Source organism: Balaenoptera physalus (genome assembly GCF_965194825.1).
Source record: "Balaenoptera physalus genome assembly, chromosome: 15".
Classification (NCBI taxonomy): domain Eukaryota; kingdom Metazoa; phylum Chordata; class Mammalia; order Artiodactyla; family Balaenopteridae; genus Balaenoptera; species Balaenoptera physalus.
In genome coordinates, this window is record NC_138894.1 from 85,914,825 (window position 1) to 86,059,003 (window position 144,179).

At 45.2% G+C, this 144,179-nt stretch overlaps 1 protein-coding gene across 3 annotated transcripts; it reads left to right on the plus strand.

Annotated features, from left to right (window-relative positions):
* The first annotated feature begins 2,978 nt into the window (after nucleotides 1–2,978).
* On the plus strand, nucleotides 2,979–110,971 carry CYRIA (CYFIP related Rac1 interactor A). 3 transcript variants are annotated; one of them, XM_082426444.1, is made up of 12 exons: nucleotides 2,979–3,053; nucleotides 52,211–52,359; nucleotides 83,744–83,823; nucleotides 95,955–96,076; nucleotides 97,173–97,278; nucleotides 99,102–99,238; nucleotides 99,716–99,793; nucleotides 99,958–100,074; nucleotides 100,165–100,244; nucleotides 101,985–102,111; nucleotides 106,150–106,220; nucleotides 108,283–110,971. In XM_082426444.1, exons 3-12 carry the CDS (start codon nucleotides 83,754–83,756, stop codon nucleotides 108,344–108,346), a joined length of 972 nt encoding a protein of 323 aa, XP_082282570.1. In that variant the 5' UTR covers nucleotides 2,979–3,053; nucleotides 52,211–52,359; nucleotides 83,744–83,753; the 3' UTR covers nucleotides 108,347–110,971. The 3 variants fall into 3 exon arrangements, with proteins under 3 accessions (XP_082282570.1, XP_082282571.1, XP_082282572.1); XM_082426445.1 differs by having other exon boundaries at nucleotides 2,979–3,050; XM_082426446.1 differs by lacking the exon at nucleotides 2,979–3,053 and adding an exon at nucleotides 37,365–37,579.
* The last annotated feature ends 33,208 nt before the right edge of the window (nucleotides 110,972–144,179 follow it).

Sequence of the window (144,179 nt, forward strand, 5' to 3'; positions counted from 1 at the left end):
CAGAGGGAAAGCACTATATAATTCCTGGGGAACCAAGTGAAGTGGGAGGGCAAAATAAAGACTCCTTCCCGTGGAGTAGCAAGCAGAGAGCAGTGTCGGGGTTCAGCCTCCACTCCAAGTCCTCATCTGTGAATCCACCCACCAACCACCAAGTCTGAAATGAGCACTTACTATATGGCCAGCATTATTCAAGGCACTAGGAGGCAACACACACACACACACAAACACACACACACACGCACACAACTATTCTTTCTTTCACAGCTACAAAGAGTTGACATCAGCCCTCACATCAACCTTCTGAGGTAAGTTTTGTTATTCTAATTTTAGAAGTGAGAAAACTGAAACTCTAAAGGCCTAAGTAACTTGGGTTCACACAGCTAGTGAGTGACAGAATCAGAATTTATGCTCAGCTGTGACTCCAAATAAAATGGGGGTTTTATCTGTGTCTCAGATAAGGTCCTTGTCCTCAAGAAACTTGCATATGTGATGAATTGAGGAGTAAGTGGCTCAGATTGTCAACTTTATAGGAATTCAGAAGAAAGAAGTGTGAGCCTATAGTCCACCACTGTCCTGAAGGCATCATTAGCATTGGAACCAGCGGTCTTTAATAGCTGGAGATGGAGGAGGGAGACATCCGAGGTACGTATATATTTATACACATGAGCTAAGGTTCAGAAGCAGAAAGGTCTTTCGAAGGAAGAAGAGGAGCTATGCTGAGAAAGGGAAATCTAACTTGCCCAGGGATTTAGAAGGAATGTTCCACCTGTCCTAGGATGGATCTCAGTGGATGGAGAGGAGCCCTGGATGGGATCAGCCCTTGTTGTTTTGTCTCCAGAGGGGATGCCCATCATTTGCAACCTTATTGTTCATTCAATAAATATTATTGTGTACCGGTTTGTGCCAAGCATCATTCTCAGCACTGCAGATGCTTCAGAGAATGTGTTTCCAAATGTGAAGGAGCGGAACCTGGTCCATGGAGGGCAGCGCTCAGCCCCTGGTTCATGATGGTAGTTCTCTCCTGATCATTCTCACTGCTGCCTCCTTTTCTTCCTCCAGCCCCCTGTCAGTCTCTTTATTTGTGGCTCCAGTCAAGGTTGCCCGGTCCCCAGGAGCTCCCAGGATCAAGTGCAGCCTTCTCAGGCTGCTGTTCAGGGGCTCTACTCTCAGCCTCACTTTGTCCAGCCCTTGGTACTGTGACCACACCGGACCTCTTCCCACCTGAGCGTCTCCTTTGTCCCTCTACCTGGAGTGTCCTTGACCCCGTTTCCTGCCTACTGAAGTCTAAGCATCCCTCAAGGTTCAGCTTAAAAGGGTCTGAACCCAATTTTCCCCAATCACAATGAACTCCTTCTTGTCCTGAGCCCACAGAGCAAATACCTCTATTTTAGCCTGTTTCCTATTCTGCCTTGTCATAAACTGGGCTGGCAACCACTTTGTCTACTCCTCAGGCCAGGGACATGTGTCCTGATTCCATCATTTAGCACTGTACCTGGCACTTTGTCCAAGCTCAAGACATCTCTTTAAAAAAAATAAATACGTGACAAGGATGTCCTTGAAATTAGAACAGTTTGGTTTAAATTTAGTTTAATTAAGACATTAAGGTTCATTTTTAAAAATGTATATTGTGAATAAGAACCACTGAAATTTAATCTCAACCTACTTGCCCCCTCATTGACAGTTTAATTTCACTGTAATCTTTATCATGTGTGGCAGTGTAGCAAGAAGGATTTTCCCATAGAGCCACCCAAAGAAAAAAATAAATCGTCTTTGTGGGGATTGACAACAGGGTCTGGTCCAGGTCCAGGCACCTTGATTGACACAAATAAAAAATGGGGACGTGTTCATTCTGACCCGAAAGACCTCTACCCATTGGGAGACTGTTTCATTCTAACTAGACCATGCCCTCCTGGCTCTTGTCTGAATTCTTGCCAAAACTCAGAGCATGAGCTGCACTGAGAAGCTCGTGGAAGCTCTTCGGACTGATTGTCAGAGTCTGGAGGAGGCTGGGATGGCATCAAGTCCTGCATGGGGACCCTGGAGCTCAGAAAGTAAAAGGACTTGGCCAAGGTCTCCTGAAGCTTTCTGCACTCCAGGACCTGGGCGCCTTATGTCGCAACCTGCACATTCCTGCAGCAACTGACACAGCCCCCAGCATATGGCTTGGCCCATTGTAGGGGTTTGATAAAGTTTCATGATTGACTGGGAAAGGAAGCAGGAGAGGCCTGGGCCTGCAGAAGGGCCCCCTCAACAGGAGCTCTGACTCACAACCTGTTTGGCACTGCGCAGCCCTCTCTGGTTTCCTGAATCTCTCTCTCTAATGGCAGATGTTTTAAAACAATGATCATGACAATGACATTGTAATCCCCTACTTTCCCTTGCATCATAGAATTTTTTCAAGTGTTTTTGCAGACTTGCTCTTAAGGGTAGTTACGTTTTTTGGACTAAGTATTTGCAAAAACTTTTTTTGGTGGTCCCATCAGATAACGGCGGCCCCCAGGGCTGGGAATCTGTTAACAGTATGTGCGGGGAGGACAGGGCGGAAAGCTGGGTTCAGGAGCAGACTAATTAGTGAATGGGGTGGAGGTTGGGATGGTCTGACTGGGTGCATGAGCAGTAATTTGAGGGCGGGTGTGCGTCCAGGGATGGATCAAAGGGCCTTTCTCCCGTTTTTGTTTTTTTTTTTTAGAGGAATAGTGGGTACGGAGGGATTCCGTGTGTAGAAGCAGCAGGGGCACATCCGGGCTTCCTCCTGGAGGGCAAAGCCAGCGGCCAAGGCCTAGAAAAGGGCAGGGGTTTCTGCGTGCGTAGATGGTCAGCACGAGGGATCTGGCGCGGCTCTGGGGACCCTGCCTGGTGACGGCGGGGGTGGGGCTCCCCGGGGGCTGGGGCGGGGCGGCCGCAGCGGGCGGGGCTGGAGGCGGGGCGGGGCGAGGCGAGGCGAGGCGGGGCGGGGCGGGGCTCCGGGGCCGTCTCGCAGGCTGCGGCGGCCGCGGGAGAGGCGTCCACAGCGGCGGACCGGCGGCCGAGCAGGGCGGCGGCGGCGGCTCGTGGTGAGCGGGGCGCGGGCCCGGCGGGGGCGCGGCGGGGAGCGCGGCCGGGGGCCTGCAGGGAAGCGGGCTCGGGAGGCGCCCGGCGAGCACTGCCATCCTTCCCCAGCTCCGGACGCAGCCTTCGGGGGAGGGCGGGAGGGAGAGCCGAGGACCCAGTCCCTTCGCCCTTCTGCAGCGGTCGCCGTCCAGATGTCCGACTAGGCGCCCCACTGCCCCTTCTCCCGAGGACAGCCTCCTGCTTGTGTTCCTGGGCACCTCCCTCGCCCCTCAACCACTCAACCTCCTCCCCCAACCCCCAACGCCAGGTATCTTCAGCTCCAAAGCCATTCTTCCAGAAGACCCCCGACTCTGCTTCCCCATGCCCACCACCAGAGGCCCGGCTCCCCAGCACTCTCTACAGACCCAGAGGCAGAGATGGCCCCCGTCCCTAGGGCCTGCACACCTGGACTCTTCTGCTGCCACCTGCCAGGGACTCTTCCTAGCCAGCCAGCCAGCTGCTGTGCCCCGGACCCAGGCCTCCTTGCCGTCACTCTCCTCCATCTCAGAATCCCAGTCTGAAGAAAGGGACTTTAGGGATCCTGAGCTTTGGGAACAATTTGACCCACTTCCCAAAAGGCTGATTCCGGGCCAGCCAGGCTATTTGGTGGAGACACCTGTCTTGCCTGCCAGTCGAAGGACCGACAGGTCTCTGGCAAAACGGGCCAGCGGGTCCCTGGGTCCTCCTCCAAGCTGCCCTGACTTGCTGACCAGTGCCCCCAGAGACCAGGACCAAGAGCTTTTGTCATTTAAGACCTCCAAAGCTCTTTGCCGACCCCACCCCCAGTTCCCCAGAATTCCGCCCCTGCTGTGTGGGAGTGCAGGGTCCAGCACTGATGGGCCACCATCCTGGCCCTGGCCTCCCCTCCCATGCCCTTGTTTCCCGGCTGCCTGCTCCCCGGGGAACCCAGGGCAGAGTAGTGGAGCTGGGATTCAGGGCCTCGGTCTCCCCCCCAGCCCTTTGGCCTTTCTTCCTTTCCCTGTTAGAAACTTTTCCCCTCTTTCGCTGGTCACCATCACTCTGGTTGGGCCTGGGCCATCTGCACAGCGCTGTGTCCCCAGGGCACAGAAAGCTGGGCTGGGACCACGAAGGGCTGGGACGTGTGCTGGGCCAGCATGAGGAGGGTGGCTGTTAGCCAGGTCAGGCTGGGCGCCTGGGCCCGGGGGCCAGAGCTTTAGGGTGGGTCGTTGGCTTTCACTGAGCCCCGAAGGGGGTCCGAGGGCTTGCTTTGCTGTGAAGAGAGGGGGCAGAGCAGGGGCTGTTTTTCCTGCCTGCTTCTGACTGTCTTGTGTTGCTATGGTGACAGTTTTGCCTCTCTTCCTTCTTCTGACTCTTCTGGAAGCTGGTTTTTATTGGTCTGTTGTTCTGTCTTTTATGGCTCTAATTTCTCCTTTCTATTTGCTCTGAAATAAACAGTCATAAACATGGGCGCTGGGCCCAGGCTGGGGGCTGGCAGAACTTCACCTCTTCCTGGCCCCGGGCTCCTGTGAGAGGAGAGTAGGGGAAAGAGGTGGGGACAGACCTGGCCACACTCCCTCCTGGCCCCAGCTCTGGGAGGGTGGCAGAGGCATTACAGTCTCAGGCACACAGTGGGTAGCACGCTGCCTCGGTGCTAATAATAGACCCAAGTGTGATGGAGAAGCCCGCTAATGTTATTTCCTTTCATCTTCAAGGCAGCTCTGTGGGGTAGGGGCCGTCCCCACTTTGCAGATGACAAAACTAAGCTCAGAGTGAGGTACTTCCCTCAGGTCACTCTGCTTTTAGCACATAGTCGGCGCTGAGATTTTGTTGAATGGGTGGAAAAGTGATGGAGCTGGTGCGCAAAAGCCCAGCTCGCTGCCTGGCCACCCTGAGGGCTTCCGGGTCCTGCTCCCAGAGGACCAACAGAGCCCCCTAAACCCATGTGCTGGGAGACTCATTGAAGGATCTTCCCCAGTTTCCCCACTGGACTCCCATGCAGGCCACTGCCAGAGAGCGGCCTGTCAGGTCCCTCGTGCACCCTTGACCCTGCTGTTGGGGACTCAAGTTGGGAGGAGAGTCAAGGCACTTGTGACTTCCTGTTTATGCTCAGCACCCAGAAGCGTTCAGTTTGCTTTTACTCTCAGGGCTTAGATGCAGCCGGGTGAGTCAGGGACACCGAGAGCCCAGGAGACCTTCCCAAGTCAGCCCTGGGCGAGGAGTTCAGAGCTGTCCGGCCCTGGGTCACGGACGGTCAGCTGTCCGCGACACTCTGCAGAGAAGCTGCCCCCCTTTTCCCTTTTATTTTTCCCTTCACTACACACTCTTTTCTTTCCCATCCCTCCCCTTTCTCCCTTCACATTGCCAGTGCTCTAGGCCTGTTAGTAATGAGCTGGAAGAGCACCATGGTAGCATGAAAAAACCTGGGAGTCAACAGCCTCATTGTCAAATTCCAGCCCTGGGGCAGTCAGTTCACTCACATGGGCCTCAGTTTCAACCTTTCAAATGGGGTTGATAGCATCTGTCCGAATGGTTACATTTGCTTGTTTTTGTAGGATGGAATGGAGTAGCTTACAGGGATTGCTTTACAAAGTTGAAAGCCTGAAGGGCCCATGATGTTCTCCTCCTGTTGGGAGGTCTCAGTGTTAAAGAGACCCCAAACCACTGCCCAGAGATCAAGAACTGACTTAGGAATAATTAAGCTGTAAAATCTCAGGAGTAGAGGCATTCTCTAGTCATCTTGTCCAGAGTTGATGCTGAATCAATCCATTTCTTTATTTTTGCGCCTTCCATTAACTGAGCATCTACTCTGTACCAAATAACACTTTGGGGAACTGGGGATTTAAAAAACATGAACACTATTCCTGTTTTCAAAGAATGTAGTCTGGGGGTAAAGATAGTCATGAAAAGAGATCCTTATGATACCATCGAAGAAGTGGTGTGATCAGGGAAAAGGCAGGGAGATGTGGAGCCCAGAGATGGTGACTTGACTAGCCACCCACCCCTTTATGGTTGAATCAGGCAGCCTGTGCTTTGAGGCTGAAATACAGCTCTCTTAGCACCGCCCACCTGGCAAGCCCTCGGTCAGGCCCTCGCAGCGATGGGTGATGACTCCCGAGACCCTCACTCAGCTCTGTGAGCAGTGTCGGAAGAGAGGCATGTGGCAGGAGCCAGCCCTGCCTTCCTTGCTGAGTCTTTTTTTTTTTAAATTTATTGGCTGCGTCGGGTCTTCGTTGCTGCGCGCGGGCTTTCTCTGTTTGCAGCGAGCGGGGGCTGCTCTTCGTTGCGGTGCGCCGGCTTCTCGTGGCGGTGGCTTCTCTGGTTGCGGAGCACGAGCTCTAGGCACGCGGGCTTCAGTAGTTGTGGCGCGCGGGCTCTAGAGCGCAGGCTCAGTAGTTGTGGCGCGTGCGCTTAGTTGTTCCGCGGCACGTGGGCTCTTCCCGGACCAGAGCTCGTACCCATGTCTCCTGCATTGGCAGGTGGGTTCCCATCCACTGCGCCACCAGGGAAGTCCCCTTGATGAGTCTTGACTCATCCAGTCATAGTAGCCTCTGGCTCCTATTTCATCTTGGTCAAAATCCTTTCGCAAAGGCTACATGAGTTACCTGACAAGGCAGCATGGTGATTGGGAAGAAAGCGGACTTTGGGAAGCAGCCATGAGCTCAAACTCTACTACTACTGTGTCCTAAGTGTGGGATCCTGAGGGAGTATCTAACCTCTCCGAGCCTCAGTTCTTGTATCTGTAAAATGGCAATAATGAGACTTGCCTTCTAGGAAGTGAATGATCTTATGTATTTATAGGGTCTGGCATGGTGCCCACCTCACACTTGCTGTTACTCAGTTATATTGATTAGAAAAGAGTTCTCAGTTACTGGGCCTCTGGGTCCTCTTAGAACCATGGTGGGGAGCTCTTTGGACTGATTCTGGCCTTCAGAGATCCATTCATTATCCGGGAAGGTTAAAAATTGCCCATGCTCAGGTTCTAAGCACTGCTGGTTAATCTTTGAGTTATCTCTCACCAGATAAACAATGTTCTACAACATGGTGATACTGCAAATCAGCAACACTTTGATTTCCTCAAAGGGGAACAGATTTGAAATGGCAACAAACACCCTGAGTTTCAAAAACATGTTACTCTGAGAATACTTTAATTTGATGTAGTCCCACTTGCTTATTTTTGCTTTTGTTTCCTTTGCTTTTGGTGTCAAATCCAAAAAAATCATTGCCAAGACCGACAGCAAGGAGATTACCACCTATGTTTTCTTCTAGAAGTTTTATGGTTTTAGGTCTTGGATTCAATCTGTTTTTTGAGTTACTTTTTGTGTATGGTGTAAGATAGTGGCCCAGTTTGGTTCTTTCGCACGTGGCTGTCGTTTTCCCAACACCATTTATTGAAGAGAGTGACCTTTCCCCATTGCATGTTCTGGCTCCTCTGTCAGACAATACTTTAAAATGAATGCTTCACATTTTTTATTCTGGGCATATTTAGCTTCCTGTTATTTTTTTTAAGTTACCCTATCTATGGATAGACATTTTCTCAAATCATCACTGCAACTCTGTGACATTAGTATTATTATGCCCTTTTGACAGTAAAGGAAACTGGGAAAGGTCCCTTGCACAGAGTCCGGCAGCTAGTTAAGTGGCAGGGCCAGAATTTAAAACTGGGCCCGACTTGCTCTTCGTGCTAGCGTACACAGCCTTGTCATCTCCTTGGCTGGCATGTCAGTGACTTAAAATAATTGTGTTTGGAGTATGCAAGCAGATTTTAATGGGGGTGGAACCGGTCAGGGCTGAAACTCGGACCCATAGTAAATAGTTAGAGACTTTATTAGGGTTTTGTTCTCAGCACAGCATGAACGAGGCTTTCGGCAGTTGGCTGAGGCTTCATTCCTAGAAGTGGTGAAGAGGAGTTTGGCATGTCTGAGTTCAGAAAAAATGTTTGGTGATGCTCAAAGTAGCTTCCTTTGCCCAAGAATGGGTTGCTAGTTTGTCGCTGAAGTAAATTCAATTGATTTTAGAACTGAACGTATGAACGGAAAGCATGACAGGTGCACCCCAAGGATCTAGGAACAGAAGCAAGAAGGTCAGAAGATGGGGGTCAGTGGCCCTACAGATGCAGGGGTGGTTGGGATTCCGTCTGTCAGTGTAAGTCATGTCTAGGAAGATGGAGGTAGAAAAGCGATTACAGAATGGCTCACTCCTAGCCTTTCCTGGGTAATTTAGAAGCCGAATTTCCCTGGTCTGAGAGCCCCATTGTCCTGAAAACGGTGCCATGTTTGCCAGCAACATGCTTACCTGGTCCAGCTTAGCTCTGCAGACAGATCCTTTTCTATTTGCAATTATCTCAGGGCCTGAGTCTGGTGTCCGCTTATTTAATGACTTCACTTTCTGATAAAAATTCTGTATGGCACAGATAATTAAATCTTTAAAATGAAACTGGGGATATGGGGATATATGTATAGGTATAGCTGATTCACTTTGTTATATAGCAAAAACTAACACAACATTGTAAAGCAATTATACTCCACTAAAGATGTTAAAAAAAAAAAAATGAAACTGGGGAAATGGGATGCCCCCAAAGAGTTGAATTGCAGTTTTATGATGGGTCAAGTATAAAAATGAGATCATTCACTCATTTGCTTAGCAAATGTGTACGGGACAGGCTCTTGCCTTGTGCTGCGCTAGATGGAATACAGTGATGGAGATGGCTTTGTCCCTGGCCTCAGGTAGCTCTCACTCCAGGCAGGACACACACACCTAAAATGGAGCTTGGAGAGTGTCAGAGAGAGTGCGGAGGGCGGGGAGGAAGGGGGGAAGTCATTGTTTCACCTCTTATGGCAACACCGCCCCCTCCCTCCCCGTGGGTGTTGTCTGTGGTGCACCTGACGCGTTGCAGGGAGAGGAAGCCTGAAAGAGAAAAGTACAAGCCTGGACGGCGAACAAGCCGGCTCTGCTCTCAGCCCCGTCCTCGTCCTCGCTGCCTGCGTGGAGGAGGAGGAGCAGACACGGTAGTGCCCCCACCGCCGCGGTTTCACGTACCCACGGTCAACTTCGGTCTGAAAATATGAAGTGGAAAATTCCAAAAATAAACAACTCGTCAGTTTTAAATTGTGCACCGTTCTGAGGGGCGTGATGAAATCGAGCACCTTCCCTCTCCGTCCCCCCCGGGATGTGAATCATCCCTTTGTCCAGCGTATCCCTCCTGTGAGTCACTTAGCACCCATCTTGGTTATCAGATAGACTGTGGCGGTATCACATTGCTTGGGTTCAGGGAACCCTTATTTTACTTAATAATGGGCAAGAGTGGTGACGCTGGCGATTTGGATGCGCCGAAGAGAAGCCGTAAAGTGCTTCCTTTCAGTGAAAAGGTGAAAATTCTCAACTTAATAAAGAAAGAAAAAAAAATCTTTGCTGAGGTTGGTAAGATCTAGAGTAAGAAATTCATGCTAATTTTTCTGTCACACCTCATACGGCAAAAGTCACGGCTACATAAGGAATGTTTAGTTAAGATGGAAAAGGCATTACATTTATACAATAAGATACTTAGAGAGGCCACATTTACATAACTTTTATTACAGCGTATTGTTATAACGGGTCTATTTTTTATTAGTTACTGGTGTTATCTCTGACTGTGACTAATTTATAAATTAAACTTTATCATAGGCATGTGTGTATAGGAAAAACCATAGTATATGTAAGGTTCAGTACTATCTGTAGTTTCCACCGGCGGTCTTGGAACATATCCCCTGAGGATAAGAGGAGACCACCGTCCTTCACTTTCACTGTAGGTAATATGGGAAGGTTGGATTTGGTGACTTAGAAGGGTGCTTCCAACACCTAGCCGATGATTCTAATCAACCCTTGGGCTTCTGTCCCAAAGTGACAGGTGAAGAAGCAAAACCCGGCAGCCTTAGTCAGCAAGGTTGCAGAGACAGAGCTGGGATGGGGAGAGCCGAGGGTGTTTTCAAAGAACAGAGAAACCTTGCGCCCCCTCGTAGAAAGGGAGCCAAGTCTGATGGAGCATCCAGATAAATAGTTGAAAGTCAAGGCTGTTGACAAAAGGGAGAGCCAGGAGGGATGCAGGAGCTCAGCAGCGGTGGGAAGGACCGTCACCAGCTCACTCCCATGTTCCAGGGTCTCCACCGCCTGGGATGTGGAGGGCTGACCTCAGAGACGCTTTGGTCACTGCAGAATGCCCTTCTGTTTTAAGTTAATGTCTGTTTTGAAAAATCATTTGGTTTGATGATTTCCGGGTTTTAGAATAAATTAAAATGCATCATCGTTTTAGGACCGTGAGGAACAGTGCCAGACACACAACTATCTCAGCACACCGTCAAGCTCTCTCATTCCCAGTGGCATCCAAACTCAGGCTCTTCCAGTAGCAACGGTGAGGCTGGATGCCTGGCACCTGGAGTAGAGAGACAGAGAAAACCCGCTCGAAGCAGCCTGGGCTTTCGCAAGTTATGCCATCTCTTTGAGTCTTGTGTTTCCTTGTGTAAAATGTGGGTGGCAGCAAAACCTTCTGAATAATGAGCATTTAATATCCACTTTTAGCAATCCCCTAAAGAGCTTTAGAAACAGATATCCCCATTCTGTGGATGGGGAAACTGAAGTCCACAGGTGTTAAGAAACTTGCATAATGTCACATCATTAGGAAGGTTGCACAGCTGGCACCTGAAACCATGTCCGTGTGCTTTCAAAGCGTGGTCTCTCCTTACCACCCACCCTAGGAAAGAGGATGCCAACTCTTTGAGATCCAGAGAGGTGAAATGTGCACCTAGAAGTTCCGTGAGAACATCCCAGGGCTGCAGGGTGAGTGTGCATCTGAAGCCCACACACCTGGGTGGAATCCTGGCTTTTCCCTTGGGCAGATGTCTTAGGCTTACTGAGTTTTCTAATTTTTGAACTGAAGTTAATAATATTTGTGGTCCAGGAATATTGCAAAGAATACAGGCATACCTCGTTTTACTGCACTTCCCAGATATTGCGTTTTTTTACAAATTGAAAGTTTGTGGCAAGCCTTGGTCGATCAAGTCTGAGCCATTTTTCCAACAGAACTTGCTCACTTCATGTCTCCGTGTCACATTTTGGTAATTCTGGCAATATTTCAAGCTTTTTCATTTTTATTATATTTGTTTTGGTCATCTGTGATCAGTGATCTTTGATGTGACTGCTATAACTTGCTGAAGACTCAGATGATGGTTAGCATTTTTTAGCAATAAAATTTAAATTAAAAAAATTAAGGTATGTACATTTTTAGACACAATGCTCTTGCACACTTAATAGTCTACAGTTTAGTGTAAACATAACTTTTATATGCACTGGGAAACCAATTCATGTGACTCGCTTTATTGCGGTGATCTGAAAACGAACCCACATTATCTCCGAGGTGTGCCTGTAAATGAATTAAACATTGTCAGTCTCCCTTTTTGCCTGATCTTTTAAGAAAATGTGTTTGAAAAGTTCTCGATCTACTTCCTTGAGGCTCCGTTTTATTTGTTGTTTTAAGTTGGAAACAGCAGGGAACTTCTTTCTCTGACAGACGCATTCTGGAATTGCCCCGACAAAGCCCCCCAAATCCACTCTTCTGGACCTATATTTCTAGCTCGTAAGCCTTCATTTTAAACTTGAAATGAACCTGGCTGTGTTGCTTACTGGAGTATAATAAGGATAAGAATTCCAGTTGGCATCCAGCATTGCACCTGCTGTATGATCAGTCTCCCACCCTGTCTTTCCTATATTTTGTAAATGCATGTGTATGTTTTTTTTCCCCCTGAACTGTTGAGGTTTGAAATCTGTGCCCTTGAGTACCTTCAGAAGTAATCAATGGAGCCGTAAGCTATTTTCTGACATTTCCTTATTTTCAAGTCCAAAATCCAAAATGCTCTGAAAATGCAGTTTGGTTTTTGTTTTCATAACTCATTTGGAGGCAAAAGCTGGCCTGATGGTACATGAGACTATTTTTAGTTTTTATTTATCCCACTCAGGATGAACAAGTTTTTCATCAGAAGGATGAGTGCTTCAGACCCTGCTGGGGGTACATATAACATGCTATCTGTACTATATTACCTTTCTAAAATCTGAAAAATTCTGAATTTGGAAGCACATCTGAGCAAGGGGTTTCAAAGAAGCATTTGTGAATCTCCCTTTCTAAAAGCCCAAAGGAACTCACAGCACCCCTGGGATTGGGGCGTTGGGGAGGCACCAGAGGGACCCCCCCAATGTCTACCTGATACCAAATGCTGGGGTGACATGGTTCATCGTGCACTCATCAAAAGCCTTCATGGCCAGTTTTCTATTTCCTCAATTTAAATAATAGGAAATAAATTAAATGAGCAGGCTTGGCACAAAAACAAAACAAAAACAACAATAAGAAAACCTTTTAAAAGCATGGGTTCCTAAGTTTCATTGGGACAAAGTATTTTTTTTTAAATTCCATAGAACTAAAAATAAGCTGGGAATTTTTGATCTAGCGTGGCTTATAATCAAGTTTCACAACTGGCCTTTGGGGGGGAAGGTAGAAGGGAATTTTTAAATCCTACTCATCATTTTAGCCTTGTGAGGAGGAAGCAGGGCTTGGAGAGCGAACATGAGGAAGTAAAAAGGCCCGAGTAGGCGTGAGAAGGTCTTGGTTCTTATCTTGGGTCTGTTCTTGACTTGTTGCGTGATTTGGGCATGCTGCCTCCCTTCTCTGGGCTCTAGGAACTCCGTTTTGAAGTCATTTAATTCTTTCTCTCTCTCTCTGTCTCTGAGAGTCTAGGAGTAGAGGCCGGGGCCCCCAAAGCGAGTGAAAAGCGCTGAGCTGCCCCCCTGGCTGCATTCTCGCAGCTTCCATCCATCTGGCCTCCAGCCAGACCGGAGGGCGGTGAACAGCTTCCGCGTGCTCTTCGTTGGTCTCCCCCAGGTCTTTCCTTTCTCCTGCTCTCACAGCACAACCCTCCGACACTGTAGGCTGGTTTGTGTGGGATTCACTATGGCCCCAGCACCTCCCCTGATGCCCAGGGAGGGCTCACAGGATGTTTAACGAAGCACTGCAGGTGAAACTGCCCTGCTGGTGATGGCCAGCGCCGAGGGTTGCCCTGGGGCTATGGTCAAGGCCATGCTAGGCACTGCTGAGGGGGTGTTGGGAAGGAGAGTGGGAGTTGCCAGGTGCAGAGCACAGGACCACTGCAAGTTCTGCCCAAGGAGACGGAATAGGTCCCTGCCGTGGCCTGTGTGGGCGAGGGGTTGGCATGTAGCGCATTTAGGTGAAGGGCGTTGGGGACCCACCTACCTCCCTCTCATTTTCTCCCTTCCTCCCTTCCTTCATTCCTTCCTCCCTCCCGCCCTCCCTCCCTCCGCCCTCCCTCTCTCTCTCTCTCTTTCTTTCTTTCTCTTTGGAATTTACTCTTAACGTATCATAATTCTGACTTCTGCCGGGTTGAAAGTTTCTGGAGAATCTAACGAGGTTTAAAAAGTTGGTGATTCTGTCTCTCTCAGAGCCCCTGCCCTGCCCACCCCAGAGATGTTCACTTAGCAGTAACTCATGATAGGAACTGGGCCCCTGACCTTGGACGTGGGTTTCCACGGTGGAGAAGTGATCTTGACATTTAGGATCCTGAGGTCCTTCAGTTCGCACAGGCTGTGGGACCCTCCGGGCAGCGGTAAATCTGGTTAACACCAGGGGCACATTGAGAGGAGGGCACCTGTCGGGGTTCCTGGTCCCTATAAATTAGTGAGGCCTGGACTCCCGTGGGTGAGCGTGTGGGTGTGGGTGTATGCCTGCTATGTGGGTGCGTGAGCGTGCACGGTGTGTCGGTGTGCGCACGATGTGTGGTGTGTGTGCGGCATAGGTGTGTGTGTGAGTGTGAGCCGGTGTGAGTGCATGGATTCGGGGATCCTTTCAGATCCTGGGAGGCGCTACCAAGGCCCGGGTCTGGCGTTGTCTGGTCGAGGCTCCCCACAGCCCGACCCCCGGCCTTTGTGTAGCTCCAAACGGAACTGACCACCTAGCGGCTCCCGCGGGGCTGAAGGCCCTTTAATCTTTCAGAGACCAGTGACCACCGACAAAGGCAATTCGGAGGTTAACTGGCAGGAAACAACTAAATTATGTTTTCTTAGGGAGAAATATCTAATCCTTCTGCTTTGGAAACCCAGAACCCTGTCAAAGCTGATTTTATACATATTTGAAAAGACATAAGTCATTTGAGCATAAGACTTTAAAAGTAAAGATAAACAAGAGAAAAGCCTAATATGGGTTTTAAAAAATAAAGGACTAGGGATACGGTCAGTTGCATTTGACAGCCGCGTGGGGGAAGGTAGGAAAGGATGATGAAAGTGGAAAGGAATGGAAGGAGAAAGAGAAACACAGAAGAGAAACCGTTTGAGCTGCCTTCGCCCTGTGACAGGCGCCGGGCCCGTCTCCTGGTCTGGACCCTTCCAGGCCAAACCCAGGCCGGGCTTAGCAGAGTCGGGAGGCTGGAGCGGAGGGAGGAGGCGGGGTAGAAGAAGGGCGTTGAGGGTCCTTGCATGGTTTGCCTGCTACGCTCCCGAGGATGAAGGAGACCTCTGGGGTGGTGGGCAGCACACTGTCCAGGGAGCCCCCTGGGAGCTGAGGCCTCTCGCTGACCCACCTAACCTTCTGTAATCCTGTCTCTCTCTGCGCCTCAGTTTCCTGGCCTGCGGTTGCTGTGGCCGAGAACTCTCTTGTCCGTGTGTGCAAATGGGGGGCTTCCTCCCACGTGACTGGGGGCGAGTGTGCAAGTTCCTGCTGGTGGGGATGAAATGCTCTGTGCATCTCCCCTATTGTTTCCTCCTTTCAAACCACCTGTGTGTGAAGGCCCCTTTCACGCCGTCCACTCGGTAATCCGCTAGTAAGGCCGTGGGTTGTGCAGATATATCTGTTCCACCTCAAATTCAGGAAATGATTTGAGTAGCTCTTATCAGCTAAAATAACAACAGTGTGCTGGCTATTTCGTAGTATATGCGCTTGAGTTATTTTTTTCTACATAGTTACTTACAGGTTACCCAATACCAACATGACCCCTAATTTTTCAAAGTATACCACATTTTCAGTTATGTTCATGACAATGAATTGTGATCTTCAACATGCCTTTAATTCCTATCAGTTCTCTTTTGCTAGTCTGTTTGTATACATCCCTCACCCTACAGACAACCTTGCAAGGTAGATACATTTCTTTCTCTTTTGCAGATAAAGACTGAAGCTAAGACAGTTTTAAAAACTTGCTTTAAGGACATAGGATTGAAAATGGGGCACCAGGATTTTGAGTCAAGTCTGTCTGGCTCTCAAAGCCCTACACTTTCCCACACCACATAGTTCACACTGCTTCCAGGCCACAGTTTTATTTTTTTTTAGGAAAATCAAATCTTTTTTTTTTTCTGCCATGGTTCTACTTAAGCCTCAGAAAATGCAATCATGGCGGGAGTTCTTTGCCTCCTTCCAGCATGGAGTCCTATGGTTCTCCCTCCCATAATGTAAACTTCATGCAAATAATATATTCCGTATAACAAACTTTTGCCATGCACTCCTCAAGTGCCAGACACTGTTCTAGAAACTTTTATGTTTCATTGAATGGGAGATGTTGTGGACTTTATTTTATAGAGGTCAAAACTAAGTCTCAGAGAGATGTAATTGTTTACCTGAAGACAGACAGCACATGGAAGGTTGTGACTTGCTTTGTGAATTAACAATTCAGAGTATGGTTCTTTCGGGGGCTTGGGATTTTGCCTTTGGCTGAGGACCGAAGCACCCCTTGTGGAATCATGAAATGGAGTCCAACTGACCCACCCAGCTTTCTGCCTCATTGTCTCTGTCTGCTGCGGTCAGAACCCGAGCTGGTGGTTGTGGAGAAAGGCATGGTTCCTCTTGTCTTTTCCCATCTTGCATCAGCCTGTACCATCCTTGGCTTATTTGAGCCGGCCCCAACTCCTGTTCTAGTTCCGTGGCTCATCACAGACTTACCAATGTTATGCATTAGCTTCATATTACAGAAGAGACCGCGGTAATGTGATTTACCCAGGATCACACACGAGCTATGCATGCTCTTTCCAAGATGCTCTTTCCTTACCCAGACAGATTCTCTGAGATTTACTTCTGGTGTTACATTCTCCTGGAAACCTCCCCCAACTCCCCATCAAATTCATCCGTCCACCCATTCATTCATCCATCCATCCATCATCCAGCCACTTATTCAACATATATTTGTTGAGCACACACAATGAGTCAGGCACTTCTCTGGGTCAGTATCTGGAGAGTCAGCAGTGAACCAAACAGACAAACCCCCTGCCCCCATGGAGTTTATAATCTATCAGGGAAAGATGGACCATAGGCATATAAGCAAGTAAAATGGAGATGATGTTAGACAGTCACGTGTTGATGAAGGAAGGTGAAGCAGAGATGGGTGTACAGAGTGAGGGGTGTGGGGACGGAGTCTGGGGGGAAAGAGTTGCTATTTTAGGTTGGGTGGTCAGGGAAGTCCTCAGAGAGGATGACAGTGGGGGGGAAGGCCTGCAGGGAGTGAGAGGGTGAACCACACAGCTCGCTGGGGGAAACGTGTTCCAGGCGGAGAGTCGGCAAGTGCAAAACCTCAAAACCTGGCCCGGGGAGGAGCAGCACGGAGGCCAGGGCTGTGGTTGAGTGGACGAGTGGCAGGTGGGGAGGTCGGGGACACAGCCAAGGGCTGGCCAGTGACTTCAGTGCTCTCCTGCTGCTTCCGACTGAGAACCTTTGCTGTATGTCTGCAGCCTCCTTTTCCACTGGTCTGTCCTCACACTGGCCTGTGCACCCTGGAGGGAAGGCCTCGCATACCCTTAGTTTTCACATCCCCAGCACCTCGCGCCAGGCCTGGAGTGGCGGGAGAGTGCAGCATTTATGATACCTCTGCTCCTTTTTTTTTTTTTTTTCTTTTTTTTTTTGTTTAAAACTTTTTTTATTGAAGTGTAGGTTTGCAATGTTATTTTCTGCTGTACAGCAAAGTGATTCAATTATACATATATATATACATTCTTTTTTTAATATATTCTTTTCCATGTTCTTTTTTTTTTTTAAGCCAAGAATGTTAATGAAAGTTTATTTGCGATTCTTTTGATAACATGGGGAGTTTGAAGGCATGCCACTTCTAAACTCCAATTAGCAAGTTCCTTTTTGGACAGCCTTCAAAGGGTTGCTAGGGAAAGAATGAGGGGCCAGGAGAAAGCTGGAAGTGGAAGCTGTGGTGAGCAGGGTGTTAACTGGATGGGGGGGGTGGAGGGGAGAGAGGGCTTCACCCGAAAGCCCGGCATTAGGGGGGCTGCCGGGATCCCTGCTGGGGATCAGTGTTTACAAAAGAGTGGCCACAGGCCGGAGCAAGGAGCTCTCGGGAAACCCTCAGTGTGTCGGGGGAGTCCAGCCAGGACTTCCCACTCACCACTTTGCTGACTCAGAGGGACCTGGAAGGCCTTGTCTCTAGAGACCTTTCAGGAAAGAAAAGAGCTTTCTCCCTGGTGGGGAGTTTCCCTCGCAGAGCTGAATACTGGTCTCAGAGGCCTGGGCTGCTTCTTCTGAGGCAGGGAAAGAGCCTAGGAAATGCAGATCAGCTAAAGCGGGGGCGGGAAGAGGGCTGAGCAGACACGTTTGACTTCCCGTGTGACTCGTCAAGGTCAGGGACCTCCGCTGGCTGTCAGCTCCCACCTTCATATCTGCTCCCAATCCGAATCCTGCATCCTCAGGACAAATAGAGGCTCACACCTTCTGTCCCAACTCAGAGCAGTTGGTCCAAGTAGCTCAGTAGGGTCGGTGCCCTGGGGGAAGGGGTAGCAGTTCGTGGATCTTGAGGCTGGAAAACATTCTGAAGTCCTTGGGAAGCCATTAGGGCATTTCAACAAGGCAGTGATGAAACTGGGTTCCCAGCCAGAGGTATGTGTGTGTCAAAGTGTGTATGACATAGTTATAAAATGATGGCGTGTCCATTAAGGAGAGATGGGGAGGGAAGTGATTCCTTTTCCACTGGTGTGTCAGGTGATGGGTTGGTTTAAAAATAAAAAAAGGAAAAAGCAAAGATTCGTCTTGCCATTATTCAGCAACTCTCTTTTGACGATGGGCTGTGCACAGGCACTGAGCTGGATGCTTGTATAGACACAGATCAGCACAGCCCTTACGAAAAACCATACTTCACAGCACATGGACTAAGAGCCCTTGAATGACCTGTGGCTGCAAGTGCGTGTCGCAAAGATCTAAAGGTGGGGAAACGAAAAGTCACAGTACCTGATTTTTAAAGGATGGAGAGTTACTTCTGTACCTGTCAGTGACCTGTGTAAAGCAAGTGACAGTCTTTCTGGGCCTTCATCTCCTCACCCACCAAAGGACTTGATCTTCAGCCCTCCCTCCCAGGGATATTAGAACATAACAAGCTTTGCCAACAAGTAAAAAGCGCTGTACGAATTACAAGGTGTTACTTACATGGCCGTGAGGGACCTCTGTTAGCAATGTGGTACCGGTGAGAGGTTTGGATGAAGTCTAACGTTGATTCACAACTTAATTTTTCTAAACTTTGCTTCTCCTGGTATGTCTCTGACTGCCTGTTTGGGCTTTCTTCCAGCTTTCAGAATTGCTTTTCCTGATTTTTTTATTAGTGTCTGGTTTCTTCAGTTCAGTGCAATGCTTTAAAAATGTACACATGTATGTGTTCACCTAAACACTATGGGGCTGATTGTTTTTTTGGCTGATATTACACTAATGGAAGAAAAAGGCCAGGATAGTTGCTCAGGATATGAAAGGCCTTGGGTGCTGTATGAAAACAGCATCTGTGGGTAAAATAGGAGGAGGGTGTCAGAAGTTGGCCTTGCATGGGTCAGGGTAGGAAACCAACAGTGTGAATTACCATGAAAAAGCACGCAGGGTGCCAGCGCTGTCAGACACCCCCCACAAAAAATAGCTGTTGAAAATTGAGCTTTCACGTGAAAAGATCAGCTGCTGCAGAATGTAGAATGCTTTCCTTATATGTCAACAAGCTGGGACAGAGCTTTGAGCCAGCCTGAAATGTGTCTAAATAAACGATTAAGGTGACTCACTCATTCGTGTTGAAAGGAGCTTTTTTAAAAAGTGAAAGTAAGAGGGAAAGAAGAGAATAAAGCAGAGGCAAAGAACAATAGGATTTGAATTTAAAACAATAGAAACAAGAAAATTGAATTAGTCACTTATGTCAGATCCTGTGAGCCTCTGTCCTGAATGAATACCTCCCCATAAAGGTTTTAAGGTCAGGGTCTCTTTATGTTTGAATTTCCTGGTGAAATAACACACCATTCCCTGGGCAGATCCCAGGCCTGTGATGGGCATTCTGGGGATATTTGTCACGTAGCCGCTGCAGAGCTACACCGTCCAGCTCAGGAAGCCTTCCTAGAGCCAGGGAACAGCCTCTCAGCCACTGGCAGAAGGCCTGAGGCTAGGAGCCCTGTCAGTTCAACGGAGATGGAAGCCCTGTCCTTCAGTTCTGCATTTATTTTATTAAGTGTCTCAAGTACTTTTGCTACATCATCTCTGATACCAGGAATTGACCCAGAGACCAGTGAAATCTTTATGATTGGCTAGTGTTTGAATTGATCTGTAGTTTGCAAAAAAAAGGAGAGATTTTTACACTAAAGGTGAGCCAGTCTTGTTTTTAATTATAATCAGCTCTGATAAAGTATATAGTTTTGTTCCCATGGCTTTCATCTCTTTGCTGTTTGATTCTGGGCCATCACTTAACCGCTCTTAGGTCTTCGGGACCTTAGTCATGGAGTGGATGTGATTCCTTCTTTGCTGACCTCAACGTAATATCTGTGAATATGAAATGACTTACTATGGCATCAGGTGGTGTATTAGTCAGTTTTGCCACAGTAAGAAATAACCCCCAAATTTCAGTGGTTGGTAGCAGTAAGCCTCTCACTTACGTCACATGTCAGGGGCTGCTGGTTGGCTTCGTGGCGCTGGCCCGCATTTCTTATTCTGAGACCCGGGCTGAAGGGGCAGCGGCTTCTTGGAAAGTGTCCTCCTCATGACAGGGAAGAGAGTGACCGAGGTGGCAGAAACTTGAGATGCTTCTTGAAACTTCTGCTTTATTCTACTCACATTCCATTTGCTAAACAGGGCCAATGGCCAAGTCCTGTATCAATTGTGACTGCCTGCCACGGGAGGGGAGGTGGTACATACAAGTCACATGGCAGCCAGAAAGGCTGTATATTCTTGTTACCACCCCTACACTGTAAACCTGTTAAACAGGATGTGAATGTTATGTTCTTAGTAAAATAATATTTGATGGCCTAGTAGGAACTGAGCTCATGTCTGAGGTTGCTATTTAAGTCAACTAGACTACACTGCGCCAGCCAACATTCAATTACATTCGAACGTAGCTTCTCCAGGATGGAAGAAATTTGGGGTCATTTACCTACGCTAGGGGTAAAACCTAGCAGTGTACCTGGCAAATAGTAGGTATTGGATACATACTAGCTGTTCTGAATAACTCCATGAGGTCACAGCAGCTCCAGTACTCTGGGAGCCCAAGAGTCAAATACAATTAAGGTTTCCAGTCTATTTAAGATGAGAACATTTGGCAAAGCATGTATTTTAACTGTATGCTAGATAAACAGGTTTATCAATTTAGTTCTTAAATTCAAATATAATCACATTTCTGAAACCTTTTTGCCCCTCACACGGGAACTCATATCGTGACATCAAAGAACTCTCAGGGTGCAAACGTAACTCAAGGTCCCCAGTATTGTCGATGGTCACTGTCCTCGTGAGGGACGGTAATAACCGCACTTTTGACTGTTGTTGTGTCTCTCTTTGGAGCTTTCCAAAACATTTATTTTGTTGTTGTTATTGTACCCTCCCTGTCTTGCTAGGAGCAATGGTAGTCTCTTAAATTTAAAGAAACAAAAACCAAGGCACGAAGATGTGAGGGCAGGGCCAAAGGCCAAGCAGGAGGTGTGGACCACCACTCTTCTCCTCCGCAGCTGTGTGACCTTGCGCTAGTTACTCAGCCTCTCTGTGCCTCGTTGCTCACATCTGCAAAATACGGACGGTAAGAACTCCATCTTCCTCCTGGAGGTGCTGTGACGATTTAATGGGGCGATGCCTGTGGCGCGTTCGGAGCCACGCTTGGCACATAGTGGGTGCTCAGTGCACTCAGGGTCCGTTTTCGTTTTTAGCTCTGGGCACAGGAGGGAGAGCGGCAAGCAAAGAGCAGCCGTGTGCTCCTGGGGCACCGTCCTCCGTGTCGCTGGTCTTTGAGAAGGGAGAGCACAGGTAGCGGGGAGGCCTTGGATTGAGGCCGGGCTGTGGGACTCCAGGGACGGTGAGAAGGCAGGGACATGGCCGCGCTCCTGTCCTGACGTGGTGCAGAGAGTGGGAGAGCCTTCAGGGCCCTCGCCCCTGCTGTACCTGAGCCTGGGTGGTCAGGGGCCCGCTGGGCTTCCTGGTGGGCAGGACTTCTCGTCAGTTCCGGTCAGGGGCCTCAACCTGCTGCGGTGGTGACTCAGGCAGGAACTTCCCAAAGCAATGCTCACTGGAGGCACAAGGGGCATTCAAAGGGACGTCTGTCCGGGGCCCCTGATCGTGTCTCGCTGACGCCGTGCCGGGCCAGCCTGTCGAAGGCATGGGGCCTCTATGTGTGAAATGCAGCTCAAGAAACACACTGCGAGCCAATCGCAGGCAAGAGGGGACCGACCGGACCCCAGGGGGCGGTTAAAACACAGGTGACCGCCACACACAGCAGGAGACGCTTCTCACGCGTATAACATCCTCTGGGGGTCCTGGCAAACCATCATCGTCTGTTTTTCCCCTCAGACCTCGAGAAGGCAACTTCTGAGAGGCCAGTGTAAATTGCATTTTTAACTTGCAAATAATAAAATGTTGTTTTGCTTTTTATTCTGTAATTGAAATTTACCTTTTCTCTAACACCTTTAATGTAAATAATTTCATCCTGAGCGTCCAGGAATTTCAAAATCCACTTCAGCATCTAACCCTTTCGTCACCAGCATTATTTAACAGGTTTTCACAAGACAAAACAGCTCATTTACAGTGCTGTGTTTTAGTAATAACGGGGAAAATATAGGCCTTATTGACATCTTAATCATTTTCCTTTCTGCGGGCGTTAGTGGGGGAAGACGTTCTGTGTGCAGCTCCGATACGTGTCATTCAAGTTAAAGGACATGGATTTTCGGTTTCCCACCTGCGTGGTCTCCCTGACTCTTCCTAGAAAGCACACCTTATTACTTATGCCCATTTTATGGAAGAGGAAACTAAGGCTCAGGGCCTCATAGGAGCACTTGGCTCAGGTTATAATAGCTGGTAAATGGAGCGGCCAGGACTTGAACCCAAGTGTGTCTGACTCAGAGCGTGTGTTTTTGGCACCGCATAGGATAGTGGTCAGTTGTGTGATGATTGGACCAAGCTTTCTGAGGGCACATTATCTCCCTAGCTGCTTAGGCCGAGGAGGGTGAGGATGTGTGTTTATGAAAACCTTTCCAGTGTGGCTCTAAGTGTTTGTGTGAGGGTGGTCCTCGTGGTCAGGAGAGGTGGTCCCCTGTACAGAGGCCCTCTCCACCCAGCCGTGGAGAGCGAGGCGAGCTCAGGGTTAATTAAGCCAGCTGGGGCTCCCCGGTGGGTGAGTTCCTCCCATCCATACCCTGTCATCAGCTTCTATCCAAGACTGAACGTCTTGCTTTTGTACTTCTGCACGTGTGCGGTGGCAGCGGGGCTGTGAAGACTGAGCCTGACTCCTTCATTCCCTCATTCCATTCTGTCAACAGACATTTATTGAGCACCTACTATGTTGCTGGACCGAACAATACAAAGGCCCTGCTGTTAGCTTTTATGCATGCATACACACACACACACGCACATGCACACACACACATACACACACACTGTTAGGCGGTGGTGAGAGTTATGAGGAGAAGTACATCCGGGGAAAGCGGGTAGAGAGTGAAGAGGCTCATGTTGATGTGGGTGGTTCAGAGAAGGCAGTCTGATTAGCAGACGCCTGAGAGAAGTGGGAGGGGAGGCACGTCCACATCTGCAGGAAGAGCGTGGATTGTACAGGCAGAAGAAAGGGAAAGGGGGGCCACCCCGAGGTGAGAGTGTGCTTTGCCTAATCAGAGAAAAGAGGGCCTGCGGTCTGTCTGGGGGAATAAGTGAAGCGGGCAGCGGGGAGGGGCGAGGTGGAGGCCAGACAGCATCGTAGGGCCTTGTAGGATGATGGGTTTTTAACGGGAGACAGGAAGCTGACATTTACTGAACACCCATTGTGCACTAAGCTCTGAGCTGCCTCTAAGCTTTATAATAACTTGACAAGAGTATCTGTACTGGTGTTACGGGTGAGAAAACTGAGATGCTTACTTATCTGCAGTCAGGCAGCTCACAAATGTCAAAACCAGCATTTAGACAAGGTCTTTTGGATTTCAGAGCACTTCCCAGACCTACTTCAAATTTACACATTTGTTAATTTAGTATTTGAATATATGTGTTCATTTCTCTGCTTCATATCAACTGTGATGACACAGGAAGGCTCAATGTCTAGTCACTAATTTACATTAATACATTCAATAACTATAAAACATCTTTTTGGAAGGGAAATTGTACCAGATGTGATTTCACTTCTTGAGCAAATTAGCATCCCCTGTTACCTGGTATGTGTTAGTGTGCGTTCTCCAGAAAAACAGGACCAATAGACGTATATAATATATAAATATATAATATATATCTCCCAGAAGTCCGAGACCTGCAGTCTAAAGGCTGGAGCCCCAGAAGAGCCAATGGTATAGTTTTAGTCTTAGTCCAAAGGCCTGAGAACCAGGGCAGTTGATGATTCAAGTCAGAAGGCAGGAGAAAAGCAATGTAGCAGCTCAAAGACAGACAGAGAGTGAATTCTCCTCTACTCGGCCTCCTGCTCTATCCAGGCCTTTACTGGGTTGGATGAGGCCCACCCACATTGGAGAGGGCAATCTGCTTTACTCAGCCTGCGGATTCAGATGTTAATCTCATCCAGAAACGTCCTCAGAGACACACCCAGAATCATGTTTAACCAAATATTTGGGCACCCTGTCATCCAGCACGCTGACACACAATATTAACCATCACAGAGACCATTTTTAAAAATATAAAACCAATTAAAGAAAACGGAACATTACAATGAGGAGGCTTCAACACTTTATGGGCCTTCCTTGGTCTTGCAGGGAGGCCAGAGCTCACCTGCCAGGGCTATGCCCAGAGCCCTAGCTCCCCTTGCATAGACCAACTTGGCTTCTGCTTTTAGCCAATTCAAAACCTCTCCATTTTCAGGGCCATACTCAGGCTCTGCTTGATAGGTTGACCAAACAAGCAGGATTCTTTGACATCATCTAGACGAGGGATTTGCAAAATGTTCTGTTTCATAGCCACGTGGGAAATGGTAATATTTGTACAGCACACAGAAGAAATAGATGAAGCTGCTTGTGGCCCCAGGGTTGTGGCCTGGCCACCCTGACCCCATCAGCTGTCCCCCTAGACTAAGGACGTAAATTAGCACGTGTTTGCCACATGGTTGGATCTGTTTTACAGATGGGAATATTGGCACACAGGAAGGGAGAAACCAGAGCTCCCCAGTTACTACTTGAGACCTTCCTGCACACTAATGACTGCACTCCATGGCCTGCCTTGCCATTTCAGTCACTCCAGATTTCTGAATTATCCATCAGCCGTTTGTTACGAATTGTCAGGGACAGCTGACTTGTGTATGTGTGTATGTGTATATACACGACTGCTTCCCAACTGGGTTATTAATTATCTAGGGACAGGGTTTTTGTCGTGTTCTCTTTCTTTTCTTACACCCTCCAAATAACCAAGTATAATGGCTTGGACTTTTCTACGTATTAAAGTATAAATAAACCATCCTCCCTCCTTATCCTTTAAAATAAACTGTGGCATCCTCTTCCGTCGAGTATCCGTTCTTCCAGAAAGCATTCCCGAATGTCCCTGGCTGTAAATAACCTCTGCCTTCTCTGACCCTCCAGAGCATTTTCTTTGTGATGTCTTAGAGCTTTCACTAGTTTCTCTCTCCCGCTAGAGATGTCGGTGCATGTATTCCAATCTCCCTTCCCGATAATATGACCACTTTGAAGTCAGAAGTACATGTGGTTCAAGTAACAGAGTAGCATTTACTTAACAGGCATTCAATTCAGATTCAGTGTTGCTCGAGGGCCTGTTACATATCAGATGCTGTGCTAGGTCTGTAAGACAGGAGCTCGTTTAAATTTCAGCAGCCATGTGACATGGGGGTGGCGCTTAGCTTCATTTTACTATATGAAGAAACTGAGACTCCAAGAGAGGAGATGCCTGTTTTAAGACTGTTTAAGTTGAAGCCAAGGCCCCTGGGCTCCAAATCCCACACCCTTTGTACCACCCAGGACATGTCCTTGCTCACCTCAGCTAATGTTTGTTGAATAGATAGATATACAAGCCAAGAAGAGGGAAGTTCATTAGTTCAGAGGCTCATAAATGCCGGGCATAAGGCTTGTGTGATTCTTCTTAGTGGCCGTGAGAATACCCTCGTGTTGGAAAACAAATGAAAGGAATGTTGGTTCTCATGAATGTTTTCCACTCTCCTGCCAGTGGTCCCCAGAACATTTGCAAGTTCAATTGAAATATGACTTTCAGATGAAAGAATGTTCTGACCCAGGTCTTTCTCCCCTGATTTCTACCACAATGAAAATGGGAATTTCTACTTTTTCGTTTTGCTGTTAATCAGTTTCCTTGATAATCAGTTTCTTTGATAGATGAGGTGAATCTGAGCAGCTGCGACCTCCAGGAGGCTTAGTGGCTCTGTGTGTTTGTGTGTGTGTGTGTGTGTGTGTGTGTGTGTGTGTGTGTATGGGCAGCAGGGCTGTGAACATCCTGCTTTATTTTTCTGCTCTACTTTCCCCTTATTTCCCATGGCAATCATTGACCCCCTTCCACGTTAAAGACCCCCCCAAAGGTAGAAGAAAGCTTGCACAGCGATGCCGGATTCATCTTCCATGTGATTATCTAAGTGTGGTCTCCAAGGAAGTCACTTCTTCAGCCCCATTAATTCCTGACTCTATTCAGAGCCCAGAAGCCCCTAATCACGCTTCTGAGTTTGGTAACGACAAGTGTCTGCACAAACATCTGCGAAGAAAACATGCCTAGGGGAAGCTTCTGTTGGACAACAGTAGTTAAGCCACAGCATCTGCTGGACAGAGGCATCTTGAATAGCACGAAAAGCCCCATCTCCCTGGGGGACATGGCAGGGAGCCCCCGGAGAAGAAATGGTCTTCCAAGGCTACAACTCAGTGAGGTCAATCTTCCAAGGGGCTTACCAATCCTCGCGCGGCCCGCTGGTGTGATAATTCCCTTTTTACAGATGCAAACACTGAGGCTTCTGTGACTCAGCCCATCCACGAAAAGGACTCATTGTAGAGTAGAGCCTTTCTGATTCCAGCCATAACCTCCCTGGATGGCAGGGTGGACACCACGCCCAAGTGCTTCACACCAGCTCTCTACCCTGGATCAAATCCCAGCAACAGAGTAGAGATGCTGAGATGCTAGCACAGGGTCAAGAAGATGGATGTACGTTAGCGCCCTTTCCCACTTCCAGGTCTGCATGTACAGTAAGTCCCCTACATGCAAAGGAGTTCCATTCTGAGAGCGCTTTCGTAAGTCCAATTTGTTCGTAAGTCCAACAAAGTTAGCCTAGGTACCCAACTCACACAATCGGCTGTATAGTACTGTACTGTAATAGGTTTATAACACTTTTCACACAAATAATACATAAAAAACAAACACACAAAACATAAAGAAAACATTATTTTAAAAAATTTTATTTATTTATCTATCTATTTATTTATTTATTTATTTTTGGCTGTGTTGGGTCTTCGTTTCTGTGCGAGGGCTTTCTCTAGTTGCGGCGAGCGGGGGCCACTCTTCATTGCGGTGCGCGGGCCTCTCACTATCGCGGACTCTCTTCTTGCGGAGCACAGGCTCCAGACGCGCAGGCTCAGTAATTGTGGCTCACGGGCCTAGTTGCTCCGCGGCATGTGGGATCTTCCCAGACCAGGGCTTGAACCCGTGTCCCCTGCATTGGCAGACAGATTCTCAACCACTGCGCCACCAGGGAAGCCCCACGAAAACATTTTTAATCTTACAGTACAGTACCTTGAAAAGTACAGTAGTACCAGCTACATCACTGCTGCTATTATGCTTGTTTCCAGACATCCTGGGCTTGAAATAAAGATACTGTACTCCTGTACTCTATACAGTACTGTACAGTAAAGTACACAAAAGCACAACCACTTGTAGAGGATGTACTTACGTGATTGGACATGTGAACGCACATTCGCATCTTTGAAAGTTTGAAACTGGAAGGTTCATATGTAGAGGACTTACTGTAGATGAACTTGACTTCTAGGCACTGAATCCTTCTCGAATGTCTGCTGGAAACCAGGCACTTGGGTAAGGGGCTGGGCGGAAGTGAGGGCTGATGTATTTTCTGCCTTGAGGACAAGTCTCAAGGCGCGTTCCATTCTTTCTCAGAATATATTCTTACATCGTGGCGCTGGTCCTGGCAGGAGTCAGTTAGAAGGCGTTTATTCATGTCTTCATTCATTGAACAAATAATTTTGAAACACTTACTGTCCCTGGGTGGGCACAGAGGGTGTGACAGGGAGCAGGACTGACGTGGGCCTGGCCCTGAACATGGACTTACAGGATGTCTAATTATGGGTGAAAACGGATAGAACCAGGGCTAATGTCTTTGTAATATTTTAGGGGGAAAAAAAGGTGCGAAATAATGTGTAATGTAAATAAAATTGTACAGGGGGTGTTTCCACACAATTATTCTCCAACTTTTGTGTCTTTCATTTCCATTTTGATTGTCTTTTTCACCAAAAAAAACATAGCTGTCCATTGAAGTCCCTTGAAAACGTTCTTGGCGGGTACAGACAAGCTGGAAACTGCTCAGGTCCGGCTTCTTTCATGGTTTTGTATCCTGCAGGCAGGCTTTCGTGACACCGTTGCATCTGAAGAGGTTGGAGAAGGTTCTATGTATCTCTAGGGCCTTGCTCCTCCAATCCCCCTACCTACAGATGCCTTTCAGCTGTGGTTGCCTTTCTTTGAGGCTAAATGCTACTTATTGTTTAAGCTACAGTTCAGAGGTCATCAGCTAAAGTCATTCGTTCATGCATTTGACAAATATTTGTTGAATGCCTACTTTGTGCCATGCATTGCTCTAGGCGCTGGGCATATGAGACATTAGTGAGAAAAAGCAGATAATAAAGTTATTATAACTCAGGCAAAGGTAATAAAATAATGTTTATCGCTTTCTAGTTTATCAGAAGGTCAAAAGAGCATGGGACAAAATGAAGGAGAGTAAGGGGATACATTTGGATGTGTGCTGGATATATTTTAAGGGTAAGGCCAAAAGAATTTCCTGAAGGATTTGATGTGGGATCTGAAATAAAGAGGAGGCTAAGATGACTCAATATTTTGTGCTAAGAAACTGGAAGGATGGAATTGTCATTAGCTGAGATGAGAGAGACTGTGGATGAAGTAGGATTGGGAGCAGAGACGAGGGAGGAGTTCAGGTTGGGGCCACTCTGAGTCTGAGTTCGGCATCCAAGTGTGGATTTTGAGCAGGCTGTGATTAGTGCAAGCAAGGGAGAGTTCAAAGCTGGAAATAGGCATTTGAGATTTATCAAAATATAGGTGATATTACAGCCATGACGCCGGGTGAGATCACCAAAGGTGTTAAGTCCTGATAGGGAAGAGAGAGACTGAAGATCTGAGCCCTAAGGAATGCCAATATCAAGAGTTTTGGAAAAAAAGAAAAGGAACCAGCTAAGGAGACTGGGAGGGAGCAGACATTAACTAGGAGGAAAAATAGGAGACTGTGCTCTCCTAAGACTTTCTAGAAGGGATGAGGACTCAATTGCGCAGAATTGCTGACGGTCTGGTAAAGACGGAGACTGAGAATTGACCATTGGATTTATCACGATGGAGGTCATGAACATCATCCACCTCTGACGCCAGCCCACCCAGCTTGCCTCCCCTGCATACCTTAGGGTCCTTTAATGATGCACATGTACACTGCACTCATCTGATCTCTTTAGATAGCTGTGCTCCCACAAAAGAGCTGCACGTCTGCAATCTTGCAGCCTTCCTCACCATGCGTGGGTCACTTATTTAACATAAATGAGCACCTCCTATGTGCCAGGACCGATCGAGATAGGATAAACCTGCTAAGTCAATCGAGCAGTCCTCTGCCCTCATCTTACAGCCTAAGGAGTAAAGCAACACTTACAGAATCTGTTTTCACAAAAGAATGCGATTGAGATGGTAAAATTATGGGAGGTCAGAGGACAGAGAAATTTTCCCTGGGGGTCAAGTTTGAGACCATGGTGGAAGTAGCCTTTGAATCTGGTCTTGAAGGATGAATAGGATCCAGGAGATGGAGCAGAGAGCAAACTATTTTAGACAGAGGGAAATATAAGAGCAAGGGCATGCAGGTGGGACAGCTGGAAAGGTGACACTGAGCTGGAGGGTAGGGTACGGGAAGGAGGAAAAGAAGGTGAGGCTAGAATTTTGGCCGGGACCTACTGAAGAAGGCCTTACAAATTAGAAGCTGGGCTTTGTTTCTTGGCCAATGGAGAAATCATTAAAGGTTTCTGAGCCATGGAGTGACGCAGTGACAGCTGTGCTCCTTCAGGAAGTGTCATCTGGCTGCATGTGCAAAGCCATCCAGGAGAAAGGTAATAAGCACCGAAATTAGGGCAGCAGCAGTGGGGGGAGGGGGGAGGGGCGACGTGAGACACCGCAGAAGCGGGATCCCCAGGACCTAGCGTTGGAGACCGCAGGGTGCGTGGATTGTAGCTTGGGCTCTGGGCCCTCCCTAGAGACCGTGTAAGCCTCTTCAAGTGCAGTGGCCTAGGCGATTGCTCGTGCTTATCACCTCCACCCCCATCCTCTTCCGAACTGTGAGGGCTCAAGCTCCACCTCCTTAATGAAACGAAGCTTGCTTATTTTTGGAACCCTCTGATTCACACGGTTTCTGCGTTTAAGAAACAAAAGAACTCTGTGCATTTCAGGACTCTCCACTGCACGGTGCCCACTTGAAAGAGGTAACTGTGGACATATGAGCAATGCCAGCTCTGGCGAGGGCCCACCCAAGTCACCTCCGACCTCCAGTCTCTGATCTGTTGCATCTGATCTGATCAGTTGCATACAGCGTTTTCAGGAATTGTTGAGCAGAAGCAGTTTTCAAAGCCTCGAGAGGGTGGGACTTCCCCGGCAGTCCGGTGGTTAAGCAGTCTGCGCTCCCACTGCAGGGGACAGGCGAGGGTTCGATCCCTGGTCTGGGAACTAAGATCCCCACATACAGTGCGGCGCAACCAAAAAATAAATAACTAAAGATTAAAAAAGAAAAGCCTAGAGAGGGTAATCCACAGTGCCTCCCTCACCAGCAGTGCCCTAGGAAATGCCAAGTGACCAGATGGGGTCCAGGCAGCCTGCCTGCTCCTTTTCCCCAGAAAATCCAGCCACGGGAGCATGGCCTTTGCACCAGAGGGTGGAAACCCTCCCTCTGCCCTGCGATTCTTTTAGCATCAGCTCGAGTGCACTGAGACATGGCAGGTAATGGTGCCCAGGGGGATCATCGCTGAGTTTGATGAGGTTGGAACCCCAGGCTATAGGGGAAGGGCCTGGCCCGCAGCCAGTCCCAGGATCCCAATTCTTGTGGCAGCGTAGGGGGAGCAGCCTTTGTGGCGAGGCTGGCTTCCTCCTGAATCTGCCCATAAAAGGATAAAAGTGCTGCTATCTAGTCGGCATTGGGTAGCATTGCTGATGATAAATTTTTTAAAAGTGTGGATTTTTTTCTCCCTTTTTGCAAGGATTGTGTGTGTGTGTGTGTGTGTGTGTGTGTGTGTGTGTGTGCTCTTTCACACAGTTTGCAGCCTGTCTGTATGTGTTAACAGATGGGTTCAGCCTCATCTTTATCTAGTGTTACAGAAGATAAAACTGAAACTGGATGATATGCTGCCGCTTCTATTTAAGAGAGAAAAAAAAAAAAAAGCTCTTTAAGGGAAGCCCTTATGGTAGAAGAGAGTCGTCCAAAATATGGTCTGGCTTTACTCAAAAGGCGAAGCACAGCAGAACCATTTAAAAGTGATTTTTCTCTTTCTCCCTGCCCCCCCACCTGACTTCTCCAAAATATATGATCTCTGTGTCAGAAGTAGGCCAAGCTTTAAGGCTATCATGAATTATATATCAAGAGACATCATTACCCAGGAGTCTTGAACAAATGCCCCATGGTTTAGATTTTATAGACTTTTTTCCCCCAGTAGCAGCAATTTCTCTTGCTGCATTCTTCCCGAGATGGAAAAAGAAAGTGTTTTACAAAACGCAGGACACGACGTTATGCTAATAAAGGTAATAGTGGAACGGTTGGAAACAGCTGCCCTCTGAAGGAAGCTTTTATCCCCCTACGCACTGGCCCTGGCTCCAGGTACTGGGGTGGGCAGTCTGCTTTGGCTTTGTCTTGCCTGATTTCAGCAGCAGTCAGACATCCCAAGAGCCAGGGCTGATGGAGAGGAGAAACAAATCAACTGGGCAGTTCTCTGCCCACCTTTTATGGCAAGGACTTGCCATTTCATCTGAATAGCAAATATGCTCTGCCCACCTATGAATTCTCTAGGATTCAGGCAGGGCTTTGTGAAAATAATTATTTTATCTCAAATTGGGAACATTAACTGGATAAATAAGAAAGGTGGGTGTTTGATGTTTAGTTTATTGCCTCCTTATATCTGTCCTGCGAATCGGAAAGTGAGTCCTGAACACAGGCGCCCGGTGCAAGCTGCTCCCTGGATGCGGCATGGGGCAGGGCCTTCCAGACGAGAATACCTATGGCTGCAGGAAGTGATCTCCTCTGCTCTGCGTGCCATGATCTCCTCCCAGTTCATTCTTCTGGGGTGCATATTTTCATGTTAGAGTTCCTTGAGAGAAGGCAGCGATCATTCTTCGTATAGGCTTCTCATCTTTTTTTAATCTTTAATAAACCTTTTATTAAATATCTCATTCGTATAACACTTTAGGGATATGGAGCACATCATGTTTTCCCCATTTTAGAGATAAAATAATTGACAGCCAGGATGGAATAGTAAGTATGCTCACACACACACACACAGACACACACACACACAGATATGACATAAGATATAAACCTGACAACATCGCCCCGTCCCTGCCAAATAGTGAAAGGTAAACACTGTGACCCAGCTCCCATTTGGAGGATGGATTCGTTTACGAGGCTTTGCTGGCCGCCTGTGGTCCAGCTCAGCCCCGGCCTCCAGGTCCAGTCCAGGCTTCCCTCCCACCTGACCCATCATTTTCTCACAGTCCGGCCATACCCAACTAACGTAGCTCCTTACATCAGGAACGCCATCACTCCTGTCCATTTTTATTGCCTTGTGACCTCTGCCCTCCTTCCCCACTCTCCTTCTCATACCCGCCGTTGGCCTGGCTAAGTCCTGTGTGGATTCCAGACGTAGCTCAGACGTTGACCCCTCCATGAAGCCTGAACCGACCAGATCCCCACCACGTGGGTGGAGTTAGGTGCCCATCGTTGGTGCTTCCACCTCAGCCTAGGCTTCCCGTTACAGCAACTGCCAAACTGTATTCTAATTGTTGTTTCATGTGTTTATCTTTTCTGGTAGCTCATGAGCTACCAGAAAACACAAGGGAGGTGCCACACTTTATTCTCAGAACCTTCGTCCCCAAAATGGAAGAAATACAGGAAGCTAGTGATAGGCTGCAGCGTGGGCCTCAGTGGGATCCTTCCTCCTTATTGCTGTCCGTCTGTCTGGACGCACCCCAAACAAGGGTTCGACCCACCAGGTAGGGTTTTATAACTCCTGTGTGTCATTCAGGTGTGTGGCTGCATTCAGACACCAAGATGAGGTCACGATGTCCATCTTACTTATCACCTCCACTGACCCAGGCCCTTGACACCACATCTAGAAATGTTGACCATTTTAGTATGAGAAAAAGTCAAGCTTGCCGTCCAATAATTCTGGAGATTATTAATAATTATTATTATTAATAATATTATAATAATATATATATAATGTATTATTATTAAAATATAATAATATAGATAAATAATGTAGCAAAATGATTTTGCCATTCCTAAAGAAGTTATCATATTGTTGCTTTCAATATTAGGACTTTATAATGGAAAAGAAAAGAATTTGTTTAAGGCAAGAGCATCGGAATCAAAGGGATTCACTAGCTGCTTGGGCTTCGGCACTTTCTTTACTTCTCTTACTGGGTCCCCTTATCTCCATTGTGGGCAGAATAAGACCCATGTTTCCGGGTCACGGACGTGAAGAATGAACGAGAGATGAGGATGGAAGGGGCCAAGTTCATCCAAGGATGGAGCCGAGTTCTCACCAAGTAGTTACTTCTGAAATGTCTTCCCCTGAAGCTGTCTTACTTCCATCCTGTGGCCCCAGGTCCTACCTGGATTGTATCTAGCTTATTCCTGAGCTCCAAATAAGCTTTGAGGTTCAGAGCTCAGAGACCTGAACAAAAAAGACTCACTGAGCCCTCAGAAAACTGCACTCGACTAAGAGTCGGTAAGAAACTCCACAGCAGGCCTGGGCAGTCTGCCCCCTCCCCTGGGCCAGGGGCCCACATCCCTAAAGTGGAGTAGGGGAGGAGAGGCAGGTGCTCAGGTGGCTTCCAGCTCTGGCATCCTGTGAGTCTAATTTGTAGTTGAGTGAGTTGCCGTCATTCATAGACCAGGAGGGGCAAAATTACCCTCATTATTCTGGTCACAGGTCTGGTGCCAGAGAAGCTGCTGGCTTCTGCTACATCTAGAATTAGCTCTGAACCCTTGGGCTTTTAACTAAAGGGCTTTGTGAGTCAGATGGTTTATGGTCAGGGAGACACGGAGGGAGGTCCTGTCCTGTCATCTACTCCCTGAGAAATGGACTGCCTCTCCCAGTCCAGCGCAGGGCCGGGGGGCTGAGAGTCTCACGGGGGGTCTTCCAGGAAAGGCTTGTGGCGAAGCTTCGCCCCACAGCCCTGCTGACTCCAGGCCCCAGAGGCGTGGGGAGAGTCGGTGGGTGGTGTGTCATCGCTTTTTCCTGGTGAGTGTCTGGGCCGTGCCAACCTGGTCCCCCATAGTTGCCGCAGCGCCTGGAGTGTTTCTTAACCAACGCCATTTCCACTTCGGGTGGTTTGTGCTAAATGCATTTGCAGTCCCAAGTGGTACAGGGAGAAAAGGATTGTCTAAAAAAAAAAGCGGTTTCTGAATGTGTGGAAAGCAAGGCTGCCTGCTGTGTGTTTTTAACAATTGACTCCGCAGAGAGGGTTTGAAAACCTCACCTTTCAAGATGTTTCAACTCATATTAGAAAGTGACTTAGGGCTTCCCTGGTGGCGCAGTGGTTGAGAATCTGCCTGCCAATGCAGGGCACACGGGTTCGAGCCCTGGTCTGGGAAGATCCCACATGCCACGGAGCAACTGGGCCCGTGAGCCACAATTACTGAGCCTGCGCGTCTGGAGCCTGTGCTCCGCAACAAGAGAGGCCGCGATAGTGAGAGGCCCGCGCACCGCGATGAAGAGTGGCCCCCGCTTGCCGCAACTGGAGGAAGCCCTCGCGCAGAAACGAAGACCCAACACAGACAAATAAATAAATAAATAAATAATAATTAAAGGTGCTAATAATTAAAAAAAAAAAAAAGTGACTTAAATAAAATTGCTCTTCTGACCACTGCTGCTGTGATTGCCAGGCTAGTGATTATTTGTCTGACCCGAGTCCCCGGGGCTGGGATTTCACACCATTTCTTCCCATCTCCCTCCCAGAGGAGGTGAAATCCCTCTCGTCAGTTTCTTCTACCTGGAGTCACTGTGAGGGGGAGTGTGCCCACAGTGGAGTGTGGATCTGCTAGAGAGAGTACACTGCGGTTCCAGCTAGACTCATTGCTTTTCCCACAAACCACTGTTGAGCACCTACTGTGTGCCAGGCACTGTGTTAGCGCAGAAACTCTGTTGTATCGTTGTGCTGTCGCCCTGCAGCACGTATCACAGTGTTCTGCACCCACTGACCGTCCAGGGTTCCTGCGAATTGACCCAAGTTGCCTTTATTTTTCTCCTGGATGCTGATGTGTTCAGGGAACTTGAACGGGCCACCATGTTTCAATATGTTTGGATCAGGGCTTCTCAACCTTGGCACTGCTGACATTTGGGGCAAAATAAGTCTTTGTTGTGGGGCTTCTCCTGTGCATTGTAGGATGTTTAGCAGCGCCCCTGGCCTCTACACATGGCATGCTAGTAGCACTACACACACTCCAGTTGTGACAACCAAAGATGTCTGCAGACATTGCCAAATGTGTCCTCATAGCTTTGCATTTACCAAAATGCCCTTAGGTCCACTGTCCTACTTTATAAAGTGGTGTGTCAAGAAAGCAAGGATTTTTTGCTCCCCTTTTACAGTTAAGGTCATTGAGGGCCAGGAAGGGAAGATACTCGCCCAAGTCAAACAGTGAGTTGGGGGCACAGCTATGGCTACAGCTTAAATCCCCCATCATCCCAACTCAGTGGCTTCTCATGGATCCATTGAGTGGTGGCTGGTAAATGTTTAATAACTGATTCTCTGGGAAAAATGAAAACAAAACAAACCTGACTAGGAGTGTTTGCCAATTTCCATGGTGTAAACATTCCCACATGGCTGGTTTCTAATTACAAGATCTCACTGCATATGAAGTTGGGAAGTCATGCGTATAATTGTCTCTGGTGAGCTGGTGCCAGCTGGCTCCAGGCTCCCATTGGTTCCATGCGTGCTTCTGTCCAAATATTCGTCTTGCTCTCTTCTGGACCTTGTTCTTCTACCCTTTCCCCCATAAACACACACAATTATTACTAGGAAGTCTGATGGAGGAAACACTAGCCTGGTCAGGGTTTTTGATCACGTCTTTGGATAAGTATAGAACAGTTGGAGTGGAATTTTCTCCCTCTTCTGTTAAATGAACATCCAGTGTCACAATCTTTCCATCTAAGGAGTTGCAGGAACTCATCAATAGGGTCGCCTGGACAGAATGAACTCTTAGGAGCTAAGTGCTGTTGTTCGGCATCAGACACGTTGAGTGTAAGGTGCTTAGAGGTACAATGTAGTAATGGCCACTGGGCCATGGGATATACCATTCTGGAACCTCAAAGTCGGATCTTGGCTGGCGTTTTAGTCCAGATACGAGCTGTGACTTCTGTAAGCCTCAGTTTCCACAGCTTTGAAAATTTCCTCATCACTGTTGTTGTAAAGAACAAATGAACTATCTTATGTCTGAGTCTCAGATGTCTACTCTCCCACTTGGTTGGTTGGTGGATTGGCTGACTGCCATAATATTGTAAGCTTATCACGACTAAGGACTTAGTTGCTCTTGATTTCTTTCACCTTGGCCATGGTTCAATGCCATTTGCTCCTAGCCATCTTCTCTGGGGTCCAGCATTAGACCTGGGAGAACCTGGGACTGTGGGAAGAACCCTCAGCTGAGTTCTTGTCCCACTTTTGGTAGCACCTCATCATATAACCTCAGGAGTACTTCGGTGTGACTTGAATGTGGGCAGCCTCAGGGGAGGGGCGGGAGTATGCTGTGGCATTTGGATTTGACCTTAGAAGTGGTGGGAAGTGCTTGCAGAGTTTTAAGCAGGGAAGACACATCATCAGATGTGCTTTAGAGAGCTCTTCCTGCAGAGCGTGGGGACAGAATCCAGGCAGGATGAAGCCAGTTAGGAGGTTGATGTAAGAGTCCAGTCAAAAAGTGATGAAGCAACCCACGGGCACTAAATGCTGAGTGGTGCAGACAGAAAGTGCTATGAGAGTTCAGACAAAAGAGAGATCAGTGTGGACTGGGTACCAGAAGAGTATCAGAGGAGACTTCATGGAGGAGGTGAGGGCACTGCTGCTTGGATAGATCATAGAAAGGAAGGAGGTATATGAAGGGGTAAGTCTAGGCTGCGGAACAGGGCAAGAAAACACAAAGCTGCGGTAAATCACACTGGGCTTAAATTGAGAGCTTATATAAGGATGGTTCTCAATCAGTATGAACCTGTTTGTGGAGAGATCTGAACACTAGGCTTAGGAATATGGGTTTTGTTAGAAATTAGTGGGTCTCACAGAGAAAGTGCATTTTTCTGTAGTCGGTTTCTATGAGGATCTCATCCCAGGCATGTTTCTGTCTGCAGTTCCCACTTCTCTTTTCCCCTTCACAAAGTATAGGGTCTCCAGGACCCTGATGCGGGTGTTTATGCATTTGCCCCCTGCATCCCTGTGCCACTGGGAAAGGCAGAATCCCTTTGCATCTTGACGATGAATGTTGATCAAATGACTCCTAATTTGCCTCGCAGCAGGGGGGCCCAGGAACCGGAGCAGCTGTGCTATTGTCTGAGGATCCCCAGTGTTTGTCTGCCTGGGCCAGGGTGACCCTCGTCTTGTCATCAGTGCAGCTAAGCCGGCTCCCAGCTGTCACGACAGGTAGTTCTCAGTCACTCTTCCCCATGTTGACTGGGCCCCTCTCCTCTTACTGAGAATAATGGAAGGCGCTTGTTTTCTCCCATCGCTGCTTTGGGAAGGTATGTCTGGCTCTGTCCTGGAAGGTAAAGGCTGGATAGCTTTGTCGCGTCCGAGAGAAATGAGATTTGTACTTTCTGTGACGTTTTAGAAACCAGAGTTTGCTGGGACGTGGCATGAGCTAAATATCATTATCTCTGAGGCTCACACGAGGAAACTGAGGCTCAGAGAGGTAAAGTGACTCACCCAAGGTTGCACAGCAGGAATCGGTGGGGTGAGAAGTAGAACCTGCTGCATTTGACCTGGGCTGTCTGCAGGAGGGCCTCCACTTGCACGGTGCTTTTAGCAGAGGCCTGGCTTGTCGGAAAATCACTCTCTCAAAGGGCAGTATATATCACAGGCTAAGCTGTTCCAGAAACACTCCACTGAAGGGCTGTTCTAGACTTTGAGAGCCCTAAGTTCCAAAGACCATTTCATTCATGATACAGGTGGCGGTGAGTGATGTGCCCCGGGTCTGAGAGACATTTAGGGTCGGAGCAGAAACTGGAGCCCAGATCTCCTGCTTCCTGGCCCCCAGGGCCTCGCCTCCCACCGAGCCTTGTGGCATGAGCAGGGTCTCTAGAACACCCGACACAAGCCACTTAACACCCAGCACAAGCCGATGGCCAGGGGCTGCTGGGAGTTCACAGGTGGTTTGTGGTCCTGGGGTGGTATTTGCCATGTGAGACCCTCGTGGCTTTGGGGTGCATGAGTGCTGCCACTATTTGCACGAGGTGCTGGAGTGCACCAGAGTCGTTGGGAACTTGGACAACAAACCCCTCCAGCCAGACTCCCTCTCAGGCTGTGCTCAGTGCAGTCTGGCCATGGTACTATTTCTTAGTTACTTACTTCCAGGCAGCATTGACCTTGAACTTCCATAACAATCATTGACTCTGACAGCCCAGGTCAGTTTTGTCCCACTTATTTAGGGGGCCAGTTGTATTTGCTGAAGTTCAGTTGGGTGCCAGGTACTGCACTGGTCACTTTTAATCTTGGGTGACCCAGATGCCTGAAAGGGAGTGATCGTTCCCATTGTAGAGACAAGGCAGCCAAGGCTCCAAGAAGTTACAGTTCAGGACTGTTGGGCACGAGACCCCAGGCTCTTTCCACAGCCCCATCCTCCTACTGACACTTACAAAAGCATCTGATAGACTAGCTTGCTGTCTGACATCACAAAAAGCATGGGCGCAGGTAAAGTCCGCCATAGCCTGACACCAGCCTATTTCTGCTGTATCTCTGCTGCCTCTTCCTCCCTCCCCAGCCACACTGAGCCGTTCGCTGCCCTCAGGGAAGCTGACTCGTACCAATTCAACCGTCAGTATTTGTCATTTGTGCGGGGCTTCGAGCCTATTACAATAGCTTGTGGAAATCAGTAAGACGTGGGCCCCTCCTCTTAAGGACCTTTCCATCCAATGGCAGAGATAATGCACGAACATAAATAGCTATGGTACTTTAGAAGCAAAGGCTCGTCTGATCTTCAGAGTAGCCCAGAGAGGCTTGCTGGTGCATATGGCTGTAAGTCAGCATTGAGCGGACTTTGCATCTGAAGATCAGAGAGAAGTAGTGAGGGACTAAAGGTCACACAGCCCAGCCAAGGCCAAGTTCAGTGTACACCGAGGTTTCCTTGACCCACCATAAAGCATTCGTGCTACATCAAGGCGTCCAGGCTTGTGTCACTGGTGATGGTCGCGCACGCAAACCTGTCAAGTTGTGCCCTTTTCCCTCCAGAAAAGTGACACTCCTGTAGTTGTGATGGTCCCATCACCCTCATCCTCTGTTGCCCCCTGACAGCCTAGGATTGCCTGAGCCCAGGCTCCATCACTGTCTGTCTGTAGGCTGCTTCCTGCTCCGTTCTGGGCTTCGCACCCTGGTCCCCTAGCATGAGAGGCCACGTGCTGAGGAAGAAGAAACAGGAGTCAGTTGGGAGAAGTATGCTCTAGTCCTGGCTTTTCCACCTACTTGCTGGGTGGCAGTGCCTTACCACCCCCAGGTTTCAGGTGTCCCCCAGATAGCATTCATAATAATATTAATAATAGTAATAACAATAATAATGACAGCAGTAGTGGGTTGAATAGTGGTCCCCAAAAAGATAAGTCCATGCCCTAACCCCCAACAACCTGTGAATGTGGCCTAATTTGGGGAAAAAAAAAAGGTCTTCCTCATTACCAAAAACTATCACTGGCAAAAACTTCTATGCAAAACAGGTAAAGAGGCTGGCTGGCTGTGTTATTGCAGGGTCAGAGCCCTGAGCCCCTTCGGGGGTCTCTGGGCTCCCCAGCATGGCGAAGCTTCCCTGAGCTGTCAGAAAATCACAGGACCAGAAGTCCTGGGATGCCCCTGATTAAATAAATGCAGGAAACACCTCGTCAGAGAGTGGACTAATGCCTCTTGCTTTCTTGTTAGCATTTCACTTTACTTGTATTGATGTGTGAGTTTGATTCAAGACTGATTTCCTGGTTTCAAAAGAACAGCAGATTCTTTTTCCTCTCGACCAGAGATTCTTAAGGAGGCAGATTCTTAAGAAACAAAAAGCAAGCTTTAAGTGCAGCCTCCATCCTCCCCAGGCCTGTGGGATCAAAGGGGAGATCCCTGGCCAGAGGGCTACAGCCCCACACCCTCCGAGGGTTGGGGAGGTCAGTGCCTGCTGGGAATGGAGACAGGCCACCTGTCCCAGCCGTGCGCTGCCCCCCGAGGAAGCAGGGTCTTGCGTCCTGTCAGTGGACGACAGTTTCTCCAGCGGCCTGGGCAGCCCAGCTCACACTGGTTGCCCGTCCCGTGACCTTAGGCCACACGAGATGGGGGAGCCATCAGGCCCTCAGGTTTGGGGGACTGGCTGATTATCAGAACAGCTGCACATTCAGGTTCTGGGTGCAAGGGCACAGGGCACCCAGCAGTCATTTCTAAATATATTGCCAAACTAGTCACACCCTTGCTTCCCGAGTCATAGCATGCCCGCTTTATGATCAGCTTGCATAAGGCCTGCCAGCCCAATGGACTTAGAAGACTTTCTGGTGAGCAGAGGGAGAGTGAATTGTTGCCAAGGAGTGTTTGGGTGGATTGAAAAGCAGGGGATCGTTCAGGAGAGTTTCCCACCGACACAGTGAGACATAAAAGAACCCACCCCGGGACTGTGGGTTATACCCGGATGACCCTATGTCCTCGTGTGCCTGGCACAGGCCTGGGTCATGCCTGTTGTTCCAGCAGCATTATTAATAGACCCTTTTCACTCTCAGAAGTACCCAGGTTTGGAGGATAAATCACGCGGTCACCTTAATTGTATGTAACCTTGTATGTGCACTTAGTATAGTTGGAGTGTGGATAATATATTTAAGTTTATAAAGACCTGTACCTATGTGCTTTAACAGCTCAAAAGTTGGCTGTGGGTTAGCACCATCAGTCATGGGCAGAGCCTGTCACCATTTCACGGCACATGTGGCTTAGAGGTGACACCATGGGCCAAAATGTCAGACAGCAGTTCAAATCCTTCCTCCTAGCCAACTAGCTTTTTGACCTTTAGGATATTATTTAGCTTGTCTCAACTATAAATTAGGAATAATGTTACGGCCCTCACAGAGTTGATGTTTACTGAGTAACCCATGTAAAGCATCTAGTTCATTTCCTGGTGCATGACAGGCTCCAACAAATGGTGGCTGCCATGACGATGGTGATAACGATGATGATGGCGATGATGTCATGACTATCATTACTGCGGCTCTAGTCTCCCCGTCTGTGAAATGGTGAGGGATGATCCCTGTCCTGCCCTGCTCTCCGGGTCTTTGTGAGGCTGAACTCACCCAGCATCCCCAGAACCGGGTGGCCCTGGGAGTGTATGCACTCACCGTTTGAGGTGGGGACACTCGGCAGAGCCTTGCTAGCCAGCCTGACCAGTGGGTCCCACCCTCTGTGACAGGGGAGCTGGGTTCCCGAAACATCATCCCTTCCACCCACCCTGATGACTCTCCCATCTTGGACCCTCCCTCCATCCCCTCCCCAGCCCACTCCGCTTCCGCCTCCCACGAGGGGTGCGGTGTCAGCACCAAGGCCAGGAAGTCATTTACTGGTGCTGGCTGACACCGGGGGGCTGCCACCCACAAAGGGCTGGGGACCAGAAACCCGGTCCTGCCTGTTCAGCACCTTTCAATCAATATTTCCCCGCCTGGAGAGTTTCCTCCTTTCCTCTGCCTTTGGAATGAAGGTGTTATCTGTTCCTACTGCCCTTCCATTTACCCGTTTCTTTCCACTAATTGACTGTTCTGCATGCCTCTCCCTTTCTTTCCTTTTTTCTTTTTTTTTAATGCAAGTGCTTTGAGATGGAGTATTAAGCACATAGTGGTTAAGAGCAGGAATTGGAGGCAGACTGCAGGAATTCAAATCTTGGACTCAAAGGCCGGATCCCTTGGGCAAGCGCCTCAGTTTCCTCGTCTGTAAAAGTGGGCAAGAGTAACGCCCATCTGTCTAGTGTGGCTGCTGAGAGGTTTCAGGGAGTCACCAGGTGTCCAGCATTAAATGACGCCTGATGCGCCACAGGTCCCTAATGAACAGGAGTCATATTTGTTATCTACAAACCGACCCGTTTGGGAGAGACCTTCAAGATGGTGGAGGAGTGAGACTTGGAGATCACCTTCCTCCCCACAAATACATCAGAAATACATCTACATGTGGAACAACTCCTACAGAACACCTACTGAATGCTGGCAGAAGAATTCAGACTTCCCAAAAGATATATATATATATATATAGTTTTCCTTTTTCTCTTTTTGTGAGTGTGAATGTGTATGCTGCTTTGTGTGATTTTGTCTGTATAGCTTTGCTTTTACCATTTGTCCTAGGGTTCTGTCTGTCCCTTTTTTTTTTTTTAGTACAGTTTTTAGTGCTTGTTATCATTGGTGGATTTGTTTTTTGGTTTGGTTGCTCTCTTCTTTCTTTTTTTTTATTACTTTTTAATTTTTTTATTTTTAATAATTTTTAAAAATTTTTTATTTTAACAACTTTAAAATTTTCTTTTCTTTTCTTTCTTTCTTTCATTCGTTCGTTCTTTCTTTTTTTCCTCCCTTTTCTTCTGAGCCATGTGGCTGACAGGGTCTTGGTGCTCCGGCCAGGTGTCAGGCCTGTGCCTCTGAGGTGGGAGAGCCGAGTTTAGGACATTGGTCCACCAGAGACCTCCCAGCCCCACGTAATATCAAACGGCAGAAGCTCTCCTGGAGATCTCCATCTCAATGCTACAACCCAGCTCCACTCAATGACCAGCGAGCGACAGTGCTGGACACCCCATGCCAAACAACTAGCAAGACAGGAACACAGCCCCATCCATTAGCACAGAGGCTGCCTGAAATCATAATAAGGCCACAGACACCCCAAAACACACCACCAGACGCGGTCCTGCCCTCCCGAAAGACAAGATCCAGCTTCATCCACCAGAACACAGGCACCAGTCCCCTCCACCAGGAAGGCTACACAACCCACTGAACCAACCTTAGCCACTGGGGGCAGACACCAAAAACAATGGAAACTACGAACCTGCAGCCTGCAAAAAGGAGACCCCAAACACAGTAAGTTAAACAAAATGAGAAGACAGAGAAATACACAGCAGATGAAGGAGCAAGGTAAAAACCCACTAGACCAAACAAATGAAGAGGAAATAGGCAGTCTACCTGAAAAAGAATTCAGAGTAATGATAGTAAAGATGATCCAAAATCTTGGAAATAGAATGGAGAAAATACAAGAAATGATTAACAAGGACCTAGAAGAAATAAAGAGCAAACAAACAATGATGAACAACACAATAAATGAAATTAAAAGTTCTCTAGAAGGAATCAATAGCAGAAGAACGGATAAGTGACCTGGAAGGTAAAATAGTGGAAATAACTACTGCAGAGCAGAATAAAGAAAAAAGAATGAAAAGAACTGAGGACAGTCTTATGGAACAACAGACAGACCTCTGGAACAACATTAAATGCACCAAAATTCGAATTATAAGGGTCCCAGAAGAAGAATAGAAAAAGAAAGGGACTGAGAAAATATTTGAAGAGATTATAACTGAAGACTTCCCTAATATGGGAAAGGAAATAGTCAATCAAGTCCAGAAAGCACAGAGAGTCCCATACAGGATAAATCCAAGGAGAAACACGCTAAGACACATATTAATCAAACTATCAAAAATTAAATACAAAGAAAAAATATTAAAAGCAGCAAGGGAAAAAAAATAACATACAAGGGAATCCCCGTAAAGTTAACAGCTGATCTTTCAGCAGAAATTCCGCAAGCCAGAAGGGAGTGGCAGGACATATTTAAAGTAATGAAAGGGAAAAACCTACAACCAAGATTACTTTACCTAGCAAGGATCTCATTCAGATTCGACAGAGAAATTAAAACCTTTACAGACAAGCAAAAGCTAAGAGAATTCAGCACCACCAAACCATCTTTACAACAACAGCTAAAGGAAACACAAGAGAAGGAAAAGGCCTACAATAACAAACTCAAAACAATTAAGAAAATGGTAATAGGAACATACATATTGATAACTACCTTAAATGTAAATGGATTAAATGCTCCAACAAAAACACAAACTGCCTGAATGGATACAAAAAGAAGACCCATAAATATGCTGTCTACAAGAGACCCACTTCAGACCTAGGGACACATACAGACTGAAAGTGAGGGGATGGAAAATGATATTCCATGCAAATAGAAATCAGAAGAAAGCTGGAGTAGCAATTCTAATATCAGACAAAATAGACTTAAAAATAAAGACTATTACAAGAGACAAAGAAGGACACTACATAATGATTAAGGGATCAATCCAGAAGATATAACAATTGTAAATATTTATGCACCCAACAGAGGAGCACCTCAATCCATAAAACAAATACTAACAGCCATAAAAGGGGAAATCAACAGTAACACAATCAAGAGTAGGGGACTTTCACACCCCACTTTCACCAATGGATAGATCATCCAAAATGAAAATAAATAAGGAAACACAAGCTTTAAATGATACATTAAACAAGATGGACTTAATTGATATTTATAGGACATTCCATCCAAAAACAACAGAATACACTTTCTTCTCAAGTGCTCATGGAACATTCTCCAGGATAGATCATATCTTGGGTCACAAATCAAGCCTTGGTAAATTTAAGAAAATTGAAACTGTATCAAGTATCTTTTCCGACCACGACGCTATGAGACTAGATATGAATTACAGGAAAAAATCTGTAAAAAATACAAACACATGGAGGCTAAACAATACACTACTAAATAACCAAGAGGTCACTGAAGAAATCAAAGGGGAAATCAAAAAATACCTAGAAACAAATGACAATGAAAACACAACGACCTAAAACCTATGGGATGCAGCAAAAGCAGTTCTAAGAGGGAAGTTTAGAGCAATACAATCCTACCTCAAGAAACAAGAAACATCTCAAATAAACAACCTAACCTTACACCTAAAGCAATTAGAGAAAGAAGAACGAAAAAACCCCAAAGTTAGCAGAAGGAAAGAAATCATAAAGATCAGATCAGAAATAAATGAAAAAGAAATGAAGGAAATGATAGCAATGATCAATAAAAGTAAAAGCTGGTTCTTTGAAAAGATAAACAAAATTGATAAACCGTTAGCCAGACTCATCAAGAAAAAAAGGGAGAAGACTCAAATCAATAGAATTAGAAATGAAAAAGGAGAAGTAACAACTGACACTGCAAAAATACAAGGGATCATGAGAGATTATTACAAGCAACTGTATGCAAATAAAATGGACAACCAGGGAGAAATGGACAAATTCTTAGAAAAGCACAACCTTCAGAGACTGAACCAGGAAGAAATAGGAAATATAAACAAACCATTCACAAGCACTGAAATTGAGACTGTGATTAAACATCTTCCACAAACAAAAGCCCAGGACCAGATGGCTTCACAGGCGAATCCTATCAAAAATTTAGAGAAGAGCTAACACCTATCCTTCTCAAACTCTTCCAAAATATAGCAGAGGGAGGAACACTCCCAAACTTATTCTACGAGGCCACCATCACCCTGATACCAAAACCAGACAAAGATGTCACAAAGAAAGAAAACTACAGGCCAATATCACTGATGAACATAGATGCAAAAATCCTCAACAAAATACTAGCAAACAGAATCCAATAGCACATTAAAAGGATCATACAGGGCTTCCCTGGTGGCGCAGTGGTTGAGAATCTGCCTGCCAATGCAGGGGACACAGGTTCGAGCCCTGGTCTGGGAAGTTCCCACATGCCACGGAGCAACTAGGCCCGTGAGCCACAACTACTGAGCCTGCGCGTCTGGAGCCTGTGCTCCACAACAGGAGAGCCTGCGACAGTGAGAGGCCCGTGCACTGCGATGAAGAGTGGCCCCCGCTCACTGCAACTAGAGAAAGTCCTCGCACAGAAACGAAGACCCAACACAGCCAAAATAATTAATTAATTAAAAAAAAAGAACAGGGCTCAGTGAGAATCCATTGAGTGAAGGAATTTGGCTTGATTAAAAAAAAAAAAAAAGGATCATACACCATGATCAAGTGGGTTTATCCCAGGAATGCAAGGATTCTTCAATATACACAAATCTATCAATGTGATAAACCATATTAACAAATTGAAGGAGAAAAACCATATGATCATCTCAAAAAATGCAGAAAAAGCTTTCAACAAAATTCAACACCTATGTATGATAAAAACCCTCCAGAAAGTAGGTATAAAGGGAACTCACCTCAACATAATAAAGGCCATATATGACAAACCCACAGCCAACATCGTTCTCAATGGTGAAAAACTGAAACCATTTCCACTAAGATCAGGAACAAGACAAGGTTGTCCACTCTCACCACTATTACTCAACATAGTTTTGGAAGTTTTAGCCACAGCAGTCAGAGAAGAAAAAGAAATAAAAGGAATCCGAATCAGAAAAGAAGAAGTAAAGCTGTCACTGTTTGCAGATGACATGATACTATACATAGAGAATCCTAAAGATGCTACCAGAAAACTACTAGAGCTAATCAATGAAGTTGGTAAAGTAGCAGGATACAAAATTAATGCACAGAAATCTCTTGCATTCCTATACACTAATGATAAAAAATCTGAAAGAGAAATTAAGGAAACACAACCATTTACCATTGCAACAAAAAGAATAAAATACCTAGGAATAAACCTACGTAAGGAGACAAAAGACCTGTATGAAGAAAACTAAGATACTGATGAAGGAAATTAAAGATGATACAAACAGATGGTGAGATATACCATGTTCTTGGATTGGAAGAATCAACACTGTGAAAATGACTCTACTACCCAAAGCAATCTACAGATTCAATGCAATCCCTATCAAACTACCAATGGCATTTTTCACAGAACTAGAACAAAAAATTTCACATTTGTATGGAAACACAAAAGACCCCAAATAGCCAAAGCAATCTTGAGAAAGAAAAACGGAGCTGGAGGAATCAGGCTACCAGACTTCAGACTATACTACAAAGCTACAGTAATCAAGACAGTATGATACTGGCACCAAAACAGAAATATAGATCAATGGAACAGGTTAGAAAGCCCAGAGATAAACCCATGCACATATGGCCACCTTATTTTTGATAAAGGAGGCAAGAATATACAATGGAGAAAAGACAGCCTCTTCAATAAGTGGTGCTGGGAAAACTGGACAGCTACATGTAAAAGAATGAAATTAGAACACTCCCTGACACCATACACAAAAATAAACTAAAATGGGTTAAAGACCTAAATGTAAGGCCAGACACTATAAAACTCTTAGAGGAAAACTTAGGCAGAACAGTCTATGACATAAATCAAAGCAAGATCCTTTCTGACCCACCTCCTAGAGAAATGGAAATAAAAACAAAAATAAACAAATGGGACCTAATGAAACTTAAAAGGTTTTGCACAGCAAAGGAAACCATAAACAAGACAAAAGACAACCCTCAGAATGGGGGAAAATATTTGCAAGTGAAGCAATTGACAGAGGATTAATCTCCAAAATTTACAAGCAACTCATGCAGCTCAATATCAAAAAAAACAAACAACCCAATCCAAAAATGGGCAGAAGACCTAAATAGACATTTCTCCAAAGAAGATGTACAGATCGCGAACAAACACGTGAAAGAATGCTCAACATCGCTAATCATTAGAGAAATGCAAATCAAAACTACAATGAGGTATCACGTCACACCAGTCAGAATGGCCATCATCAAAAAATCTGCAAACAACAAATGCTGGAGAGGGTGTGGAGAAAAGGGAACCCTCTTGCACTGTTGGTGGGAATGTAAACTGATACAGCCACTATGGAGAACAGTATGGAGGTTCCTTAAAAGACTAAAAATAGAACTACCATACGACCCAGCAATCCCAGTACTGGGCATATACCCTGAGAAAACCATAATTCGAAAAGAGTCATGTACCACAATGTTCATTGTGGCTCTATTGACAATAGCCAGGACATGGAAGCAACCTAAGTGTCCATTGACAGAGAAATGGATAAAGAAGATGTGTCACATATATACAATGGAATATTACTCAGCTATAAAAAGAAACGAAATTGAGTTATTTGTAGTGAGGTGGATGGACCTAGAGTCTGTCATACAGAGTGAAGTAAGTCAGAAAGAGAAAAACAGATACTGTATGCTTCCACGTATATGGAATCTAAAAAAAAAAAAATGGTCCTGAAGAACCTAGGGGCAGGACAGGAATACACAGACGTATAGAATGGACTTGAGGACAAGGGGAGGGGGAAGGGTAAGCTGGGAAGAAGTGAGAGAGTGGCATGGACATATATACACTATCGAATGTAAAATAGATAGCTAGTGGGAAGCAGCCGCATAGCACAGGGAGATCAGCTTGGTGGTTTGAGACCACCTAGAGGGGTGGGATAGGGACGGTGGGAGGGAGACACAAGAGGGAGGGGATATGGGGATATCTGTATACATATAGCTGATTCACTTTGTTATGAAGCAGAAACTAACACACCGTTGTAAAGCAATTATACTCTAATAAAGATTAAAAAACAAACAAACAAACAAAAAACCTACCCGTTTGTAATTCTTCTCATTGGCCAGGGCTCCTGGTGCTGTGGGAGAGGCCGTAATGAGGTTCCCTGACTCGGGATAGGCTCCGCTGCTGGTTAACTTGGGGCTTGAACAAGCAGGCTCCCTCCCGGGCTTTAGATTCTGTGTCTGCTCAGCCTGGCGGACAGGAGGGTGGTCTTCCAGGCCCTCCAGGCCTCTCACCATCTGTATGCATCGCCTTCTCTCAGTTTGCCCCCTGCCCAGCCCTGTCACTTCCAGAACCATGCAAAAGCGGAAGACACACAGCTGTTGTCAGCCCCTCCCGTGAATGGGGGCGTGGGGGGGTAAGGGGAGCACAGGAGGTAGCGAAAAGGTCACAGGTCACTGGACTGGAGGTCAGGAGATGCCTGTTCTAGTTTCGGTTCTTTTGTGTGACCCGGGAGAAGTCATTTTATGTCTCTAGATTTCAGCTTCCCCATTTTTAAAATGTGCTTATGATCCCATGCTTCGTCCCTCTCTTAAGATGACCAAAGAAGACAAGATACTGAAAAGTGTTTTGCTGGCTGCCAGGTGTGCCGAAGTGCCACCTCCTGACAGTCTCAGGTGGTGTCAGTGTCCTTCATGGAGCAGAGTGGCGCTGGCAGCAGCTCTGGTCATTCATAACCACTGGCGACGGAAGCAGACTTGTGGATGTTGTGTGAGGTTGGGCTGCTGGTGGGGACCTAGACGGGGGTTGTAAGTGTCTTTCCCTGCTCGAACTCTGTCCTCCCTGAGGGACCTCTGGCCTGTGAGTGACTCAGACAGGAAACCACCAGCCATCTCTTCAAAAAGCTTGGAATCCTCTCAAAGATAGGCTTACTTTTTATTGCTCTGTGTTTATTTGGATGGTGGGGGAGTAGTTTAGAGAGTCAAGGACAGATCCCTGGAGCGAGCTCCTCCACGGTAGGGTCTCCGTGATTCAATCAGTAAGATGGGAGGAGGTGGGACCTGGTGAGGGCTGGGTTAGGATCCAAGGTATCTAAATGCTGGTCCGTGGACCAGAGCCAATTGGTGACATAAAACTCTCCAGAAGCTTGGCCCCTACTCCAGGTTGGGATGGTACTTTTTTCTTTTTAGCTTCTCCAGTTGCACAACCAGTTTGGGGAACCACTGGAGTGGGTGGAATTGGTATCTGAGGGCTTGCCTGTTAGGGGGCTCTGTGTTCCCTGCCCACCTTCTAGTACCCATCGGGAAACTGTAGAGTATTATTAGTATTGGTATTACAGTGTGATTAGATTATTATTAGGGTTGTCTATTTGTGTGGTTGTTCAACTCACCAGGTGACTGCCAGCCTTCATGATGCACAGTGGGAGTTGGGGAACTTTTGTAGTGTCTGTAATGAAGTAGAGTGGACAAAATGGTAGGGAAAGATTCTGGAAGTATCTTCCTAGAGTCATGGTCTGGAGGAGACTCAGCGTTCTGCTGGCCTGACCCTCTTAGTTTTGCGGTAGAAGAAAGCGGGATTCTTCCTGGCCCACTGGGGGAATCAAGTCCAAATCAAATACACTGAAAATGAGTTATAATTTTGAGAGCATTTGAGAAGGAAAGCGGTGGGGATGGGATAGCGCCCCTGATGCCTGATCACCTCGAAAGCTTTTCTTGTTTCCAGGTCCTTTTGTGACTTATCTGGCCTCAACTACAGCCGAGAGGTGAGGGAGGTGGTCTCACCTGGGGATTCTTCTTTAGAAATTCACCTTCTCCAGTGTCTGCACTCGGGTGCCCCTGGGAAACAGCACCTGTGGCAGGCACCCTCTTCCTCAGGCTGTGCTCTGATGGGAATTCACAGGCACAACCCCAAGTTCAGAGGAAACAGAACTCCTCTCCGCCACTACCACTGTGACCTGGTTTCCCAAAATGCAGCGCTCAGAAATCACTTTCTCATCAGGCTAAAGTCGCTGTGTTTTCTCTATCATTTCCTTCCCTTCCCCCCAACTTCCTGTTTTCTCTTCCTCTTTCTCCATCCCCACCCCATCTCTCCAGCCCTGTCCCAGAACAGGAACAGAGGCCCAGCGTTGATGATCACGATTTCCTGACGGGCCCTCTGGTTGCCCAGAGCCAGGGCCAGCCTGGCTTCTCTGGGGCACATGAGCCCTGGCCGGCAGCATGCAGGAAGCCGGGGCCTTTAGAGCCTCCTGTCTGAATGAGAATCTAACGAGAATAACCCTTCACGTCCTTACAACGTTAACAGCTGCCAAAGAACTTTCTCCTGCCTTCCAGCTAACACACTGGAAGAATAAGACAACTCCTAGCGTTTTGGCCTAATAGCTCTAGTCCGGTTTAGATGGACAAAACATCGATTTGGGAGTTAGATATGAGTTCATGCCTGCACCGAATTTTCACCATGAGTTCTGCACCGAATTTTCTTTACGACTCTTCAGGGCATTCTAGTTCTCTCTAGCTCGGTTCCCTAACCCTTTGGAAAAATGGAGTTCCTGGTACCTTTAGCAGAATTTTTGAGGACAAATTAGGAAAATGCAAGATTCACCGGATGTGCTTGTTAGACGTTATTTGCTTAACAAATGTGAGATCCCTTCTTTGGTTTTGGTTTTTGGCCCCGAGGAGTGGCTGTTCAAATGTTCGGTGTTCAGAAAAATCACATAATAAAACAACAAGGTCCTACTGTGTAGCACAGGGAACTATATTCAATATCCTGTAATAAACCATAATGGAAAAGAGTATGAAAAAGAACATATATGTGTGTGTGTATATGTATAACTGAATCACTTTGCTGTACACCAGAAAGTAATACAACGTTGTAAATCAACTAGACTTTAATAAAAATAAAAAAAAGAAAAATCACATAATAAATGATACTCATGGGAGGAAAATCCATGTCTGTTCCTGTGTTTTCCTGAAACATGGAGAGAGAGACAGACAGACAGAAAGAGACAGAGAGATAGAGACAGAGACAGAGAGAGACCAGGAGACCTAGAGGCTGGGTGCACATACATCTATCATTAAAAGACCAGGTCTACCCACTGCTGTGCCCACAGGTCCCACTATTCCATAACAATATTTTTCTAATGAGAAAAAGGGAGACCCCTCCCAACGCCATGCCTGAGGTGGACTCTTTTACTCAGTGAGCTCCCAGGGGTAAAACTACAAAAACAGCAATGTGGAAAAAAGTGCCGCCTCTCGTTTTGAAAATCCATTAAATAAAAGAAAAGACTTCTATTCAGGGTCAGTGACCACTTGTTTGAGAAGTCAGCCCGATCATGTGGCTGCTTTTTTAAAAAATTCCAGAGACCAGAGAGTCAGAGACACATTCTAATCTGGAATCTCATCCCGAGCGGCTAAACCCTTGAATGAAGTTCTTTTCTTCTCTGAGCCTCAGTTTCCTCAACTACAGAAGCATTAGACAAGGTTATTGCATTTCTTCCAGCCCTAGTAATCTGTGATTCTGGGACTCTCTCTGCTCTCCTTAAAAGAATGTATTTTGACGAGAGGAGAAGAGGAAACGGCCTCGCCTAGTAACATGACTTGCATTCCCTTTCTGCAGGTTATCACTCACCAAGGACAGAGAAAGCACAGGACTCTCGGGGACCATATCCCTGATTTAGGGAGCCAGACTTGTCTTGGCCAAACAGCTCATCTGGTTCGTTCCATCAGCCTGGATTGGTGAATCTGAGTCACAAGGGAGATCTCCAGGTAAGAATCAACTGTCTTTGCTTATAGCCAGCAGCACGGTGATGACCAACATTGTAGTGCAGAGAATCTGCGATATGCAGGCTTACAGGATACCTGGAAGTATTGAGGATGGTCCTTCCACCAGATTTGTCATCTCTGATTGGAAGCCATGCTTCCTAACACCACATACATGTACAAGGAAAAAAAACAAAAACAAAAAAAAACAAGGACATAATGAAGAATTGATGTGCACTTCAAAGTAGCTGTAATTTTGAAGTGCTTAAATGTCCCTGGGTTCTATAACTGCATTCTGAGTGGGAGCCGTTGCTATCTTGAGTCTTTTTAGTGTTTAGGCAGGAAACAGAGTTGCTTGGAACTACATGCAGGGGGAGAGCAGATTAGAGCTGTTGCTGGAGGTCGCTTTGTCCCTGCGGAATGCATTTGAGGGCTTCTTTCTTGCCATCCAGATTGAGACCAGCAGGGAGAGAAGTAGCCCACCTGGCATGGAATTTAGGTCTCATGCCGGAAGTCTGGCTGGCATCTCACTTGCTATAACATTTTTAGAGGTAAATGCAGCTGAATTTAGAGGTAAATTCGGCACTGCGGTGCACCAGCCTCAGATCACCACTCCCCTTGCCCTCTTCCCTCACCGCCAGCACGTTGGTTTTCTCCCTCTTTCACCTTCTCCGTTATGGGCACTTTTCTTCTTATCTGGAAGGAGAGGGCCACACCTACTTGAACTTCATCATTGAACTTGGACCTGACACGGGCTGACATCCCTCTCCAATGACTCAAGGTCTGCTGATTTCAGCTCCTTGGACTTGGTTGTATTAGCACACCTCCTTTAAGCTGGCCCAGGGCACCCACACATCCAAGGTCAGGAGTCACGAAGGAAGTGACGGTACACTGAGATAATGTCACACCTGTTACTCTTTCAGTGGTTGCTGCTGTTACCTTCTGCTGTCCTTTCCTAAAGCTCTTCTTTTGCATTTAGATATCCTGGTTTTTCCCTCAAAACTAAAACCAGAAGCACTTCATAAAGCTGAGAAGGTAAGACCAGGTGATTTCTCAGGTATTTTCCAATTCTGAATTCCTGGGATTATTTTATCCCAGACTTGGTCCTTATACCAGATTCTCATTCTTGAGGGGAACAGATTTATCTTGTGCTCCCTTCCTTTCTTCCTCTTATGGTTTCTTTCCCCAGAGGGGTCCCTGAGCTATAGCGTACTTCAGAGGAAGGAGAAGAGCTTTTGAAGTTAGACCTGACTTCAAATCTCAGCTCTGCTATTTATTGGTTGAGTGATTTTGCGTAGATCGTTGTAAACTCCTGAGCTTCTGTTTCCCCATCCGTAAGATGGGGACGGTCCTCCCTGTGTGGTAAGCTTGTGGTGAGGCTCAAAGGAGACGATAATGCGTTAGCATAGTTTCTTGCTTATAGTAAACCTCAAAAAATGTCAGCTTAATCAGAGGTATTTCAGTACAGCTTTGAGCCCTCATTGGGTTGCATTTGAACCTGTGCCTAAAGTCTAGGGACAGATCTTGTCTACACACACAGTTAAGGAAGGTAAGAGCTGTTAATCTTGATTTCAGAGTTCCTCTTCAATAGCGGCCTGCCCTCACCTCGCCTTGGCCAGATCGCCCTCTGTGGTTTGGCCATTTGAAGGTTTGCCCTGTTACATCCAACCTCAGGTCTCACCACCCTCCAGGCCTGTTGAGTCCATCCTTTGTCCCATCGGATAGTAGCTGAAAACTAACTCACCTCCAGCAGCTTATTCACTTCAAACCAGCATACTTCCAAGACCCAAAGGAATGTCCTCACAGTTGGAGCCAGCTGATTCGGGAGCAGGTGTCCTGACCCCTCAGTGAGACAGTTAAGTTTCAAGCACGTGTTCGTCCAGGCCCACAGCACTGGCTTTCTTCCTTGACTGTGGACTGTTAGCTCTTGTGGGGCATTCATTTATCCAGCCATCCATGCATTCCACAAATATGTATGGAGCATGTCCTACGCAGCAGGGGTATTCTAGGTGTTAGGGATCCGCACAAAACAAAAAACAAACAAAATTTCTGTTCTCTTCAAGCTTGCATTCTAGTGGGGTCAGGGGAGTGTCAATAAATAAATAAGCATATATTATACCAGGTAGTATTAAGTGTTATGGAAAAAATAAAGCAAAAATAATGATAATAAAGCCAAGTCAGAGAGAGAGAGGAAGTTGGGGGAACAGGCATTGCTGTTTTAGGCAGGATACCAGGGAAGGCCCCCCTGATTAGGTGTCATTGGAGCAGGACCCGAACAAAGTGAAGGAGGGAGGCTTGAAGGGAAAAGGGAACAAAGGCTGTCGGGTGGGGATGTGCTTGGGCTTTAAGGAACTGCAAGTGGCCAATAGGATTGGAACAGAAGGAACGAGGGACAGTGGAAGGAGGTGAGGACAGAGAGGAGTGGTCAGATGGTGCAGAGGCCTCATGAGCCACCGTGAAGACTTGGGCTTTTATGTTCTGGTTGGCTTTTCCAGAGAACCCTGTACCCTTCCTCCCTCTTCCCCAGAGAGTCTCAAAGGCTTCATCCCTAAAACATCCTGAAATAGAAATAAAGATGGATGTTCTTGCCCAGTACAGTGTTTGCCATTCATTCGAAAACCCGTATTGGATACTAGGTACTGACACTCTGGAGGTAAATGAGACTTGGCTTCCCTGTCCTAGGAGCCTGTGGCCCGGCACTGGTTCAAGGCTGCTTGGAGAAGATGCATCGATAAATCAAGGTCCAAGTGAGCAGTTGTCCTAATTTGGTCATCGTGGTACCAATTTGCTAGAGTAGGGATTTCCCCTGGGACCTCCCACAGGTCACTGGCACCAATTCTCTTGGAATTCATCCACCTAGACTATTGCCAAGTCTGGCCTTCTGGGTAGAGGGAGGACCAATCCGTTCAGCAAACATGTGAGTGCCTGTTCTGTGTCAGCGCCAGTGCTAGACACCGGGCAAAAGGATGCTGAGGTTCAGCTCCTGCCCTCAAGTTGCTTATGGTTTCACTAGGAGGCCTGCTAGTGACGAGACAGCACCCCAGTTATCAGTGTTCTGATCAGAGCGGGTGTGAGGGACCAAGAGGTGGGGCACTTGAGGTAGTGAGCTCCCCGTCCTTGGAAGCATGTGAGCAGAGTGAGGGGCAGAGCCGGGGAAGCTTCCTGGGGACACGCTGTCTCCACTCCGTCCTAGAGATGAGGGGTGGTCTGCTAGGTGAATATCGGGGAGGGTGAGAAACTTCAGGGAAGGTCTCCAGGTAGAGGAGAAGCATACACGAGGGCTGCCTCTTGGAGGGACTGTGGCACTGTCACTCGCTGTGGCTGTGCAGGTGAGGTGAGGTGAGTCTGAGAGAGAGGGACTCACTCGGAGACAAAAGCTGGGAGGATTAACCAGGGACCTTCAATGTCGAGCTGAGAGGGTTGAGTCCACTCTGAGGACAGCTCAGAGCTGGTAACAGAGCTTTAAGCAAAGATGGATGGCCTGATAAAGTTGCAGTCTTACAAAGCAAAGGGCCGAATTTTATTTGATCCCCTGTACTCTAAAGTGCATATTTTATATCTGCTCGTTGTAATATTATAACAGTTTCCTCAGCTATAAAGTGGGTTCATACAGATCAGCCGAATGGGAGGTTGTGAGGGTAGATACATGGCCTTTCCACCCCCAGGGCCCTGGGGAGTGGTAAGTGCTGACAGCCCTTCACGTGCATCTTGTTGCACAAATTGCTGGTGAATGGTTAGAACAGGAGCCTTTTTTCTGATGAGAGAAAGTGGCTGGCAACAGTCCGTGCTATTCTAGTAGAAATGATGGCATTTAGATCTTCTGTTTTTTTCTGGTCAGAAAACAAATACCCATTTCTGAAACCCTCTCTCTGTTGAACACTAAAATAAGAGTGTTCTCTTTAAAAATGTGCACATTCATTAAACAGATAATACCTGAGCCCTCACCATGCCCCAGACACTGTGCTAGGCCTGGAAGCATCAAGACAAATCAAGCCCAGTCAGCCCCTCGAGGAGTTCCTAAGCTCATGACGAAGACAGAGGAACCAACAGTCATGGGAGCAGGTGGTGGGCAAGAGCCCCGACATGAACAAAGTGATATGGGTGCAGAGAGGGAGCCTGCCCTCTGCCCAGGCAAGTCAGGGAAGGCTTCCAACAGGGGCCATGTGAGCTGGGCACTGAAGGATGAGTAGGAGTTGGGATCTGGGAGAGAGTACAGAACACCACTCTCATGAACTCAGTTCTCTGTGATGGTGGTGGGGAGGAAATAGCCAGAGGCATCGTCATGCACAGATAATGCCTCAGCTCTGCTTTTAAAAATCCGTTAGTCGCCATCCTCCCACCTCGTTCCCAGCGGTGACTGAAAATAATCAAATTGACTAATTTGAGTTCATCTCTTCTCTGACGCTATGGAGGTGTTAGTGAGCAGAATAGGATAAGGGTTGGGGGGCAAGAAAAGTAGTAGAAAGAGGAGAAGGAGGAATCCATTTCCATCATCCAGAAACACTGATTGAACAGCATAGCTGCCTGGTGGCAAAATTCAACTTTACAGAGACCTGGGTCTGCTTCTTCACAGTGAAAACTGCAAGAGATTTTTAAAACTGTATCTGTCCTTCTACCTTTCTCTTAGAAAAAATATATATAGATGTATATATATATATATGTTATGTATATGCACATTCTCATGTGTATACGTGCATGATATATATGTAAGTGCATATATACATGTATATGCACATTTATATTATATAGAATTTATTCTAACCCAGCACAGAGCCTGGTGCCCATGACCTCCAGGCACACTTGCTGGTTGGAGATGGATGTCTGGTTTAGAATTGACCTTGCTGACCTGCACACGTCCCCAGATGTGCCAAGGTCTCTAAAGGTCACGGCATTGGATGTTCACAAGCACAGCAGGAGGGAGTCTCGGTGTCGCCTACAGAAGAGGAGACTGCAGCTCAGAATGACGAAGCATCTTGCCCAAGGCCCACAGCTATTAGGTGGTCAGGATTCAAACCCTCTTCTAACTGTCCCTCTTCCACTGTGTATGCTATGCATCACCCTACCTATAAATAGGTGAAGCTTCCGGTAAGCCAAGGAGGAGATTCTACAACTAAGACTCGCCCTTGGAAGGGTCCCTCAAGTAGGGCTTCAGACTGCAGAGCTGGGAGGAGCCATGGCAACTCAGCGGAGTCAGGGGTGCACGTGCCCGGAAATCCTCTGGAGATCCCTCCGGTGCTGGCAAACACACTACGCCTCGGCCTGCAGGGCAGGGCAAAGGGACGAAAGAAGGAAGGGAGGGAGGGAGGGACGGAATGCCTGGCATCAGGGTTAACTTGGGTTCTGGTCCAGGCCCGGCACTGCCTCACCTTTGCCCTTGGACCCCCCCTTCCCTTCTCCATCGTCACTAGGAGGGGGTTGGGCTTGATTGTCCAACTTCCATTTCTGAACTTGTCCCCAATGACAGTCCTTGAATCCTGCTGACTCCCCACGTAGTGCCGGGGGACCCCAGTGTAGGACCCGAATTCGCATCATCACCCCCAGGAAGCTCTCGAAGGTGAGAAACCAAGGCCCTCCCCTCCTCACGGACGGCCAGGCCTCCACCAGCCCTGGAAACAGAACCGCTGAGCCAGTACAGAGTAAAAGGACGTCTGGGCTGTACCTCATCCTCCCAGCCTGCTGCTGGGAGCCCCCGGTGTAGCTGCTGCCCTTGTTCAATCCCCTCTTCCAGCCCTCCGGCCTCCTTGCAGCTCTGCCTTCCAGCCCAGAGAAGGGTTGGAAAAGAGGAGAATCAGCTTGCAGTGCTGCGCTTGGCCCTGATGGCGAGCTTCCTTTCTCTCTTGGGGACTTGTAAGCTGCCGGTCCAGAAGTCCCAGGAGGGAGACCGCGCCTGACCTGGAAAGCAGGAAGGAAGACAGGGGTCAGGAGCCCGCTGCAAACTGGCAGAGAGAAGAGTCCTGCAGAATCGTTCATGTGATCGCAGGCTTGGCCATCAGTGCCCCGCAGGACCCCTTTCCCCACGTGTCAGCTCTTTCTGCCCTGACTCTGCTGCTAGCCAAGGAAGTAGGGCAATGGCAATCTACCAATTTTCTTCAGTTACCATAATGTGGATACAAGGAGCTGGACATGTGATGACATTTGCAAAGGCCCGTGTCCCTGGTTTTAAGGGAGGCCACATGGCACGGTGTACATCAGAGTGGGCTTTGGGTGAGATTTTCTTTCACTGGGGTTGTCGTGAGATGTGTCCTGCCGTGGTTAGTAGCACAGTCTGCAGCTGGACAGCCCAGGCTGGGACCCTCCTCCGCCACTTGCAGCTGGTGAGCTCGGGCTGACCGGACATCTCATGCAGCTTGTCATCATCTGCAGAACGAGAGCCCACAGGACCTGCCACACGAGGCTGATCAGGGATGTGAGTTCATGCACGTAAGGGTGCAGAGTAGTACCTGGCCCATAGTCAGGGCTCAATGAGTGTTCGCTGATTTTGTTTTGATCTAAAGCCTCACTTGAATATTCTATTCCGTTTCTGGGCTGTGCTGTGGGTTCAGTCGTTTACTGGCTGTTTATTAAGCATCTCCTTGGTGCAGAACTCGTCCTAGATGATGGCGTTTCAAAGCCGGAGTCGGCAACATGATAAACACAGTGGGACATCACTCCTTCTTTGCCATTGGGACAAGTGAAGCCTTGTAGGAGACCAGAGAGAGTCTGGAGAGTTCCCTGAGCCAGGCGGCTTCTCAGAGGAGCTGGGGGGCCTGGAGTGAAGGGGGTGGCGAGGAGGAGATGGAGGCCTGAGCCGAGGGCTGGACAGGGGGTTGAGAGAAGGATGGAGGAGTTGACTAAGGATGATGAGGGAGGGGTGCCATTCTGAGTGGGAGACTGGGGGCAGAGCTAAAGAGGGTGGACTTGTTGAGAGTGCTTTTCTGGTGGTGGTGTGGCCGGTAAGCTCTGCTTTAAGCCTTTTTGGTGTGAAGTGCCTGGGGCCAGCAGGTGGGGATCCATCCACTTTGCCCAGCTCCTGTGTCAGTGGAGGAAGACGGCTCAGGATGCGCCAGCAAAGGGCCCCCATCGCACAGGATGGAGAAGGCCCCTCTGCTCCCGGCAGAGCGAGCACAGGCCCCTCTGTGTGCGGCCCGAGAGCCCTGGCCGGGCCTCCTCCTTGAAGGGCCTGACAAAGACTTGCTTGTTCTCCCCTGACATCAGACCTCGCCCTCAGGATTTCTCTGTTCTTCTGGGGCAAGATCTCACACAGTGATAATAGAGTGAAAGGGAAGGGAGGAATCAAGTGAAAGCTGTCTCAGGCGTCACCATGCCAACCCGCTCCCCTGGCCGAGGGTAGGAAGAGGGCGCCTGCCGTGTGCGCCCTGCACATCTTCCAGGTCACAGCCCGGCAGCGACAGCCCTGAGCTTCGGGCATCCTGGTTGGAGCCGAACGGGAGCTGCTCGTATTGGTTCCGAGACATGCTAGCCGCCTGGCCAGTGACGGACAAAATATTAGTGAGTCACATTACTTAACTGCTGCGTACAGTGGGTGGATTGTTTTCTGTGTGTGTGTGTGTGTGTGTTTTAGCTTAAGTAAGTATTGCATTTAAACACCTGGGTTTTCTATTTTAACAAAGATTTATAGTGAGTTCTGCCTTGGAAATTTCATAAAAGCTTACTGTTTAGAGGGATCTGTGAGATCACCTGCTCCTGAGTCTGTCTGATCCTTTTTTCAGATGAGTGAACAGAACCCGGGAGAATGGGAGACAGGAGTAAAGCTTTTATAGGCACCCAGGATTCGGATCCTGTGTGACAAGTACTCAGTGTAAGACCTGGTCCCCAGTGAGGGCTTACTCAGTGCTATCCCTGCTTACTTTTTGAGCTTTGATTTGTGCCAGATGGGGTCAATAAATGAACTCACTCGTAAAACAAAATGAATATGAAACCAGTCCAAGGGGAAGCCCTAGTTTCATTTATCTTAAAACAATCAATCCTAAAACAACCGTTGACTTGTGAGATACAGGAAGAAAAGGGGATTTGACACCGGAACTTCACATCCTTAGTCTAGTGCAATGTTCTCAAGCTCATGGCCAAGGTCATAGGCTAGTAAGTGAAAGGGGAGCCCGTGTCTCCACTGTCTCTTCAGCGTGTTTCCCACACTCCATTCTCCACTTCATCAAATGACCTGGGATTACTTTGGTTAGCTGGATTCTCAGCTGGTAGGAACTGCGGAGCAGTCCCAGACCTGGTGCTTGAGTAACAATTTGCTGCCTTCAAGTGGAATTTAGAAATAGCCTAAACAGTACTTGATCTGTCTGGGAGGACTGGGAGCCCTGTGGCAGATGCAGGGCACAGCTTTCAAATTTAGTCATTTGTGGCCACAGACACCCGCCAGGAAACCCCGGCTGCAGGGTAAAGTTTAAACCAGGGTAGCGCATGGTTGAGTCATAAAGAGCATGGCCGGGTTTGAACGTAAATCTGGAGATAAACTTGGTAAGGTTGTTTGTTTGGTTTGATTGTGGTCTTGCTGGATCAATCCAAACAGGGACGTTCCACTGTGCCTCTGCTGCCTTCTCTGTGTATGTTGAGTTTCCTGCAGGAGCATCCTCTGCGAAAGCAATGCTGTACTTCTGCACGCCTCTCTGTCTATAAATATAAATACAGAGGGTGGGGTTACCGACCGCTAGCGGAGGATCTCCCGCTCTCCTATTTACACTTCCAGAGTGTTTTCCAGATCCAAAATATAATTTTAAGTGAACATTTCACCAAAATGAGCTGGCATAATTCATTTTGATAAGCTTGGATAAGATTTCAGCATTTTCTTTCTTTCTTTTACTCGTTACATTTTGCAACTGGAGTCAAGTTGATTCAGCCACCAGACAGATGTTTCCCTGGGTGGAAAACGTGATTTAAGAAATTAGGGGAAGAGGGCTTCCCTGGTGGTGCAGTGGTTGAGAATCTGCCTGCCAATGCAGGGGACACGGGTTCGAGCCCTGGTCTGGGAAGATCCCACATGCTGCAGAGCAACTAGGCCCGTGAGCCACAACTACTGAGCCTGCGTGTCTGGAGCCTGTGCTCCGCAACAAGAGAGGCCGCGATAGTGAGAGGCCCACGCAACGCGATGAAGAGTGGCCCCCGCTTGCCACAACTAGAGAAAGCCCTCACACAGAAACGAAGACCCAACACAGCCAAAATTAAATAAATAAACAAATACTTTAAAAAAAAAAAAAAAGAGGGGAAGAGGCAGGGGAAGATGATTACTAAGCCAAATGGCTGAATCTATTAATTTTTCTTTCCCAAATGTCATGGCTCCATTTCCAGCAAAGTGGTCAAGATCAATGCTTTTGAAATGACCTTGAGCAGGAATGAAGTGAGTTAGTGTGTTAAGTAAGCACTGGGTACCACAGCTGTGAATTTGAACCCTTTTTACTACTAAGAATATATCCAGGGCATTGAAATTGATCCCCCTGTTTTGTCCTTTTTCCAAACTTCTGCTTTTGTAGTAAGTACCTACCCTGACCGGGTCTGGCGTTTTTAACGTGAGATGAGCACGCCCCTTAGTGGAGAAAGTACTTAACTGCAAGCTCTTACATTTGCCCAAAGAAAAGCTCTCGGTTTTTACAGAAATATATCGCTTTAGTAACTCTTAAAGCCAAACTACTTGTCTACGTTGGAGGGTTATTGTGAGAATTAAATGAGATAATTTGTGGGCATCACTGAAAACGGCACTGAGTGCAGGAATGACAATCAGCAACTGCTATTATCACGCTTACCTGAGAATGAGGGTTTGGGAAGCAGGGGATTGAGTGACGTCATTTTTGGAGTCTTCAGGATTTCAGCTTCAGGGCCCTCTGTGCCCACCCTGTTACGTATTAGGAAAGGTGAGTGAAGAGTAGTGGACAGGACTTACCTGGGGCAGGACCCACTGCCCCGAGGCGGAGAGCAGTGACGACCACTTTGGAATACAGGCCTCCTCACCGTGCAGGAATTTGGGTTGAAAAGAACATCCACACAATGCTATTCCACGTGCACTTGATGGGGAGGCACTGTTCCTTTGCCACGCCTGCCCCTGACCTTGGACTTCTCCCAGCTCAGCCTCCGGACGCTCAGAAGTCTCCACAGGCCACCCTTTGGGAAAGTGACTCCTAGTGGCGGGAGTAGTCTTTTTCAGAAGTTAATGTGGGCATCGCTGAGGCCGTATTTTGCTTTTCTGATGACTCAAGTTTTCTTTTAATTGTCAAGCATAGGATGAGACCCCTGTGAGTCTGTTTCTTCGTGTGCCTGAAGCTGGTTACATCTTTATCAAATGAGATGTGAAAGTGGGGAAACGATCTGCCTTCCCTCTTTCCTTTCTTTCTTCTTTCCTTTCTTCTTTCTTTTCTTCCTTCATCCCTTTCTTTCTTTCTTTCATTCCTCCTTCTCTCTCACTTTTTTCCTCCTCTCCCACCAGCTCCTCCTCTTTCCTTCCCTCTTGCTCTAAGCTGATGATTGGCACTCTGACAAGAGGTCCTTGGATATAGATTTTGGCATCCACGCCATCTCTTGCCCACTCACTTTCTCATTTATTCGGAAACATATTCCCTGAGCAGCCTACGTTGGATTCAAACACAATCCAGTCCCAGTTCCGGTGCTGGGGGTATTCATCCTTTAAGAGGAGAGGCAGGCGGGTAAGCAGGGGTGACAGGACTGTGGGGAGGGGCTGGGAGAGGGCTCCCAGGGCTGTGGGGAGAGGAGCTGAGGGCAGCATGTCCCCGCAGGACTGGCTCCGGGAGCACGGCAGGCCCCAGGCTGGTGGTGGATGTGAGTTTGCCTGGCAGAGAACCACCTTTATAGTGGGTTTAGAAGCCACCTAGGAAAACCGGTCCCACCACTTCATCATAACCAGGAGACTGGGATCTGCCGACAGGTCTCACGGCCAGGCCCGTGACAGCTGTCCCTCCAGAGGCCTCTCACCTCCACCCACCGAGAGTGTGATCTCAGCTGTGGGGGGCCTGGGGTTCCCTTCGTCCCAGCCCCAGGCCTCGCTGACAGTTTCTCCCTGGCCTCCCGCCCACTCCACAGCCCCCCTCCTGCATGAAACCCTCCCAGATCCTTCCAGGCGCAGGATTCCTCTCCTCTCTTGCCCCCTCTTCCCAGATACCAGTCCTCACTAGAATCTTCCACTCGTTACAGCTGTCTTTAAACATAGCCTCTCACCCTCACTGGATGGTGCAGGCACCGTGTCTTACGTAGCTCTGGTTTCTAAACTGGGGAAATGTTCATGCAGTTGCTCCTTTGACTATGCACCAGCTTTCCTGTACTCTGTTAAGGACTGTGCTGGGTATGGAGGCCGGACCAGTGATTAAGACCTGCGTTCAGGAAGCTGAGCAGACACATATGAATATTATACTTTTGTTAGAAATATATACAGGATACACAGGGTGTATGTATTAGGGCCATAAGAAGGAAGAGGCCAGTTCTAACTTGGGAGCTAGTGGCAAGGGAGAGGAGGGGTGTTGGATTTGGGTGGAGGTGGGGATCAGCTGAATCAAATCACACATAAAGTGAAATGTAGGTGGATAGATCACCCGGCAGAGCCAACAGAGTTTTGCCAACTAAACAGAATCTTCAGTGTAATTTCTAGAAATGTTGAAAGAATTTATTACTTATTTCAGCTGAATGCTGCCATTTCCTGGGCAAAGTAAGTAGACTTTCAAAGCCTTGGGAATTAACAGCATCATTTCACCATCTCTTGGAATTGTTTTGAAAGCCAGTGGACATAGCTTTGGTGTTTGCAAATTATCCCCAACTTAGTGCCTTTATGTTACAATTTTATTATTATCGTAACTGCATTGAGATCTGATTTGGGCTCCGAGGGCTGGGACTGCGGCAGCTTTTCAATTGCTTCTGGAATTCCAAAGGAAAAGAGTCTGAATTAGGGAACGTCATATTAGACCTTTGAATACACGTGATAGATGAAAGCTGGCTGCCCAAGCATTGCCTAATACAGGTACTTTGGGACCCGCTTTATCAAATATATGAAAATTAGTTGTAGTTAGCCTATCTGCGTATTTCATGATGTTTGATGCTTCGGAAGTACAAAAGAGCTTGAGAACAATTTCTCTTTAGTAGTTTAAGCGTTCTACCTGATTTCTGAATTACTGCTTTTTCACAGAGGTAAACTCTGGAGTACTCCCTGATTGCAGCAGTGGCCAATTTTGAGATAGCATGGTGCTGGGAATCTATCACCACCGTCCTTCCCAAATAGCTGGAAATCCAAAGGGCTTCAAGGAACAAGCCAGGGATGCTGTGTGAAAGTGCTGTCAAGGCGCAGTTCTGTTTCTTAAATGGAAGTCTCATCCCGTTTCTAATTACCTTAGCTCCTGGTGTGGCTTTAGGTTGCCTGAATACATTTCTGGAAATTGTTGGACATTCTCATTGCATTAAAACTCAGGATGTTGGAACGGAGAGGAGTTGCCCAGGTCATCTAGCCAGTCCTGGTGGGTTACAGATGATAAGGATGAGACTCAGAGCAGGGGGAGTGACCTTCCCCAAGGTCTTGTAGCAAACAAGTGGCTGGAAGCAGATTAGGACAAGAGACAGTGACTCCCCGTGCATTTGGTGGCATTACAGAGGCCTTACAGTCGCGGTAGCTTCCGTGACCTTCAGGCCCCGGGGTTACACAACAACTGTCTGACCTGCCCAAGGCACCGAGCTGCATTTCTGCCCTGGAGTTTCCTTGCTTCTGCTTTCTGGATTCAAAGTTCCTATATAATCAGTCTTCAGTAGATTCTCCTGACCGTCTCTCCCTCTACTTTCACCCCCAAAACACACTTTCTATTTTAGAGGTTCATGCTGTTCCTCATTAGGACCAGGTTCACTGACCATGCACTTGCCCATCCCGTGAAATGACTACTTCTCCCCTTTTCTTACCCAAATAAGAGTGTCTGAGCAAAATAACAGATGGCCTGAGAGCCTCTCCTCCCATGGGCCTGGAGGAAGAATCTTATGTTTGGATGGAAGAGAAGCTCCAGGGGATCATGGGAGTCATGTTTATGAACAGATGACTTCATTCATTCCACCTGTATGTATGGAGTTCCTGCTGTGTGTCAGGCCTTAGTCTGGGATCTGGGGGTATATATGTTAATGGCGATAGAGATTAAAAAGAAAAATAAAGACAGTGAGTGGGAAGTAGGGTGAAGTATGATGTTGGAGAGGGTGGTTAGGTTGGGCTCCACTGAAAAGTAAACCCTGAACAGAGGCCTAAAGAAAAACCATGCAGATATATTGGGGGAAAGCATTGTAGGCCTAAGGACTAGCAACGGTCCTGTGGCAGAAACACATGTGATAAGTTCAAGAACGAAGAAAGGGGAGAGGCCAGAAGCCGTGAGTAGCCCAGCGATGGAGGGGAGTTGTACGAGATCAACTACCTTGGGGTAACATCACCTAGGGCCTTGCTGACTGTGATAAGAATCTTGTATTTTACTCTAAGTGACACAGGAAACCACTGAAGGGATTTAACCAGAGGAGTGACATGCTGAAACTTTTAAAACATCATTAGAGCTGCCAGATAGGTAATTGACTGAGTGATTGGGAACTGGGAAATCTGTTTAGGAAGTGAGTATGATACTCTTGGCAAGAGATGGGGTGGCTTGTGGGTTGGTCTAGGGCTCCGAGTATGCCTCCGTGTCTGAGAAACGATCAAATTCAAGCTGCATCCTCAAAGGAGAGCTGAAGGGTTTGTTAGCTTAGATAGGGGGTGTGAGAGAAAGGAAAGCCGAGGATGACACTGGCGTTTTTAGTCTGAGTGTCTGGAAACACGGAATTGCCATTTACAGAGAGAAGAAAGGCTGCAGAAGGGGCAGATTTCTAGGAAAAAAACCCAAAACTTTAACTTTGGATATGTGAAGTTTGAGGTGTCTGTTAGAAGTCAAGCAGTCAATGGGATAAATGAGTCTGGAGTTCAAGCGAGGGGATCAAGGTGACAGTTATAAATTTGGAAGTCATCAGCATACATCCTCTAAGATGGTATTTAATAGATATTAATAGTTGTGTCAGAAAGGGGACTCGGGGAGGGGGAAGGGTAAGCTGGGACGAAGTGAGAGAGTGGCATGGACATATATACACTACCCAATGTAAAATAGATAGCTAGTGGGAAGCAGCCGCATAGCACAGGGAGATCAGCTCGGTGCTTTGTGTCCACCTAGAGCGGTGGGATAGGGAGGGTGGGAGGGAGAGGCAAGAGGGAGGGGATATGGGGATACACGTATACGTATAGCTGATTCACTTTGTTATGCAGCAGAAACTAACACACCATTGTAAAGCAATTATACTCCAATAAAGATGTTAAAAAAAAATACTGCCTGCACTCGTCATGTCTGTATATTTCTGTGTGCATCTCTTGTTGATGGTTTTGAGTTTCCATGTATCTTCTTGGCCATATTAGAAATAAAAAGTTAATTTTCAAAAAAAAAAGAAAGGGGACTCTTCTTCATGGCCAGGAGGACAGAATTAAGACCAGTGAGTGGAACAAGAAAAATAACAATAGTAATCGTGATTATGGCAACTACCATTTATGAATCTGGCTACTTACATATGTTGGGTCATTGTCTCTAAAAACCAGCCTTGAAGAGGTTGAATTCATCTCCATTTTACTTATATTGAAACTCAGACTCTGGGAGGTTAAGTAAATGTTGTTAAATACGTTGATTGAGACCACCCAGCTAACAAATAGCTAAGCTGTGATCCAAACCCAAGTTCATGTTCTTGTTGCTATGCTAAACGTCACAGCTCAGTTTAAGAAGTTCAGTAGGGTGGTCTTTCTTTTACCTCTGAGAAAGACAACTTAGCTGAGAATTTCTGCCAGCTCACCCGCCACCTTCAACTGCGCCTGTCCTGAAGGTCGGGCGTTTCGGATGCTGGGTGAAATACTGCATGTCGGGGCTGCCCTTGCCCACACAGAACACACACTGTAAAGCAAGAGAGAACAATCTGAAAAAAAGAGATGACACAGGAAGATAAAGTCACACACCCGCTCTGAACACTGGCTACAGTTTAAGCCAAGACATTACCCATAGGTGCTGGTTGATTTCCTTTCCTAGTTTCAGAGGGCAGATGACAATCCCCACCCTACTGGAGACAGGTGGAGAAGGGGAAGACAGGGATTTACTCCACACTGGCGGAGGGGCAGGCCCCGGGCGGTGTAGCTGTCGTCTCCTTCAGGGCTTGCCGCAAACAAATGAGTGCTGGGGGCTCCACCTAGGAAAGCAAGACCTGAGGGGTGACATGGCTCGTCCAAGGACCTGCAGCCAACACATGTTACAGTCTTTCCAGACCCCAGAGCTCAAGCCTGTTGCACCGCTTTCCTTTAGAAGGGGAAGGAGAGAGAAGGCTGGGATGCCGAGAGCGGCCCGCGTTATCCTCCGCCCATCCCCGCCTGCGGTCTGGAGACGGCCGGCAGAGGGCGCCGCGCCCCTGGCTCTCGCAGCCCGCGGCCCGAAGCCATGTTGAATGAGCAAATGTCTGCAGCCGCCTCCGCGAGATGGAAATGTCTCCCTGGCAGGAAATCCGCGAGGAGCACCGCGGGGTTGTGCAAACAGCCTCACAATGTCCGCTTGTGTGTGTGCACTCGGCTTCGCCCGCGTCGCCCACAATGCTCTGTTTTTTTTGGATAATGGGCCTCTGTGGACCCATAGGGCTTGTCATGCAAAGGGAGTGACCTGTGTTTGTCATAAATGGGCTCTTGTATGATTAATAGCCACGCGAACGCGCCCGCAGTAGCCGCGCAGCACCGGCTTCACCTCTTCGCCGAGGCGGTGGTCTCAGTCGCTTTCTTCCCTCGCTCCAAAGCGGCCGTGCAGAATTTATTGCTAAAAAGGAAATGACTTGTTTGCATTTTGCTTGCAGTTTTTTATATGCGAGACAGGAGGTGCAGAAAACTAGCATTTGTTGCTGGAGGCTGCCTGCAAGCCAGATATTATACTAGGTGCTTTCCCTGCATTATTTTATTTACTCTGTAACGACACTGCTGAGGAAGTATTATGATTCGCAATTCACAGACGAGGAAAACTCAAATTCAGAAGAGCAGAAGACTTGCCCAAGGTCTCCGCAGCCTGTGCTGTTGCCACTAAAGAACAACTTTTCTCCTTCAGCGTGGTCCACGGTCCACGCACTTGGAAATGCCTCCCTCATCCTGCCTGGCTTTCCATCCACTCAATTAGCGATTTTAAAATAAATGAGGGATTTCCATTCTTGGGTGTCAATGTGTGTATTGCACCTCCTGGAATGATATGCAAAAACATGTGGGTCTGTGCATGGGAGCATTTTTCTAAGAAGGCTGATATTCATCAGATCCTCAAGGTCATCTATGATCATAAAACAACAGAATATCTCTATTTTGGGAAATGCTTCTTTTCTCCAACCTATTTCTCTTCCCAGCGACCCTTCCTCTGTTCGGCTTGTTTGCAGTTGACAATCTTACTGTCATTGCTATGCAGTGACTGCTTATCGGATCTTCCATTCCATTCCAGTGGCCATCAGTGAAGAGGCTGCGTGCTGGACCTGTGCTTGGAGCTTGGCTGGGGAGGGGTAGGGGGGTAGTTGAAATGGGTAACATTCTGGAAATGAAGACACAGCCCTTTAAAGAATCCACAGCAAGGAAGAGAGGTTGTTCATTCCGCCTGGGGGTCAGGGAGGAGGTTTCTGGGAGCAAGTGCAATCTGATTTGGGCCTTGAAAGATAGGCAGTCCAGAGGCAGAGGCGAGGGGGAGGGCATTCCAAGCAGAGGGAACGGCATGAGCACAAAAACAGAAGCAAGAACGAGGCCAGAGCTGTTGGCACTGTCCATACCCTGGTGTGACCAAAGTACAGAGTGTTCAGAGGAGCTGAAACTTGAAAGAGAGCTTTGGGTCAGGTTTTAGGATCTGAATACCATGGGAAAAATTGCACCCATCTTAATTTGATAGCCAGCTTGGGAAGCATTTACACTGAAACATGCCTTTTTCCTTCCACCCAGCAACTCCACATCGCGCTGGGCCAGGGAGTTGCCTCAGAAAGCAGCTCCCTGCAGGACAGCCGGCCTCCGGCACTCAGCACACTCCCACCTCCCCCCCCCCCCCTTTCCTGTCCCAGCTTACGGTGACGGTCTTCAGTGCTTGCTTGGGGGTTCAAGCTAGGGGTTTTATTTTAAAGCGTTACTTTGGTTTGCGATGAAGCGTACTTTGAAATCAAGGCATTTGCTCCTTTCAGAAACTGGAGACCAAAGCAAAGCCCCTCCTGCCTCTGAGATTTCAAGGGATGTTTTCCGCCCTTTGGCCGACCTTGACACGTGAGATGTAATGGACCACGCCAACCTCCCTTGGCTTCAAATTCTTTAGGTTTTCAGTATGTGAAATGGCTTTTGGTGGTCTTTTTGGTACTTCTATAATTTTGACATACCCCCCCCAAATAAATTTGAAATGGGAAGTAATATACCTAACGCTTTGACACGTCCATCAATTCCAAAGCCTCCTTTGGTGCACAGGTGGACCTCCGTTTAAGAAAACTCAGTGTCTGAAAACCTAGACTTACAAATAAGTCAGTCCCTGGCACTGGGGCGGGTGGGGTTCTTCAGGGGGCTTTCGCTTCCCAGAAGTACTCCATCCGCGGGCACCGTGCCTGCCGGTGCCTTGACCTGCCAGGTCATATTTCACCACTTGACAGTGAACTCTGGAGGCAGAGAGACCTCAGGCACAGATGTGCAGAGCAGCTGCCAGGGATGAGAGCCAGGCAGGGACTGGGGAAAAGCCTTTTTCTTTTTTTTCCTCTCTTTTTTTTTTTTAGGTTATCTTGTGAGATAACAGATATAGAAGAGATTTAATTCACCAGCGTTCACTTTACACAGGACATTTCCTGTAACGTGCGGTCAGAGTCTGCTGTGTGATCCAAGGTGCTTGGGGTATCTGGTGTCGGATTGGGGGAGACGAGAGAGAGCCCAAGATAATGGCTGGAGGTGATGGGGAGAGACTGCGGCCAGGAGAAGGGCTTAGAGAGAAGTCACGGCCAGGGGAGACGTGGAAGGTACCTGGATAGAGTTTGGGGAGACACCAGGTCTAAGGGGGGGGGGAAGCAGGTGCAGAAATCTCAGGGGACACTCAGGTTTCTGGCTCATAATTTAATGGATGTGATGTCTTTCTGTGAACAAGGAAGGAGGAGGACATTTGGGAAGGGCAGAACTTAAGGCTATTAAGATCTTCCCCAAATTGCTATGCTTGCAGGAAATTCACTTAGAGTTACCGGCCAGGAGTTGAGGAGGGAGATCCAATTTGGGGCTAGAGTGGGACGGGGAGACAAGGTGTGAAGAATGAACATTGGAGACGGACACTTAAAGGTTAGATGGAGGAAGCGGAGTCTTAAGAAGGACCATTCAGAGAGATGAGGAGGCAGCAAGGAGGCCCTCCAGCATCTCGGCGGGGGAGGGCTTGGCCAACAGCACGCAGGGCAAGACTCCTCTGCAGCCCCTCGTTCAGAGCAAGAGGAGCCTGGCTTCTGTCGGTTTAAATACCCGAGAATCAATTCTGGAAAAAGGAGATCTGTAATCCAAGAGGAATGAAAGTCTGTTTAATCTAAATCACTGATGGTCAGAACAGCCCAAACTTTGGGCGATTTCTCCGTGTTCCCTTTCAGGTTCTAGACTGAAGCGAGGCCATCGGAGAGAGGTGGAATAAACAGCTTTCCCAACACTACTCAGTAAGCGGAAGGCATTTCCAAGACTGCTGCCCTGTAGGGGTCACTCTCCCTTTGAAATCGGGCAGAAGTGGCCTGGGTGGGCTGTGACCATCAGCCCTCCTTCTAGGGAAGGGGCAGGCTTATCAAGCAGTTTCCTCCTCACTGTGTTCTTGATTTCACAAGTGGAAGGGAACAAATTCACTGATGATTTCCCAGCGGTGGGCTGGTCCAGAACAAAGTCTCAGTTTGATTGTTTCCATATTCACTGGTATTGGAAATTGGGGCGGGGGGCACATTGACTTTCATTCCCTAAAAAAGAATCTAATTTCGCTCTCATTTCTTGGAGACTTTTTGCTGCTGTAATATTGATGTTTATGGGGAAATTAGCTATGATGAGGTAATAGTCTATTTTAGAAAACTGAACTCAGATATTGAAAGGACTATTTTAAACCTGCACTTAATCGTTCAGCTCTGTAATGGTCTCTCGGTATTTTTTTGAGAATTCCCATGGATTGCCTTACAACTCGACTCTAGCAGCTTGTATTCCACCGGGAACACCCAGCCCTTTTGAGGGACACCGTGGTATTAATGATGGATGAGGATATTCAAGACATTTTCCCATTTGAGTGCCATTACTTGTAGTGTTAAAACGTTTTGAAAACACATTTTAGCCATTAACTCATTTTTATTGTCAGATGAAAGTGCTTAATAGACACTCTAGTTTCCCTCCTTCGTCTTGGAATGAAATCATCTGTTGGATTCTTGGCACGACTTTCGGCAACCGAACAGAGAACCTTATGACTTCATTGCAGAAGCGGCAGCTGGGGCAGGGAATTCCAGCCCAGCCCAACTATCTAAAATCGCTCACCTGGTTTTGCAGATTCAGGCTCCTGGAATTTATAGGCTGAGCTACTTCATTCCATCAATGCATTTACCCCCTGCCCCCAAAGAAAAGCAGGTGCTTCTGTCATTTAAGGAATGTACCTTTCCTTTTGTTGAGAAGTATTTTTTTAAGCCACCTATTTTGTATCTGATATATTACAGGCTGATGGTCAACCGGTTTTGCTTATCATTCAGAACAATCAAGGAGTATAAATGAGGTATGATGGGTTGTATGATTACTAGGAGAAAGTGTCTCTGGGTGGTGTGAATACCAGACGTATCAGGGTTGTACCCTCCTATCCAGGGAGCTCGGACAGCTCCCTGGATGGTTCATGGGAGGCAAGCCAGAGGGGTCACTTGCTTTTGGGGGACGGTGTGGGGAGCCTGCAAGCCTCTTTCGTCGCTGACAGCAGCTGCCAACCTGGCTGCCATCAGGATTTCTCCAAATCTGAACCTTGTTGAGCAGGTTGAAGGGCAGATTGTCTTAATAGCCCTCCTACAATCACATCCAGTCGCCAGAAACACTCCTAAAGCCAGAACTGGACTTCTTTCCTCCACTCTGTTGGGGAAATCTCAGGGCTCCATTGTAGTTAGGAGATCAGACTTATCATAAAACTAAATGAGACAGGTCACAGGGTGCAGCTGGAGGCACCAGCCTCAGAGCAGAGACCAGCAGCTCTGCTCCCAAGCTGGGCCGAGTAACTGACCAGATTAGTGACTCCTAGACTTTGGAATTTCACAAAACGATAAAATTTCAAAATAAACTTTGTGGACTTAGGATGCAGCTATCACTATCATTTTGTAAAATAAATAAAAAACACTGTAGCATAGAGATGTTTGCATAACTTTAGCAGAAATGCAAGGCTCATGCCATAGCCTTAATTTCTCATTTTGCCTTGGACTGGTCGATGCTTTGGTACCACTGGACAGAACAATCTTAAGGATTTCTTTGCCAGTGCTAACTGGGTACCAGGCCCTGTGCTAAGTGCTGGGAATACAAGGAGGTGTAAAAACAGCCCTGCCCAAGAAGACTTTATATTCAGAGATGGGGGGAAAGTGTGTAATTATGGTCCACACTGTAGGCACTTTGACACAGTAAACACAGCAAGTTAGGTGAGCAGAGAGAAGCCGAGCTTACCCAAGGGAGGGGGTTTTGTTTTATTTGAGGTAGAGTCGAAGAGGAAGGAAGATTTAGGGGGGTCCTTCTGAAGGCCCTGATTTCCAAACTCATACTTGAAAGGGGATTCTGGGGAGGCAGTGGCCGAGAGCCAGTGCTTAGAGGTCAGATGGAATTGGATTCCAGACCCAGCTCTGCCACTTGTGGGCTTGAGAAACTTTTAAAATCTCTAAGATTATTTCTTTGTCTCTAAAGTTGGGATAATAAGAGTTCCTACCTCATAAGGTGGTTGTGAAAATTAACATATGATACTACATGAAAAACTCTCATCCCTATGGCCTGCAGAGCATTACAAAATGTTAGCTGTCATTATAATTGTAAACAGAAGGAGCAGCATGTGCAAGGGCCCTGAGGCAACAAAGAGCGGGCTGCTTTAGAGAAGTGCAGGGCGTGATGAGTGTAGGGCCCAGGGGTGCGGAGGAAGAGAGGGGACAGAGGAGACGGGCAGGGGCTGGAGGCCAGGTTTTCTGGATCCAGTGCGCACATTGGTATGCGTTCCATCCTGCGGGCCCTGGAGAGCCATGGAAGCATACTAAGCAGGGAAGTAACATTGTCAGATTTGTGTTTAGAAAGCTGGAAGCGAATGGGCAGGAGACATAATTGGAATCAGGAGGATCAGCTTGGGGGCTCTTTGCAGGATGCCGGCAAGCTCTGCTGAGGGTCTGAATTAGGATAATCAGGGTGGGGACGGAGAGAAGTGCACACGATGTTATGAACCACCAGTGAGGATGTCCTGTTTAACAAGCTGTTTAGCATGTTCTAGGGAGACCCTACTACCATGGAGCAGAAACCCTCCACTGGCAGTGATACGTTGCACCTTATGTTGGTTTTTTTTTTATTATTTAATAAATCTTTATTGGAGTATAATTGCGTCACAATACTGTGTTAGTTTCCGTTGCACACAAAGCAAATCAGCCATATGCATACACATGTCCCCATGTCCCCTCCCTCTTGAGCCTCCCTCCCATCCTCTCTATCCCATCCCTCTAGGTCATCGCAAAGCTCCTAGCCGATCTCCCTGTGCTATGCTGCTGCTTCCCACCAGCGAACTATTTTACATTCGGTAGTGTGTATATGTCGATGCTACTCTCACTTCGCCCCAGCTTCGCCCTCCCGCCCCATGTCATCAAGTCCTTTCTCTATGTCTACCTCTTTATGCCTGCCCTGCAACTAGGTTCATCAGTACCATTTTTTTTTTTTTAGATTCCATATATATGCGTTAGCATACGGTATTTGTTTTTCTTTTTCTGACTTACTTCACTCTGTATGACAGACTCTTAAGTCCATCCACCTCACTACAAATATTTCAATTTCGTTTCTTTTTATGGCTGAGTAATATTCCATTGTATATATGTGCTACATCTTCTTTATCCATTCACCTGTCGATGGACATTTAGGTTGGTTCCATGTCCTGGCTATTATAAATAGTGCTGCAATGAACATTGTGGTGCATGTCTCTTTCTAAACTATGGTTTTCTCAGGGTATATGCCCAGTAGTGGGATTGCTAGGAGAACTGGACAGCTACATGTAAAGGAATGAAATTAGAGGACTACCTAACACCATACACAAAAATAGACTCCAAATGGAGTAAAGACTTAAATGTAAGACCAGACACTGTAAAACTTTTAGAGGAAAACATAGGAAAAACACTCTTTGACATAAGCCACAGCAAGATCTTTTTTGACCCACTTCCTAGAGTAACAGAAATAAAAACAAAAATAAACAAATGGGACTTAATTAAACTTAAAAGCTTTTGCACAGCAAAGGAAACCATAAACAAGACCAAAAAACAACCCTCAGAATGGGAGAAAATATTTGCAAGTGAAACAACAGACAAAGGATTAATCTCCAAAATATATAAACAGCTCATGTAGCTCAATATCAGAAAAACAAACAATCCAGTTAAAAAATGGGTGGAAGACCTAAATAGACATTTCACCAAGGAAGCCATACAGATGGCCAAGAGGCACATGAAAAGATGCTCAACATCACTAATTATTAGAGAAATGCAAATCAAAACTATTATGAGGTATCACCTCACACCAGTTAGAATGGGCATCATCAGAAAATCTACAAGCAAAAATGCTGGAGAGGGTGTGGAGAAAAGGGAACCCTCTTGCACTATTGGTGGGAATGTAAATTGATACAGCCACTATGGAGAACAGTATGGAGGGCCCTTAAAAAACTAAAAATGGAACTACCATATGCACCTTATGTTTTTTTTTTAACTTATGTATTTTATTTATTTATTTTTGGCTGCGTTGGGTCTTCGTTGCTGCATGTGGGCTTTCTCTAGCTGCAGCAAGCGGGGGTTACTCTTCGTTGTGGTGCGCAGGCTTCTCACTGTGGTGGCTTCTCTTGTTGCAGAGCATGGGCTCTAGGCACGCGGGCTTCAGTAGTGTGACACGCAGGCTCAGTAGTTGTGGCTCGCGGGCTCTAGAGTGCAGGCTCAGTAGTTGTGGCACACGGGCTCAGTAGTTGTGGCTCGTGGGCTCTAGAGTGCAGGCTCAGTAGTTGTGGCTCACGGGCTTAGTTGCTCGGCGGCATGTGGGATCTTCCCAGACCAGGGCTCAAACCCATGTCCCCTGCATTGGCAGGCAGATTCTTAACCACTGTGCCACCAGGGAAGCCCCAATCTTATGTTTTAATGTCTTAAAAAAAAATGAATATGTCTCATTTACTTTTTGTGTTAATGGACAGAGCAAGAGATTGACAGCCAGGACACCTTCCTTCTGGCTCCTTCTTTGGCCCTAATGTATTTTGGGTCCTTGGGCAAGTGCTTTTTTGTAAATAAGAGCTTTAAAAAGATGACCCCAGTTCTAATATGGAATGTATTCTGAGGACATTTGGGACTTCCATCTGGAAGACCCTGGGAAGGACACTTACTATACCTGACCCACATGTTTTGATCTGTAAAATGGGTCCAATATCACCTTCCCTACCTTTGACACATGCTCATGTTGAGGATAAATGAGGCCAGACACATCTTTGACAAAGATGTGATGTTATATAAATATACATCATTGTTGTATTCATGATTGGTCTGGGGCTTATATGCTAACTATGTTGCAGAAAAATATTAGGTTCAACCAGGACTTCTTAATCCCCAAAATATGGAGTTATAGATAAAAAAAATCTAAGTCTTTGATTTCTAAAGTCTTTGTACCAGGGATACTAAACATTTTAGATTCTGAAAGGTATTGCCTCATTCAGAGTGCTAAGAAAACCCATCCCTTCTGGTAAAGGCATTGAGTATTTATCACCTTAGACCTTAAGAAAAATATTAGCAAATAGAACCATGTAGGGCTGCTGTTCTATTTTTTCTCACTTTCTGTTCTGTATTGATAAAAGGTGGTATTGGCTTAGAAAGTCTCCTTTCCGATAGTTATAGCTACAAAAGAAATTTTCTAAGTGCTTGTTCTCTAATCATGAAAATTGGGCACGGTAATCTTGTTGTACACAGGCAAAGGTCAGAATTCACAATGCCCACACCCTGGGCCTGAGTCCTTTGTTATGTCTTACTTATAGTAAACAAATACATTTCCTCACCAACTATAGCCACATCTTTTCAAAGTCACTTCTAGTTGATTTTATTTGGTTTTACACTCTGGGAATACAACTAATCTTATTTTTTTTTTTCTTCCAAACAAGAACCGAGTTCTAAATAGGAAAAAAAAATGTGCATGTGCGTGTCTGTGTGTGTGTGTGTGCGTGTGTGTGTGTGTGTGTACGCTTTTATCCCCTTCTCTTTTTTGGAACTGAAATGTTAGCAGAGAACGATTTCTTTAGGAGAATCATCATTTTCTACTGAGCAGCCTCAGAGCCAGCTCCCATGGAAGTGGTTTTGAGCTCAGAGCCAAGCAAGTAGTCATAGAAAATACCATGCATACATCCCAAATCATCACCCCTGGGAGATGAGAGCCTCCCTTGGCAGGGACATGCGGGCAGTCTATTAACACTCCTACAGTGACTAGAGAAACACCCTCCTTCTAGACAATTTGGAAAAAAATATGAAAGGATCCATTTCAAAATTGTATTGCTGTACATGAACCTTGAGGAATAAGCCTTCTGTATTGGGAAGGCTTCACCAGTCACCCAACTAGTGTCTTTTGTTCCCTTCTCACTCTAGGTCCCCCAGCTGGAGGCGTCCTCTCTGCCAATACAGATTCCCAGGGTCCTTCACGCCTGGGTGGAGTTCACTTCTTCTATGACGCTAATTTTTCTGGAAGATTCCACCCCACATGGTTTTCTGTCTTCTCTGAATTCCTAGAGAAATATGTCTTTCACTGTACATGCCTTGGGGGACTACCAGTGTAGAGCAGGCCGCTTTGGAATCTAACAGAAACTATAGACTCTCTCCCCAGAGAAAGGAGCATATACATACAATAATACATTATCTAGCACGCACTTTCCACAGACCACGGACTCTCAGTGTCCCCAAACGGGGGCCTCCTGGGGGTCTGGAATCCCAGGTCTCCTCCTATGGGGAAAAGAGCATGGGCTTTTGAGTTCCTAGACGCTCAAGCTCTATCTTTTATTTTCCTGTAGTCTTCAGAAAGATGCTTAACCAACTAAATTTCTTCTTCTTCCAATACATGAAGAGAATGATAGCTACCTGAGGGATTGCTGTAAAGTTTGAGTGAACTTAAGTGTGTGAAAGCTCCAAGCACGGTGCCAGGCACACAGTGGACCCTCAGTAAAATGTGCATGTTCTTGTACCTCTCATATGTCATCATCATCTTCTTCATCATCATCATCATCATCATCACTCTGGTTGGTACTTACTATGTATCAGGTACTACTACTAAGTAAGTAGTAATGCTACTACTTTCACATTCAGTTAACATTTTTGAGCCCTTACCACTTATCAGAAGCTTGTTATGTGCTTCCAGGTCGACTACATTCTTAATTTGGACTTGTGCTGTCTCCCTAAATAGCATGTGTGTCACTTGAGCACTGCAGCCATGGCTTCTGTCATTGAAAACCCCACTCCCACAGGCCGCAGGTATTCAGGGTATTCAACCAGTGATTGACTAGTTCCCTCAGGGCAATTATTCAAGGTGGTGTTTTTATTAGAAAACCAAAGGGAAAAGAAGAAACTTCCCATCAAACTGTTACCAGATTCCCTTTAGGGAGGATAGGAGTTTGATTTTTCCTTTTATTTAGATAGATCACTGTCACCAAGAGAGTCAGTGTTGAGGAAGATAAACCAAGTCTCCTGGGACCTGAGTGGGCAGTGATCCTGACCGACCCCCTCTTTTGACCGTTGGAAAATCTGTGTTGCCCCTTTGCCCTTTGGCATTTCATTCCTTTTCAGTAGAGATATTTCATGAGTCCCTTTGGCAGGGTTTTCTTCATTAGATATTTGTGTTTTCCTTGGACTTTATGCTATATTTACGGAAAGGGGGAAACATAGACACAACCATTTGGTTAAAAATTGCAGTTTTTGATGATTTTTTGAGTATTTATTAAAAGGGTGATCTCCTTACTGCTATTTTCAGAAGCATTTGTTTCTGCTTGCGATTTTCGTGTTGGAAATGGGAATTAACTTGTATAGAGTTATCTGAAGACCCCAGCCTCTAACTGTCACACACTTATATAAATATTGTTCTCTTGAAAATTTTTTTCTTTCATAAAGATTTATATTTTTAAAATTAGCTTCTGTATTTAATTTTAATACATTTAAGTTTTCTAATCCCTAAAAAACATATCTTCCTCATAGATATATTTTGAAGATAAAGTAAGAAAAGGTATCTAAAATACAGTCTTCGGCATGTAGGAAAATCTCTTGTGGTGCTAGCGATTAATACCTTTAAATATTTACCTGATTATAGCTTGACGTTAAAGCAGTTTACATAAAGAGTCATGGATTTTGGGAGACCAAACCTGAAATATCAAGAAACATGCAACTTATATGATTCTGGGGATGTAATACTTCTTTGATTCCATGAATAACTTAAACCATGAAACGAGTTGTAATGCTGAATAATTATAGCTAATATTTGCTCAGTATTTTACACAGCGGTTTTACACTCATTTCAATAGTCTTTGCAAGAATCTCATGTAGAAGAGATTATTATATTATAGTTGTTGTAGGTGAAGAACCGAGACTCAGAGCTACAATGACTTGCTCTAGCATAATGGGGGAGTGAGACGGTGCTTCATATCTGTGCGGGTCTTTCAAACTCTTCCCTAGGAGCTCATCATTTATCACTTACACTATGCATCTTCTGATAATATCAGTAGGCCACATTTTTATTTTAGCCTACTCTGTGCTACAGATCCTCAAGACTGTGTCTTAATCTTTATCAGTAAGTCCCAACCTGCAATGCTCTGGGAAAACAAGCCCAGCAAATAGCCAAAGCCGTCATGCCAGACGCCCACACACCTTCACTTTGGTAGAAAAGGGACAGTCCTGGAGAACCCGGTCATGGAGGAAGACAGGTGTCTCTAAGAGCAAAAGGCCATCCGGAGTGGCCACAGATGGAAAGAAGACCACCTTCCAATGCCAGTCTCCAAAGCAGGAAACATCCCAAGTAAGAGCCAGAAAGAATGTTTGCAAGGCCCATCACCTCGTGAGTACTTATCCAACTGGCATCTCCTTCCCTCCGTCTTCATCTGGGAGACCAAATCTCGTGATCTTCCCTTGCTCTGCCCCTACCAGACCCTCCTGTAGGGAGTGAATTCAGATCTCACAACACTCACGGGCACCACTGCAAACTGTGTCGTGTCCCAGGGAGGTTTCAATTTAAGATGATCTCTGAAGATGTCAAGGGAGACATTGTGTGTTTGTGTGTGTGTGAGTGTGTGTGTGTGTGTGTGTGTGTGTGTTAAAATAAGCCTAAACTTTATAATATAGACAGCATACTAGTTTTAAATAATAAACATGCTTTATAAATTATTGCTTGAGCTCCCTTGGGCCTGGAATCCTTAGCGTCCTCCTTTATGAATTCTATTCCTAGTATTTTAGTACTTTCACATCTGTAGTTTTTGCTGTACTTCTCTCTTCCTTCATATTGGTTCTCCAGCTCCTCCTTTATTATTGGAGAGACCTTTCCTATCCCTTGAACTTAATAAGCAGCTTCTTTACCTGTAGAAACTGCCTAGAATCATCACCTGCTGGATTGCCTTATTCTCTCTGATATGAGCTCCCAATCCATAGTGGAGAGTGGCAAGGAGCTGGCAAGTTCCTTGGGACTGACCCAGCAGCAGGTCACATTAGGAGTGTAGGCATGGAGTTACCAGACAGAACATGGAAGCCAGAGTCCCCGACTTCCCTAAATACGGTCCTGGACTGCCAGCCAGGCTTCTCTCCCTGCCTTTTAGCTGTGAAAACACTGCTGTACCCATGGGAGCTCTAAGACTCTGCTCATCCTCAGGTATAAGTGTCAGTCTGCTCTTAGCTGGAGGAGATTTCTCTTTGTCTCAACTCTTAGCCATGATCACTATTTCATTTTTTTTTTTTTTTAAAAAGCTGTACTTCTCCAGTGTAACCTGTTTGTCTGTATTTTCTGAACACCAAATCTTGAAAGAGACTTTTTTCCCCTTTGCTTTGGCACTCAGAAGCTTAGATCCAAATTGACCTCCAACAAATATGAAGATCTTATTGCCTGGATGACCTGTGGTTCATGTACTACTTGCCTCTCTACCTTCATCTTACTATTCTCCTTTTATTTTCCTCTTCCCCTCACTTTCATTATGTAAGCATTTGCATTTTCTAGTAGTGTATAATAACTTATCTTAAATTCTTTTATTGAACAAGATCAAATATTAAAAAATAATCCTCACAGTGATTAACTAAGCCATCTCACTAGTAACATGTTCATAGAAATGTATTTTGTATGCACTTAGGAGCTGTTTGAAAAGATTGGAGAGGCTCTGTCATGAAGAATGTAGCTGGGGGTGTGGTAAAAGCTCTTTGGATGAGGGTCTTCCCAGGTGGAGCCCGAGGTCTAATAAAAAATAACCATGGTCTCTACCCAGTGCCCATCTGCGTGATGTTAACTCACTTTGCAGACCTTGAACCAGAATATACTTCCATGAATTCTTGTCCCATTGGAGGGGCGCGATAAGCATCATTTTTTTTTTCCCATGAAGGAGATGAACTATTTCTGTGTTTATTCAAGGAGCTTGTATTGAAATGCATGTTCTATAGGTTCCATAGGACTGGACTTGATCCCTAATACTACATAATACCCCGTAATTATCAATTATTCTTCCAGACAGTTCCTGTTTGGGATGTGAAGCATCTAGAGTACATCTAGACTATTTCCAGTTAGTTGACCTGGGCTGTTGTTAGAATCATGCTTCAAAATATTGGACTGCATCAGCCAACCAGCTTAAGTAACGTTTTGAACAGATAGAACTCTGCAGCCAGCTAGTATTTGGATGTATTTCCACGTGTGTTTATTTCAGTCTGTTACTAATTTTAAAGGCTTAATGTATTTCCCACCCAGGCACTCTGACAGTAAAATCCTACACAAGTCAGACTTTTAGGAGGAAGCTAAATCCATTCAGGTCTCTTGTGACATGTTAATAGCACAAAGCTAGGGAAATTAAGAATATTTAACTTCCATTAAGGCATTTTATGTGAAAGTCAGGGCTGCTACTAAACAGTAGAATCATCTTCCTACAAGAAGTGCCTCCGGGTCTGAGCTGGAATTGTTCATTAAATTGGGAACAGATTATTTCCTAGAGGCCCAGGAGGATTTGTGAATGTTGCCCAGTGGCAGGGATGGGCTATACCAGTTCTGAGTTTTAATCTGGCAGAACCTGTCTCATACAGGGCTTTGCTCAAAAATACCTTAAAAGAACATGTGCATAAAGGCAAGGGAGGAAGAAAATGACAGAAAGAATAGGGACGATCCTTTTGGAAGAGAGAAGCACGGTGTTTGCCTCCTATTGTGTGTGTGTGTGTGTGTGTGTGTGTGTGTGTGTGTGTCAAGATGGGCAAGGTCTAAGAGGTATCTATTCCAACCTTCTGCCCAACTCATTTTTACAATATTTTTCAGGAGTAATACACCATATTTCTAATTAAACACCACCAGTGACAGGAAACACTATTTCACAGGGCAAATCGCCCAATATGCCGACAACCCTAATGGTTAGAAATTTTTTCACGACACTGAATGAAGATCTTCCTCATTATTTCCTCATTGGTTCTAGTTCTCTTCCCTAGAGCCACATACAACCTACCTCAATCGTTTTCCATAGGGGAATTCTAAGTAAGTATTTGAAGGCTGTTAAGATAATTATCATGATGATGACGGTGGTAATTATCATGTAATGTGCCTTGAGCACTTCCTGTAAGTACGGTGCTAAACACTTTATATTTTTATTCATTAATATTCATGATTGATGAAATAGATACATTTCACAAATTCTTTTTACAGATGAAAAACCTGAGGCTTAGACAGTAAAGTACCTTGCCTTGGATAACAGAGCTAACAGGAAACAGAATTAGGATTGCAAACAGCCCTCCCTAAGCAGACTCTTTTCTAGCTTCACGTTAGTGACTTATACCGTGAATGATGTCTACAAGTGTATGAGTTATTTTCTCAGAAGGGGGGATTATGGAGACTAGATTATACCACCTTCTGCACTTAAGGGAACTGCTTGCTATGTATTTTCATGCACAATATCATCCTTTTCGTATATTCCTCTTTCACCACATCTTTCTTAGAGTGGCATATCTTTTTAAATGCCTGTAGCAACATAAATACTGTCAGAAGCCATGTGGATAGAAAATTACATCCCTGCAGTTCCCTTTTACTGGTCCAGTGATTTTTCACGTTGATCCTTCACAAGCTGAGGTGTCTGAACCGTGAGTTAGAAAAATGCCTTCCAAAGAGCACAGCACCTAGCATCAAATCGCGGCTCCGTAAATATGTGTAGAATAAATGAATGGACAATGGCCTCCTGAAGAAGATGGTTTAATGTCTAGAGCTGAGAGCAGTAGAAATTTTGCTATTTACTTAAATAATAACTACGTTTTCCCTATTTTTTCAGGTTGGGATTGCAGATATGTAACCAATTTGTATTTCTCTATAGACTTGATTCACCCTTGCAAATGTCTCAGGCTGCAGTTTCATTGAGAAAACTTTTTGGATGTTATACCTTTCCGTTTCTACACTTCATGAAGTACCTAATTTCGTTACCATTGAAATGTCAAATTGCAAGAGCCTCTGACTTGCCTGGGAAACATGACCTCCTGTACAGGCTAAGAGGGGTTCCTGGGAGTATAAATCTGTTTTCTAAACTGTTTTCCTCAGGAACTTTAAGAAACTTACCTTTTTGGATAGGTATTTTAATAATGCCCTCTCTGTTCTTCTTGTCCATTGACATGGTATGTTCCCACATCAATGGAACAGAAACAAAGCGAAGCTGAGATATTAAGCGTAAGGATTCAGGGGATTAGTGAAGGGGAAAGGGAAGAAATTTGTAGAATGTACCTAAACTCTGCCTCCTATGACTAAAATACCTAATTCTTTGAATAAAAAATAGTTGCTAAGTTATCACTCATCACCTGGTATAAAGATACTTTCAATTGGGCCTTCTGATGTAGTTATAAGGGTTCAGTGGTATTTATGCAAGTTATTAAAAAATGTCCAATCTTTTAAGAAGCTTGTTTTTTATACTGCTAATGGTATTTGGTTTTGTGTTGCCTCTCCTAGGTTTGCTGGGATGGGAAACCTGCTCAAAGTCCTTACCAGGGAAATTGAAAACTACCCACACTTTTTCCTGGATTTTGAAAGTAAGTTCCAAAAATTAAAAGATTATGATGAAAACTTTTCACTTTCTTTATAGCTTGTTGATAGGGAAGTTATAAGATAAAGATTGTGTGTGATACTTAAACCACATCCAAATGTCACTCTGCGTTTCTCTGAGTCTTCAAAGATCATTTCCTTCCTTCTTTTCATACATTTTTAAAAACACCCTAAAAAATATCTTTTTAATATGCCCAGGCTTTTCTTTGATTTTAGAAGCAATCAGTTATTGTAGGCCTAACATAAATCATCAACATGTATTTTCCTAATAATTTTCAAGATTTTTTATGTCATATTCCAAAGAAAAATAGTATACATAGTAACTGACACAGATTAATATAGAACAAATATCACTAGACGTGAAAGAAAAAGTGATATATACAAGAAATGAGGCTTACAGATTTTGTATTTTTGAGTCACCTCTATCTGTTCTTTTATATTATTTGATAATACAAAACTGTTTCAGGAGTTTAAGATATAACTTTCATTTGAAAGGCTATTTTTCTTTTATCAAAAACTTTAAATTTTTTCCTAAGGCAAAATGGCTCATGAATCATGACTAAATACATACAGAGATTCTTTCTTATCTTGTTTATTTTTTTTTATATATATATTTTTCTTAACCATATTTGCTTATTTATTTATTTATTTTTATTTTATGGCTGTGTTGGGTCTTCGTTTCTGTGCGAGGGCTTTCTCTGGTTGTGGCAAGCGGGGGCCACTCTTCATCGCGGTGCGCGGGCCTCTCATTATCGCGGCCTCTCTTGTTGCGGAGCACAGGCTCTAGACGCGCAGGCTCAGTAATTGTGGCTCACGGGCCCAGTTGCTCCATGGCATGTGGGATCTTCCCAGACCAGGGCTCGAACCCGTGTCCCCTGCATTGGCAGGCAGATTCTCAACCACTGCGCCACCAGGGAAGCCCCTTGTTTATTTTTTGATTCAATATATTTATAAATGAATGACACATTCATGTTTAATCAACTAGGCTCACATTTCTACACTCACTCTTGTGTTCTCCTCTTTTTGAATTGCAGTTCCACAATGCTAAGCATAGTTAAATGTCCTTTGTCCAGTAGTCATCTGTTACAAACTTTAATCTGCTTTAAACTGTAATATTTCAAGTATTTTATTTATAGTAAAAATAAGTTGGAACTTCCTTACATATACATTAAACCTTCTAACAGAGATTTTTCTAAGTAAATGCTAGAAGACCCTTCTAAGATACAGCAAACCAAATGATGAAAGCTCCTTGGATGTATCTTTTAAAAATCTTTGGTATGTCTAAAATACCTACTTGAAAAGGAAAAGTGTCCCCAAAGCTCTTGCATTCTGAAAAAGATTTTTACTGTAGATTATATTCAATGAAAGAGATCTCACTTCTGATTTAACTCGGTTTGCTGTTGTTCTTGATATTTGACTGGGTTTGGCTGGATTTGATTGGGTGTGGTTGGTTTTGGTTGGGCTTGGTTGGGTTTAGTTGGATTTGGTTGGATTTGGTTGGGTTTGGTTGGGTTTGGTTGGGTTTGGTTGGGTTTGGTAAGAGGTGCAGCTGGGAACTCAAGAGCCAGATTGATTTGATACTTCAAAAAGAGTGGGCTTTTTTTACTTGTGTGACTTTTGCTACTCCTCTGTAATATACATATCTTTGTTGTTGTTGTTACAGGAAGATTTATTAATAACTTTAAAGAATTGTTACAAAATAAATTACCTATTATTCCAACACCCTAATTTTACTACTTGCATTTTTAATTGACCCCTTCCACTTCTTTTCGTATGCACTTTACACTGTTTCATTCAGCATGCACAGAGGCCCAAATGGTGGTAAAACACCCCATTCACTCACAACTTCAGGGATATATAAACACCTAGGGGAGTTACATGCCTGTTCTTTTTTGGAAGCTCTAAAGTCCACGTGCATGTGTGCGTGCTTCTCACAACGACTACCAGAGTGACCCCATTTGCCTATTTCGCTGTTCTTGAATTTTGGCTTTCCATGCTTCCACATAGATTAGGGTTGAGTCCTTTGTCAAGTCTAATATCAAAATCCTTTAAAGTGATAAAAGTAAAATCTACAGGAATTTAAAGCAGTAGTTTTCAACTGATGTTCTCTAGAGCAGCAGTGTTCTGAGACGACATCTCAGGGGATCCCCTTCCCCACCACCATAGCAAAGGGGCCTCACTTCCTCTCTGCTACAACCCAAGGACTCTGATCTGCTCAGTCTTGTACTTTGGACATTTTCTTAATATGTTATTTACGGGAAGGTCATGGTGGCTGAAGAGAACATTTAAATATCTTGAATTTTGATAACAGCTTATGGTACCAAAATTCCATTTGTAGATATACTATAATTTCTCCAAGAGGGGGAAGTGTGGAATGGATTTCCATGTCTGGTGGCTCACTACTAGGACTAAAACTATAGTATTTAAGGAAAATATAAAACTATAAATTTATAGAAATATATAAAATCTTGTTTGTTTCCCCCTCAATACCAAGAAGAGTAACATTATTTCACTGAGACTGAGAAGATAAATCACTGGGCTGAAGTCACACAGGGAGTGATTGGGGAACTGAGATGGGAACACAGATGTCTTTGGCTTTCTTCCTCCCTCTGCTTTGATTCCCTTAAGTGCTCATCACAGACAGCTTCCAGGAAGTGCTACAGCCATCATTCTGTTCCTGATTAGAGAGGGAAGTCTTAATCATCTACAAACTAAGATGTCTCATGAAAAAAAAAAAAAAAATTGGTTTCTTGATCCTGCAAATCGTATTTCCTAAAGTTGGCTTTCAAGAAAAAAGGATGATGGACTGGAAGGGTGGGGGAGGTGGGCTGTGGTCATGATTTTTCCTTGAGTATATAGATTTCAGCTCAGTACGGTAACAGTATATTGAGAATGGTTATGAGCCTTCGTGTAAGCCAGGGTGCCATCAGGGAGACAGAGCTAAACAAGAGCAGCCTTTGCCTAATGAAGCCCCAGGCAGGTGTGGAGGACAATACAGGCACACAGTTCAAGACAAAGTAAAATAAGGGGCTTAGGAGAGGCACGGTGTGGCCTGGGAGTAGAGGGAGAAAGCATACATCAAGTTTCAGGAAATGGATGACTACAGAAGGAATTGGAGAAGTTTTCTTGCAAAGGTGGCATTTGGAATGGACTTAAAACAATGAGTGTTTTTTTCTACAGATCTAGAAGACTTTTCCAAAGAGACTAGTTGAAATCCCTGAGGGAAAACTAGAGCAGGCAAGAGCTTGAGGTGATGGGAACTTCAGGTGTGCTTATACTTAAAGGGAGGTTGAGTAGTTAGAGGATCCAGGAGAGAAAGGCCACACTGAGGAGGAACCTCATCTTACTCAGTTGAGATTCCTGATGGCAGGGCTTGGGCCCCACCCAGTTTGGCGATCCAGCACTCAGCCCGCATTGAGCCTGGGCTATTGGACAATGAATGAGCCTGAGTAACAGATGCTGGCCATGTGAAGAAACAGAATAGAACAGGCTAGATCAGGCAGCCAGGAGACACAGACATTCAAGTAGGAGGGAGTGTAAATGGATTCAAATGCTAAGAGTGGTCAAGAAGGATAAAGCTTGAAAAGGGGATGACAGATTGGGCAGTTAACTGCCCAACAGATTCGGGATTTATTACTTTGAGTACAGAGGCTGGATTACAAAAGAGTTAAGGAGTAAGAAGTAGAAGGAGGAAGGAAGGCTGAACAGTATACGGCAACAGCTCAAAGGCATTTGGCACCTCTACTTTGAGTGTTGAATATTCTTTTTGAAGTCACTGATGGAATATAATTGAACTGGGTCAAATAGATATAATTAGGTTGGGTCAAAATATAATACAAAATTAGACACATCTGTCCTTAGGTTTTCCAGTTGTGTAGATCTGATTTAAATTTTTTGACCTTTGCAGCGGGTTTTACAGTTTATGGTCACATTTCTACACAATCACTTAACATCTTTTTATTGTTTTTTTCATCCCACTACTTTTTTCTTTCCATGAACAGAAGTTTTACATTTTGATGAAGTGTGATTTTATCATTTTTTTCCTTCTTTACTAAGTTCATGCTGTACCTTCTTTAAGAAATCATGCCTATTCCACGGTCATAAAGATATCCTACTACATTTCCTTATGAAAGTTTTAGAATTTTAAGTTTTACATTTAGGTCAATGATCAATCCTGAACTAATTTTTGTATATGTTATGAGAGAGGTGTTGGGTTTTTTTTTTTCATGTGATATAAAATTATTCTAGCAAAGGGAGATTGCTTTAATGCCCTTATCATAATTTAGTTAACTATAACATGTATCGGGCTACTTCTGGACCTTTTATTCTCTCTCATTGCTTTATTGATCCCTTTCACCAATTAATACCAAAACGTAACAACTAATAAGTCTTAAAGTCAGGAAGAGTAAGCCCTTCAACTTTGTTCTTTCTCAAGATGTTTTGAGTATTCTAGCTCCTTTACTTTTCTAAATAATTTTATTTATCTTTTATAGGCTTTCAATGTCTACAGAAAATCTTGCTGGGTTATTGATTATAATTACATAAAATCTAGGGATCAATTTGGAGAGAATTGACATCTAGGTAATATTGATTCTTCCCACCTATGAATATGGTCTATCTTTTCATTTGTTTAGATATTCTTTAATTGCATTCAGCAGTGTTTTATAGTTTTTAGAGGTCCCACATATCTTTTGTTAAATATACCTTTAAGCATGCCATATTTTGACCATAACAGCTTTCTTATGCTTAGTGTTTGCAATGGTATATATTTCCCCATTCTGTCTGCCTTTATCTTTATAGCGTGTTTCTCATAAACAACACATAGTTGGCCCAATTTTTTTCATCCAATTTTTTTCATCCTTTTGGATATTATCCAAAAGGTAATATCTACCTTTTTATTGGCATGTTTAGCCCATTTACATTTAATTACTGTATGTACATTTAATTACTGTTTGTATTTGAGTGTATCTTGGTGTTGTTTCCATTTGTTCCATTTCTGCTCTTTGTTTCTCAGTGTTTTCCTGCCTTCCGATTAAATCAAATAATTTTTACTATTCTCTTTTGTCTTTTACGTTGACTTTTTAGTTATGCTTCTTGGTGCTTACTTTAGAGATTATTATATACATCTGTAACTTATTGCCATCTGTCTTCAAAATGTATTCTTTACTTCATGAAGAATTTAAGAAACTTATCACAGTACACATCCAATCACCACCCTTCCACCCTTTGTGCTCTTGCTATATGTTTTGCTTCTATGTACATATGTTATAAACTCCTCATTACAATGTCTTTTTTTAACTTTAAACTTGCAATAGTCTCTTAAACGTGTATGTGTTTGTATTTGTAATCTTAATAGATCTTTTATATTTTCTCACACATTTTCTTATTCCAGTGTTCTCCATTCCTTCTGACATAACTAGGTCTCTTTGGTATTATTTCACTTCCCCGTGGAAAGGATTTGGAAGGCATCGTGTGCTTATATCATATGTGACTTATTCAGTATCTGGCATAGACCTGGGCATGAAGTATAAGCTTAGGAATTTTGATTTCTTCACTGATGCTAATTCAGTAACTATCTGCAGAACATCTCCTGCATCCTAGCATTAGGAAGGACCAGCAGAAGTGGGGGTGGTGTCTTCGTGGAGCAGAGAGGCATGGGGGGAAAGACATAGAGCACATAAATATAGGAACATTAGAAGAACATGAACTTTTTTTCAAGGAGTATATAACTTTATTGGGGAGATCAGATGCAAACACATTGAAGAGACAGTAGGGCAGGTAGCAGAGAAGTCTGTAATAAGTAGAACAGAGAGCAAGTGATGGGCTGGCCAAAAGAAATACAGGTTCTAGGCTGGGCCGAAGATGTGTTTCTTAGAATATAGCAACTGAAAAATGATTTTCTTATAAGAAAAACCAACCTTTATGAGCATAATAGGCATGCCAAAAACAATAATGGTGGTTGATGGGGAAGGAGGTGGGGTTAAGAGGGAAATTCTACAGCTTCCAAACCACTGTCCTCTCAGAAAGGCTCTGAATATTTTGACCTGTTAGGGCTACAGTCTCCTACTCTTTAGAGCAAGGGAGGGGGCGCTGTCAGAGTAGGCGATCATCTGGGCTTTCTTTGTTGACTCAGGCCACTTCCTGCTGCTACTGATCTCTTCTTTCATCTCTCCCTCTCTGGTACCCTCACGTCTGCTGAGGTTGTTCACAGGAGGCTAGGTAATCTTAGAAGAGTAAAGGAGGAAAATAAAGAATGTTTTTGGTCACTTTACAAATGAAACAACACAAACAAAAAGCAAAGGAACAGAACAGACCTGGGAAGGAATTTGTTTATGCCATCGTAGGGATTCATTCACAAAGATTCTTTCAGTTTCTAGCACTTTTGCTTTTTAAGCGCTTTTCATCTGTCAACATCCTCATTACGATCCTACAGGTCATAGACCCCACAGGAACATACAGGGAGGAGACGGGGCTCTTGTTAGCTTCCCTCCCTTTACCAAGAAATAATATGAGACCCAGAGAGATTAATAGGCTTTCCCTGAGGTCTCATGTTTAGTGAGTGGTAAAACTGATGGTAGGATCTGGGTCTCCAAAACTACATCCTTGGAGCTCCCCCTTCCCCCATGACATCACAGGGATCTCACAGCATGTGAATGAAATAAACAAGCCTTCAAGTATCTTAACCCTCCCTGTTCTTTGCAGTCTCTCATCTGATTGTTCCTTGGGAAAGGGCTCTGGCATATGATGACTAACGCTCCTGTACAAATAAATGTGTCAACCAGTCACACTTACTTACATCTTCCAATGGACCTTCACAATTTTACGTTGTTTCTGTAAGCAGTTAGTATTGTGCTATAAATCATTTCCATTTTACATCCCCAAATTTTAACATTAGATAGTTTTGTTTCTTAGTTTATCCTGAAGGGGCGAGGTGTGGAGAAGGGGGGAAGTTGGAGGGGAAGAAAAGCCATAGATTTAATTTATGGCTTTTGGCAAATTCTTTCTGCTGTACCTTTCTTCTGTGTTTATACAGCAACCAGTGGGGTACAGAGATAGGGATGTATCCTGTTGATGAAGTGCCAGGGCTTCCTTCGAAGCCAAAGACATCTCCAAATAAATTGTGTCTTTTTCTCACATTATCTCTGGTTAATTTGTTTGATTCTCTGTCAGCTTTTCCACACAGTACTGAATAGGTTGTTAGGAAAAGGTGTGTGGGTTCCCAGTGCTTGTAGAGACAGGGCTCGTCCTTGGCTGATTTACAGAGATAAGAACCCTTTGATTTGACAGCCCTGCTCTGGGTTGAACCCTGCTGCCTTGCCCTGGGGTATGTTCACCAAAGATGTTCGTTCCTGACAAACAAAGCCCATGGCCACCTTCCTCTCCATCAGCACAGTGGAATGCCAAGCATTCTGCTTTCAGTAAATATCACGATCCTCCACTGTGAAACCTCTTCCTGACCCTGGTGACTCCAAAATGCTGACAGTGAATATCCACTGTCACTAGCAAATTGAGCCAAAGGAGGATAAATAGATCCCCTGTAAACAGCACGAATACTGTTTAACTTTCTTAATTGATAAGATGGTACTTTTCCATTAAAAATTCTAGGCACTTGGAATTCAGCAAGTTCTTGACAATAAATATATGTGTTCAAGGTCACAGTGCACATGATACATTTTCATACTTTCTACAATAGCAAGTCCAGAATAGGGGTCTAAATCATCACCCGGGGAAAAGCCTGGATGGGCTTGTTCCCGGGCTCCTAGAAGTGTTGGTTTCTGAAATTGCCTGTGTAAATCACAGGGGTTTTTAACAGCTTCATCGTTAGACAGGAGCAGCCCAGCTTTCTGTAACCATCCTCCTTAATTTTGATGAAATAACTGGTGATGATTAGAAATTTAGAATGTGATTCTTAGAAAAAATATCACCAATTAATTCACTGACTGCAACTGGAAATAACGACCCATTTCCATCATTAATATTATTGGTGTGCATTTGTGTGTGCGTGTGTGTGTGTATACCTTTGACTAAAGGTCAATCTGTGTGTTAAAAATAGAAAAACAACCCATAATTCAGAGTTCCTGTTCACTCAGCAAATGCTTTAGGAGGTTGCTGACAGGTTAAATATAGTAACCTTTTCAATCACTAATTCTTCAAGGTCTTTTTCAAGATGTCTCTCCTTGACATCCGAAGACACAATACATTTTAAAAGCATGGTAACCGACTGAATCTGAATCTGGAGAATGCCAAAAGTATAGACCCCAAAGCCTCTCAAAGGACTACTCCAAAATGATAACAGCCTTAGAATTGGGAGAATAAGCATTAAATGCAGTTTTTCACTCATCAAATATTCTATTAATGTGTTAACCACACTGAGGAAACGTTGACGCTGTAGATAAATGATGGAAGATTTAAAAACACAATGTTAATGAAGATGTGAATAGCCAATCTGATTGTAGGTGAATGCATATTATCTTCATGGTAATAGTGAGACATGCAACACTGTTAAAGCCATTTAGAGAGACAAGACAGAGGAGAGGATCTAGAAGCAATAGGATCTTCATTTCTTTTGCTGCTTCCCACAACCCACGTTCTCTGTCACCTGGTCAATTTCCTCATTTATTCATTGAGTCATGACATGTTTAGTGAGTGTCTCCAATGGGTAGGTCATATGGGAGCACTAAGGACAAGAATACAGACCCTGTCTCCAGAGATCTCAGAATTCAAAGACAAGCAGAAAAACCATCACAAAACAATGTGAGAAGTATATTTAAATCATATGTTTCAACTATTCAGCACATTTTTCTACCAGCATCTACTGCGTGCCAGGCACTGTGTTAGGTCCTGGAGGTACAATATCAAATGAAACAAATAAGGCCTGAGTCTTACAGGCTAAAAGATCAGATTCTCACTAATTAGTCCTAAGTGTCTGATCATTTAGCTGGGGGATCAAAGTGGGATGAATCATGAACTTAGGGATTTGGACCAATCCCAAATGTCACTTAGGGTTACACAGTCCTTTTCCCATTTGAAAAAAGAAGAAGACAGATTAGGGCTTCTTCCAGTTGGTACTCTCTACCTCAAAAGTTGATGCCATTTATGATTTGAGTCCCCTGAGACTCTTACAGCTGCCTGGCCCAGAAGACAGAGACTGTGCTGCTGGCACCAAGGGCTTAATTATTAGCTGGAAGAAAAGGTGACTTCAGTTCCATGACAGAGGAGAGAGGAAAAAACTAGGGCTTGCAATAAGCCTAACAAATTATGGAAGAAAATGAGCCAACACATTTCTAAGTCAGAATCATTCCCAAAGAAGGAATGATGGCTTGGATTTCTCCCACCCCTCCCCACCCCATCCCTGTCGAATGGGGCCACATGAGAAACATTTCCAATAGGACACTATTATATCTGCCAAAAGAAGTGTTTTCCCAGAGAGGGAGGCTGGGGACTGAGGGTCCTGCTTCACAGATCACTCTGGCTAGCAGGAGGGAGTTACTGCAGGCCGGAAGGGATTCACCAGAGCCCCCTACTCTGCCACCTCTGGGAGAGAAGTGGTATCGTCCTCCATGTCACTCATCCAGCTCTTTGTGGTCACATCAACGTCAGTGTGAATTTGTATTAGAAAGTGTCACTTCGCCTGGGACGTAGAGATGCTTGCCTATCTGTGGCCAGTACCACTTTTAGGCCACTCTACTGGAAACTGTCTTACTTTTGAAGCACTTAAGAAAGGCCTCTGGTTTAAAAAACTGAGTTTGAAATCTTTCTCTTTTGGTGTTTCAGTAACCATCAAAAGAATGGGGGCTTTTTGTTTTTGTTTTTCCAATGCTCCTCTTCTAGACCACTTACCTTTAATTCTGTTTTGTTTAAAACTTATCAAGTGGTGACTTGCTAAGATGGAGTCATGTGACAGCCAAGATTAGGAGCCTTTTCTGTTCTCCAAGTGCCTTCCTCTCCCACACTTCTTTGTATTTATATTCAAATAGACTTACCTCTCAGAATCTCGGTCCCAGACTCTCTTTTTCTTTTCCTTCTCAAATATAAATCTCTATAGGAAATTGTCTTTGTGCTTAGCTTGTGAGTTTTCGATACGTTCATCCAAAGGGGAAAGGATTTGAGTCAAGAGTGTTTGATCTTTTGTTCTCTAGGATCTTTACATTTTTGTCATATGTTTTCTTCCCTGACCTTCTTCTTACTTGGGAATTGCCAGCCTTACCCTGGAATTCTGTTCACTGAAACGTGTTCCTCAGTTACAGGCTTCCTAGCTTGTGGGTTTTAGGTTTCTGTTTAAGATGCCATATTGCTTTGAGAAAAGTTTGGGAAAACAGGAAAAGATGAAATATATAGTGTATTGTGACAAACATTTTACCTGAGACAACTTACCAAGTGTTTGCGGGAAGCAGGAGGAGGGTAGCAAAGGATAAAGGAGAAACATGTTTCTTTCTCTCCTCTGCTTCCCAGGCTGGATTCAACAATGTAACCTGGCAGGTCCCTTTCCTCTTTCAAGTCCAGCCGTCCTTTGGCCACCTGCCAAGTCTTGCTCCTGCTCTCCATGTATGCCCTCCCCTGGGGCTTCCAGCCAGCCAGCTCCGGTCCCAGCCCTTACATGGAGCAGTTTCCGCTTCTCCCAGACCACACTCATCTCTCCCTTCTCTGCACCCTGGCGCACGTGTACTTTAGTCCCTCCTCATCCGCTAGTTGAAATCCGTCTCATTTGTAGAAGGAACAGGTTGCAGGGTTTCTGGGTAATCTCTGAGGGCCTATGATTTCTTTTCTTTTAAAGAGAATTACTATACACTGGTGAATTTCACCCTTCGTTTCCCAGGTAACTCCACCAATTTCTTAGGCTTTAGCAGGATCTGAGAAATACAGTGATCTTAAAATCTCCATGGGCATCACTTGTCGGAGGTCTGGCCTTGCATTAGTATAGGTCCAGCAGACGGTGACTGAAGCTGGAGCAGCCGCATCTGGCCCAGCTTCTACTCTGATACTCAGCCTTTCTGAAGACCCAGTTGGCATGGTCAATGCCTCACTTAAAAATCACCTGTTTTGTGACTTCTGTTTTTTCTAACCCCCACCAAGATTAGTCAAAACTGGGATCTGATCTGGGTAATGCTAGACCAGGTATGACTCCATCCCACCTTTCATTGGTGAGGTCCGCTGGGAGAATTCAGAGCCTTAGGACTTGGATTTTTGAAAACAGATTTTTAGGAGATGACATCTATCCCCTTTCTCTGTTAGCAGTGCCTTCGTTTTAGATGGAGATTAATTTCCTAACTAGCCTGGGCAAGAAACCTATTTTATAGGCATTGTGAGATAAATAAAACCCAATCTTTACCACCATTCAACTTCCACCCACTAGCCCCCCACAAAATACTCCTGCAGACAAGAGCAAACTTTGGCTCCAGGAATGTAAACAAGTAGGAATTCACTGAGGGGCTAAGGGGATGTTTCTGTGGCTGTTTGAATACGTTCTTCATTATTTAAGCTTAAATGTGTTACTTTTTTTTGTGGATAAATTTCATGGTTAATACCAAAGATGAACAGTACAGGAGCCTTTAAAATGAACTCCTGCCATTTCTTGAGTTCATGTTCAAAGAGAAACCCCAAGGCATTCTACAGATCATTGTGTTCCGGAAAGATACATCATGGCTCTGAAGGATTCATTACCTAATATTTTAAGCTTTTGTAGTATGGAAATATAAGGGAGACTATTTTCCTATCTATACTCAGATTCACAGACTTTCAATCATAACAGAAATATTCAATAGCTTCTATTAAAAGTGGACCCCAAAAGATAATGTTTATTCTTCCTATCACACACTGTACCACTTGGCACGTAGTAGGTATGCAAAAAATGTGACCTATACAAATAAAAGAGTGCCTGCAATGATTCCAACATGCTTTGCTTAATGTGTGTGAAATATCGATGACTATTTTGAACTGAGTAATGGGCAGAATTTCTGTTAGTTTTCCTTTCTTAGCACCTTGTTATGTTAAAGAGTAAATACCAAGCCTGCAGGAGTTAAAATAGGATTGTCTAGCAGGTAGAACTGAATGCCGAGCCTCTTCTCAGGCTGTTTATAAACACAAGCCCTCTGTGTCTTTCGGTTTCCCATCTGCTTAGATGCCCAGCCCACAGAAGGAGAGAGGGAAATATGGAACCAGATCAGCGCCGTCCTCCAGGATTCCGAGAGCATCCTCGCAGACCTGCAGGCTTACAAGGGCGCGGGGCCAGAGATCCGAGACGTATGCCAATAATAATACTGAGCTGACAGCACCCTTGGTGGAGAAAGGAAACCCATGCACGCACACACACAGCAAGATTAAGTAATAGCCCTAGTGTTTCCTAGCGTACTAGGAAGAACAAGGAGGGTAATGTGTCCTTAAAAAATGTATGAATGGTCCTTTTTATTCTAGTACGCTGATCTGAGCACACAGTGCTGTAGACTGTATAGAGTGTTAGCCATTCTCTTCTCCAACATACATTTGATATTGCAGGACTCACATTTAAACAATAATTTGTCAGTATGTTACTTCATATAAGGGAAACATACATATGAAATCTACGAACAGCAATTGAAATATGAGTCATAGTCTGGGTTTATATGAACTTTACAAAAATTTGTAAGAATTTTGGCAGGTTCTACTAGTATCACAAACAAGAGTCATAAAAGATCTCGCTTTAAGTCGTCCTTTTGTTTGAAATAGTTTTGTGGAAGTATCAGCACACACATACATACTGCCACCACCATTTTCTGAAAAAAAACAAAACATAACAAAAACAACAACAAAAACACTGCTAGCGTCATAATCGTGAAGCTGCTGAAACCCAGACAAAAGAGCATTTCGAAGAAACTAACAGCCTATTAAGAGGTTATTTTTCTACTTAGGGGTCACCGTTTAATTTAGGTAATTTAGGTACCATCACAGACTGGCAGGAATGTAATACGTATTATAAAGAAAGGAAAGTATCCACAGAATCTGCATTTCCCAATGAGCACTAGCTCTACTTTAGAAGAATCAAATGGTGATGGAGGAGGACTGAATTGCTTCCAATTAGACATGCATTTTTTTTGCATTGAAGATAAGAGAAACAAGTAAGATGACATGGTGTCTAATTGTCGAGCCATTTACATTATGTTCAAGTGCTAAAATCACCATCCTAATTGAGCATCTTGGACGGCACTCTGATGAACTAATAATGTCCATTGAGGAAATACACATTAGCAAAGTACAACAGGAATCGTATCTTTTTAACTCAAATTCTTTCTCAATCTTAAGTCGTTTTGATGTGGCACTTACTGCTTCTTTTTAAACAGACAATTCCATAATGTTTTGGCAGGCCATTCAAAATCCCAATGACATTCAGCTTCAAGAAAAAGCTTGGAATGCAGTGTGTCCTTTGGTCGTGAGGCTAAAGAGATTTTATGAGTTTTCTATCAGGCTAGGTGAGTATGTGTTTATGGTTTTCATGTCTTACGTGTGAAATTCTGTTACGGCGTTTGAGAAAGTAGCAGGAAAGGTTCAGGGCGTTGGAAACTACCCCACGTCCGTCGCTGTGCATCGTCAGAGGCTGCTCGTACAAAAACACCTGCCGTGTCCAGTTCTGTCAATCCACCTCAGAGTTTCTTCCCCTGCATTTATTGGTGCATTTAGAGTGTCTTTACTAGTGGGTGGTGTCCCTTTGGTTTTCTTCTCAGCTAAGTCTGACTCTTAACAGATTTACCATGTCTGATCACATTTCCGAAGGACAGAGAAAATACAGGTTACCTGCTAACCCAAAAAGAAGTTGGTTGGCTGGAATCATGTGTTAAGTTTAATATAGTAAAATACAAGGAAGACAAACATAACATTCTATCCTTAAGCTTAAAAAAATGTGTGCAGGCACAGCATGGCTTTGCAGAAGCAAGAGGAAAATCAAGTCTGGTTGACAGTAGGCTCTATGTGACCACCGATATGATACAACCCCTCCCCGAACAGTAAAGCTTGTCTGAGGTTTCCCTGGTTAATATAATACATCTAGAACGAGGAAGCGTGTGGTCATGTTTTACTCTACTTCTGCCGTAAGTGAGTGCCACATTTTAAGAGTTAAACAGAGAAACTGAAGTACGCTGGGGGAATAATAGCCATGATGTTGAGAGAACTTGAAGCTAAGACTCAAAGGAAAGAGTTCAATGAACTGAACCAGTTTTTCAAGAAGAGAGAGCTTCTGAAGACACTCAGGTTGAAGAGGAATCAACTTCTCTGTTTCCCCCAAGTGTGTGTCTAGATCCAATGAACTGAAATCCTAAGGAGCCAACTTTCAGCACAGCAGACAGGAAAAATCCACCTATCAGAGCAGGCCAAGGTCAAGCGAGCTGCCTCAGAAGACAGTTTGTTCCCACAGACAGAAAATGCTAGCGGTGTCCTTGGAAAGAAACTGTTAAAGGACTCTAGGGATGATAGAGCAGGCGCTGGTGCACTCTTCTGTGAAGAGCCAGATAATAAATATTTTAGGCTTGTGGGCCGTCCTATTTTCGTTGCAGCCACTCACCCCTGCCACTGTAGCACAAAAGTAGCCATAGTCAATCCCTAGGGGAATGAAAATAAAGCATGGCTGTGTTTTGATAAAACTTTATTTGCAAAAATTGACTGTGGGCCATAGTTTTCCTACCCCTGCTCTAGAGGACTGGTTAAATGACTCGGTGCTAGGAGAAATACATGGAAGGAAAAACTGGAAGGAAGTTTTAGAAACAGAGAAGTGGGAGTAATGAGACTCTTTTCAGGACAATAATGGAGGTAGATATGGCAGTGGGTTTGTAGAAAAATCTTCCTGGGATTTGCTGAGAGTGTAAATGCAGAGAAGAGCTGGAATAGACCAGAAGCCTCTCCCTGCAAAGCAGGTTATTTAACCCATGCATTCAGGGCCACCTCATCTCCTCCTGGATTGTGAATGCTAATCTCATGCACATGATCCAAAATCACCTATTTGTGGTTTTCTAACAGCGTGAGGCATTGGGATGACAGGACATGTGAGGGTCCAGCTGAGCTTTGGGAGACATTTACAAGACTGTGTGGCCACGGGGCTCTTCTCCAGTGGAGGCAGAGCGTGGGGGGCTCCTTTTCCTCCTCACCCACACATGTCACATTTCACACAGTTCTGGGGGAAAAGGTGGAGTGGAAAGACTCAAGCAGGTTATCTCTGAGAATGTCAACTGGGGCTGCAAATTGTGCTTTTTGAGAAGATCTCTGTGAGCCACCTCAAATATGTCTGTATCACTTCGACTTTCAGAAAAAGCTCTTCAGAGTTTATTGGAATCTCTGACCTGTCCGCCCTACACACCAACCCAACACCTGGAGCGGGAGCAGGCCCTGGCAAAGGAGTTCGCGGAAATTCTGCATTTCACCCTTCGATTTGATGAGCTAAAGGTTAGGCCGCGTGTGCTTGGATTAACAGATTCCTACTGAGCACCTAGGTGTCCAGGTGCTCTGCAGTGCTGTGCGGGGTGGGGGGGGGGGAAGAGAGATGAGTGAGCTGTAGCTCCTTCCCTAGAGAGACGTGTCATGTGGTGAGAATTTGAACTCCTTGTGGTCAAAGTGATTTAAGATGGTGGTTTCTACATGGAAATTCAAAATCTGCCAAATGCAACCAGAAAAAAACATTTCAGATGTCTCTTCCTCTTTGGGAACAAGTATACTTTCCCTGAAATCTAGCCTAGGGTAAAACCAGGGCATATTTTTAAATAGTGAAGCTTTGAGTATTTATTTTTAACCGGAAGTTGCTTTGACTCTTGGGTAACAAAGAGAAGTCCTGGTATCTGTGCAGAATCTAGTGTCCGGGCTTCTGATGCATATCCCATACCTGATGCTGAGAGATGACCTGCTTTCCTCCCTTCTGAATTTCAGATGAGGAACCCGGCTATTCAGAATGACTTCAGCTACTACAGAAGGACCATCAGTCGTAACCGCATCAACAACATGCATGTGAGTCCCCGGAGCTACCAGGTTGACACACCCATGCTCCAGTCATCGGGAGGGGCACGGGGAGAAGACAGAGCCTTTGTCTGTAATTCAATTTCCAGAGGACACTGTTTTGAGATGTTGACCGTCTCTTTATCAACCGCATCCTCTCGTCTTTTTCTCATCAGCTAGACATTGAGAACGAAGTCAACAATGAGATGGCCAACCGAATGTCCCTCTTCTATGCAGAAGCCACGCCGATGTTGAAAACCCTCAGCAACGCCACCATGCACTTTGTCTCCGAAGTAAGCGACGTCGAGAAATGAGGTGCCTTTTGCCCGATTGCATGTAAAATCTGCTAACAGGGCTAATACCCATTTGTGTCTCCCATTTAGAACAAAACGCTGCCAATAGAGAATACCACAGACTGCCTCAGTACGATGACGAGCGTTTGTAAAGTCATGCTGGAAACTCCGTAAGTTAAATCAGAGGTGTATTCATGGTCAAGAGTTCACCTATCTCTGTGATGATGGTGATGGTGGTGACAACATCTAACATTTGGGTCAGCATATTAACATTTACTTATATATTAACTGAATTAATTTCATAAAGAATTCTGGGTGAGAGGTGTAGTATTCCCATTTTAGAACTGAGGAAGATGAGGCCTAAATTGATTAACTGACTTCTTCCCAAAGATTGCATAGCTTGTTAGATGGCAGAATCAAAAGTTGAATCAAAGATACAGGAGAAGTTGTATAAGGATCAAATGGAAGATTGGGTTAAATGACTGGGTATGTTATAAATATATTGGAGAAAAGATTTGAGAGAAGATTTAGAACCAAGAGTGGAAGTGGTAAGGCTATTGCAAAAATGATAATGAAGATCTCTTTCTCTCTCTCTCTCTCTCTCATGCATGCAGCAGTTTCCTTGCACTTAAATTACTTGCTAGATTTAAAAAAATGGTTGAGGTTGTTGAGGATGAGGCAGTATGGTAATGAGAAAACCTGCACTCCAATGTCAGGGTTCCACTTATTCCACATATGTCTGTAGCCCCTCTTGTGCCCATAAACAAGTGGTCTGACCTGCCTGGACCTTGGTTTCCTCATCTGATAAGGTTCCCATAATACCATCTATGATGCAGAGAGTTTGGGAGGGCCAAAGGCATCAAGAGTGCCTTATAAAATTTGATGCTCTGTTCAAATGTAAGATGGTGTTAATTTCAGATAGTTCATTTATATTTAAGTTAAGATTTATTCCAAGATGGAAATAGTAATCATCATCATTGTGGGGACAATCCGTAATGAAGTAGATGTTAAGAAAGCCTCTAGGGGCTTCCCTGGTGGCGCAGTGGTTGAGAATCTGCCTGCCAATGCAGGGGACACGGGTTCGAGCCCTGGTCTGGGAAGATCCCACATGCCGCGGAGCGACTAGGCCCGTGAGCCACAATTACTGAGCCTGCGCGTCTGGAGCCTGTGCTCCGCAACAAGAGAGGCCGCGATAGTGAGAGGCCCGCGCACCGCGATGAGGAGTGGCCCCCGCTTGCCACAACTAGAGAGAGCCCTCGCACAGAAACGAAGACCCAACACAGCCATAAATAAATAAATTAAATTAAATTAAATTAAATTAAAAAATTAAAAAAAAAAAAAAAGAAAGCCTCTAGAACTGGCTTGAATTATCTGAATCATCAGCGACCCTGTCAAGGTAGGTGAACAAAATTCAAACTCCACAAATACTCTCAGCCCAGTGAATGGTATGTAATTTCTGGTAGGTACCTTTGCCAATGTAATTCAATCTGCAGCCTGTATCTTAACAAAGGAAGTTACCCAGACCGGAGACACGGTAGCTGCTCTATAGAGGTGAACTTGATTCGTTTTCTCCATAATGAAGCCATTATTCTCTATAATCTAGGACAGCCAGAGAGACCTGCTATAAAATATTCAAGATTGATGGGCGGGGGACTTAGGTACACGATGAGCTGCCTCGCTGAGGGCAGAGGAGAATTTACTGCCCTCTAATTTACCTTGTTTTCACAGTGGTCAGATAGATTCAAGGAGAATCACCATCGCTGGTTTCTGTAAGAGCTTATTAACCTGGTTCTGCAGGTCTGGAATTGTTCTCCAGGGGGGCTTGGAGGAGGCTGAAGTAGCCGTTTGTGGAGCCAGAGGTGAGCGTGCTCCGTCACGAGGTAACATCGCTGCCGCTTGTCCCCCTCCAGGGAGTACAGGAGCAGGTTTACAAGCGAAGAAACGCTGATGTTCTGCGTGAGGGTGATGGTGGGGGTCATCATCCTCTACGACCACGTCCACCCCGTGGGAGCTTTCTGCAAGACGTCCAAGATCGATGTAAGAACAGTTACGAACTGTGGTCTCCCAGCGAGAGCTCACAAATGTCGTCAAACAGACCTTGCTTCCCTCTCTCCCTCCCCTCCACACCCCCTACCCCCCGGCCCGGGAGTGAACTCTCCCAGATGCGAGCCCCATCGTGGCAGCTCTCGTAGCAAGAAGTCCAGTCCTGTTCATATGCTTGCAGCAAACACATCCAACCTCAAAGACATAGCAGGAATACGGAGGTGCTGATGCCTTCAGCCTGTAGAGGAGCTGAGAGGTAAACAGTCCCTGAGCTGCAAGCTGCCCCTTCAGCTTACCCAGTGTGCCATATAAATATCTATTTTTTATATGTTATATGTGTCTCATCCCAGATTACAAGGCACCACGGTCAAATCCCAAACAACGTTCCAGCTTCCTCTCCCACCATCCCTGCAGATGGCTCTACCTGATTCCCATGCCTTTTCTTGTCCTTGGAATATGCTTGAGCTCTTTTCTCTGCCCAGAGCGCCCTCCCTCTTCTCTGATGGGGGGATTCTTTTAAGACCCTCCTCACATGTCACCTCATTTGGAGCACATCTCCTGTGCCCTGCATGGAGCAGAGGCTTGTTTCTCCTCCAGGCCCAGAGCGCCTACCATTTTGGATTTTCTGACTCCCTCATGGCCTCTGAGTTTGTTGACAAGGGCAGAGACCAAGATCTATACACCTAATGTCTGCTTCATTGCCTGGCAGTGCCCTTGGTGCATACAGCACGGCGCTCACTAGGTACTCCATAGAGTTTTTGCTGAACGAATGGACATGGTTGGAAAACAAATGATTGTGGTGTGCAGGTGACTTCCTGTTGCTTGTGGGATAAAACAGGTTCCTCTCAGCCCAGTGTTTGCAGGCAGTGGCACCCAGCAGTGTAACCCTGTATTAATGTAAAGCCTTTTAAGTACGGAATAGGACCTCTTGGTACCAACTTATTCTGACGCGGCTGAGTCGGGGCGTGCACACTCTGATGCTCTAGTTCTGTGCAGACAGAAGGTCCATGTGCCCAGAGGGGCCATGAATCTAAGGATTGTAAGAAAATGTATCAATTAATAATGCAACTTGGATTACTCATTTTGAGGTTTTGGCTCCCTAGCATATCTAGCCATGGTTCTTCATTATTTTTAATGTAATTATTTCTATTTATCAAGATACTTATATAAATACTTATATAAATACTTATATACTTATATAAATACTTATATACTTATATATACTTATATACTTCTATAAATACATAAATACATATAAATATACTTATATAAATACTTATATAAAAGTTTTGGGAAAATACAGGAAATCAAAATATAGAAAATTGGGACTTCCCTGGTGCCCCAGTGGTTAAGACTCCATGCTTCTACGGCAGGGGGCGCGGGTTCGATCCCTGGTCAGGGAACTAAGACCCCGCATGCTGCACGGGGCAGCCAAAAAAAAAACAAACAAACCCAAAATACAGAAAATTAAATTTATCAGTGGTAACCTCACCATGGACAGATGACCACCATCAATATGTCACATATATATGTCCCTTCATTTTGTATAGATGTTTGTGCGTATGTGTGTATATACTTAACAGATTAGCACCCTGCCATAATTTCTATCTTAAAACATATTTAATTTGCATAGCAGTATATTATGGAAGTTTTTTCATACCAATAAACATTTTTACTGTATTCTTTGTGAGGCTTTAACATTTTTATGCTATAGATTAAGTATAAATAGCTCTATTATTAACCCATGAATATCATTTGAATATGGATTGAATTTATTACCTAGTACTCATAGGACATTCTCATTTACCACAGTCTTTTGTTAACTTGTCACAGAGTCAATAATTAAAAATACACTGGGTACCATTATGTCTTGTAGCCCTAACCTTTAAAAACCTTGTCCTTGCTTGTCATTTACTGTCTTTCTGCTGAGGCTATAAACGTTATATAATATTAGATCTATCCCTACCCAGTTTTGATGAAGTCCATTTGTTCATGTATGTCTCACTGAGAAGGTTTGTTCATAGAAGTTTGTATGTGTCTCTAAGAAAGTTTCAGGTCTACGGAGCACACGTGTGTATGATGGGCCATTTGTCTTTGATGGCATAAGGGTTTCTTTCCAGATGCCAGTCTGCTTCTAAGCCAGCAGCTTCTTGCACTGTTTTATAAATACTTAGGGTATCAGCATCAACTGTGAAAAAGCAAATATTGAAATAGATCCTGTTACCTGCGCTTGCAAAGAATGTGTTCTGTAGTCCAAAATGGAGGTACTGAGCTCTAGAAACCCAGATGAGGGAGAAACTCATTCTGCGTAGAGGCAGAGACAGAGGGTGACGTTTCAGGTGGATCTTGAGGATTTTACCAAATGGACCGAGAGAAGGAAGAGTACGCCAGGTGGAGGGAATCATCAGAGCCAAGTCATCGAGGCCCAGAGGGATATGCATCATTTAGAGAACTGATGCTATTCGTGGGTGCCAGGAGAGCAGGCTGGAGTGAGATGGCATTTTCAGCTGATGTCCTTCAAACTGTATGGAATGATCCAACACAGAATCACTCCTGAACCGTGGTCCGCAGCCCAAACCTCACCCGGAATCCCAGACCCCCCTCCTTCAGACACCTGAGGCGTGGCCGGCCTCAAATCAAAGGTTATCCTTTCCCCCACAGACCTGCTCCTCCTCCTCCTGGGCTCCTGTCTCAGGTATTTCTCCTTCCTCCAACTCAGTCTCAAAGCCAGAAACCTGGGATTGTCCCTCAGAACCTAGGAACTGTCTTCTTCCCTCTTCACCTTCACACCTTCTCAATCACCGAGTCCTGTGAACTGGACCTCGGATGCACCCCCACCCCCCGTCTTGCCCTGATCCTCCGTGCCCACTGCCGCTCTCATACCCTCACCCTCAGGGGCTCCCACTGGCCCCCCCGTCTCCAGTCGCGCTTCCTCCCATCCCTTGCAGTATGCATCACGTTACTAGATTGTTTAACACCTAACAAGAGTGTTTTCCACAGGTAAAGGCCCCCAACTCCCGAACATGCTGTTAAACCCACATTGAATCTGGCCCTGACTGCACCTCTGACTGCATCCTGTTATTCACACTCAAGGCTTTCATCCGCCTGAAATAGAACTCGAAATTCCCAAAGAGTATCCACTGCTCTTCTGCCTCTTCTCTAATCTATGTCCCCATTTCTCCTTGGGCACTTTTTACAAGAACACATATCATAGGATGATAATGAGCTATTTGTCTCTCTTCTCCCACTAGACTATGAGCTCTTTTGGGAGAGGGACCAAATCTCTTCATTCTGAGCTTGATCCCATCCTGCACCCATGACAGGCATCTCTGATTGACCACGACATTCTTTTTGGATGAACCTAAACATGCCCCCAAATGATTCTTAACCCTGGGCTTCTGGCTGCCCCCATCAATCCAACAGGGTTTATCAGGCCTTTAGGAAAAAACTTTCAACATACAAGAACATTTTTATAAGTGACCTTTATAAAAGAGGTCCTTAGTACAGTACAGTATACCCAAATCAGTGCATGAACATCTGAGCTTAAAATGAGTGATGGTGTTCTTTCCAGAAAGATTCTTCCTTTGCAAAAAAAAAGAAAAAATTTGTTAAGTTGTTGAGTTTACCAGTCAAACAGCTGAAGGAGGAAAAGCATTCTGGGCAGAGAGATGACATAAAATGATCAGGTTTGCAATTCATTCAGTCAGTCTCAACTGAGCACAGGCTAGAGGAGGAGCTCTCCCCTTGGCTCTGGAGTCCAAGACAAGAAAATCAAAGTCTCAGGTCTTTGTCCCCAAAAGTCAGACACATAAAATATTCGATTGCAGTATAATATGAAAACTGGCACAGAACCTTCTAGAAGCCCAGAGAAACAACTCACTGGCCTGAGGGGGTAGGAAGGTCTGTTGGACATTTCTGAGTTTGATTTCTATGGGAAGAAATACTGTGATATTATTATGAACAGATGTTGTTATGGACAGATACTATGATGGGATTACTGGGGTATTAACAAACTCCTGTGCTTTCTTCTAGATGAAAGGCTGTATAAAGGTGTTGAAGGAACAGGCCCCAGACAGTGTGGAGGGGCTGCTGAACGCCCTCAGGTGAGCCTCAGCCCTGTGGGGCAGCCAACCCTTCTGAACCATTGCAAATATAGATGCTGTTTGGGTCCGAGGGCTAGAACACCAGGCTTAACCCCTTTGCATCTGTTAATACATGTCACCTTCCCAACTGCCTGTTGAGGTCAGCCCCATTTTTATCATCCCCTTTTTACAGATGGAAGAAACTGAAATTTAGAGAAGTCAGCTCACTTGGCAAAAGTCACACAGCAGATGGCTGAGCCAGGATCTAAACCCAGGCCTGGGTGACCCCGCAGGTCAAAGGCCTGACTCCCAGCCACAATGCTTTGTGGTTGGTGGGGACTTGCAGAAGAAGAAGCTTCCCTGGTCTCACTTCCCCCTGCACCTGTGGTTCCCAAACCTGGCTGCACAGGAGAATTACGTGGGTAGCTTTTGAAAACACTGATGCTCAGGGTCCAACCCAGGCCAGATGAGCTCGAATCGCTGGGGTAGGGCCTCAGGCATCCATTTTGCGTTTGTGGGTTTGCTCTGAAGGTCCCTGGGTGAGTCATACGTGCAGCTGCCAACACCGAAAACCCTGCTCTCCCCTGTCTGGATGCCCTCGTAGTTGGCTAGTGCCAACGAGTCATGCCCGAGCACCTGCTGTCTTCCCAAGGGCACATTCACTTAATCCACTTCAGGGGAGGTATTCTTGTTTCTCAGCTGTGACATATCCACAGGAGTTTGTTGAATCATGCCAGTCGGGATTGCAATCTGGAAAGTTCATGGTCCCTGCTGTCTCATTCATCTTTGATTTCCCTCAGTTCCTCTCAACTTCATGCATGTAGTAAATGTTCCATAAGTATAAGTGAAATGGAGCAGTGATCCTCTACTCACGTACAACACATATGTTTCGTGCTCTCATTTAATCATCACAAGTCAGAGTGATAAGATCTATTACCCCATCTAATAAATGAAGAAACTGAGATGCACATGAAATGAATAATTATACACTGAGGCTAATCCTTTTTCATGAAGCTGCTAAGTCATCATTCTTCAGAACAGATGTAGCTTTAACCCAAGAGCCTTCCAGATTCTGTGGGTAAACCAAGGTTTTCTCCATTGGTGCCCATTTCACAAAAGGCTGGCTTTCCACACTCAATAAGAAGACTTTGGCTTCTGTTGTTTGTTTGTTTGTTTTGCTTTCCAGCATCATTCAATCAAGCAGAGCTTCGAGAGCAGGGCACTGCGGTAGGCTGTGAGTTCCATCCGAATCTCGGCATTTGGTGTCTCCTGTAGACACTGTGAGGAAGTCAAAGAACACAGGTTTTTGAGGCAGGCAGACCTGGATCCAAATCAGAAATCACAAATTGTTTACAAATCATACATCGTTATATTTGTCATCTAGAATGGGTCTTTTAACGTCTCTAAATCTCAGTTTGCACATCTGTAAAATGGAGGCAATGACCTGTCCTACAAAGAGTTAGTGTGAGTGAAATAAAAACTTCCATGGAGTGCTTGGGACGCGGTCAAGATTTTATTACATGTTACTTCTCTTTTCCTTTCTTTTCATGAACTATTTCTACACCAGTTAATGTGAGGAGACAAATGACACCAGTTTTCTTCAGTATATGGACCTGCCTTCGTGCCCCCTTGTGGTGGCAATGAGGACAAGCATTCCCATAAAAGTAAAAAACCCTAACAGTTTAAGTGTTGGGTAATGTTGTTAGATGCAAACCCATATTTTAATATTTGTGACTCAGCAGGGGTGGCCTAGATGGCCAAGATCCTGCACTCAAGCACGTGAAGTCTGCCTCCCTGGAACATGAGATTGCTTGTGTCTCCTCCGTGAAATTATTTGATTAGGTGGAAGATCTGCTTGTTTAATAACTGTAACATAAAACTCCTTTGGAAGGAAGGAGCAAATATTAAATCTGAGACTACTCTGGGCATTGAAGTGTGGCTCTTTGTCTAAAGAACCAATGCCAAGTTTGATTTCTAAATATCAGTTATGTCTCCCAAGGTAAAGATGAGCTGGAGAGTCACGATCGAAACTTTCTCAGAGTGCTGTTTGCACACTGACCGCCATCATTTTCTCTCCATCCAGGTTCACTACAAAACACTTGAATGATGAATCGACTTCCAAACAGATTCGAGCAATGCTTCAGTAAAGCTTTGCTCAGTGAAGAGGATCTTTGAACTGACCTCAGAAGATGTATATGTTTACATAATTTAATACAGATTGATGTTAATACTCGTGTATTTACATAACCGTTTCCTTCTTGTCCCTGAAATATATGGACCTTAATTTGTATCCTGACTGACTCAACCCAGCAGAGCATAAATTGACTGGAGAGCCTTATCTTCGATGTCTGAGACGAAAACCCCTTCTCCAAAAGGAAAATTTTAGAGACATTGATCTTTGCTACTGGAGTTCCTCACACCTTTAACAATCAGAAATTCCTAATAGCTTGTGGTCATGTTTTAATTCTAGATGTGTAATCTCTCTGGGAAGTATAGTTATAGAAACACGAAGTATTTGATTTCCTGGGTCAGCTCAACTACAAGAAACACAACTGTTATCCTGACAGAGAGAGAGGGATCCCAGAAAAGAAAAATGCACGTGGAGACACAAAGCCAAGTGTTTGGAATTCAGCACACCCCCTCTCTTTCCTCAGACAGCGCAGCACACGTGCAACTTTTTTGTTGCACGTATTTTATTTATCAGCATACTCTCTTCCTGTTTTGATTTATACCCTCTAATGTTCCCTTTCCATTTTGCAAGAGGAAAAATCAGTGTGTTTGCATCAGTTCATGGGAGAGAAGCAAGAAGAGATAGATGTGCTGTTGTGGATGGGTCGGTGGCTGTGGTGGAAGTGGGGCACAGGTGGGGAGGAAGGGCACCCAGGCAACTGGACGGTCATCTCTCTGCTTCAGCCCTCTGTCTCCAGGGACAGGGAAATGGAGCTCTGGCTAAAATTGTGGGTAACGTTGCTAACATTCCTGTTGTCTGTGGAGCGCTGGATACACAGCCCCTCCTAATAGGAGCCCTGTCCTCTGGGGACCATCCCTGTGGCAGCAGAGACCTAGGCACTTAATTAGTTACCAGAAAACTAGAGGAACTTGGGAGATTTTCGTTTTCTGGTTATCTAATATTTAAATGGCAGCTCCTTCACGACCCAACTGCTAGCTTGTTGCAATGTATAAACTCTGGCTTGAGTACCTGGATTAAGTCCTAGCCCTGTTGATTCACAGAGGGATCTTGGGAAATTCACTTAAGTTCTCTGTGTCTCACTTTCCTCATCTATAAAATGGGCAAATAAAACAGATAATCTCCAATAGTCCTACAAGACTATGAGTCAATAGAAAGACTGACTCTCACCATCCTTCCTTTGTAAGTAGAATCCAGTAAGCATCACCCCACCTTGCCTTGATGCTTAGCATTATGACAAGGGTCATTCTGTCTGCAGACAGAGCTTAGAATGGAATCTTGGAAATCTTCTATTCTGGTCTTCAGTGGAAAAATGAGACAGAAAATGAAGTCTAACAGGATCACCCCCATGTAGGACTAGAACCCAGGACGCCTCATTCCTGACTCCACGCCCTTTCTTTTTCACCACGTGGCCTATGCATACATACTATGGGGGTGATACTGGACGCTTTTAAATCAACCCTCAGCCTGAACCATATAATTGCTTGCCTATTTCTGATGGAAGGAAAGAGTTGCCCAGGGAATGGTAATTCCCAAAGTTGGGTTTTGTTATATCAGGGTTTGGTGTCATTCACAATGTTCCATTGTGACAATGTCCCAATGTCACAATGTCCCAAGGAATGAGCTGTCACACCATTGCTTTCCTGACTTTGGTGGCCAGCTGGCATTCCCTTGAGTCCTCCAAGAAGAGGAGAGACATACTTTGGTTTTGTTTATTTTTAACAAAGAAATCCATTCAAGTGACAGAACAGATTACCCAGTCTGTATCTAAATGTCAGTCAACAAGGAGAGGAAAGGCCCTTTTCCTTGGAGCTTTTCAAGCTGAACAAGTACAGCTGCTTGGATGAGGGTTCTCTCATCAGAACAGAAATGCACTAGATGGCTTTCAAGACCTTTCCAAACCTAGGCATTCTAAAACCCTAGAGGAAGCCAGAAATGAGGATAACACTGGGTAAACAAATTCATTAAATATTCAGCTTAAGAAATGTTCTTTTACTTGGCAGCCCCATGTTATCTTTGGGAAACAACTGTCAAGACTAGAAATATAGATGCACTCAATGTTTATCGTCACTGGGTTTACTTTCCTCCCATATCATGGAAGGAGATTAAGTCTTGGAGAGGGGAAAGGACTTGCAGAGTAAATAGTTGAGCACGTTTATAATTTTTAATTAGACTTTCTATCAAATGGGACCAAACATATGGGAGAGGCTTCCGGCCTGCCCCGATTTAGCCAAGCCACCTTGTTTCAAAGCCAAGATTCACTAGTACGTGGATTCTCAAAAGCCCAGGACCTGAACTATTGCCTCTGACTATCAGGAGGACGGTTAACCGAATGTCTGTGATCACTAACAGGTGATGGGCCTTGGGTCCACTCCGGAACTAATGTGGGAGACAAATTCTTTTAACAGACTGTCCGCCAGGCATCAGACATCCTTGAAAAATCACAGCTTTTTGTGCTGCATGCACATGTGTCCACACCCTGTGAGTGGTTCAGGGGAAAGTGCAAGCCACAGTATCCATGTCAATGTTAACTGTATTTCATATTCGATGTCTCATGGTTTTCAAATAAAAGTGTTTTCCATTACTCATATTTATTTTGGGGCAAGCAACAAGGTGAAAATTACATTTCTCAGATGCACTGCTACTTTGGCATTATAACTTTGTTCTCGGAAACCCTTTATGTGCCACTAGGAATTAGTAAAACAAAGTGACAATGAATGTTTTGAATTGTGGTGACCCATTGGGGCTGGAGTATTAATTAACAACCAGAAAGAAAATCCTGGATACTATCCTTTAACTATTAGTTAATATCATGCTTCATGGGTGTTTGCTCTTAGTCATCACCATTGTATCAAGTTATTAATGGTAAACTGAGGTTTTTGATACATCATCACATTTAAATAACAGCAATTTCATGCTTTCTCAAAAGAAAAATGAAGCTCACTCAATCTTGGAATCTAATGGTGCAGAAGACATCAGAAACTTCTCATTCAATCTTGTATCCCAGACAGATAACAGATTTTTCTAGATGTTAATAATAAACATTGGAATTTTATCTTAAAGAAACAAAAACTTTGGAACCCAATTTCCCCACTACATCTATAAAGGCTGTTGCATACACAAAGCTGTTTAAAAGTTGTTGTATATTGTTTGCTGAAGTCCCTGTAATTTTTTTTTGCCTGCTTTGCCTCTTTTTGTACAGAAGTTTTGAGTGTGAAATGAAAATTAAAGTTTGGTACATATATTTAAAAATACACCTCTTTTATATGATGTTCAAGGTTAAGTGGGTAATAAACACATGATCACAGATACTTGCTAAACATAGATATTTGCTAAACACCGGCTCTGCGGACCAGGAAATCACACCAACCGCCCTTCACCTCTCTATGCCTCAATTACTTCATATACCCCAAATCTGAAATACCCAAAATGAACTAGTCTTGGTACCAGCTGTACTTATTCATTTCAGCAAAGACCCCCATTATTTTTTTAAAAAGGCATAAAATACGGAGATACGTGACTGATATCTAGAGTTGCAGGAGACCTACTTATTCAAGGATGCTAAGAAATAAAAGAGCATTTATTTGCTCTTTTATTTTTTCTCTTGAGTACAGTAGCACTTTCTGGATTTGGCAAAATTAGCAAATAGCCTCTTCCACAAAAGTTCATTTTTCAGGCAACTTAATCTCTAAAGCAGTTCTCTTAACTATTAAACACTGCAACTTTTCTCGAGCATTACTTTTCATCCCTGAACCTTTTAAGCTAATCACCTAAGACCTAACTGCATGTGCTCCCAGTGGCTCAGAGTCCCCAGCAGAGACCTTCCACGATGCCATATACCAAACACAAAGGGGAATGAATAGGAATGGTAAATGTTCTGTACATTGACACAGACAAATTATAAACGGACAAAAGCTGGAAAGAGAGAAAATGAAAGGGGCCTTTGAGAGAGAGAGAGAAGAAGGGGAGCGAGAGACCCTAATTAAATAAGTGATGAGAGTCAAAAGACATGAAAAAGAAATGAGAAAGCATAAGTGTAATTCTCAAGAGGAGCACAGCTGGTGAGGAACTGAATAGCCTTCATACCAACCAGAAATTTGGTTGTTAATCAGAGTTCTCTTGGAAGGATGGTAAAGAAGAGCTCAGATGGCACATTCCTGAAACCTGGTGAATATTTGCAATCTGTAGTCACGCCTGATTTCGTGCTTTTAGTTATCAGTAAGCAGACAGAATTTCTAGATGTTTGCTGTTTGAAAGGTGTGTGGGATAATTAGTCATCACAATGTAAATGACCAATTAAATAATACTGTATAATGTTGATTAATTTATTTATTCATATTCATTAAGCACATTAATCTATCCAATACCAAAATCCTGGTCGCTACTAGTAACCTCCACCCTGACTGAGCACATCCTGCATGTACCTCTTACTCAGTAAATAGAAAGGTCTTGGCCATTCTGTCTGCTCCAGCTCACAGGTCAAACTCCAAAGAAGGGAATTTTTCTGCCCTGGTCACATCAAGTTCCTGCGACTGTATTTTTATTACTCTAGCTCTTCCCTTGCCTGATGTCCCAGAATTTAGAAAGTGTCTTTTAGGCTGAAAGTTCTTGTAAACTCAAAATAGTCTTTTCTCTATAAGATCTTCTAGTTTTCACTATCAAATTGCACATTTCCAGATTCCTCTTTCTCTCTGCCTGCACTTTCTGTTCATTTTAAATTGTCCTTGTTTGCCCCATAACAGGCTTTTTCTCAAGTCAGAAGCTATATTTTATTAACATTCCTAAGCCACCCAAGAGCTAAAGTCTTCAATGTTGTGACTTGAGGACTGGTAGTTCTAAAAGGCTTCTTAAACCTTGAAGAAGCTTGTCTCTAGAAAATATTAAAAGTACTTGGAGGAGGCTATAAAATTACCTCCCTCCAAATTTCAATAGGTTTGAAAGGATTTTTTTATTCCTTTTGTGTGATAGAAATAATGCGATCACTATTGGGAGAAGTTATAAAGGTGGTGGTGTTACATGTGAATATGGGTGGGGAGGATGAAAGGATAGGGAGCTCTAGGCTGAACCAGGTGAGTATTTACTATCTCCAAAATGTTCCATGGGCATTTCCACTCCCGTGATGCTGTCTTTAATGCACACCCTCTTCCTCACTGTCTATCTGAAGTTTACTTGGGCTTCAAGTAAACTTGATGATCCACTTCCTCCATGAAGCTTTACCTAACTAACCCAGTCCATGCTAATCCTCTCCTTTTGGCTCCTAATGCATTTAATTTATTTGATGTTAAATATAGGCCACTGCACAGTACTTTAAATTATGTGTTTGGTTTGTCCATTAGATGTGTAAGTTCCTGTGGGCAGAAAATGTGACCTACAGAGTGTCAAGCTCAACATAGGCCAGTGGCCAATAGAAGCTGCCTGCAAAGAGAAAATTTCAGGGTCCTGAAACTTGAGTGTGCTGAAATGAGACCCTGACAATTAATTTCTACAGCTCACAGCCACAAACTACCAGCTCCTCTGACTGGTCAACTTTATTCGTGGAGGAAATATTTACCTACCTGTCAGGGTATTTTTAACCTCTGTGGACACAGAGTTTGCAGCTTGCAGCAGATCTGCCAGGAGTCCAGTTGAGAAATCAAGCTGTTGTCTTGATCAGAAGTCAGAGTCAGCTAGTTCTGGCACGGGCAGACATGCTAGTTGGATGAAGTTTTGCTTGGTCTGGTGCTAGGCTGCTACTCCGTCAGAGAGTTGACCTTGAGGCAGAGGCAGAGATGCAAGTGAAGCAATTTCCAATAACTTGACCAATCAATTCAGCACCTTGGACAGCAATCTAGGCCTGTCGCTCTGACCGTCCACTGCCATGTACGCTGGAATCCATAAGTCCTATTCGTCGGTTCAACTTTGTCTCTAGACCTCTGGTTATCAAGACAATATGTTCCTCATAAAATTAAAGTTTCACGGTAGCTGGAAAAGCATTTTTCTTTGTATTGGGACTTCTGAATATCACATAAGATGGGCAGGAAGTAGTTTTGGAAAGGCCCATATATCATCTTGCGTTTTCATATTCACAATATTTTAAAATTCAAACCAAACTCATAAAAATAAATCTCTCCTTTTCTTTACCCCTATTCCTCCAGCTGATTATTAAGACCTAACAAATATCCTTTTTAAAGAGCTCTCAAAATCTGTCAAATTCTCCTCAGTTCATTTTGCTTTATTTACTCCAAGCTTTACCATCTCTTCTTTAGAAGGTCACTCAGCCTTTACTTTCTCCCTCCTCTAATCCATTCTGCATACAGCTAACAAACACACCTTTCTGTGACATATGTTTGACAATGTTGTGCCATACTATTGCCTTTAGCAAGTTCCCTGAAGTATAGTCTTGGAGATGTTAATTGGTGTTCCATGAAAAGAAAATCAATTTTCAAGTACTTGTGAAACAGGTTAAACAGATTATTTTATTTACTTATTCTTTTTTTCTACTAGAATTTTTTATTCATTGTAAATCTCCACAGGAGGGTAGAGCATGTGATATGTAGCAATTCTCAAATGTATTTGTCTACAGAATTCATATTTCACAGAACATCTATGATTTCTCATGGACATTAGCATTCTGCAGAAACACTGCTTAATCAAACCTAACAACTTAATTTTCCCATCTCACTTACCTTCTATCAAACATGCATCCCATTTTTCCATGCTATAAAAAACATTCACAGTTTTCTGATATAACATCTATTGTCTTCATTTTTATAACATTGCTAATAACACTGTTCCTTCTGCCTGAAATTCTACTTCCCCTAATTTGTCTTGTGAAATCCTGTTCATCCTTTAAGACATTGCTCAAATGGCTCTTCTTCTTTGACTCTTTCCATGCTTTACCCAAGCGAAGTTAGTTACTCTTTCCTGCACGTTACCATGTTCCCATCTCCATTGTACCATTCTCAGATTTAGGTAGTACCAGAGAGACTAGTGGTGAACAGCTGTGCTTAGGTCTCATTTTTTCTCTTGCCCAAATATGTCATAGAAATAGTAATCCACATCTGAGACTTCTTTAAAAGAATCTTTTTTTTTTCAATCAACTCTGTAATTTAAAAAATAATAATTATGTACCATTTGAAGATCTAAAACTAGTCACTAGTCACTTAAGAAACCATCTCAACTGACATTTTTAAGCAGGCATTCTCAGTAAATAGTGTTGAATTTTTCCATATTTGTGAGGTTTGTTCATGTACTCTATACATTTCTTTTGATTTAAGTAGTTTGCATTTTCATAGAAAATGGTACATTTTATCCACATTTAAAAATATTTAGCAAAATCTTTTAGAAATTATTCATTATTTTATTATTTTCTCTTTACCTGTGGTTACATCTACTTCCTTAGAATTAACATTTTTGAATTTGTGTTTCTTTTTTTTTACCTTGACTAGACAAATACATGATTTATCTCTTCATGTTTGTATATACATGTATGCACACATGCATGTGTGTGTATGTTGTAAGAAGTAGCTATTGAATAGCAGTTCATGATTTAAGAGAGGGAAGGCACTCAAAGTCCAAACAGCAGCCTAGGTTTTCATTCAGGTCACATAACTTACTAAATGTGTAATCTTGGGCAACTTTATTTGTGCCTCAATTTTTTTTTTTTTAATTTATTTCTTTATTTATTTTTGGGTGTGTTGGGTCTTCGTTTCTGTGCGAGGGCTTTCTCCAGTTGCGGCAAGCAGGGGCCACTCCTCATCGCGGTGCGCAGGCCTCTCGCTATCGCGGCCTCTCTTGTTGCGGAGCACAGGCTCCAGACGCGCAGGCTCAGTAGTTGTGGCTCACGGGCCCAGTTGCTCCGCGGCATGTGGGATCTTCCCAGACCAGGGCTCGAACCCGTGTTCCCTGCATTGGCAGGCGGACTCTCAACCACTGCGCCACCAGGGAAGCCCTGTGCCTCAATTTTATCATCTGTGAAATTATGTTAATTATAAAAATGTGACAAAGGGCCTTGTACCTAGTGACCAATCGTTAGTCATATTTATTGTCTATTGTAGTAATTTTTTATCTTCATTATTTCCCACTTTGTTAGTTAAAGTTCCTTATTTTATTTTTTTACCTTTCTTATTTTTATAATGTCTTATGTGGAATATTTAGTGGTTTTTTTTTTCCTCTGTTCATGAAAAAACTCTTTTAGGAAATGCATTTTTCTATGATAATACCTTTAGCTTCACCTCATTATCATTTTTACTAGGTTATTTTATACTCTGAGTGTAATTTTTCTTCCATTTATACATAATTTAGGAGTAATTTTAAATATCTAAAGAGTTAAGGATTTTGTTGGGTTTTGTACTCCAATTTTTGTCATTAATGTTAGTATTATTGTATCATGATCAGAATGTGTGACCTATACCATTGCTGTCATTTTGGAATTAATCGAGGTTTCCTTTGTAGCCTGATATCTTAGTTTGAATTCCCCCCAGAAGAAGAGCCTCATGCTAGGACTTAGTCACAAGTAGTTTATTTAGGAGATGAACCCAGGGAGCAGGGGCAGGAGAACAGAGAGAAAGAGACAGGGCAGGAGAAGGACCTAATAACAGATGCACTGTTGAGCAAGTTACTTCTGAGGACAAGTAGGGCCCAATCCTTCTGAAAACTCTCGAAGGAACTGTACAGAAACTCCTAAATATCGTCTCCTTGAAGACTGGTTGCTGGAGCGTCCATCCACAGTTTGCCAGCCCCCCTGGGCTGCACCTGTGAATGGACTGAGCAACCTTCCTTCAGTTCAGAGAAAGCCAGGAAACAGAGAAGTGGAGAGAGATAGTCCAACCTCTGGCGGGCCACTGGCAATGCGTATGGGAACTGCCCACTGAAGCTGCCCGTGACATCTTGGATAGGCCTAGGGGATCTGGTGTGGGAACCCATCTTGTATGTTACACACAAAATCATCTCCATCCATTTGTAAAGTGTGCCAGTGATAAGGTTTTATTTTTTTAAGGCTCTTTGGGGTATAATTTCCAGCCTTTGCTTCTAAATTTGCATCAAAGAGTAGCTCAGTACTTCACAAGGCAGACAATTCTATTCAGGAATATGAGATCGTTTTACCATTACAAAAGACATAGAGATGCAGAGGTGTAGAACCTTCTTATTTATCAGATGGTAAATAATAGCTCATATTTATTTGACTAAGAGTCTCTTTATGTCAAAGTGTAACTTGAAGAGTAAGTAACTCTCATGCAGATTAAGAACATAGAATAGATGCAATCTGAAATGGTTAGCATTAATAATTTACTGGAAGTGTATTTTTTCCTTTTATTACAAATAATAACACAGATTTTATAGAGCAACTTCTTACCTAGATAGAAATAATAACCCTGTAGGAAATTATATTTGTAATACTTTATGGTGGGAGGAGAAAACTTGAATGCCTCTTTTTAATTAAGAGACTTGGAATTTTTTCTTTGGTTTCAATATAAATTGTTTTCATACCTTATACTACTTCTGAAAAATCATCCCAAAGGATTTTGGATTGTCCCATGATATGATAAAGTCAGCATAAAATTAATTGTGGCAAGTAAAGTACATACATTTTTAAAAACAGAAAGGGGAGCTAAGTAGAGTATATAAAGAACATCTAAAAATATTTAGGACAGATGATGGATTAACACTACTACTGGTAATTTGGGATCTTATGTAACATAAGATGTTACAGATGGTAGGAATTATGGATATGAAAGGTCTCACTCTGACAGACTTTGCCAGTGTTTTTAATAAATGTCCCCTTCTAGCCTTAGACAGAGTTGGGCTGTTTGAGAAGCAGCCATGCATGGTATGTTGATTTAAACTACCTGTTATTAGCTCATTTTGTAACCTCAGGATAATTAGACTGTACCTGTGGAATTATAGTTTCACATGTACAATTTTTTCAAAGGGGTGTCAAATTAACATCTCTGAATTCTTGTGGTGATAAGTGAAGATCATTGACCCAGGGATAAAAAGGAGGAAGTTCTCTACGAAAATATCCTTTATTTCTTGCCCAGAACTCGGTCCCCCCTTTTTTTTTTTTTTTATTTCTCACTTACTGACTTACTTACACTGAGTATAAAACCCATGTGCTAATTGCCAATGATATGGTTATGAAAGTCAGAGAATTCACATTCTATTGGGGGGACATAAATATGATTCAATTCGATAAGTATTATGATAGAGATAAACACAAAGTCACGTGACAGGAAGGACATGGGAAACTTAACCTAGCCTGGTTGGGGGGAAGTCAAGGAGGTTATCTTGGCAAAGGCAGCTGAGCTTTGAAGACCAGAAGAGCTTTGATACCCCGCAGAGGGGCAAGGGATAGAGGGCAACTCTTTCAGATAGAAATAGCATCACGTGCAAAGGCAAGAGGCCATAACACCATCAGGGGCTTTAAATGGATGGCGCATATGGGTTTTGTTTTTCCTGAAGGTGGGAGATAAAAGATGGGAACCCAATGAGAGGTGAGGCCAAACAAGAAAGTGAAAGGCTATGAGGGTGATAGGAAGATATGGAAAGACTTTAAACTGAAACATGACACGGTCAAATTTCTGCCTTTCAGAGATTATTCTGACTGATGTGTGGGAGGATGACTTGGAAAATATAGACTGAAGAGAGAAAACCAACAATTAGTAGTAAGGGTACAAATAAATATAAATGCTTATGCATTGCACCAGGAGCTAGCCCATAAGTTAATTATGCATATTAACCTCTCTACATGATCCCTGCCATTTAATAAATCCCATTTTTACAGAGGAGAAAATTGAGGAACAAAGAAGTAAAGTAAATGCTCCAGGTTCTCAGAGCTGTAAGTGGCAGGTCTGGGATTCTAAACCAGGCAGCCGAGTTCCAGAGTTCATGCTGTCAATCACTGTGCTATAGAAACTTGCCCTATTATGGGCTCTCACTGTGTGTGTGTATAGGCAGTGGGTTCAGCACTTAGCATACTTTATCCCAATTACTCTTCACAGCAATAGCTGAGGGTAGGTGATAGTACTATCCCCATTTTACAGATGAGAAAACTGAGGCACAGAGAGGTTGGATAAGTTTCCCAAGGGCACACAGCTAATAAAGGTCAGATGGAAGATTAGGACCCAAGCTGTCTCATTCCAGAGCCTATGCCTTTAATTGCCGTGGTCCTCCCCATCAGCAGGTGATTGCTGGAGTTCCATAGTGGCTCTAACTATTGAAGCAGAAACTTACTTGATATAAAGCCCTCATGGATGTTAGAAACTGAAGGATTCAGAATGAATTAAAATCAGTCTGCCAAGATTGGAATCTCTTTACTTCTTTTGATGTGACTGGACTTGCTGATTTCCCTGACTAAAATCTTCCTCACTAGATTCTGAGCTTTTTGAAGAAAGGGACACTAATTTGTTTATCCATATATTCCAGATACATATTAAATAGGAGATAAGCAACTTAATTAATGCACCCCAACCCGAAAATGTTTCGTCGTAGGCAAAGGGGTCTTTGAAAAAACAAAATGTATGTCTAACCGTTAAGGATGTTACAGGGCAGACTTCTTCACAGGGAGAACATCAGTATTGTACCATCCAGGTGGTAGCTACTAACCACATGTAACTACTTAAATTTAAATTAGGTAAAATTAAGTAAATTTAAAAATTTAGTTCCTCAGTCTTACCAGCCACATTTCAAATGCTCAGTAGCCACATATAATGACCACTGTAGTGACACAGAGAGAGAGAGCATTTCCATCATGGCAGAAAGTTCTATTGAAGAGGAATTACATGGCCGAAAGTTCTATGGAAGAGGGCTTGCACATTCCCCAGTCCTTGAAACGTCAGTGCCAAAACCTCCTGGACAATTTTCTGCAAAGCAGTTTTCTGGCTTCTATTTCAGACCTACTGAATCAGAATTTCTTTGCAAGGAGCCAAGAAATCTTCATTTTCCATATGCATCTATGTGATTTATTTTAAGAAACACTGATTTAAACCTTTGGATTTCCATATTTTTGCCTAAAAACCCCTTTGCTCAAATAAAAACTTAACTAGAATCCCAGCCGGTAAACAAGCATAAGTCACGCTTGTTGACACGGTGGGGGTGATGGGTCGGGACATCTACCTGGGCAGGTGTGATCTCTGCCTGATCTCTGTGGAGCACCAAAGAACGAAGACACTGAACTTCACACTTCGAGAACTACTGGTTCAGAGGTTATGGAAGCTTCCCAGGAGCTCTATGGTTCTGACTCCCTAAAGAATGGGAATATAGATGATGTGAAGATGGGGTCACCAGGGCCATCTCCCCAGTGCCTGTGACCCATAAACCGGGCCTGGAAACGTGGGCGATATTTTGAACATGGGTGTCTGCACAGCTAATATGTATGAAGGTTTAAAGGTTGAAGTGTCCTGCAGTGAGCCAGGCTCAGTGATAAATCACCATGGTGTGGATGAGAAGTGAGGGATTGGGTCACACTGCTTCTCCATCAGCGTGCGTGGCTCTCATCTTCTTGTGGGGTTCTTCTCTACATGCTAGCTCTTGCCAGTTGCTATGGCCCTAAGTAAAGTCAAAGTTGGATCTCGGGCCTTGGGGACTCCACAATCTAGGGACCGATATGTTTCAGAGCTAGGGAAGACACAGCTTCATGAGGTGGTGAGGGGATATGAATGGAGGGTTGAGAAATGATGATGTCAGTCAATCTCTGAAGATTAGATCTAGATCCAGGATCGATTTCAGCTCAGGTGGTGTGCATGACTATCACTCAATCCAAGTAGAGGTGTGATGGGAGGGGAAGGGGAATCCTTAACCAGGTGGATCTGGACACACCAGCTGGTTAACACAGCCCATGTCCTAAGGTCGGAATAATGCCACCTGCTGGGTTCTTGGGGTTGGTCCACCTTTTCACCGGGGCCGATGTTATTGCATTTGAGTGCAGCAAGTCCTGTGCTGGGACTTTTATCAGTTCATGAAGTTTCTAAACTCACTTTGAGATCTCTGAGGAAGGAGTGCCATGCAGTCGTGGGAGAGACAGGCAACCAATCGTCCTCATTCTTTCACCCCATGTTCAATTTAGCACAGTCACTGGCATCTACACTGAGCAGTTCCCCCAGTGAGGACAGATAATGACTGTAATGCTGCCATTAAAGCAAGATCCTTGTAGATGAAATTTTTTATCCTTAATAAAGTGCAAGTGCTTTTGGTCCCCAGTGTTTCTTCCTCTGAATGAGCCATGGTTGAGCACTGATAATCATCTGTGCATGTAGATATGTTTACTGAGTCTCACGCATTGCCATGGGTCCTTCTGGCTCTGACATTTGACAGCTTGTGTGTTGCAGTAACTATAGTGAGGGCGTGGAATGAATGAATGAGCAAAACACAGACAGAATGCTATTCTTCTGAACCATTTTTATTTTCAGGGTTTCGTTTGTAAACTACAGAGCAAACCATATTTATTTAACTTAATCTATCAGGATGACACTTCATTCAATTAAGAAATTTTAATTAACTAATGAAGATTTCATTGTCTACTCTTTTTATGTTCACATTAGAGTAGGCCATTTTGATGACAACTTTTATAGCTGCAATTAAATATTTCTAATAGATTTAGTGAAAATTTGCAAATAATAAGGCATATTTCATCTTTATTTTATTATTCATGGCATATCCAATTTAGCCTTGTGGCAGTCACCCAGCTTTCTTTTTACAGGTCTGTGCTTTACTTAAGAGAAAAGTTTGAGATACTGATCAATCAGGGTTGTTAATATCCATGAACAAGGGAAGCCCTCCTTTCCCTGCTGTGGTCTGTGGAGCCTGGCAACCCCAAGTGACTGCCTCACCTGTGTATCTCACAGCTTGACCAGCATAAATCCAGAGGGCAACAGCTTGGCCTGTGTCCCTGGGTGCTATGCCATTCAGAATGCCTTTTCACGGCACTCCTAGGAAAGGGCCATTCTTCTGATGCCTGCACACCCCAGTGGTGAGGAGCTTATACCTCCAAAGGAACACTGCTCAGTTAGCTAGTTGACATTGATTTTTAATGCATTCTTTATATTCAACTAAAATATATCTTGGTTTTACCTTACATTCACTTGATTCTGGATCTAGTTTTTGGATCTTCATTCATTATTCAAACATGTATTTACTCTCCATTACATTCCTTTGGAAGGAATGGAATGGATAGAAACTGAAACCAAACAAAGTGCATTTACCCCCAGTTCCCAGAGGTCCGGAGACACTGACTAAGCCCTTTCTACATTTCTCTACTTCCCCCCATTTCTTCGGCTCTCCTTCATGAGCCCTGTTGTCCAACTCCTTCACCTCCTGGTCTTTCTCCTTCAGTTTGTGATGGTGACCAACCCACTGGTGAAGGCTAGATCCCTGCCTGTTTTCTGCTATCTCCAACACAACATGCCTGTATCGGGAACTTCCTTCAACATCAAAGATATAAATCAGATCATCCAAGACAAGAATGGAAGGAGAATCTCCTGGTGGGGAAGGTCAGCTGGACTTTCTGACCCCACCTGCCCCACTGAGTCACTCTCCCCTTGCGCTGATCCGACTGTCTCCAGCTGGAGAGCTGCTCAGTTTCCAGAGAGAAGATCCAGCATCAGACGGTAGCAGGTTTTAACACACCCCAATCTGGAGCCAGACACAGCGCATATCCTCCTCTTTGCCAGGCACCTTGCCCTGGGAGGGTTAGTTCCTTTAGTGGCATTTTTGACTAACCAACCATGACAAATGCTCAGAAGGCTAAAGCAAGACAATACCGTGAACATCAGTGTCCAAAAGGCAGAACGAAGAAAGTCCACTGATTTTTTTTTTTTTTTCATGCTGATGATATGTGGGTAACCTCTTCTGAGAGATCTACTGTATCTTGTCAAAATCCAATTACTGTGATCGTCAGACATTGCTATGAGTGTTGGCCACATTTCTAGGATAGGAGCAGCATGTCTCCTAAAAAGAGCAGACGTTCCATCCAGCCACCTCAGGAAAGAGGTCTGTTCCTCAGACAGGAAACTAGAATCAACAAGAAGGTTAACACACAGCTGTGGTGATTCCTACTCTTCGGAGCCCGAACGCTCTTGGATCCAGACACTGATGATAGTAAATGCCCGGATGTATGGGCTCCGGGAGGAAAGTGTAAAGTTCATGCCTAACGTGTTAGGATCTGGAAAGGAGGTATTACAGCCCCGGGCACAGGTTGAAGATGCTGAACTCACAGGGTGTGCTTTACACATTAGGAGTCAGTGCCCTGTTGGGGCCTTGAGTTGCCCTAAGCATCTATGGGTTATTTGTTGAGCTCCACAGATCTCATGAGCCCTGGTCTGTGGCCACACTTTCAGTCTTGATCTAACAACCTGCCTCTCCCTCTCACTTACCGCTATTCTCCTGGCCTCCTCAAACCTAGGCATCTCCAGCTCCCAAAAAAGCCCTTTCCTTCCTTCCATGGAACAGTCCTCCAGCCTGTAAGAGTTTCTCTTCCCTGAGCACCACAATTCTGACTGTTGATGCTGCTTATTTTCCTGCTGTTTCAAGGTGGCTGAGAGATTATTTTTGATTTGTTTTCACATGGATCTATGTGGTTTTTTCCCCAGCAGAGTCATGGATTTTTGGAGGGTGGAGATGAGGCCAGAAATTCTCTGTATCTCTTCACTGTACAAACCCCACCTCTCCTGCCGGCTCACAGCTCCCAAGTAAGCTGTTAGAGCCACCCCTGGATGCATGAGTTAACATGCTACGTGGAACTTCTAGTAATACCAATGAATTTGGTCCAATCTATTGCTATAGTTACCCTCCCTGTCTGAACACCCATAAAATTCATTCCTACTCACGTTCCCCAAGTTTCTGCCAATATAGTAGCACAATTTCCATTCTTCTGGGTGTAAGCTGTTTCCACCTGGGCCTTAATATGTACTTATCTCTGGGGCATAAAAAGATGTGACTCTAACTATTGGTCTGTTGGCAACAGAGGACGATTGTGGTAGATTTTAAAGAGACTGATCGTCCACTATTAAGTCATCTACCCCAGGTAAAATTAAATAATAAGGTTTTCAGGTACAGGAATGTGAGTCTAACTTCAGTGTACAGGAGAACAAGCTAATTTCAGTGCCAAGGGAAATCCAGAGTGATTTGGAGGCTTAAGATTGTCAGTTTCATCTGCGGCCAACCAGATGTTCTCAATTCTAGTTTTAGTCTCCTAATCTTTCCTAATAAGTGTCCTCACTTTCGCATGAGAAACTTGGCAAGGCTCTGAATTCGACTGTTATTGTAACTCAGTAACTTGCATAATAAATTTTTTGTTGATTTTTTCCACAATATCAGCCCCGAAGCTGTAAGAAATGAGAACATATTTTAGAACTGTCTTGGAAGCTCTCTGCTCCTCAATCTGTGATTTGAGCTGACAGTGAAAGGACTAGAGTTTGTCACTTTCTTTCTGTAATTGCTCAAGTGCACTCTGAAGAATCCTCCCACACCACAGTCCCTATTGTCATCATTACTGCCGCAAAGGCCATGGGCTTCCAAGGCATGTCTTCAGTTGGCACTTTATCACATTCAACCACAGGCGACAGCTGGACTATTGGTGATGCCACTGCATGCCATGGATTGCTAGCACCTCATTTCCTATTGGCAAAAAAAATAGCACTACACTCAAGTTCAAAGACAGAACCAAGCCAATCCCTGAACCCCAACTTTGTGTGTCTATCTCCTGAGACCATTCCCGATAACAATTCTGTCTCAGTCAAGGTTGAATCAGGAGATAGATGGCATACAGTTATTTGAACAGAAAAAATATAGGGAATTATTAACTATAACAGTTGTAATTAATCTATAAAGGAGTAAAGAGTACTCTAAAGAATTCCCGAAGGTTGATGGAGAGCACCTAAGGAAGAAATAAACTTGGAAGGCAGAGGCCCTCTCCAAGGATGGGGTTCACCTCACTGGGGAAGGTGCTGTTTATACTCTGCTGGATGGCAGGGAAGTTCACTGTTTTACCCCAAGTCAACGCTGGTCCACAGACACTAGGCTGAGGCTGGTGAGTAGGGAACTTCAGCTGAAAGTGGCCAAGAGGAAATACCCCGTCTAAGAACAGGTAGGTTGAAACAGATGGCTGGGGACCCACAGCCATGACTGGCAAGCTGGAAACCTACTGTGTGCGGACCAGGCTGGGAAGCTGGCCACTGGACGTCTTGGGGGACTCAGTGGGGATCTGCCCACAGAGCTACCACTGAAAATCAAAGGGAAATTGTCCGTAGAGGTACAACCAAAAGTTGCTGGGGGTAAGCACTGGTGAACGTCTCCAAATGTGATGCTGGCAGCAGAATGACAGGAGCAAGAAGCAGCACATCAGAAGCAAGAGGAGGAGCCCCTTCCTTCTGACGTGTCTCTTGAGCGCCCTGTACTGAGAGAACTAAACGCTGTGTGAACTGGCAAAGAGAAAATATTTACAGGGTCCTTCTCCATTATCACAGAGCAAGCAATGAAATGTGCTCGGGAGCTGACAGGTGATAAATTGACATTTGGCACAATGACGTAAATTATTATGACAGTAATTAATATTTTATATGGTCTTTACATTTTGTTAAGTGACCTTTACATTTATCACCTTATTGCATCCTTCCAATTACTAACTTCACTTAAATGATAATAGGTTTGAGGTTCAAAGACATTGACTTATCCAGAGTCCCACAGCTAGTAAACAGCAGAGTTCAAATTTGGAGTTCAAATGAGATTTTGGATGCAGCATGAATTCTTCCTACTGAACTTCTTGCCTCCCCCTGGGGGGAGCTGGAAGGAAGGAAGAATTCATTGATAGTTTCAGGACACCAATATTTATTGAACATCCACTACATGCCAGGCACTGGGTCAGGTACTGGATATGCAGAATAGACATCCAGTCTCTGCTGTAATGGGCTCACAGTCTAGAACAGGTTAGCAAACTTCATCTTAAAAGATAAATATAAATAAAAATATTTCAGGTTTTGCAAGGTGAAGAAGCAAAATCAAAGATACTATGTAGGTGCTTACATAGCCATTTATAATGTAAAAATCTTTTTTTTTAACTCGTAGGCCATGTGGGTTGTAATTAAAAGTTTATGACAGTAATAGAGAGTTTGTAGATCCCTGGTCTAAATAAAGAGATAGATTTAAAAAATACATGTATGAGTACAAAGGGTAAGAAGGGCACAAAGGAAAAGAAATGGTTCTATGAGAGAAGTACGGAGATGTTGGGGGAGATTAATTAAGACTGAGGGTCAAGGAAGTTGTGTCTGAGGAAAGCTATTTGGACCAGGGTCAGAAGGGTGAAGTGTTGGGTGTGGGACATTCTGGGCAGAGGTAACAGCCCCTAGGTGGGGGGAGAACTTGAAGCATTCAAGAACTGGTCACACACACACACACACACACACACACACACACACACACACACACCCAGAGGGCGAAAGGGAGAGGAAGGTGGAGATTAAAGAGGAAGTTGGGGGCCAGGTCATCAGATCATCCAAGAATCCAGGGGCTTGTGAAGAGGCAAGCCAGGAGGTAGTCAGGCCTGGGAGCAATAAATCGAAATGAAAGAGGAAGAGGGGAGGGGAGCAAACGCAAGGGCAGAGCCCGATTCAGCAGCCACGGAGGGGGTGGGGGGGGCGGCCCTCCTTCAGGAAAGGCCCGCCTCTCGAACTCCCAACCCTCACCAGCACACATTCCTTTCAGGTCTGTACTCAGATGCATGCAAAGAGAATTCAAACCATCTTTCCATGTCATCATTTAATCTGTTGCTCCAGGCCTGAGAGAAAGGGTAGGAAAGTAGCCTGACCATCTCCACCTCCAGGAGTTGGGGCAGTTCAGGGTCCTGGTAAAGGACATGCAGCAGGAGGCAGGAATCCTGGTCTTTCACCTTTGCATCTGGGCTCTGAGTTAATAGGTCCCAGAGACCAATTGGTTGGAGACAAGAGCACAGGCTCTGGTGTGGGACGCTCTAGGTTCAAATCAAGCCTCTATCATCCTCCAACGACGTAACCTTGGTCATGTAACTGAACTCCTCTGAGTCTCACTCAGCTCCCTCATCCCCAGGATGGGCATCACTCTGGTATCTAACTGGTGCGATTGCTGTGAGTGGTAAGTGGGTTTTGTGAAGGCTTAGAACAGTTGCAGAGCACGTAGAAAGCACTCGGTAAATATTTGCTATACTAGCTGGGTCTTCTTTGTATCTTCCCTAGCTGTATGATACAAACAAGACAGAAATTATTATCCCATTTTACAGTCAGTCAATAGACTGGAGGCACAATAAAGTCAAGTCTCTTGCCTAAGATCACGGGGCAGAGCTGGTCCTCAAGCTCATGCCATCTGAGCTCTGGCCTGAGACCCAACCCCGTTAATAACATACCTCAGTGGAGTTACCTTGGGCAAGTCACTGCCGCCTCGTGGGCCTCAGTTTATCCAATAGTAAGATAAGGTGGACAAAGACTGGTGTGTTATTGCGAAGTTCTCTTCTTGATCTGACCATCGTTATGCCTACAATCCAATCTGGGAGCTTTGCCATTTTGGAAGTAACTGAGGTTCTGCCTGTGCATGGCTCCCGGTCTGCCTGGGGGTGGGAGGTGCCAGGTGCGATCATGTCCAGCCTTCTAAGTATCACTCCTTTCCCAGGCAAGGCCTGTGTCAGCTGCCAGCTGTCATTCTGTGCTCCGAATGTTCCCTTGTCACATAAAATTCTCTTTCTGACACTGTTTCCCTTTAGAAAGAAAGTAAATCATAACTTTTCATTTAAGCATTTCTGCTTCTAGTCAGACCTGCTTTAGCCTGAAGTTGAAAAAGAGTATATTTGGTTGGCTCACATTTCAACTCAGTCTAATAGATATTTGCTTAAGGGGGAAAAAGGTTGAAGAAAAAAGGGAAATGTCAAAACGGAATAATAAAATGGTCTATAAACAGAAGCAGGTTTTCTGCGATACGTTACCCCGATAAACCCGATAATGGTTCCCAAATGCACTGTCCTGGGTTGATGCCAGCCCGGGCGGCGGGGGGTTCTGGGTTATTTTTAATTTTACTGTAGCCAAACCATGACCTCATCCCGAAGGAATTCTCTCCCACCAAAGAGCTGTATCGAGTTATTTGTCGACTGAAATTCACTTGAATGTGGATTCATCGGAAACATGTGTGACCACAGAAGCAGCCGAGAGGGAAATCTGGGAAGAAGTGGGATTTTCAAGGAAACCCTTCTCTTTGTTTTAATGAAACAAGCTGGTCCTTCTGGGGCCTCAGGCCTTTGATAGTGTGAGCCCTGAGCGTGCTGTTCTCTGCGACTGCTCTGTGCCCTCAGCAGCCCCAGAGCAGAGCCCCCCCGCCATGTCCCCAGCGGTTCATCACCCAGCAGGCCGGCCCTGGCACAGCCACCCCTCACCCCTTGAGAAGCCCTCAGGTCTCGGGCAGGAGCCTTGGCCAATACCCACATAACTTAAAGAGAGTGAGTGCATAATTATGGCCTCGAATAATAATAACAATACTCACCCTTTAGCAAACACCTACTAATGGACATTGCACTAAGTGTCTTGCATATATCATCTCTCACCCTCACAACAAATGTAGGAAACATGAGGATTCTCCATTTCATGGATAAAAAAACTGAGGCTTAGAGAGGTTAACTCCCTTAGAGCACCTGCTTATTCAGTGGCTTAATCAAATTTCCAGCCCAAGCTCATTTTATCTCAAGCTTCTGCTCTAGTTACAATGCTTCTGCAAACAGTTGTCATCAAACATAAGTCTGTGTATCCGACACACAGTGAGGCCAACAAACTGAAATGTCAGAGTCTGGAGCAGAGAAAGGGTTATTGCAGGACCAAGCAAGGAGAAGGGGTGGCTCATGCTCGAAAAAACCCCCAACTCCCCGATGGTTTTCAGGGAGAAGTTTTTGTAGGCAAAATTTGGAGTGAGGGCTGCAGGATGTGTGACTTTCTTCTGACTGCTTGGTGGTGAGGTAACAGGGAGGTGCTCCAGGGACCATGTGCTCAACTTGAAGTTGCCATCCTCCACCTGGGTGGGGGGCCTTAGTTCCTGCAGAAGAACTCAAAGGTATTATGTATATTCCCTGAGAAGAAACCAGGATCCTGCTTTAATCGCTGCACTATAGTTTTGTAATTATTCCTCCTTTGTTTCTGTGTTCCCTCCTTTCCCTGATTAGCAACTGTTTGAATCTACTCTTTGGAACTCAGGGAAGGTCTAGGAGGCTGAAGCCTTTATCCTGTAATTAAGAAACAGGGGACACGGAAAGGCTTTCGTACCCGGGAGGGCCTCACAGGGTCCTGCTCAGTTTCAAAGTCTTCAAGAGATTTGGAGGAGAGAAAGATGCCCTCGGATTGGAAGATCAGGGAAGGCTTCCTGTAGGAAGTGGCATTTGAGCTAGGTGTGACAGGTAGTATTTGGACAAAAAGAGATACATTCTAGACAGGATGAAAGTCACCAAAGAAAGGGGGAGGCATTGGGAAAGCGAACTGAATCCTGGAGGGTGTAAAGAACCTGCTTTGACTCCCAAAAGAGAAGAGGGAGAAATGAGATGGGAAATGTCCCATGGAGCTGCATCATGGAGGTCACCTGGTTTTCAGATGCCTGGACAGGCTTGACCCAGAAGGATATGGAAAGTCACTGGCAAGTTTTTAAATGGAAATTGTCATGAGCTGTCATCTAGAAGGGATGGCATGAGAGATTCAGGGAGCTCAAAGAAATGGCTGGATGGAGGCAGAGCTCATGAGATGGAAAAGGAGGAACAGAAAAAGAATCTAGAGAATTTAGGATCATTTTGTGGGGGGAAGAGAGAGGGAAAAATCCAGGATGAACATCAGGTCTCTGGTATGAGTGAGTGAGTGGGTCAGGGGGCAGGATCATTTACAAAATAGGAGTGAGTTTGTAGGCAAAACAAATGCATCTTGCTTTTGAACATGTTCAGCCTGAGTTATGTTATTTCTGTCACCCCCAGCTCCCGCGTGGAGGGACTCAGTCATGTCCCTCTCTGTTTCCCCCAGGCTCCTAGCACAAGCCTCAGTGCATAGAATGCCCTCAGGGAAAAGCACTGAAGTGACAGATTGGTCCAATCACCCCCTTCCCTGTGACTGAGCAGACTTGACCCATCAACACAGCTGGGTTTGACCACACTCAACATCCAGATTGGGCAGACAGTGGAAGCACCACGTCAGCAGCTGAAACCAGTCTCTAAATCTAGACAGAACAAGAGGAGAAACTTTCTGAGATGTTACATGGTAGCATTTGGGTAGGAAAAGATCTGGCATCAGCATAGGAACTTGCCTTACGCCATTCCCAGCATAGAGATGGACCCTGGCTACCAAGAAGCCATCCTGGCCAAAGACTCCAAAGGACCAGGAAGAAAAGCCTGCTCAGAGCAGATGGGAGATAGAATCATCTGCTTTGGTTTTCAATCAAGTTCTTTTTCCTGTGCAAAGCAACCTTATAGGAAATTGATTATTCGACTGCCTTCTCAGGAATAGAGACTCTGAGACTAGGGAGAATGGTTTCCTGCAAGACCAAAGAACAATAATCTATGTGTCTGGGAGCATCATAATTTTGTCTCGTGCCTTTTAAAACTATCATCATAAATGGTGCATTGTTAATCAACTATACTCCTCCAATATAAAATAAACAGTTAAAAAAATAGTGCATGTGTCATGGAAGGCTTGGAAAACAAAGGAAGAAGCACCCCAGATGTCCCATATCTACCCATGGCAGAGCGGTGCACGTCCAGAAACGTCCTCTGTGCTGAGAGAAAGCCCGAGGGCTTGGCCACGTGTGCCCCCGGGCACTGTCCCTGTCTTCCTATACCTCCCATCTCAGCCATGCAGGGTCCTTCTGTCCCTTCCCCATCATCCCTTCAGGACTGGCTCCCTGGAGAGTGTCTGGAGAAGGTGCCACACTGGAGTGCAAAAGATGCTCAGCCCTAAAGTATCCAGGGAGGGGGACGTGCATTCCCTTCCATCTGGTCTGTGTCAGGTCCCAGACATAAACAGTGAGAACATGGTGGGGTCGAAAGCATGGCAGATCTTAGCCTGGTGAGAGGTGGCCGCAGACAGACAAAAGTGGCCAGTGTACTCACAGTTGAGAAGACTTCTCCAGGAGGGTGAGGGCAATTACGCTGCATCTTAAGTGATGAGTAAATGTTTACCCGGTAAAGACAGCAAGGGAGGATCCACTTTCAAAAGTGGTAACACCCCCCTGTTTGATTAGCCCGTGGGTTAAACTGTACTTTTAAAGTCAGAGAATTTTTCAATTACATGCACATCTCCCCTGTTTGCTGATAAGGACAGCAGTGTCCCTATACCATGAACTCAAATTCTTTTCCTTACTGTCCGCTCCAGCCTTGGACAACCCAAAAGTGTTCCCCTCATTCTACAGAGGCAACAACTGAGCTTTGGGCTCAGTTTCATCGCCTTGACAGACTACATCTTCCGAGGTTCCAGCTCACTGATGGCCTCTGATTTGTCTTTCGGGCATCCCTCCATGACGCAGCCACTGGATCCAGATCTGGGACCTTCATGTGGCACTGGGTAGAATTGGGTAGAATCACCTGTGACCTGTCACCCATTCCTCTAGCCTGCCAGTTCCTTCATGGTGGGACTTGTTCATCTCTCTATTGAAAAGATTTAAAAAAAAAAAAAAAAAAAAAGCTGGAGTAAACAAACGTTTGTTGAACTTAAAGTAACTGAACCTTAACAAGGATAAAGAGTGAAACAGCAACAGTCCCCAGATGGTCTGTGTTCTGTTAGCATGTGAAGAACCCCCAGACATGTGGTCTGGCTTTTGCATATTCCATCCAGATGTTTGGCTTCAGGTAGAAGCAGACGAGGAAATCCTTAATGAAGAGACTAGTGTTTCTGAACATGTCCAAACTCCAGACCGCCCTGCTGTCTCCTGTGCTGAGGCTGCAGGGAACTCAGCGTTCTGAAATAGACTGCACATCAAGGGCACTGAATTAGGATTGCAAGAAAAGAGTGAAGGGGTGGCAGCGCACAGCACCCCCAGACTTACTCCCGAGGTGATGGGGGGTGAGCGAGGAGCCACGTGGCTGGAGTGGGTGAGCTTGAGGACGGTGGCCAGAGAGCTAAGAGCCGTCCCGGGGCAGGGCAAGATCCAGTGACCTGCCAGGTCATAGTAAGGATTTGGGCTTCCACTCTGAGCGAAATGGTGAGTCACTGTAGAATTCTGAGCAGAGACGCGACATACTTTAAATTGCATTTTAAATAGAGCATCCTGAAACTAACAACATTATAAGTTAACTATACTTCAATTTTTAAAAATGGTTACAAAAAAAGGGCGCTCTGACTTTTTTTGAGACTGGCCCATGAGGTGGGCAGGAGAAAAGGAGAGAATGGAGAGAGGAGTTAGCAGGCTACCACGGTCAACCAGAGAAGAGGTGGCGGTGGCTGGGACCAGGGGAAGTGTGGTGGCAGTGCTGAGGAATGGTCGGATTCTGGATGTATGTTGCTGTCTACTTCCCAACTGCCTGGGCTCTGACTTCAGGAAAGTGTCTGTCCAAGAGTGCTGCCCTCTGCAAGGTATGGTAACATTTTTTATTCTCAATACGTGAATGAATGAGTAAACAAACAACAAACAAATGAACCAGATCTGGAGGATCTAAATACTGGTTCTCAGAGAAATCCTTCCAGATATCTCACACTGGCCTTAACCTGCCACTTTGAGTGACATAGACGCTAAAAGAACAGAAGCTGTGAATTACACCCCTACCTGTGGTATGGGACCAGAAGAGATATTTTTGAAGAGAAAGAAAGAGCTGTTTGATTGGTGGATTTCTTTTTCTTTTCTTTTCTTTTTTTTTTTTTTTTTGATGCTTTTTCCAATTTGTGCAAAAGAAATCACCAGAGGGGATAAAAGTGGGGATGTTGGTCCCCCTGGATGGCATTTAAAAGAGAGGCCAGTACCTCTAAGGAATGCAGATGGCAGTGAAGGACCAGGAAGGCTGGCTGACTAGCACAGAAACCACCATTGGTCAGTTTCCTGGAGGAAATGGGCAGGCATAGGGGTCTCACAGGCAAAGGGGGGGGGCGGGGAGGGGCTGATCTCAGTAAAGCCCCCCAGGTGAGCTCAGTCTGTCCTGTCCGCTTCCCACACTCAGGTGCATGTGAAGCGCTCTCTCTCCTCCTCCACACAGCTGACTTCTGGCGGTGTGGGTACTTCATCTGGTCCAGAGCATAGAATGGCTCCATCCCCACTCTCTGCTTCCAACCTCACAGCTCTCTGTAAGGCAGGAGTCATTATCTTCATTTTACAAAAGAAATAGAAACCCAGAGTTTCGAAGTGACATATACATGATCATGATGGTAAACCAAGTTAAAAAGACCCAGCCTGCCTGTCACATCGGCGCCTTCTCTCTTCAAAATTGTCTGGACCTCCCAGCAGGGCTGCAGACTCATCTGGATGAGGGGCTCATGAGGGCCCTTGGATGGTTGGATGTGAGTATGATGCAATGGGAAGGTCCAAGTGCTGAACCCCTTAGCCCCTGGGGTACCAGGGCCAAACAGTGATTCCCTACCACAGCAGTAGAAAGCGGGTGGCCTGCTTTCTCACCTGCTTCCCTTTCTCAAAACTAGGAGCTTTAGCGACTTTAACAAGCCATTCTGATGACTATATAACTTCTAGAAGAAAGGTTCTTGACCTTGGCTACACAATGAGAATCACTAGGGTACCTTAAGAAAAAAAGACTAATGTCTGGATTTATTCCTAAAGTTTCTCATTTAATTGGTCTGGGACATTCTAGTGAGGAATTACGGTGAAGTACCATTCCTCTTGTAAGTCATCTTTCAGGATCTACACGCCATGCTGTCTGAGTAAGAGTTAAGATCACTGAAATCCTTAATTATTGCATGTATTCATTAAACTATTATAAATAATATAATGCTGACATCTAAAACTACAACAGTTCTTCCACCATCTTGGTTTCTTTTGGTAACGTGAATTTCGAGGAAGAAAATTAGCTGATTGAATTAGAATCAGCAGATTGAAAAGAAAGAACAATTTTAAAGCTCTTGATACCTATTGATAAATTGTACCTAGAAAGTGTGTACCAATTTGTGTTCCTTTATTTTTTTACACAAATGCCTATGTCCTGTGTCGAATCATTATGTTGCACACCTAAAACTGACACAATGTTGTATGTCCATTATATATCAATTTAAAAAGAAGAAGAAATGCCTGTATCCAATCTCCAAATCACCAGAACTTTTCAATAATTGAATGGGCTTCCTTGGAAGGTAGTGAGCTTCTTGTTACTGGAGGTGATCAAGTGTATCTAAAGAGCACTTTGCTGAGCGTAACTGATATGCAGCCACTCCGTGGGTTTGGGGAGAAAGTGCAGGGCACAGAAAGCATCTCTGCTCTATCCCGCCTGTGGTCCTGGCTAATTATGACCGCAGGGAGACACTAGAGCCACAGGACCGTTTTCAGGCAATCGGTGGGCTGATCTAGGGTGGGAAGGCAGGTTTACAATGTAAAATGCTCACAAATAGCTGGAGCAGGGGTGGTGCGCAGGAGACGCTAATGGAACAAAGCTGGAGTCCGTGCCTGTGAGAATAGCAACAATCAGGACGAGGTTGATGAAATGGGGAGAGTGATCTTCACCTTCCAAGGGACTTCTCTAGGCTTGCATTGTCTTTCAGGAAGGAGGATCAGCCTATATTTCAGGTGGTTTTACAGTTGACATATATTTAGAGGGGGAAAAAATCCAACCTGAAATAATTCTAAAATGCGTTGTCCATCTCTTCAAAACAGGGAGCACGAGATGGCAGGACAAGCAAGGTGTGTGGAGTCAGACAGATCTGGCTTTGAACCAGTGCTCCTCCAAATAGACCCTGTGACTGTCTACAAGATGCCTGACTTCCCCAAGCCTCAGCAAAATGATGTTCATAATGTCGTTGTCTCCGGGTCTCTGCAATAACTAAAATGTTAATTTGTATGCAAAGCACCTAGTGTAGGACTTGGCACATAGTTTACAATCAATAAGAGGTATCCATTATTACATTATTAATTAAAACATACTTACACCCTTCACTTTACACAGAGGTAATTAAATGGTGCGAATGATGGAGATCATGATAATTATAATAACAAGTATAAGAGCAACCACCTATTAAGGGCTGATGTGCTAGACATTGTATAAATATAACCCCTTATATTTACTTGGCACTTTATAGTTGTCTAAGCAGCTTTACCTTCATCAAAAAAAAAGCAAATTCACCAAAGTTTAGAGTATATATTATAAATACAAAATAGATGGATTACATATTATAAATGAAGAATCAAGAAGCTCTAATGAGGGGCTTCCCTGGTGCCGCAGTGGTTGAGAATCTGCCTGACAATGCAGGGGACACGGGTTCGAGCCCTGGTCTGGGAAGATCCCACATGCCACGGAGCAACCAGGCCCGTGAGCCACAATTACTGAGCCTGCGCGTCTGGAGCCTGTGCTCTGCAACAAGAGAGGCCGCGATAATGAGAGGCCCGCGCACCGCGATGAAGAGTGGCCCCCACTTGCCACAACTAGAGAAAGCCCTCACACAGAAACGAAGACCCAACAGAGCCATAAATAAATAAATAAAAATTAAACTTTAAAAAAAAAAAAAAGAAGCTCTAATGATTTTTTTGAGGACATTGAGAGATAAATGTTGATTTTAGTAAGAGCAGGTAAACGGAATCCCACTCTAGTTCCTATCATTCAAAGTATTCTTATAGCAAATGCTCCTGTGATATATTTCCATTCCTTCTATATCATCGTTTTAAGCATTTAAGATTATTTGAATTTTTTTGATAAGGCTCACCTATTCATGCTTTAATTCCATCTTTCCAACTTTTGGAATAAGATCTGATGTTGAAGACACTGTCGGAGCTCTCGACGTGTCTGGTTCCTGGGTCCTCCCCCTATGCTCCAGGAAGTTTCCTTACTGACTCCAGACTCCGGCAAATCCCTGGAGCCCGGGCATTTTCATGTCTGTGGTAGGGAGAGACAAAGAGCCTGCTTCCCAGGCCAGGTTCTGTTTACACTTCCTTGATCAGGGATAATGATGTGTTTACAGGAGACATTCTGTCTTCATTAAACTCACTTCTGGACAATCAATAGAGGGAGTAAGATGATGGGCACGTGTCCATCCGCGGCTCACACACCCTGCCTTGCCCAAGAGGGACCAGGGCTCAGCCAAGACTTTCTCATACTGACAACCTACGATCAAGACATCAAACTTTCTACCTGAATTAAGGAAGGATGACCCTTCCCCAAGGAAACATGACTATAGGCTCAATAAATGAATTGTCAATTATTCTTCTCTGATTCCTGATACCCAGCCTGGGACAGGCCCTGCCTAGTGTATTTCATATACAGTTGAATCTGCCTTTCATCCCCATTAAAAAATCATATTTGAAGATGTTTAATAAACAAAAACTAGTGACATTTCTGTAATTAACTTAGGTGCTTATCTTTGCAGGCTCAATATAAAGAAGCAACCACGAACCTTAATTGCCTGATATGCCTTATAAACTACAAGGTTGTGCTTTAATTTGAGATTTAGATCAGAACAAGAGGTAAGTCAGAAAGAAAAAAACAAATACCGTACGTTAACACATATATATGGAATCTGAAAAAAAAAAAAAGGTTCTGAAGAACCTAGGGGCAGGACAGGAATAAAGACGCAGACATAGAGAATGGACTTGAGGACACGGGGAGGGGGAAGGGTAAGCTGGGACGAAGTGAGAGAGTAGCATGGACATATACACACTACCAAATGTAAAATAGCTAGCTAGTGGGAAGCAGCCGCATAGCATAGGGAGATCAGCTCGGTGCTTTGTGACCACCTAGAGGGGTGGGATAGGGAGGGTGGGAGGGAGACGTAAGAGGGAGGAGATATGGGGATATATGTATATACATATAGCTGATTCACTTTGTTACACAGCAGAAACTAACACACCATTGTAAAGCAGTTATACTCCAATAAAGATGTTAAAAAAAAAAAAAAGAATTTACACTTGTCTTTCCTTTAAAAAAAAGTGGAATATTTTTAGTTAGCTACATATAACATTTTGAAAGCCTCATGTTTGAAGATACTTTAAAGTGCAAGGTTAAAAAAATTGTGTACAATACAGTCCATTTACAAATAATCATTAGTTCTCATTAACTTCTTCGGTTCACTCTACTTTCTGCAAGCTAAAGTATAGTTCTTCCTTCTAATTTGCCTTAAATCTCTTTATTGTCTGGCTAATGCATAAGCCCAACCCTTGTACTGACGAAGGTCTGCAAAACAAATTTTAAAAAAGATGTTTGGAGGGATGGGTGACCTAGCTCTGAGTGAGCAACCTGTGGTTGCCCTCAACCCCACCTGGGTATAGTCTCCAGGTAGGTCAGAGTCTAGAAGGCCCCAAAGGTCAATGGCAGCAACTGCAGCCATGGAAAAGGTGCTAGCTTTTATTGCTGAGCAACCATCTTAAGTTTGGACCAAAAGGGTTGTCTTACAGGGAACAACTAATATGCCTCTTTTGATCTGGAAATTAACAAAGGCCTGGTCCACTCATCGGCAACCAGGACTAAGAGACTTCTATGTTCAGTGAAACTCAGACAGAACAATGCCAACTGGGGTTCTGTGCCTGCTGGGCCCAAAGCTTTACACCAAAGCTTCCAGAGGAAGGCCCCTTGGGGGTTTGGAACAAACCCCAGGCCTAGATACAGACACTGAAATTTCAGCGCACAGACATGAACAGTGCAACTAGCATCAAGCAGCAAAGGTCAAGAAACAAAGACATTTGTTAGCTTCTGGGAACCCGAAATGACACTCTGGTTCGAAGAATGGTGGCTAAGATCACTTGAGTGGTAAGAAATAGAGTCGGGATTTTCATTTCAGTCTTTATGACACCAACCCTGAGTCCTTTCCCCCTTGCCGCAATCTAGAGTCAAAGGCAAGTGGGGGGGCTTCCCTGGTGGCACAGTGGTTGAGAATCTGCCTGCCAATGCAGGGGATGCGGGTTCGGGCCCTGGTCTGGGAGGATCCCACATGCCGTGGGCAACTGGGCCCGTGAGCACAACTACTGAGCCTGCGCGTCTGGAGCCTGTGCTACACAACAAGAGAGGCCGCGACAGTGAGAGGCCCGCGCACCGCGATGAAGAGTGGCCCCCACTTGCCGCAACTAGAGAAAGCCCTCGCACAGAAACGAAGACCCAACACAGCCAAATATAAATAAATAAATTTATTTAAAAAAAAAAAAAAAAAAAAAAGGCAAGTGGGTAAGGGCAGTGGGGAAAGTTGGGTTCTTGCTGAGCCAGTTCCCAGAAGTCTTGTCTCCTTTGAAATGGTACCAAAATATCACTCTTTTCCCTCCATGAAGAAAGAGTTGGAAAGCAGCCTCACCTGCAAGGTTAACAACCTTCTTAGTGCTTCACTCCCGGCCAGGAGAAGCAACAGGAATGAACACCTCCCTGTTACAAGATCTGAATCCCATTTCTGGCTCCACTACCAGCCAAGTGACCCTGAGCAAGACATTTCACCTACCTGGGGCCCAGCACTTTATTCACAGGTTAGTAAAATTAATTTGTACCCTATGTACTTTTCAGTGATAATATCTTTAAAAGACAGTATCTGGCGAGAGTGATGTGAATCAAAGAAGCTCTATGATACATGTCATCTCTTTGTTCTAATCCTAGCTCCATCAACACCTCTGTGTGGCCACAGGAACTCATCTCCCCTCCCCAGGCCCCAGTCTTTTAAACTGTATAGTGGATTGAGCGATCCAAGCGCCTGGTTGGGACTCATTTAGCTCTGAGAGGTTAGGACCCTTAGTCTCTGCTGGGTCTTGGTTTCTTGGCAAGACCCAGCTCATTTTGCCCATTCGCCCCACAGTGATATGGACATCTTCCAAAGAAGAGACTGGGCAAGTTCCCCTATTGGACCTGTCAGTGCACAGAGGCGGAAGGTCCAGGGTCACATCAGATTCACTGGGCTACCTTATTGTGCTGGCACAGGTCTGACTAAGGGCACCATTTTGGTCTATCTGATCAGCCAGTGTGATGTGATGCCAATCAGAGACCACAGACTTCGCTTGGGGATCAGAGAGAACAAAGAAGTCCCATTGGTTCCAACGTACTTTTACTAGAGTTTGGGAGGAATAGGGTAGGACAGGGATCTGTCCTTTAAATAGTATTAGCAATAAAAATACCAGATGTCCGATAGGCTGCAAGTGTGAGTCACCTTTGAGATGGCTAAATACCCTCACCAGAAAGAATAATAATGGAAAAAACCCAGGTTTTAGGGACAGGCAGACATGGATTTGAATGCCAGCTCTCCCACTAGCTATGGGACCTCGTGCAAAACATTCTGCCTGGCGGCCTTGCAGCTTCCCCGTGTGCCGTGGCAGGGTGTCTGGAGAAGCTGAGCTCATTATTTGTATATTTGTTGTTTATGGTGGTGAGAGGAATGGCAGGTCATCTCATTTAGATGGCCCGGCAGATTTTCTCTGCTCAGTCAGTGAAGCAGCTGCCTTTGGTTAGGTAAAAAATAAGTTGTCATCCACTGCTCTGGGAGGAGAAGGGAGTTATGGGACTTTATCTGGCCTTGTTTAACAAAGCTGGTGTTTCAAAAACTTTGGTTAGTAAAGTGAATCAATGGGAAAGCAGTGCGCAAATTTTCACAAGGACCGAGGAACTTTCTAGAAAGAAAAAGTCTGGGCTCTTAACCCTTCTTTGGAGATTTTCTGTTATTGGATCATCTCTGGAAGAATGAGGTCACACCTACCTCTATCCACTGTCAAGAGGGTAGAGGGGTCCAGATGGACCAGACTCAAGCTAGGTGCCTTGTGAGGAAAAGGCGGGACCTGGCACTGCATGTGGCTGAGGATGGAATGGTAGCCCCTACAGACCTGGCTTTGGTGGCCCAGAAAGTGGCATTTCATCACAATGCCTGAGAGTGTGAGTAGAAACTGTAAAAGCTGTAACCTTGCGAGCACGGGGCTGGGGCAGGATGCAGATGGGAAGGGCACCGTAGAAACGGTAGACAGCGACTCAGCAGTCTGTCAAGGACCAGTTTTCTGCTGAGGTCCACTATGGTATGGACTTAACTCCAACTCTCTCATACTGACATTTGGAAGCAGGAATGATCCCCTTGGCCTGACTAAGACCTAAAGGTCCTTGATACGCTGGTGGACAACTGGAGATGGGGTAGGCATTGGCCTTGAGAGGGAAATAGAGACCTTCCCACTAAATTGGGCAAATGGACTTGGGAGATTAACTGGAAAAATGAGAAATATGTGACTGTATCCACTCCTAAACTGATGAAGTGGTACCTCCCAGTCACATGTGTAATGGGGTTAATGAATCTGCCTGGACAGATGTGTCGGAGGACTTTGCCAGTGTGTCATCTGGGTCAGGCAGAGTGCCTGGCACATAGCAGATCCTCAGCCAACATCTGCGGCAAGAAGCCCCTGGAGTGACTATAGGTGGCAGGAAGGGGTAAAGTGCTATCACTTCAATGGTGTTTCTAGAAAACTCCTCTCTGATTGTCAGCATTGTGCTGGGGTAGGAGTGGGGAGGGAAGGGCAGAAAATGAACAGTCCAGGACTTCCGGAGGTCCCAGTGCCTGGAGAACAAGCGTCACACCCAGGCCACGGCTCTGAGAAAGGACACATCACTGTGAGGTGCATGTCAGGCTCTTGAGTTGTAAGAGATACACTCTCTGGTCACCGGAAGTGACAGGGATTGTTCAGAGCTGACGGGAGTTGGGAAGCCTGTACAAATGACAGGGCCCAGTAGTTGCCAGGGAGGCCTGGGCTACACTGCACATCAGAACAAACCTGCCCTCGCAGGAGAGACGTCAAAATCCTCTTCATAAGTCCTGCACCTGCTTTTGTCAGCCACAGGCTATATAGTCAGGACACCTTTGAGAATAAGGTATACAGGGATGTCAGAGGATCCCGGCATAGTGGGCTGTGGCCTCAGGAAGACAGGATGGGCTCCAGGAAGCTTTGGGGAGAAGGGTTACCACACAGGCCAGAGAGGTCATGTGGCTTGGCCAAGATCACACAGGAAGTAGCTGGCAGAAGACAAGGAACAAGCCAGAGAAGCTTTCCCGTAGCCGTAGACATCAGGGGAAACCGCCCCCGCGCCCTGCAGTGCAGTAGAGGAGGTCAGAGCACACATCTGGGGCTCAAACGCGCCTGGCTTTGATTCTTGGTTCTGCTCCGACCTGCTGTGCCCTTTGGGGTTACTCAACCTCTCAGAGCCTCAGCTGCCCTCCTTGCCTGACAGTGGCTGCTGGGACCATCAAACGCGATCAGGGGAGTGAAATGGCATCACACCTTTAGGCGCGCCCAAAGGGGTGGGCCTGATTATCACCTCTACCCCAATTAGGGGAACTGAGGCCTCGCTGGAGCAGCGATTTGCCCGAGGCGCGCGGTGATCCACGGCTGCCGGCGGAGCGCTCTTCCCCCTTTCCGGGCGCCACCTGTGCCACCCCGATCGCCCCTAGATGGTGCTGGTGCACCGGGCAGCGCGCGGCCGCCCCGCCTGCAGCCAAGCTCGGCTGCTGCCGCAGACGCGCCGGGACAAAGGAAGAACCGGCGGGGGCGCGGCGACCCGGGGCCCGCAGGGACCCCTGCAATGCGGACCTCCGGCTTCCTCGGAGAGGGAGGCGCGACTCGAGCCCGGACCGGGCGAGACCGAGCGGGCGGGGCTGGGGAGGGGGGTGGGATGGGAAATCGGGGCTGCTCCAGTCCCCCCACCAGCCCCCGCCCGCCTGTCACCCACCCCTGCAGGGAAGCAGGTGAACTGAGCTGGCCAGGGGGTCTTTGGAGAGCAGTGACATGAGCCCCTCCTTCATGCAAGGCCCTGGCGGCGGCTGCGTTTTGGAAAGCCCCCCTTCGTGCCACTCGCCATCCCTTCATGCCTCTGGCTGCCACCCGTTCATTGATTATTGAGCCACAGATTCTGGACTGCAAAGACATGACCGCCATAGGGCCTGGGCACATCCCTTCAACGCCATGAGCTTAAGTCTCCCCATCTGCGAAATGGGGCCACGGATGTCTTTCCCCCACCCCCACCACCCTTGTTCGATTCTGCAGTCAGCAAACCTTACCCACTCTCCTGCCCACGCCCACAAGCAGCGCTGGGTTCCGGGACCTCCCTGGTGAGTGAGACAGCCCTGCCCCAGGAGAGGCCCGCGGAGGCGCCAAACAGGGACAGAAGGCGCGCCCAGGGCTCTTAGAGGGTTGTGAGAGGAGGGACTCTAGGGAAAATAAAGCGGGTGGGAATGCCCGGAAACCTCATGGCAGCTGTGCACATTGTTATTACCTCTTAAAGGAGGGCCACTGAGCTTGGATTTAAAGCCCCTTTCACAACACATTATTTTACTGTAAGTTTATAGGGTTGGTATCTCAGCTCTTCGCTCCATACCACGTATCTCGGGCACAGTGGGGCTGGTTAATGAAACAGCCCCGAGTCAGGCTGGATTTGAACCTCAGGTCTACTCTACTTTCTAACTCGGTGACCTTGAGCAGGCTAGTTCATTTCCCACGACTCCATTCCCCCATCTGTGAAAGAGGAGCTTTACAAAAGCTATGTTGCTGGAGTACCTGCAGCTTTGTAGTGCTGTAGGTTACATATGGTTATAGTGTGTTTAGCAGCCAGGCTAAATGGTGCAACCGAGAGACATGGGAATCAGGAAACATGAATCCTAATCTTGTTGAGGGACCTTGGGGAAGCTTCTTCTTCTAACAGTTCAGTTTACCCATCCATCCAAGCTGGACAGAAAGGACCTGGGAATGCCTGGTGGCCTGTGTCCCCTCCACCCCAGCCCCACAGTCTGTTTCTCACCACTACTCTCTTCTAGTTCATAAGGGGATGTATAGTGTGATGATCAACAGCGTGAACTCTGGGACGAAGTGAGAGAGCGGCATGGACATATATACACTACCAAATGTAAAATAGATAGCTAGTGGGAAGCGGCCGCATAGCACAGGGAGATCAGCTCTGTGCTTTGTGACCACCTAGAGGGGTGGGATAGGGAGGGTGGGAGGGAGACACAAGAGGGAGGGGATATGGGGATATATGTATATACATATAGCTGATTCACTTTGTTACACAGCAGAAACTAACACACCATTGTAAAGCAATTATACTCCAATAAAGATGTTAAAAAACAATTTAAAAAAACAGCATGAACTCTGGAGCCAGACTGCCTGGGTTTAAATTCCACCTGTACCACGGTCTAGATGTGTGACCTGTTGTGTGACCTTGGGCAAGTGACCTGTGCTTCAGTTTCCTCATCTGTAAAATGGAGACGATGATAATCATAGTATGAAGTTTCATTAGAGTCAGCTAGGCGGTAGTAACAAATATACTCACACTCGCAGTAGCTCAACGTAAAAGAAGTTTATTTCTCACTCACAAAAATAGTCCAGAGAAGTTTCAGATGAGCAGGGAATTCTGTTCCAGTAATTCAGAGGACTCAGGCTAATGGTTGGTTTCCAAAGACCCCGTGAGGGGGAGGAACTGGGAGGGGGGTGGGGGAGGGGACCTAAGGAGCTCCATGGCCTGGCCGTGAAGAGGCCCTAGTCCCTTCCACTCACACTCCATTGACCAGCGCTGAGAGACGTGCCACACCTGACCCAGGGGAGGCTGGGAGTCCGGTCTTAGCTGTTGCCCAGGAAGAAGAGGAGAATGGATCAGAGCCAGCAGTCTCTGTCACAGCGACCTATGATGTAGGGTGTCCTGAGGATGACCTTCGTTTAATATCTGCGAAGCGCTTAGAATAGCGCCTGGCACCTGGTCAATGCCACATAAATATTTGTAT

Bases quoted from the DNA above. Each gene is read 5' to 3' on its own strand.
- CYRIA (XM_082426444.1), top strand. From the start codon at position 83,754: ATGGGAAACCTGCTCAAAGTCCTTACCAGGGAAATTGAAAACTACCCA. The intron at 96,077-97,172 runs GTATGCCAATAA...ATGTTTTGGCAG, and splicing joins CGGGGCCAGAGATCCGAGAC to GCCATTCAAAATCCCAATGA. The intron at 99,239-99,715 runs GTTAGGCCGCGT...TCTGAATTTCAG, and splicing joins TTCGATTTGATGAGCTAAAG to ATGAGGAACCCGGCTATTCA.